We start from the raw sequence: 131,453 nt of genomic DNA on the forward strand, positions 1-131,453 counted from the left end.
AGAGTTTTTAAAGATTCTTTATCTGTACTAGCGAGTCCGTTACGAGATGCTATAAACACAAGTCTTCAAACAGGGATAGTACCTGATACGTGGAAGTGTTCAACTGTAGTGCCTATAGAAAAACAGAAAAATGAACGAGAGGAAACGTTATTCCGTCCTATAAATATGTTGGAAATCCAAGAAAAAGTGCTAGGATTAGCAGTAAAAAAACAGTTTTTGAACTTTATTGAGTCCCAAGAAATACTTATTGCAGAGCAGCCTGGATTTAGGAAACAACATTCAACAGAAGCTGCTGTGAATTTGATACTTCGAAACTGGAAGATCAATATTGAAAATGGTAGCTACACAATTGCTGTGTTTTTGGATTTCAAGAGAGCATTTGAAACGATTGATCGGTTATTGCTGATAGATGTACTAGTGAGAGTTGGTTTAAATGATACGGTTCTTAACTGGTTTAAGAATTATTTAGATAACAGAATGCAAAGAACAAAATTTGGTTCATCTTACTCGCGATACAGAGAAAATAACTTAGGTATCCCACAAGGAAGTGTCTTGGGTCCATTGTTATTTATACTGTACATCAACGACATGAAACAATGCCTACAGTACGGTCGTCTTAAGCTATTTGCGGATGATTCAGTCTCCTACTGGAGTGGAAATGACTTAGAGCTTGTTATTCAAAAAGCAAATGCTGATTTGAAAAATATTGCAGATTTCCTAAAACAGAGAAAGTTGTGTCTGAATCTCAATAAAACCAACCGGATGATCATTGGCAACCGCAAAATTGGAGAGTGTTCAAACTTGTTGATTGATGGTTGTGCAATCGAAAGAGTACATCAAGTTAAATACTTAGGAGTACAGATAGATGAAAAATTAAATTTTATAGCCCACATTGACTACACTATTAAGAAGATTGCCATGAAATATGGAATACTTTGTCGGATAAGCAGATATATGACTTTCTGGTAAAAAATTAAATAATTACATGTTATAACCTGCAAATAAATGGAACAAGTTATTTCTACTAAATTTACATGAGTTACGACGTAATGTAAATTCCCGAAACGAAAAAAATGCTATTGTAAATTTACATGACCATAACAATGAAACCGTACCGGCTCATTATCCCTTTTCAGTTTTTGAATCATTATTTTATCAAATTCTTGCCATCAGCTTAATAACAAAGCATGCCAATGGTTTAAAAGATGTTCATAAAGTTTATGATTACTTGAAATCCACGAGCTCCAGATTTGACACAGCATTTTCATCGCGCATCAAATCGAACTTGCTGTTTACCGGTCGGCCGTTCGGTGTTTGTTTGTGAAACGATCCTGCTACAGGGTGTGTCTGATTTTTTTTTAGTTTCGTTAATACTTTTTGGAAGGATGATTTTGAAAACAGTGTTTCATTAATTTTCAAAATAGGTAGCACTAACCCAAGCAACCAAAAGTTCGGATAACATTCCTCTATCAGGTTTAATCAGCTTAATCGAGTATGCTAATACAACTTCTTTTCAGCTCAATTTTTAAGTAGTTAAACGAACTTTGAAGTTGAAAAAAAGTTCGCATAAATCGCCAAACAACTTCTAAACAGATTCAAAATCCACTTTATAAGCAGCATAAAAAATCGAAAAAATTACTCTTCCGCTCCTTCAATTGCCTTCTCAAGTCTGCTATTTTGATTCATATTAATCAACTATATTTGTTACTAACTCACATTACATTTAAAAAACATGTTCTTACCAAGCCTCGAACCCGAGCTCACCGCTTGAAAGTTGAGATCCATACTTGTTGCCCTATATGAACATCATGAGTAGTCAACGATTTTACTCGATGTGATGATTTTCTTTAAAACGACTTTCAGGTTCTTTATTTCTACTTAATTCCCACTTTCAAGCTGCTAAAAAGTTCTTCCGGAACTTAATGTGTACTTCATATAGTTGTTTCCCAAGTAACGATGTGTTTATTTATGCAAACACGTGTTGAAGTTCGAAAAAAGTAGATTTTAGCCTTTAAATCTACTTCAAAGTTTCTATAATACGAAGTTGCTTTTGAACGCCCGTTGGGACTAATTAAAAACTTTCAAGTTTACAAAATAGTACAACAGGAACTTTTTACGAACTATTGAGCAGTACAAAAAGACTTGCAACCCTTTGATAGCTACTTGATTTTGAAAAAAATAAGAAGTACGTAACAAGTAGATTGTTTTTCTACATACAAACTTTAAAGTTCCCAAAAAGTAGAAACAGAAACCAAAACAGTACTTTAAAGCTTTTTTTGAGTATTGGCTGAACTTGATAAAGAATGAAGTTCCATGGACCTCGAAAAAGCATTTTGATCAGCAAAAAAGTTCCAAAGAACTTTTGTACAGCTATATATGAACTATTACTTCGTTCCTTAAGTGATATTCGAACTTTTGGTTGCTTGGGAAGTTAATCCAGAATGTTTTTTGATTGATAATACTTGTTATTTGTTCGTTGTACTTTGAAATGTCCTTTGCAAAATGATGGAATGTGGAGAAGGGGTAATGAAGCTTATATTTTAATTGTATAAAAATTAAACAATTCAAAACGATTTAAATCCAAGAACTTGATTTTTTGAATTCTCAAGTTTATACTTAAATCGAAGAATAAAGAGAAATAAAAAACTTTATTGTGCTGAATCTTTTGTAACAACAAATTGAGAATATTGTTGACCTTTTCATGCTATATTTATTTGAACCAAAAGTTTACTACTTTTTGTGCTTTTCATTTAATTGTTAGAATTGAAATCAATGTTATCGGTTAGAGTTATTCCTATATTTTTTTAAAAATACATACAAAGAATCAAAGACAAGAGGTGAACTGTTGCTAAGAACAAAATATCACTTCTCCAATAGAGGCTACAAAATTCTATCGAGTAATAGATATACTATTTTTAAAGTGCGTTTTTTACAATAAGCTATAAAACATAATTTATTTTTGGTGAAAATTGTTAAAAGGATTTCACTTTTTTATATTTATTAAAATTGGCAAACAATAAGACACACCCTGTGCGCGACAGCAACGTGTCTGATTCCGAACTTCGTTTCAAGCAAAAGTCATGTAAAATTACAACAAATAGACCCGAATGAGGAAACGCATGTTTTTTTTCAGGGCTGCGTTATAATATACAACACATCTGACCGAATTTTACATGAAATCAAATTTTACATCAAATGTAAAACTCAGATTTTTTTTGTGTGTATCTACGTGAAATCAGTTATTATGCCACACTTTGATTATTGCGCTACAATATTGCTTCATGCATCAGACACGCAGACAAAGAGGCTGCAAAGAATACAAAACAAGATAATGCGAGTGGTAATACGATGCAACCGATATACTCCTTGGGCTCTTATGCTTGATATGTTGCAATGGATGTTAGTAAAGCAGAGGATTGCTAACAACAGTATGATTTTTATCTACAAAATGAAAAAAGGAATGTTACCATCCTATTTATTGGACGGTCTGCAGTATGGAGTTGACATACACGGATACAATACAAGGAGAGCTCGAGATTTCAGACTACCACATACAAGAAAAGAGATGACCAAACGATCTATGTTCTACAATGGACTGAAACTGTATAACAGCCTACCACGGAGCATCAAAGACAGTTCAAACTTGAATATTTTTAAGAAGCTGAGTCTTAAGCTTAGCTGACAATAAATTACATAAAACATACAATTTGAAACAAGGACTAATCCTAAATAGGATCATACAATAGAAATGAAGATCTGACGGAACATCAGATAGAAATTTGTACGGTGATGGACATACGCGGGAGTAGGACGAACAAGTCGTACAGAAATTGACAACATATGTAAACAATACATATTATCCTAAGGATAAACTGTCTCTCCTTCTTCAAAAGATGCGTATGGGGTGGAGGAAGGACCCAAATGGGCCTGTGGGACCATCACAATTTCCAGACTCATGATTTGGAAAATTTAAGCAATTTTCAACGGTTAGGAAAAACTCCTTCTGATATCGATCGGTTGAAAATTAGACAAAGCGGTGTTGCAAGAGCAACGGCTATTCTCGAAACCAATGACAATGGAATACCTAGACCTTCCGATGGATCGAGCGTACTGAGAAAGTTTAACCTCCTGAACGGCTGATTCACTGATACTGCTCAAGGTCCACTGTATTTTCAAGGCGGCGACTGTGCATGAACTTCCAATAGCTGGATGGATCTTGCTTCACGTTGCGTTGGATGTTTGATATGTATCGTATAAAGGCAGTATTTCGGAGGGCTGAGTACCGTAAACTGAGGGAACTTTGATCAGCGGGGTAACTTTGATCAACATGAAATTTTTGCAGATAATCATCATTAACTAAGTGTAAAGTAAAAATATTTGAAAACTGTTTACTACGTTTGGAAGCCTATGAATTGAGTTACAAATAAGCTAAAATTGGTTTTTATTAGAAGATTTTTAAATTACTTAAAATGTAATTTTAAAATCTTTATTTAAAGATTTTGTCTGGTTTTAAGAACATTTGTCTGGTTTTCAAGGCTCACCATTAAACATCTCTCCTGATCAAATTTAAGCATTAAGGAGCAAATGGGTTGTTTAATGTGAATGTTCAACTTTTTTCTTGTTTTAGGTTTAGTTTAAGTGTTATTTTTATGGTCCGTTGATGATCATTTTTGGATATTTAAAAAAACGGTCATTTTCCTTAAAAAAAAAGCCCGTAGAGAAAGAATGGCTAAAACCCTATCAAATGGTTAAGTTTGAAGAAAAAAAGAACATGGGAACAGTGCGAGGACTTAGGGAATTGCATGAAGGTAAAATTTCATTTGTTTTTGAAGTCAAAAAAAACTGAGAAATGTTTATAATTTTTTCCCCAAAATGAATGCAGCAACATTTTCCATCTTTTGAGTATATTTGTTTTTGAAAGGAACCGTTGAAAAACTCAATTGATTTGATCAATAAACTTAAAGATGTTGAGATACGATATCAGAGTGATCAAAGTTATCCCGAAACTCGAAATCTGGTTTTGTAACAAACATTTAATTATAACCACCAAGGTCGTTTGAATTTACTGCAATCAATGATCATGTTTAATACTCCTTACCTCAGTAAGTATTTTAAAGCTTTTAGGTATTACGAAAGAGCAACCCCTTCAAAAAATATTCAAAAATGAATGAAAAAGTGATCAAAGTTCCCCCAGTTTATGGTACTCGAGGTTTAATTCGATTTGTTTTGTTAAGATATCTCTTAGAAGTAACGTTGCCGAGCTTTGCGAACTTTGAGGAGCTAAGGAGGATAATTCGCAGTCAGAATTAATCGGAGGGGTTTTCCTTCAGGAAGTGCAAAAGGGGAATTCAAGCAAAATGCGTCTTCATATTATTTCACAGTAAGATTTTCGTCCGAAATTCAGCAAGAGGGGAGATCAGAGCATAATGACCACCTTGAGAAGGATGCATATTTCTAGAGTTTGTTTTGATTTGGTCGTATGAACCAATACAAACAAACTTGAATTATTAACCGTAAATGATTGATAAAGTTGTATTCTGAGACTATTAGCCAGCAACTCCCGGATAATTCTAGCTCAGTCGCAGAAGACCCTTTGAGTTATCTCAGGGTCGGCCTACGGCTGGGTAATCGGAGGGGAACGCGTACAAAAACTAAGGCAACGAACTGTGGGTTTTCTACAATCAACAACAATCAACAAATTAAAACTTTGAACGGGAAAATTACTTTTATTAAAACCACGAGAAAAACTACTTCTAACTTTGGTTCTTTAATTTAAAGCTTTATTAAGCACGCTACTGTGTGGTGTGTTTGTGTAGGGTGTGGGTTGGACGGTGGTCGATGACCGTTGCGGTACGTACCGGATGCTCGATGACTGCGTTGGTGAGCGCTCACTGGTTACCTTTACCGGGGTGTTGGGTTCGACAATGGCGGATTGTTGATGGCGGATCAGGGACGGGAACTTGCGTCCTGATCAATTTACCAAAATGGTGGCAGTTCGTCTGGCGTTGACGAACGGACAGGATACGGCGTCTTCCTTCGTTGACGGGGATCAGCGGACCACGGCAAGGCCGTATTGGCCGCGCTGAGAAGGGCTCTCCTTGGGAAGTAGAGACTCCGAGTATTTCTCGAAGTCCCGAAAGATAGGCCTCCTTTACGATTATGGTTCTTACCTGAACCAGAGGCCGAAGTCTTTTACGGTAAGACGTAGACTACCGTCAGGTAATCTAGGCCGAATCGTACGACGGGATTCCTCAACAATAAACGGGGTGGCACAAGAACAAACACTCTGGTTTCACAAATTTCTTGGCTGTTGGGGAACACCTCTGACTCGCACGAACGCCGGAAAAAAAAAGCCCAGAGTCAAAATCCCTTTTTGGCGCGATACTTCACTCCTCTCCTCCACCTTCTCCTTTCAAAAATCTTTTAGGCGAGTTATTGCACCTTGCATGCAACCTACATGCATTCGACCTTGCAACCAGTCTTGGTTGCAGACTTGTTGATGAAGATGCCACACGCCCAACTTAAAACTAACAATTATTGTATTTGTTAAAACCTATCTTCTAAACATTTATTTAAAATTTGCCTAATCCTAACTAAATTAACAAATAGAAAAACAACAGTTCGAAACAACAATTAAAACAAAATTGAAAAATTACCTAAGGACTTTATAACGACGGTTACAATTCTATGTTTGGTAGAAACTTCGTTTTATTTGATCAATGAATAACTTCATCAAAATGATTTGAATTTAAGACGTATAATGACTTTCTCATTTTAAGTGCAATTTGGTTTTGGTGTCATTGTCTACGGTCACCAGTGAGCCGAGATAGACAAAGTCTTCGACTAACTCCAGCTCGTCGATCGTGATCTTGTTATTACTGGACAAGCGGGTTCGGTCTTTCTCGGATCCGCAAGCCACCATGTACTTCGACTTGGCCGTATTAATCATCAACCCAATCCTTCCTGCTTCGCGTTTCAGTTTGCGATAGATCTCCACCACTGCCGCAGATGATCTGCCGACTATAGCAATGTCATCGGCAAAGCAAATAAGTTGATTGGATCTGTTGAAAATCGTGCCCGTTAACATCATGCAGGATAGACATTAGCCTTGTTGAAGCCCCTGCGCAATTCGTATGAACTCGACAACTACCCGAAATCCGCACACAGCACTGCGTTCCATCCATCGTCGCCTTCACCAGTCTGATCAGCTTCCTGGAAAAGCCGTTCTCGTCCATGATATTCAATAGCTCATCACGGTCGATCGTGTCGTATACGGCTTTGAAGTCCATGAATAGATGGTGCGTAGGGACTTGGTGTTCACGGCATTTTTGGAAGATTTGCCGTAATGCGAAGATCTGGTCCATCGTTGATCGTCCCTCAATGAAGTCTTACAAATCAGTTTGCTTGTGGCGTTAGGCGATGGAGTAGGATTCAGGACAGTAATCGCTCGGTAGTTCTCACAGTCCAATTTTTCGCCATTCTTGTATATGGGGCATATTACCCCCTCCTTCCACTCCTCCGGTAGCTGTTATGTGTCCCAGATCCGGACCATCAACCGGTGTAGGCAATCGGTCAACTTGTTCGGGCCCATTTTAATGAGTTCAGCTGCGATGCCCTATCTCCCAGCTAACTTGTTGCTATTCAACTGGCGAATGGTTTCCTTAACTTCACTCATCATTGGGAATATCTCCTCTACGTCGTTGGCAACGCCGGCGATATACCTTCCCCCACCCTCTTGATCTCCAGCGAGTGCGCCATTCACGTGTTTATCGAAGTACTGCTTCCACCTTTTGATCTCCTCACGATTGTCCGTCAGGATGCCCCCGTCCTTATCCCGGCTTATTTCGGCTTGCGGCACGATGCACTAAGCTTTTGCAGAATGCGTTGATTTTTTGATAGAACTTCCGTGTTTCTCGTGAACGCCCCTCGAGCTCCTACTCCTTCAGGCAACGCTTTTTCTCTTGAAAAATTCGGACTCTTCTGCTGTCGGTGATTTTCCACATTTCGACGGGTGCCTCTTTGGACTACTACCGCCCGCGCGGTATTCCCTTAGTCTATCACCCTCCTACACTCCTCGTCGAACCAGTCGTTCCGTCAAGTACGTTCCACATGACTGATAACGTTCTCCACAGCACTGTTGATGGCTGTCTAGATGGTATCCCAACAGTCATTGAGAGGGGCTTCGTCAAGCTCGCCCTCTGCCGGCAGCGCTGCTTCGAGCGATTGCGCGTAGTCTGCCGCGACTTCAGGTTCCTCAGTCGTGCGATATTTAACCGAGGCGGCCGTCGGTTTCGTATGTTGTTCACTACGGAGAGTTTTAGGCGCATCTTTACCATCACCAGATAATGATCTAACTCGATGTTGGCGCCTCGACCGGATCTGACGTCGATAATGTCCGAGAAGTGCCGGCTAATATCTAGGTTAAGGAAATTTTGTAAGTCTTCGGACGTAAAATGAGCACATATACTACGAAATGAAACAATGTAACAAGAAAAAGGAAATTGTAAAAAAGATTGTCGTATAAACGGATACCGCTGGTCATATAGTCTCTGTAACTGGACCATAATAGGAGCTCGTCGATTAGGCAATTCCGAGTCTTGCTTAAAATTGCATCGGCTAGTAGAACAAGAAAAAGAAGACTCCAGTGTTTGAAAAATTCAAAAATGACCGCAAATCTGATGAGTTTCTGAAGCCAAGCCTTGTCAAGGCTACCAGTTTTCAAATTATATACAGTGGTTCGAGCTACCACATATTGTGGGTACTAATTAAAGTTATGAACAACACTGAAACATTGTAATTTTTTTTAATGGTAATCTCTACTATTTATATGTAACTTAAACAATAATATTCGATATCTGGTTGCACTGTAGGGTTGAAGAAGCTTATTATGTCTCTTAATCCTCTACCAACAATGATAAAAAAAAACTCAATAAATCTGAAAAGGTTTCTCTCTTTCAAATACTCCTTTCACTCCATGAGCTGCAGCAGCATTGCAAAATAAGAATATATCATTTTGAGAATCTATAAGAGAGAAACGTGAATATTGTCATAAAATCAACTACAACTTATTGAATCTACTTGTACGAAGGTTTCCATGTTGAGCAGTGCAAGTCCGCCTATCGTCATTTCAACGGAGTTTTGAGATTTATGTAAAACGATCGCAAGCATTTTCTGTTCCTCCACCGGAAGATCGTACCATTTGGTATCGTAAATGGCAACTTTGACTTGATCGTTCTGTGAAACAACAGAAAAAATTGTTTCAAGATTTTCGTCTGATTTATTGCTTATTCTTTACCTTGATTGTAAGAGCTGCTCCCAAAATACAGAATTGCATTAGCTGCCATACGGCCCCAAAAGAGAAAACCAGCTGGGCTATGTTTTTCGTCATATAGAATACGTAGAAAACCGTTGTACCGTCCACAACGGAGGTTAAAATTTGAAGAAAAACCAGTGATTTGTGAGATTCATCCATATTTTCTTCGTACCTGAAAAAAAAAGAATCTCATAATTGAAAAGAATTTTGATTTTTCAAATACGTGATCGTACGTTATCATTTCTTTATGCATTATACAAATGAATTGAACTCTTCTGTGAAGAACATTTTTGTTCATCGGCATATCAGTAATTGCCACATCGAGCTGTTTCAATTCATTTTTAAAAACATCAGCTACCCCAAGGATTTGAAGCACAACAAATATAATATTCAAATCAGCCGCCAAAAGCCCCCACACCCCCTGATGAATAATTAGAAAATGAAAAATTGAAATAAAAAGACATCCTGCTACAGTTTCAGTATCAACTCCGGGTAACTTTAAGGGAAGAACCAATAGAATTTTTTGATATCGGATCAAAAAATACAAAGGGATGAGACAAACGCTGTATCCAACGGCGAGATAAACGATTTCACTGATGTTTGCGATAAAATGAATCAATCCTACACACTTGGCTAACGAAGTGTTATTCGCTGGGTTGTGGATGTTTCGATTGTACAAGTTTCTCAAGTTTTGAACGTTATTTCTGAGGTACGAAACGTTTTTAACTGAATGGTACAGTTTCAGAATCCCTTGAATAAACAGTCCCATGTATGGGCACAGTTCAAAGACTTGCGTCCAAGATCCCCAAAAGCTGAAGAAAGTGTAACTAAAACTTATAACACTCAAAAATACTGCAAAGGCTAATCTCAGAGATCTCCAATTTAGCTTGAACTTTGGATCCAAAAGGTCCATTCCTACTTTAGAACTCGAATTACGAATATAATCGATAACATCATCGAACATCTCGATGCACTGTCGATCGATTTTCGAATCTTTATTCAAAAACCAAAGTCGTTGAACTATGCGGAGCCGAATTTCGTGTATCATGATGGTCTGTTGTCTCGATTTTGAATCTAATCCTGTAACGAACGGAGCACCAATGATGTTTCTTGTCATTCGCGCGAAAGTCCAAGAAACGGATTGGAGATTGGAACGATTAACATTTTACACGAAAAGCTTAAACTGTTTCATGAGAAAGTCATACCAAATAGCGAAAAAAAGAGAGTGTGAGAAGCAGGAAATTATTTTTAGAAAAAAAACTTGCTACCGGTTAAAAGTAAACAAAGAAGCTGCAGGAATCCCTCCGAGAGCTGCCAACATAATGAAAAATGCAATATAGTTCTCAGTAACAACAAAGCAATTAAAAACGTGGAGTATGGTAGACTGATTGTGTAATTATGCCACTTTACGGCGAATAGCGAGTTTGATATGAAATCCATGTTATTTTTAGTAAAAAAAAAACAAGTGTATTGATTAAAGATTAGTCTTTCCTACAGATAAAATGTAATGGACAAAAACTGAGTATTTCAATGAATTAAATCAGTTAAAAAGAAAACTGGTATAAATTGGTCTCATAGTGCAATGTATGTTCCTTTCCCCTGTTTATTATCTACAATTATCCTCCAGAAAAGTACTTTTTTTATAAAATAACGAAGGGAGAATAATATGCTTTAACTGTCAAAATTGACAAAAATGACAAAAATGACAAAAATGACAAAAATGACAAAAATGACAAAAATGACAAAAATGACAAAAATGACAAAAATGACAAAAATGACAAAAATGACAAAAATGACAAAAATGACAAAAATGACAAAAATGACAAAAATGACAAAAATGACAAAAATGACAAAAATGACAAAAATGACAAAAATGACAAAAATGACAAAAATGACAAAAATGACAAAAATGACAAAAATGACAAAAATGACAAAAATGACAAAAATTACAAAAATGACAAAAATTAAAAAAATGACAAAAATGACAAAAATGACAAAAATGACAAAAATGACAAAAATGCCAGAAATGACAAAAATGACAAAAATGACAAAAATGACAAAAATTACAAAAATGACAAAAATGACAAAAATGACAAAAATGACAAAAATTACAAAAATGACAAAAATTAAAAAAATGACAAAAATGACAAAAATGACAAAAATGACAAAAATGACAAAAATGACAAAAATGACAAAAATGACAAAAATGACAGAAATGACAAAAATGACAAAAATGACAGAAATGACAAAAATGACAAAAATTAAAAAAATTACAAAAATGAAAAAATGACAAAAATGACAAAAATGATAAAAATGACAAAAATGACAAAAATGACAAAAATGACAAAAATGAAAAAAATGACAAAAATGACAAAAATGACAAAAATGACAAAAAAGACAAAAATGACAAAAATGACAAAAATGACAAAAATGACAAAAATGACAAAAATGACAAAATGACAAAAATGACAAAAATGACAAAAATGACAAAAATGACAAAAATGACAAAAATGACAAAAATGACAAAAACGACAAAAATGACAAAAATGACAAAAATGACAAAAATGACAAAAATGACAAAAATGACAAAAATGACAAAAATGACAAAAATGACAAAAATGACAAAAATGACAAAAATGACAAAAATGACAAAAATGACAAAAATGACAAAAATGACAAAAATGACAAAAATGACAAAAATGACAAAAATGACAAAAATGACAAAAATGACAAAAATGACAAAAATGACAAAAATGACAAAAATGACAAAAATGACAAAAATGACAAAAATGACAAAAATGACAAAAATGACAAAAATGACAAAAATGACAAAAATGACAAAAATGACAAAAATGACAAAAATGACAAAAATGACAAAAATGACAAAAATGACAAAAATGACAAAAATGACAAAAATGACAAAAATGACAAAAATGACAAAAATGACAAAAATGACAAAAATGACAAAAATGACAAAAATGACAAAAATGACAAAAATGACAAAAATGACAAAAATGACAAAAATGACAAAAATGACAAAAATGACAAAAATGACAAAAATGACAAAAATGACAAAAATGACAAAAATGACAAAAATGACAAAAATGACAAAAATGACAAAAATGACAAAAATGACAAAAATGACAAAAATGACAAAAATGACAAAAATGACAAAAATGACAAAAATGACAAAAATGACAAAAATGACAAAAATGACAAAAATGACAGAAATGACAAAAATGACAAAAATGACAAAAATGACAAAAATGACAAAAATGACAAAAATTACAAAAATGACAAAAATTAAAAAAATGACAAAAATGACAAAAATGACAAAAATGACAAAAATGACAAAAATGACAAAAATGACAAAAATGACAAAAATGACAAAAATGACAAAAATGACAAAAATGACAAAAATGACAAAAATGACAAAAATTACAAAAATGACAAAAATTAAAAAAATGACAAAAATGACAAAAATGACAAAAATGACAAAAATGACAAAAATGACAAAAATGACAGAAATGACAAAAATGACAAAAATGACAAAAATGACAAAAATGACAAAAATGACAAAAATGACAAAAATGACAAAAATGACAAAAATGACAAAAATGACAAAAATTAAAAAAATGACAAAAATGACAAAAATGACAAAAATGACAAAAATGACAAAAATGACAAAAATGACAAAAATGACAGAAATGACAAAAATGACAAAAATGACAGAAATGACAAAAATGACAAAAACTAAAAAAATTACAAAAATGAAAAAATGACAAAAATGACAAAAATGATAAAAATGACAAAAATGACAAAAATGACAAAAATGAAAAAAATGACAAAAATGACAAAAATGACAAAAATGACAAAAATGACAAAAATGACAAAAATGACAAAAATGACAAAAATGACAAAAATGACAAAAATGACAAAAATGACAAAAATGACAAAAATGACAAAAATGACAAAAATGACAAAAATGACAAAAATGACAAAAATGACAAAAATGACAAAAACGACAAAAATGACAAAAATGACAAAAATGACAAAAATGACAAAAATGACAAAAATGACAAAAATGACAAAAATGACAAAAATGACAAAAATGACAAAAATGACAAAAATGAAAAAAATGACAAAAATGACAAAAATGACAAAAATGACAAAAATGACAAAACTGACAAAAATGACAAAAATGACAAAAATGACAAAAATGACAAAAATGACAAAAATGACAAAAATGACAAAAATGACAAAAATGACAAAAATGACAAAAATGACAAAAATGACAAAAATGACAAAAATGACAAAAATGACAAAAATGACAAAAATGACAAAAATGACAAAAATGACAAAAATGACAAAAATGACAAAAATGACAAAAATGACAAAAATGACAAAAATGACAAAAATGACAAAAATTACAAAAATGACAAAAATGACAAAAATGATAAAAATGACAAAAATGACAAAAATGACAAAAATGACAAAAATGACAAAAATGACAAAAATGACAAAAATGACAAAAATTACAAAAATTACAAAAATGACAAAAATTAAAAAAATGACAAAAATGACAAAAATGACAAAAATGACAGAAATGACAAAAATGACAAAAATTAAAAAAATTACAAAAATGAAAAAAATGACAAAAATGACAAAAATGATAAAAATGACAAAAATGACAAAAATGACAAAAATGACAAAAATGACAAAAATGAAAAAAATGACAAAAATGACAAAAATGGCAAAAATGACAAAAATGACAAAAATGACAAAAATGACAAAAATGACAAAAATGACAAAAATGACAAAAATGACAAAAATGACAAAAATGACAAAAATGACAAAAATGACAAAAATGACAAAAATGACAAAAATGACAAAAATGACAAAAATGACAAAAATGACAAAAATGACAAAAATGACAAAAATGACAAAAATGACAAAAATGACAAAAATGACAAAAATGACAAAAATGACAAAAATGACAAAAATGACAAAAATGACAAAAATGACAAAAATGACAAAAATGACAAAAATGACAAAAATGACAAAAATGACAAAAATGACAAAAATGACAAAAATGACAAAAATGACAAAAATGACAAAAATGACAAAAATGACAAAAATGACAAAAATGACAAAAATGACAAAAATGACAAAAATGACAAAAATGACAAAAATGACAAAAATGACAAAAATGACAAAAATGACAAAAATGACAAAAATGACAAAAATGACAAAAATGACAAAAATGACAAAAATGACAAAAATGACAAAAATGACAAAAATGACAAAAATGACAAAAATGACAAAAATGACAAAAATGACAAAAATGACAAAAATGACAAAAATGACAAAAATGACAAAAATTACAAAAATTACAAAAATGACAAAAATGATAAAAATGATAAAAATGACAAAAATTACAAAAATGACAAAAATGACAAAAATGACAAAAATGACAAAAATGACAAAAATGACAAAAATGACAAAAATTACAAAAATTACAAAAATGACAAAAATTAAAAAAATGACAAAAATGACAAAAATGACAAAAATGACAAAAATGACAGAAATGACAAAAATGACAAAAATTAAAAAAATTACAAAAATGAAAAAAATGACAAAAATGACAAAAATGATAAAAATGACAAAAATGACAAAAATGACAAAAATGACAAAAATGACAAAAATGACAAAAATGACAAAAATTACAAAAATGACAAAAATGACAAAAATGACAAAAATGACAAAAATGACAAAAATGACAAAAATGACAAAAACGACAAAAATTACAAAAATTACAAAAATTACAAAAATCACAAAAATCACAAAAGTGACAAAAATGACAAAAATGACAAAAATGACAAAAATGACAAAAATGACAAAAATGACAAAAATGACAAAAATGATAAAAATGACAAAAATGACAAAAATGACAAAAATGACAAAAATGACAAAAATGACAAAAATGACAAAAATGACAAAAATGACAAAAATGACAAAAATGACAAAAATGACAAAAATGACAAAAATGACAAAAATGACAAAAATGACAAAAATGACAAAAATGACAAAAATGACAAAAATGACAAAAATGACAAAAATGACAAAAATGACAAAAATGACAAAAATGACAAAAATGACAAAAATGACAAAAATGACAAAAATGACAAAAATGACAAAAATGACAAAAATGACAAAAATGACAAAAATGACAAAAATGACAAAAATGACAAAAATGACAAAAATGACAAATATGACAAAAATGACAAAAATGACAAAAATGACAAAAATGACAAAAATGACAAAAATGACAAAAATGACAAAAATGACAAAAATGACAAAAATGACAAAAATGACAAAAATGACAAAAATGACAAAAATGACAAAAATGACAAAAATGACAAAAATGACAAAAATGACAAAAATGACAAAAATGACAAAAATGACAAAAATGACAAAAATGACAAAAATGACAAAAATGACAAAAATGACAAAAATGACAAAAATGACAAAAATGACAAAAATGACAAAAATGACAAAAATGACAAAATTGGCAAAAATGACAAAATTGGCAAAAATGACAAAATTGGCAAAAATGACAAAATTGGCAAAAATGACAAAAATGACAAAAAAATTACAAAAATGACAAAATAGCAATCATGAAAAAACAAGACCTAAGGTTACAAGATATAAGGTTTTACAATACAATGTCAGAATCTTCGTGTCGGCATGTAAATATTGAAAAGGGAAATTATTTAAAAAATCTCAATTTGTAGTCTTTAATTTAACGCAATTGTATCGAAGAAGTAAAATTATCGGACACCAGTCTACCAAACCAGCTTCACGTTTCACTAGCAATCATTCATAAGTTGGTAAGTTCACTGCATCCTAGGTGTTGCGATTACTCCTTCAATCACACGAAAGCATCCGCAAAAAGTGTGCTGATTACAGTTGCATACGATTGGTTCCGAAATTTCGTGCAACAAGATGACCCGTAGCTTGAAATCAATCACCTTTCCGGGATGTCGATAAGAGGTCGGTCCGTCCATTTAAAAGAAGCTGCTCCAGGTGGAACCGGTAGCAGTTTCTGGCGATCAGGTGCCCAATTCTCAATCCTGGCGAAAGTGCGAAGTGCGATGAAGTTGTGGGTTTGTTGTAAGTTTGATGGCGAAGTTACTTGAATAAGGAAGTGATTATAAATTTTTGGATTTTTCAGTGCTCGCCTTCGTGGCAGTTGTGAATTCGGTTCCCAGCAAGAGCTATTTCTACGGCTCCGATAGTGAAGAATATGTTTACCATTACAAATTGGATGTGAGAACCGGAGTTGTCGAGACCAGCACAGGATCTCAGTACGAAGTGAAAGCCGATATTCATGTCAGACCAGGTGCGAATTTGTAACACATTATTGAAAATAATATCCCTAAACTTATGTTGTTCGTATAGATACTTCTGGAAATGGCACATTTGTATATTTGGTCGATCCCATGGTTTACGTGTACACCGGACCATTGTATCCCATTGGTGAAATTCATGGCAAGGAACCTCATCCGAAAACTTTTGTTCCCATAGTAAAGGAAGCTGAAGTTTTCAAACTACCGTTCTACGTCACTTACGACAAGTATGGAATGGTCCATGAAGTTTTTACTACGCCCGATGACACACAGTGGAGTATCAATATCAAGAAAGGAATTGCAGCATCTCTCCAGCTTCCCTCGGATAAAGTTCCAACATCCAAATACGTAAAACCTGTGGTGTTTTCATTTGTAGAAGAGAGTGTGTACGGCAAAGTTAATGTGACTTACGATGTTGTTACCGATGATGAGCACATTGTCGTGAAGAAGATGCCAGACTTTGTCAGCTTCGAGCACATGCCGTATTATCACTACAGTAACGTAGAAGTAGATGAAGTTCACGATCATTTTTCAGTTTGGAACGCAACGTATCCAGAAAGCACCTATTTCCTAGTAAGCAAAAAAGATGGCTTCAAGGCACATAAATTCTACACCATTAGCACTAAGACTGTGCAACCATCAATGACCGAAGGACAGACGCAATTCGTTTCCAGTCACCAGTCTTTTGAGTACGCTACAGTTGCTCCACCAACTCCGATGGAATTTGCCAAATTCGTTGTAAGTACGAATGAACTTTTGAGGATGGAGGATTTTTTCGAAATTTTAAAACCAAATTTTCATGTTCGACTGTTCTTTGAAGTAAACCGCTGGTGTTCCGAAGAATCCATCGCCTCCATTTTTTCTGATAATCCATATGCTTCCTACATTTTTAGGTCTACAACCCAGTTGAGTACGTTTCTTCGAACATGGAATACAGCTCATATTTCCCATGCCTGTCAGTGTTCCCGCACATTGTTGATGTATCCGTTTATGCACCGAAAATCCTGGCTATGCTTTACGAAGCCGTTGAATACCTCCAGGTACGAACATGATTTCGATATTTTTTCCTTCAAATCAGACCATTTTTTCCCACTAGGAAAATCCCATCACTAAAACGGAAACCGATACTAAGCACGGATTGACTGTAACTCGCATAGTCGAAACCTTCAAGCCGTTCAGCGTTGAAAATTATGAACATTTCTACACTTATATCACCAAAAATACGACTCCCAAAGATTTGGCTGCTCTTGACGTCTTCTACAAAGTACTACCAATGGTAGGAACGAAGAATTCAGCTGTCTTCATTAAAAATGTCATCAAGGCCCATAAGGTTAAGGATTTCGTTGCCTCAGTAATGCTATTCTCTGTGGGACTCAACGTACGTGTTCCCACTGCGGAATTGTTGAAGGAGTTGGAAGATTTCTACCACTTCGAAGATGACGTGAAACCGGAAGTTGCTCACGCTGCCATACTTACCTTCGGCTCACTGGTGTACAAAACTTTCGTTCATGATGTCCATTCCGCCGAGCTGCAGAAATATGTTAAGATTTATTACAAAAAATTCAAAGAATCGAAATCGTTCGAGGAACAATTGGTATGGATGCATGGCCTTATGAACATCCAGGTTGGATCCGTCTATGAGTTAATTGCTCCAATTGTAAAAGGAGAACAAGTTCTGGAGCTTCCGTTTGATCGTCATCTGCGTGTGCATGCCATCTACTCACTGGAAAAGATTCTATCGCACGACTACGATCTACTGTTTGAAACGGTTTATCCAGTATTTGTTAACGAAACTCTTACAACCGAACTACGCGTAGCCGCATTGAAGGTGCTGCTGTCCACTAAACATGTTAAGTACTTCGGAAAGCTTGCATCACACATGAAAACTGAGAAAAATCCACAAGTTTATTCATTTTTCTTTACCACCGTCGAATCTATGGTCGAATCAACTATTCACCATGATAAAGATTTCTACTATTACGTCAAGCAAATGTTTAAATTTTTCAAGCACTACGATAGCTCAGTGGAAACCAAAGCCTTCTATTACGATTACGTCGATAAGAAACATTTATACGGAGCCTCCATCTATGGTAACCTGGTAGCCGATGATAAACACAACAAAGTCAACCAATTCTTCATCAACTTCAGTCCGTACGTCATGGATCGTTCAGTTGATCTTTACTCCGTGTATGTCAAGTTCGAAGGAATAGAAAACCCGCTCACCATGCTTTGGCCCAAATTGTTCAATGTTGAACCTAAGACTGTCAAGGAACCAATCTTCAAACAACACGAAAAAGAAACTGTACACGTAGAATTCACTCTGGTTGCGAACGGAAAGGTCGTTTACACCAAATATTTCGACGAGGAATCAATCAAACAATTCTACACGCATACTTATCTATCGATTCTTACTACAATGAAATATCAATTCACATTCATCATGAATCTGGCTGACGTTGAAGTGTATTCCCCGACCTTGGATGGAGTGCAAACCAAGGTTGACTTCGAGCTACCTCTGGTGTCCCAGTTCAAGTATGACGTTGTCACACCCACAAGCAAAAATGCCAACGAAGTCACTTTTTCAGTACACAGCTTCTTCCGCTTATGGATGCACGGTTTCCATGGAATCTCCGTTTATAATCCATTCGGCGTCACCTGGCATGGCGCTCGAAGAGTTTATGCATTCGACTTTACCGTTCCGTTCAACTTTGATGTTGTTTTCAACTTCCAACAGAACTCGTTTAAGTTTGTTTGGACCAAGAGTACAAACGAAGTCCATAATGTTGTTGGATTCAAAACTCACGTCAAGACACAAGTTTATGCTAAACCAGACACTGAAGTAGACTTCATGAAGAGCACTTGCCCCGAATGTCTTCACTACCTGACTACATTCGTTGCTCCAGTAAACAAGAAGAAAGATCTAGTACTCTATGAGACCCACTCCAAAACATCCGGACTTCACTTCTACCTGTCTGTTTACGATATTGAAGTTTTGCCTCATGTGAAACACTTCAAAACGCTCTCCGACCTTTTCACAAACGATATTTTCTATGAGCTCCCCAATACGTCATTCTTCAAATTCATGATGACCTACTACACCTGGTTCTATACGCATTTCTTCCCCCCTCAATATTCAAGCTACGGAGTTGTTGGCTTCGTTGATCCCTGTAAAGTATACCCCTTCCATAAGGCTGAATTTACGTTTAAAGTCAACACTGAAGCCATAACCCATGAAATGTGGGCGACTCCAAACTACCACCAATACGTCAAAGTATCGGCGGTTTTCAAAAACGAAAGCGAAGTCGAAGTAAATCACTGGGACGTGAATGTGCATTTTACTCATGAATACGGAATTTACTTCAAAACTTTCAACGTCTACGTTACCCATAAAACTCCTGGAGAGAAAAACATGAACATTTGCTTCGACTACACCAAGAACGTTCATGCCGATTCGGTAGATGGAAAGTTCACATATTCTCATGGTTACTCTTACGATCACAAGTGTGTTAAGGATGAAATGGTTGTGTCAGCACAATTCACCGGCAGCTACTCCGATGCACAGAAGAACTTCACTAAGAGCCCCGTTTACTCGTACAAAGAATGTGTCAAACATTACGCCGATAGCCATACTCCCATTCCCATGGCGTACGACTGCGCTGATGCACACACAACCGTTCGGAAGTATGTCTACACCGTGGATTATGAACACGTGCTTCCGGTGTACCTGAGCTTTGTCAAACCGTTCTGGTTCTGGATTCAGCAGGTTTTCCCTGTCTATTACGATGCGGATGCCCATCATCATGTACCAACTGGCAGTTTCGTCGTCGATGTTGAGTATCCAATGTGGTGGGAAGAACACCCCGTTGTGGATATGGTTGTCACTTCTCCGGAAGAAAGCTTTGTCTTCGAACACGTTCCCTATTACGATTGGTTCTGGTCGTTCCAACCGGATAGCGTTCTTTTCACGAGGTAAATTTCACTATTTTTTTAAGTTTTCAAAGCTTAATTAACGATCCTTCGTTTAGATATTTCGATTTCATGAAAACTGTCGGATACACAACCGAGTGTGTGGTGAATCCGGCTTTCAACTACACCGGATACCACTACGATGTCAGCAAGACGCCTGTTTACAGCGAATGGACTCTTTACGCAGCGGATCATCCGAGCAGCTACAGCTGGGCTGTCTACGTTCAGAAAACTGAGAAGAACTACGTCGTACGTCGTAAAATGTCTAACAAATGAACTCAAAACTAATGTTGTGGTTCTAATTCCAGGCTCTCAAATTCGTCATTAATGGTCACGAAGTAGTAGTCCAGCCCATTGTTGAAAAGTCCGTCGAGTACACCGGAGTCACCAAATACACCTTCACAGTTGACAGCCAAATCCTGGAGGTCATGAATGATGTGGTCGTTCCGGGTGTGTATCCATTCAAGTACTTCCAGGTAGACAACAGTGTGGTTTTCGTTGTTCCAAGTGTATCGCTTTATGTGGTATACGATGGACACCAAGTCGTTTTCGAAACGGTGAAAATGGACCACACTCACTACTATGGACAGTGTTTCGCTTAGGAAGCAACAGGCTGATGTGAAGCAAAATATAAACCAAAGTTAATTGTTATCTTGTTATTCGTTTATTGAACTGTGAAATAACCCAATTCACGTGCTTTCTTCAAAAACGCTACCAAAGAATCGAGAACCTCGATCGAGTTTGGAATGATCTGTTCGGCCGGAAGCAGAAAACCGTAATTGCCAGTATCACGGAACTCATAGGAAGCCGCTATGGGGACATTGTGTTCACCCAGCGCCCAGTCTCTGGTTGATCCGGATGCGATATCTAAATACGAATTAGAAGTTTGTTTGTTAGTTGATAAGCATCTAATACACGTAATACATTATCAACAAAATACTTACACAATACATCTGCCGTATTTCCCACCGTATATTGTGTTCCGAATCTTTTATATAGAGCTATGGCTGCAGCTTCTGCCATTTCCATCCAATCGTAAAACCTATCTACCTTATCGGCGTTTTGATAACCGAACGGTAGAAGTATCAATTGACTGTACGAGTGGAACGACAGATAAAAGTGAATCTTCTCCTTATGAAGCTCGAAGTAGTCCATCAACACTTTGGTTTCAATTTCCGAGGCCGGTTCAGGTCCCGCGTACGTATCGGTGCAAGGATTCGATGAAGAACCACCATCTAGAATATTCCAAACTCATAGTTAGAAACATGACCGTTAAAAATAAAACCATGGAAGTACCCATCCAGTGATGAGGGAAATTCCGGTTCATATCCGCACCATAGCACAATAGACTATGAGGGTAGCGAGTTTTCCTCCACATTCGGTTTTCTTCTTTGGTATAATTAAGGCCATCAGGATTAACGACCGGAAGAATATACCAGTCGTAGTTCTGAGCGATGTTCACAATCTCTGGATCCGAAGAGGTTAGCAGCTCATTCAACAACCAGGTTGTTGTGGCCGAGGTGATCCACTCGCGAGCGTGAATGTTCGATTCCAGGAAAATTCCCGGATTTCCTGCCTTATGAGATAGCTTAACAGCACGAATGTCGCGCCCTTCGTAAGACTTTCCAACGGTTTCCACCGAAAGGATTTGCGAATATTGCTGAACCATCGTATCAATCCAACCGTACATTTCATCCAAAGTGTAGTAATCCGTCCAATCCAATGTGGCAGCTCTGAACGCTTTTCGTGGCCTTTCATTATCTATTAAGCTAGAATGCAATGCAATAGAATTAAAAAATACTATCTTTTATGTAACACACTTCAAAACGGAATCTCACTTTTGCACATTTTCAATCTTCAAGGCAATCGCCATATCCAAACGACTTGCCAGCTCCTCAAAACCACGTACTTTCTTCGGTGAGATCATAATATCAACTTTCATTCCTGTTTGAACTGGAGGTTCCCAAAAATTGTACTAAAAGTTTATCTGTATCGGATTTAAACATGTCTTTCAAAAACAACGTTGAATATTACCTCTTGGGGAAACTGTTCCAGAAGTTGCAAAGCTTGTAGTTGATTTTCATTATCGATATTTACAGTGTACACGCGATGGTTATCGAAACGCAGCGGTTCTGCTGCGACTATCGAAAACCGTAAGACTATCGACAAAAATGCGACCACCTTTAAGAGCACCATGATTGCTTCTTATTGTATCAAGTGCAGCCACTCAACGACTAAAGTTCGAGACACCATTATTGCTTGATTTTATAGATAGACAGACGGACAAGTCAAGCGGTTGAGCCTTCTACATTCTATATTTCTTATCATACCGGAGATTATTATTGGTGCAGCGTCAAAAAGTTTACGAGATTTTGAACATAAGGGACTTTTTCTTATTATCTGACAATTTGTGCCGGAGGATGAAACTTGAAGTCAGTTTTGCTGCAAACACTCTACAAAACACGAAAAAATAGTGTTTTGATAAGTTCTTTTGTACCCATGATTTTAGAAGCACACGCCAGCTGTACATGTGAGTGCAGTTGACCATTGTTTGTTTTCGACGCAAAAAAAAGATATATTACCATTATTTCCTTCATGACCCCTAAAGAAGTTGTGATCTTTTATGTTTTCAAATAAAAATTGAACCATAAATTGAACTATGCAAAGGTATTTTTTATTTCAGAATATTCGGTGATTAAGGCGTTACTTTTAGACACCATTTAAAGCTTATTTGCAATTTTTCATATTAAAGACCATTACTTTAAATTTTACAATTCATTTGGAAAGCTGATAACATTCAATGCGTTTTGATGTGCAATTTTATGATTTCCGTTGAAAAACAACAATCCGTGCCGAAAAAATGAATAAAATTTTCAATTTTTGGGGAGATCTGAAAATCCGTCAGTTAATAAAAGAAAATCCCCCATACTAAAACAAAATAACGCTGTTTCGTACTTTGTTGAACTCATAAAAAACTATTGATGGATGGGCACAATAAAAAAAAATTTTTTTTGCCTAAAACTGAAAATCAGTAACTTTAGGGGCATAATGAGAACCCCCACTGGGGCAGTATAAGCACCATTAATCGGTGCACGATGAGCATTTTCTGCAGCAGAATTTAGCAGCCAATTCAACTCGATGAAGTTATGAATGAAATCTGACGATTTGGCCTATTGATTAGTTGTTGAAGAGCTAATCATAAGACTCGAGTTCGATTCCTGGTCGAAGTGATAGTTTTTTTTTCATTTAGCATTCATGATCGATGTATTTTGCACTCAACGGTTAGTCTTAGATCCATCAAACAAAGCAATAACAAAATAATATATGTCTGTTTGTAGAAAACAAACAATTCACGCACACTCAACATTATGTTTCTGGTGCTTTGTTTGGCGGATGATTTTTACAAGCCGTATAATGCAACAATCTAAATTCTAAATAATTGATCATGAATGGCAAATAAAAAAAAATCGCCTCTATAAGGAATCGAACTTAACCAGGAACGCACTTGAGTCTTTTTTTTACCTTTCCGACAACTTACTAATAGGCGAAATCGTTAAAAATAAACTAGTCAACCAGGGCCGTAGGAAAAACCGACTCATGGGGGGGGGGTTGGTTTGGTGACTGCCCAACAACGCACGAAAAAAAAATTAAACAAATTATATTTGTAACGAGGTAATCATATATTTAATCATTCATTTTAAGTACTTAATATTAGTTTTCGTATTAAATCGTAACTTTACAAAAATTTTCCTTAGGCTAAAGGGTGAGCTAATTTTTTTAATAAAACCTTTATTGTGGTTTTCTTTCATTGATATTTTTCGGTGATTTACGATGATAAATATAACTGCTGTATTTTACCCAAACACATAAAACCTTTAGAAACAAAATATGGAATTTGCTTTCATCGATGGTTACATTTTTTGAGTTTGTTTAAGGTTCTGATAGATCAAAGCTATTTGATTTGAGCATAAAATAAGTTCTTTTGATATGCTCAAATCAAACAAGCCCAATTTTCCAAACTCTTTAGCAAATTAAAGACCTTTGATGAAAATGAATAAAATTTTCAAAAAGAAAACAATAAGAGTTAAAAAAAAAACCTCGGATCAAATTTGACGCGTACATGAACTAAATTTATGATTTTAGTTTGAAATTTGGCTTTTAAAAAACTGCAATATTAATAATGTTGAACAATTCACCGAGAAAATTTAGAAATTTGTGCAGAATTTTTAAGTAAATATCAGGTACAACATGTAACACGTCTTTAACAGGAAATATGTTTCATAAATAATCAATTCCATAAGGAAAATCCTGTGGATGATTTTGAAAAAATATAATTTGGGATATATTGCATAAAACAAAAGCTAGAAAATTAACTCAAATTCCACATTATATCTGTAGTAATTTTCAGCTCAATTGTGTGTACAAACTTATATGATTAAAAAATTTGAAATCCGGAAATTGACAAGCAAATTTTTGAATTCATTTGCTCCTTAATTCCTCAAAAACTTTATGTTGAATTAAAAATTCATTCACAAGCTATAACTTTTTTTGAATCTGAATTCTGAACTTGAATTAAAAAATTGAACTTTGAATCTGTTTCCGAATCTCTATACAATTTCTGAAATGTACAAAAAAAACGATTCCGAATCTTCATTCCAGAGCAAAATTTTATGAGCAAAGTTTTAGAGCCCTCATTATTTTTTTTAAATCTTAACCTTTTAATTTTAATTCATTTTTTTTCAATAATTTTTGTTTAACCTGTTTTATGAATCTGAATTGGAATGTGGATTTCAAATGATGAATCTGAATATTTTTTTTTTCAAATTCGGATCGCCACTCAGAAGCTTTAGATAAATATTTGAATTTTGTGTAACAATAAAGTTATAGAACTTTGAATTTGAATATAAAACTAAATTCTTCTTTTTTTCAATATTCGTTAAACTATAATAGAAACATTGAAAATGCATATGATTTTAGAAAATCATGGATCAAATTTGATATGAAAAGCAAAACCGAATTTAGACCAGGATTTCAAAGCAGCTTCATTTCTAATTTCTTATGATTATTCGAACTGAAAATTAAGAATCCTAAATTTAATTCAGAATCAGAAATACGAAAATACGTTGAAATACAGTTTCGGTTATAAGAATATGACCTCCAAAATAAGTTTAATTTAAAAATTTAATATTCAGACCTAAATTTCTATGATAAGGTTGCCAGATTGCCCGGTTTAAAACGGGTTAGCCAGAATCAGAAATACGACAATATGTTGAAATACAGTTTCGGTTATGAGAATATACACCTCCAAAATAAATTTAATTTAAAATTTAATATTCAGACCTGAATTTCTATGATAAGGTTGCCAGATTTCCCGGTTTAACCGGACTAACCAGGATATTTAATATAAAATTTGGGAAAATTTCGGTCTGACCCGGTTGCCCAAATTTCATAGGAAAAGCACGGATTTGGACCGGGTTTGATCTCATTCTCATTCTTGAATCAAACTTTAAAAACAAATTGTGTTGTAAATTTTTGTTTTATTTATGCGTCCAAAATTTTTGGAGAAAGTTAAAAAAAATTTCACGAAAGGTTTTGAGCAATTCTTAGGTTTTGACCAAAATTGCCTGAATTTCGGTCAACAGTTTTGAAATCAAATACCCGGATTTTTTCAGGTTTGTATGTTAAACAGCTCTGATTTGTCTGGCTCGGATACGTGCTGAAAAAAATCTAACAACCTTATTCTATGAACAAATGAGGAAATTTTGATAAACAGTAGGTAGGTAGTAGAATTTTGAACCATGAATGGGTTTCTGAGGTTTTGGCATTAGTTTTTAGTCTGGATTGTTACTCTTGAATATCTTTTCTCTATTATCATAATTTTATTCTGAATTTAAAATTGTGAGTGTAGAGTAGAATACCTTGCTTGTTTTTTTGGACCCTCATAAAGGGGGTCCTACGGCCATGAGTCAAGCTGTAGCTCTATAATCCAGTAAACTTCATCGAGATAAATTTGCTGATAGATTCTACGGCAGAAAATGCTCATCGTGCCCCGATCACTGGTGCTCTATACGCCCGGGGTCAACAAGTTGAAGTAAAAACGTGTTTTAAAAATGATAACATAAACAAATTAAAAATGCAATGATGGTGAAAATTGGGGAACAATGTGTACATCATGTTGCAGTGCGTATCTTATAGATCAAGATAATTTAACGATCATGAGAGTCATTTTCTGGTGCTCAAAAATTATAATATTTATTTATTTTATTTATTGGTCACTGTCTACGGCAATTTAATGTCATACAGACTGATTACTTAATCTTATCTTAAAACTATCTTTACTTACATTGAAATCAAAATATACATACACTTGGTTGAACAATTTACAAGATATGTCAAACGGGTTATAAAATTCGTTCCTACCATAGTTGTTCAATCTCATAGGCTCAAAACCCCGTAAGGAACGAGAAGGTACATGAAACGGTATCATTTCCACGAGGCTAGCACTATCAATATTACCGGATATGACGTCGAATATAAACAGACGACGAAGTAGTGTAACACGTGAACCAATCGGTTCGATGTTTAAAATTCCACATCGAGCATGGTAATGTGGTAGGCGTTGAGGTTCGTTCCATGGTAGGTTAGGCAGTGCGTATCTCAGGAATCGCTTTTGAACTGACTCGAGTAGCTTCAATCCTCCGATCGTGTTTGGTGCCCAGACTTGAATATTGTACTCCAATCCACAGCGAACAAGCGAGCAATATAAAGCTTTGAGAGTTGTAGTGTCACTGAATCCTTTGGTATTCCTGACAAAAAATCCTAGGACTGTTTTTGCTTTTGCCACCGTTACAGCTAAATGTTCCTTGAATGATAACGACTTATTTCCGTCAATTGAGAACCAAGTTGTTTTTTTTTAAATATTTCTGTAAATATGATAAGGAGATTTCTTTTTTACGGAAAAATTAATACTATAGGGACTACCAAATTGTTCCTTGTGAAAATTTATTTCAGAAAATTTGTATTTTCGTGGAAATGAGGAGTGCTTACTATGCCCCGAGTGCTCGTTATGCCCTTGTCTCCTCTACAGTCCGAGATATTTGAATGTAAGTGCAATTTCTTTTACTTATTTTCCTATGTTTTGGAGCATAACTTAAAAACTGTTCTACTGAGATTTTTTGAATTTATTTTCGGATTCAGTGCCGATTTCACATTAAAAATTAAGTTGGTCGATTCACGATTTTTTATTAAATTTTGTGAACAAGTTAAATGTACGGGATTTGATTGCATTTTGTATGAGATTGTATTGCAAAAATAGGAGAAATCGTTGAACGCATTTATTTTATCGTAATGTTAAAACTTGATAGGTTGATTGAGATGTGTTGAAATTAATTTGTTCGAGTTTTTTTGTTGTTGTAATTATATTGATTTTTTTTACCTCTTTCCTACTCCCCCTCCTCCAAATGAAAGATATTTCCAAATCTAGCTTTTTCGTTTTTCTAATCCGATGAAAATTCCTGCTTATTTTCTATGGGAGTTCCCCATGTGCAGGGGAATTATATACTACCGTTTAAACCATACATTTTATTTCTTTAAAAAAAAAAAAAAAAAAAAAAAAAAAAAAAAAAAAAAAAAAAAAAAAAAAAAAAAAAAAAAAAAAAAAAAAACCACTTAGGCTGGAACAAGTATCAATTTCTTCTTTTGTCACCCCCCCCCCCCCTTCGAAAATTCCAAAAACCCGAAGGGGGGAAAAAATAAGGTTCGTAGAAATTTATGTAAATTTCGTTAAAAATCCGATACATGAAAGATTACAAGACCAAAAAAACAAATTTAAGATGATGGGAGTTTTTAAACCTTTTATTTTTTTGATCTGATTGAATTATTCGATAAAGAAATTACTTGATTTATAAGTTTTGTGCAACGATATAGTATGCAATTTTGTTGCATACGAGCTTCCGTGCCATTTATTCCAATTTATTTGTTTTTCGCATTATTTTTTATTGTCCCCCCCTCGCGATGTTCCAACTCTGAGTGACAAAAGAAGGATTTGAAATTTGTTCCAGCCTTATTGTGGAAAAGCAAACTCTGAACCAATTTTTATAGAAATAACCTATAAATCATTCGAGTTGTGTCATTTTTTATGTTGATTTTTTAGACGAAATTCATCAAGGATAGTCGGCTTTTGAAAGTCGTTTGAATAGGACATGGTTTACGGCTTGAATTGTTATAATAAACCTAGACAATATTCAAATGTGTTTAAGCAAAAGTTTATCTATTGGGTCCCTATAGTGTATAAGATACTTTTCATGATCTCTTTCTAATATTGTGCAAATAGAGTTTCTTTCATATATCATGTGCATTGTATAAATTTTCTCAAAAAAAAAAAACCTAGAAAACTCCCCTTGTTTGTGCATCAATGAGGAAAATTCCAATTTGATGGAATGTAATATTATCTACGAAGCTTTAAGGCACCAATCCTTAGAAGGCTTTTTAGGTTTACCGGGCTGTTGTGTAAGACTGAGATGGATTGAGCATACGCTGCGAAAAGATGAGAACGAGATTTGCAGAGGGGTGCTTGAATGGAATCCAGAAAGACATCGAAGAAGAGGCAAACCGGAGCATTGACGCGGTACCATTAAGTAAGTACTGAAGTACATTGTTTTATGAAAGAAATTATCCTATGGATGCTATCCGGGCTATTTCATCAGAAAACTTTGTCAAATCCGGGCATTGGTATCCAAAATTTTCAACTTAAAATCTAGACAAATTTAGAAGGTGCAGGTTTTTTATAAATAGAAGTTGTTCAAAATATAAATACATTTTTACCGGATAAAAATTATTATAATTCGGCTAAAATTTTTGTTTGTTTCATCAAATATCAAATGTTTAATATCCGGCAAGTCTGGGTAAAACCGTACGATCATGCAAGCTCACTAAAGAATCGTTGCATATTTAATAACGTATCTGACCATGTAAAAATGTTACATATGTGCATTTAAATAAATGAAAATTTTTTTGTAAAAAAAAAAGGTATTGTTCATCAAAAAAACTTCGTTTATTTAGTATATAATCGATCATTATAAGGTTCCACTCAATCAAGCGACAACGTCGCGTCGCGGGAAATAACCTAGCTCCTTGGCTTTTGCCATCCAGGCCACCAGGGAATCGAGCACCTCTTCAGCGTTTTCGATGATTTGAGTTGCCGGAAGCACAAATCCATAATAGCCGGTATCACGGAACTCGTACGTCACCCCAATCGGGATTCCCTCTTGGCCATGAGCCCAATCCGGAGACGATCCCGAGGCAACATCTGTACAAAAGTGACGGAAAAGTTTAGTTGTATTTCCCATCGAAAGGCTTCTTATGCTTATACTCACACAATACATCAGCAGTTGTTCCAAAGGTGTATTGAGTGCCGTGTTTTCGCACCGCAGCTTGGGCAGCTGCTTCAGCTATCTGCATCCAATCGTAGTAGTTTTCGGAGTAATCGGCACCCTGATGACCATATGGAAGCAACATGTATTGCCCATACGAGTGGAAGGACATGTAAAAGTCGATTTGCGACTTATACTTCCTCAAAAGTGCCATAACATTTTGAGTTTCAATTTCGGAACCGGCAGAGGGTCCAGCAAAAAGGTCTGAGCAGGGATTAACAGATGCACCTCCCTCTGAAAGATAATAAAAACATTGAAAAGGGAGAATTTCAAAAATTGTTTGTTTGCCTTTACCCATCCAATGTCCTGGGAAGTTCCTGTTCATGTCTACGCCCTGGCAGAGGATAGTTTGACGGGATCGGTTCTTTCTCCACAGGCGATTAGTTTCTTTGGTGTAGTGTAAGCCATCTGGATTTATCACTGGAAGAATGTACCAGTCGTATTCCGTTGCTAGCTGAACGACCTCCGGATCAGTTGAGGTTAGCAGTTGGTTCAGGATCCAGGTGGTTGTAGCGGATGTAATCCATTCACGTGCATGGATGTTAGACTCCAGGAATATTCCAGGGTTTCCAGGTTGCTTTGACAAAATGATAGCCTTCATTTCTCGCTTTTCAAAGGATTCTCCATAGGATTCAATGCGAAGGTATTCTGGGTACTGTTCTACTAGCTCATCCATCCAGGCGTACATTTCTTCCAGAGTGTGGTAGTCTTCCCAGTCGAATCCCTCGCGTTTCCTCTTTAGCGGACGTTCATTATCGATAAGTCTGGAATAAAATTAGGCAGTAAATATTTTACTTCGTCAAACTTCATGTTACTCACTCTTGAAAATTGGCAATCTTCAGAGAACTTTCCATATCCAAATGGTTGGTAAAATTTTCAAAATCGGCATATTTGTGCGGTGGTACCAAGATGGATACTTTCATGTTTGATCGCATTGGAGATTCCAGGAAGTAGTACTAGAATTAAAAGATGCATCTTTATTCCATCCAAGCTTTTAGTTTCCATACCTACTCCGTTAGGACTTTCTTCCAAAGTTTGCAAAGCGCGGAGCTGTTCTTCATTTTGAATGTTCACTTCGTAGGATCGATAGTTATCAAATCGTAGTTTTTCACCGTTTACAGTATAGAACGCGGCCAAGAGGCCTAAAACCACACAAATTTTGAACATCATGTTGACCAACCGGCGTACACCGTCTAAATATGAACAATCGTAATCCGGGTGATACGATTTATAGACCCCGAATTGGTACGATTAGTTCCTATGAATGATTGATGCACAGATAGCCAGCAGTAAAATTTCGACGTTTTCTATTCAATAGGGTTATCTCGCTGCTTCTTCGATTGATACTGAAGTTAAGCGCCAAAGATTCTTTCTAAGTTTAGTAAACCGCAAAGATATCTTATCAGATGTTTATTGGAATGGCCGATTGACATACCTAGAGTCTATTCAAATATGCACTTCAGTCATCATGAAACCTCCAAAAATAATACTCGTAGCATTGTTTTTCACTGCTTGCTCGGGGCAGCTGGTGAGGTACGATGATCATCAAGTTTTTTCAATCAAAATTCGCAATGACGACCAACTTGTTGCCCTTAAGAATTTAGAAGGCATTCCCAATAAAGTGAGTTTTAAATCAATTAAATACTACTTATTGAAAATGTTATTGATCATTCCATTATTGGCAAATTGCAGTTTAAATTTATTGACGTCCCGAGTGCTATCAATTCAACGGTGCAGGTTGTGATTGCACCTCAACTTCAAAATGAGTTTGAACACCTTGTGGAGTTTTTACAGTTGGAGGTTTCTCTGGACATAAGTGATCTTCAACGGTATTTTAAATGTTTTTTTCTACTCACCTCTTTAATTAACCAAAAAATAAATCTCTCAGGATCATCGATGCCGAACGTCCGCATCGCAGAAAGCGGACAGTTGAATTTGGATGGGATGACTACCGTACCCTGGAGGAAATTTATGCTTGGGTTGACGATCTTGTTCTTCAATATCCCGATATTCTAACGGTGGAAACGATTGGTCATTCGTACGAACAGCGCGAGATTAAAGTCGTTAAACTGTCGCATAACCCGAATAACCCGGGAATTTTCTTGGATGCCAATATACATGCAAGAGAATGGATTACTTCGGCAACCGCTACATGGATCCTGAATGAGTTGCTCACGTCGGACGATCCCTTGGTTCAAAATCTAGCGAGAAATTTTAATTGGTACGTAGTACCAGTTTTGAACCCGGACGGATTCGTCTTTACTCACAGCACGGTATGTTTTCTATAATTTTAATTGAAAAATAAATTTAAAAAAATCTCTTTTTTATTCCCAGGACCGTATGTGGAGGAAAACTAGAACCCCGTATTCACTGTTTTGCTACGGAGCAGATCCCAATCGCAATTTTGACTTCCAATGGAACAGTGAGTATCTTATCAACACTGTTGCTCGTTTTTTTTCTTTTTCCAATCAGATGGTCAATCAACCACATCGAATGGCCGATATCAAGTTCTTTGTGTGAAGAAGAGAGCGTGATAGATCTATTTCTATTGGAGAATTTGAGATTTGATCATTTTTTTATGCATCAAAAACTGAGAGAGACCTCTGCGTTTACTAGATTATTCAGTCCCTTATTAAGCTTTCTTTCATATCTACTTGAGGCCTTTGAAGGCCATCAAGATTCTTAAGCCGCTAAAATACGAACCTTCTCTACCTCGCGCTGCCATGAGCTTCTGGGCCTATCTGCTCTTCCAAATCCATCTTGATTTTAGTCAACGGCCTCTCTGCAGATATCCTTCACATCTCTTCCCAGCGTGTGTCCAATCCATCTCCACTTACGCTTCTGGATTCCGATTTCTAGTGCCTTTTGATGACACCGGCGATACATCCATACAGTTGTACGTTTGAGTTTTAATTATCAGACCACCAAGCACGGATGATATTCCGCAGTCAGTGATTCACAAACTACTTATTGTTTTTGATTCGTCACCGCATACATGCATCAAATTACGCACCTGTATAACAGCTTGGGTCTGACGTTATGTATTCGGATTTCCGTTCTTAGAGATAGTTGACCACCAGATGTTTCGGAGAGCTGCAACTGCTTTTTTTCTGATCCGGATTTCATGGCTACCAAGATGCTGAGTTGAGACCATTCCACTTTTTATCTGTGTTGAGTTTTACCTACTCAAACTTTTCGGCGATAACTTTGAAACCTGTTAGCATTAGGCTTTCGGTAAGTCGCTGGGAATTCTACACTACATCATATTAGGATGTCTTTTGATCAGGCTTACAATATGGTCACTCAGATCAAGATCATTTGAGCCCAAGAACTCCTTCTTGAAATAAAGTTATATCAACAGTCGATCGATTCCAACCGAATTATCAGCAACAGTGAAAGTACCGGTGTTGTTATAGATTCTTGTCCCTCTGCAAGACAACAAGACACCTTCTTGCCAAACCAGACGGTCGAAAGCTTTTTTGCAAAATCAACAAACACCAGCTAACGAGAGATTTGGAATACGTTGTTTCAATCAAATCAATGTATTTTTACAGACGGTGGAACATCATCGAATCCCTGTTCGGATAACTACTCCGGCCCACATCCCGAATCGGAGCTAGAAGTCAAAACATTGTCGCAGTATCTTCTGTCCATTTCGCACAAGGTGACGCTCTACTTATCGCTTCACTCGGCGGGCCAATTTGTTATCGTTCCTTTCGGTTACACCAATGCTCCACGACCGACCAACGATGCCCATCTGAGACAAATCGGAAGACGTGGAGTGGTCGATGCCTACGATAAACACCAAAAGCCGTATCGAGTGGGTACACCCTCGGAAGTTTTGTGTAAGAATAATTTGTCAATTTACGCGGAAAATCGAATGTTATTCGAATGGTTCTTTTTTCCCAGATACCGTTTCCGGGTCCTCTCAAGATTGGGCCTACAGTGTCGCAGAAATTCCACTTGCATACACATTCGAGCTTAGACCACAATTGGATTACACATTCCGCTTCTTCGTACCAGCCGATCAGATCGTTGAAACGTCCGAAGAGATCCTGGCAGCATTCATCGGCATGATTGACGAAGCACAAGTTCTCGGCTACTTTTAAACGGAGTAATGTTAGGTGGTGACATCAGTAAAAGTGGATTTTGATTCGACTATTTTGTTTGGCTAAAATAACTCTTATATTAATGCTCAACCTGTCTGGATTACGTTGTCTTTTTACTTTATACATTCTAAACGATTATATACAAACTGTTGAAAAATTAGGAACAACTATAAGTATATGAAGGCTGTAAACTAAAACGAATATACACATGTATGTTGTTTCATAATGATAATTCATTCCGTATTTTGTGAACGCCCCGTGCTAACGGTCATAAATACTCTGTTTCTCACGTCTCACTGCTAAAGCATTCAACAAGTAATGCGAGAACCAGAGAGCCGAACTGGAATGAAAACAAACGGCAATAAAGATAATAATCAAGTTCTGATCAAATCACCAACGAAACAAGTCGCGATTTTTAACACGTCCGAAACTCCACCGTCGGGTAAATTGAATTGTTTTCCAGAATGAGAAAGTGATTAGTAGCGCCGTGAAGTGCTGTGAAACCCCTTAGAAGATCAGTTGGTCTTCACAGTCCGCCAGCTGTGAGGGTTAAGTGATTGCGAAGTGCCATTGTAAACATTTTTGGTCCTTCGAACCGGATCGAACAGTGAATTTGTTGACAGTTTTGGACAATTTTGGACAGTTCAGTGGTGGTACAGTGTTACCATTTTTGTACCGGACATTTTGTGCCTGCTGTGGGACGCTCCAATTGTTTTAAGTTGGCGTCATTTTGGACGCGCTTTGGAACAAAGTGCAATCATCGTGGAGGATCGCCATCGCGGATTCCTGATAGCATCGAACGCTAGTGATTGGGCTTAGCGAAGAGGACGGATTCAGTGGATCGCAAGCAGAGTTGTCGTTTTTAGTCGGACTTTTGGATAATCGGACGGATTATCGGGAAGTTTTGGCTGGATATTGGAGATAAGTATCGCATGTCTGTAGTTGTTGATGTGTGGTTTCTTGAGATTTTGTGGCTGAACAAAAATGTTTATAATTGCACTTCGTAATCACTTAACTCTGGTGGACTGTAAAGACCAGCTAATCTTCTTAAGGGGTTTCACAGCACATCATGGAGCTACTAATCACTTTCCCACTCAGGAGGAACAATTCAATTTACCCGGTGGAGTTTCGGACGTGTTAAAAATCACGACTTGTTTCGTTAGTGTAAATCACGACTTGTTTCGTTAGTGTTTTGATCAAAAAATGATTAACTTTATTGCCGTTTGTTTCCATTTCAGATCGGCTCTCTGGTTCTCGCATTACTTGTTCAACGGTTTAGCAGTGAGGCGTGAGAAATGGAGTATTTATGACCGTTAGCACGTCTCACTGCGGGGCGTTCACAATGGAATGAATTATCATTATGAAACATTTGTGTAAAATATGTATACTAGCTAACAGTGTAAAGAAGAGAGAGCGCCGATGTGGTCTAGCGGATAGCCTGGTGCGAGTCTGGTTTTGGTATGCCAGTTGTACTCGGTTCGATTCCCGGTATCGACAAGAAAACTTTTGGGTTCGAATCCCATAAGTGGCCGACAGGTAATATGTGTTTTCTCTTATAACTGACTATATAATCAGAATGTTCAATCAGTTGCCAGCTGGCCAGGTATATACACGAGTGCGGAATACCTGTCGTAGATTCATAACACTGAAAATGTAATGAAATGTATACGGTTGCTCACACATACACAAAACACAATCATTACATGACAGTTCACACGAAGCCATGGTGTCGGGTATGTGGTGATTTGCATTGATGATTAGATGAACTCAGGATCTAAAGAATGCAACTCAGCGCATACGTTGGCGAAACTGCGGTGAATCCGTGCACCAATGGTAGATTATCTACAAACATACACACACACACACACACACACACACTAGCTAACAGTGTAAAGAAGAAAGTATCGGATTAAGAATGGATACCTATGTATCGATTTGATCATTTTCACGGATAAAGAACTTACAGTTCCATTTGCGCGTTTCTTCAGTCTCACTTACTTACAGTCCAGCACCGTTTGTAAGATGCATAAGACCAAAATAAAAGATCTTCACTGGTGACTATTAGGATCCAGTCTCTTTTTTGGATGAAAGCCAATTCGACAGTTCTTACTTTCTTCAACTAAGCTTCGGCGTCTTGAAATATTTCAGCACCTGCTGCCTTGGAGCTTTTGGTAAAGCCGTCGAGTTTGCTCTGCAGTATTATTCACAACTTTGTTCAGACACAAGTACAGAATCCAAGAAGGCTTGTTTTAGCAGGTTGTACAAACAAGTTAGGGACTTTTGAAAATTGAAATAACTCATTACTTGCTTTCCTGTATGGGTAACCAAATGGTTGTCGCCGTATATACTAATTCGTCGAGGTTTTATCAACATTCGTGGTACTCACTCTATTGTGTTCAACATGCCGTCTGGTGTACTGCAGGGCAGTCACTTAGGACCGCTAATCTTTGTGCTGTTTTGAAACTATTTTGCAACATTCCTTCAATCACCGATATTACTGTTGGCTGATGATTGCAAAATCTATCGAATCAAAGATTCAATAGTGGATTGCGCTGCGCTTCAAGATGACATCGACAGATTATTGGCGTGGTGCGTGGTGCGTGAGAGGTGTGGCCTACTATCAATGACGCCTTTGAGTCAAAGTAGAAACTATTTGCAACGAATTTTTTCTATGATATTTTGTACAAAACTGTTGACTGTCCCCAACTGCTCCAAAGTTTAAACCTCTACCTCCAGCTCGACAACTACTCGAAAACTAATTTTAATGTAATCTAATTCATAAGTTAGTTTTAATATTAAGCCTATATGACAGTAGTCAAAGACTCCATATAAAAATACAATAAAATCATCAAAATAACACATTTCATCGACCATTTAAGTATTAATCAAACTCATATTTTCAGACGGTGGAACTTCGTCGAATCCCTGTTCGGATACGTACTCGGGACCCCATGCAGAATCAGAAATAGAAGTCAAAACATTATCGCTGTACCTTCTGACCATTTCTGGCAAGGTGACGATCTACTTATCGCTTCACTCGGCGGGACAATTAGTAATAGTTCCGTTTGGTTACACCAATGCCCCACGACCGACCAACGACGCTCATCTGAGGCAAATCGGAAGACGTGGAATCGTCGATGCCTACGATAAACACCAAACGCCGTATCGCATGGGAACTCCACCAGAAGTTTTGTGTAAGGGCTATGCTAACATACGCATGATATCGATTGCTATTCAATTTCTTTTTTTTTTTAGATACAGTATCCGGATCGTCTCAAGACTGGGCCTATGGGGTGGCAGAAATTCCCCTCGCATACACATTCGAGCTTAGACCACAAGGAGGAGGTCTCCGATTCATTTTAGCAGCTGATCAGATCGTGCCAACGGCTGAAGAGATCCTGGCAGTATTCGTCGGCATGGTTGATGAAGCACAAGTACTGGGTTACTTTTCAACAGAGTGATTTTATTAAGTGTAAAGAGAAAAAAAATCTATCAGAAATAAAATTCTTCGCTTTTTGTCAGAAGAAAGAAGCAAGAAAACAAACTACACACATTTTTCCATATTTTTTTTCATATTTAAGCTTGCTCCCTTTAGCATTCGAACTAACTTTTGCTCATATTGTGGCGCTCCTGGTGGACGGATTTGGAAGTTCTTGGCACACGATTTTGTCAGTTTTACGTATGTAAACAATCAACTTGGAAGCCGAAAGAAGGGAAACAATTGTGCACAGTTATTTGGAAAATCCATTGGGTCTGGATCTAAAAAGGCTAGCTAGCTGAAATTGCCCAGAAACACCGTATAGCGCGTTATCAAACGTTATAAGGAAACATTGGCGACGATTCGGAAGCATTTTTTTTCTACGCAATGGTTATGGAATCGAATCCCGGTCACGTTGTTTTTCAGCAGTTGTATAATCTTCTATCATGGCGACCGTCAAAAATACATAGGTTACAAGTTTTTCAGATGACAGATATCATATAATAAGGCTATGATCATTTAGTATCCGGGCACTTTATTTTGATGATAGCTACGTTAATAGAGCTCGGATATGCAAAACTTTAGCAGCGTTGTGTTGGGTATGAAAAGGACTATCTTGCCTATTTTTGCCAGATTTTTAAGTTAATGTGTGTTTGAGATATTAACGATGCAAAAAGACATGGTAAAAATAAATTGCACAAATTTGCGCCTTTTGCGCATTTTGCGCCTCGAAAATTCTTCATTGTCGACTTGAAAACTTATAAACTATTGATTTTTTTCTGATTCTTTTTTAACCGAATGGTTAATAAGTATAAGGAGCTACTCTAGAATCTACACGAAGTTCAAATCAAGCATCGGAATGGAACCCTTGATCTTAAATATGGTTAAAAGTCTATGGTTATTGGGGATAACTGAATTCAGACCCCTTAAATAATGCAATTAATCCAATTCCGTCAGTCAAAAAGTGTTGTCTGACTAGTAGACACCAAGTAAATAACTTATAGTGAACAGTTCCTTAGATTGCAATATGTGCAACCGGTTTTTACGCAATGAGACAGATGTGTTCTGATGGACGAAGAAATTTATGTTAAAACCGGATTTAAGAGATCAAATTTTTCGAGATGCCTACTCATGAAAAGGTTCCAACCAGACTTCAATTGCCTTTTCCAGGTGAGTTTGTGTAAAATATCATGATTTTGCAAAGGTTTTACTTCTGTGGTAAAAATAATAGATCAATATATGACTGACACAAGTGTGCAAAGATAAAAAAGAGATTTTTTGGAAAAGTAAGATTATTTCTTGAAACCATTGATAAATATTTTTTTTTATATTTTAATATTAAATGTCATATTAACACCTTCATTTCCTCCATAGAAAGTTTTTCGATCAAATGAATAGTTTTTAAAATACGATCGTTTCTAACTGCCCGGATACTAAATGATCATAGCCTTACACACGAAAGTTGCGATACACAGACAGCTCTGCATTATAATTTAGAAAATGCATAAAACTTCGAGGACGGTTGTTTTTTTCAAGGAGCTCATGTTCACCTCTTTACCTTTGTGGGCTCAATATATCAAATAGCCTTCAGGCTTTCAATAGTTCGACTAATCAAGTTGGATATGAAGATGTGAAGAAGAGCGAAATGTACTGACTGCTTAGTTTGCGCTGTACATTATCAAATGAGTTATTACACTGAAAATGATTGATTCTCAAGTCATTCTGAATTTTATGGATGGAGTACAGGTGAAATGAAATAAATCAATGATGCCAAAACTAGCTCATTCATTCATATTCTCTGAAGATTTGGTGCAAATCAGATGAAAACTCCGATTTTACAGGGTCCGGAAATTGAACTGCTACATTACTTCAACAGTATTTTTTTATTGTTAACATTAAGTCTTAGCTATCATTGGATGTAGGTAATTGTTACTTTTGTAATCAGGTGTTGCCTTGTTCCTAGCTGGCAAACGGAAGAAGGACATAGATCGTTAGCTGTCCGATATAAGTAGGTGCAGAAGTTTTGTGCGTACATTTAAAAGATACCTGGAGACCGGAAGTGCAGAAAAAACGGTATGGTGGGGGACGCCGACCTACTGTGGTGACACCTGCCATGGCGAAGATCCTCAAGAAGGACCATAAGAGAAATCCTCGTCGTAGTGCCACTAAATTGGCAGAGGATCTCAAAATATCGGATCGAGGTCTTCGTCGGATCCTGAAAAATAAACTTCAGACCAAGCCCTACAAGATCCAAAAGGTTCAAGACCTTACGGTGAAACAGAAACAAGAACGGGTAAAAAGAGCAAAGGCGCTGCTGAAGAGGGCCGCGGAAGGAATGTTGAAGAATATCGTTTTTACCGACGAGAAACTCCTCATCGTACAGTAATTCGTGAAAAAGCAGAACGACAGAGTTTGGTTGCCAGACAGATCACGAAGCCACGCCGACTTGCTGACGGCCATCCTGCGACAGAAACCAGCATCGGTGATGGTTTGTCCGGAATCATCCGTGATGGCTGGACTCCGCTGGTTCTTGTCCCTGAAGGAGTGAAGATCAACCAAAATACATATCGGAAACTAGTTCTACAGAGTGTCATCGAACCGTGGGCACGTCGACATTTTGGTTCCAGAGATTGGGTTTTCCAACAGGACTCGGCCCCGGCTCACGAAGAAAACCCAACTTTGGATTGCGCAACATTTTCATGGGGTTTATTTCGAGCTCCGCGTGGCTGGCGAGTTCCCCAGACCTGAACCCTATGGACTTCGCTATTTGGAGTATGTTTGGAGGCCGAAGGCTGTAATAAGCAACATGAAGGTGTGGAGGTCCTGAAGTGACATCTCGTGGCAGCCTGGGATGAAATACCACAAGAACACCTGCGGGCCTCATACGATGCGTTCCTCGACCGTCTGCGGCGAGTGGTTAAACTCAAGGGTGAACAAGTCGAGCTTTACCAGTGAATTTTGGAAAAGTAATTTGTTTTCAAGAGAAATTGAATGAATTTGAATAAAAAGTTCTTGTTTTGATCAATTTTTATGTTTATTTCAATGTAGCACTTCAATTGCTGGACCCTGTAAGATTGAATTTTGTCTGTGCAGATTTGAAGTGAAGCAGAAACTTTTGAAGCTAGAAGTCATAGAATATCGCAGTTAATTTAAATAGTTTGAAGTTTTATACTCAATTACATTTTTATTGTTACAATTAGATACCATTAGTTGTCCCAATTATCTATTCTTCATCCAAACACATCAGTGACGTTGGCTGTGCGTTTTGAAATAGCGTATATACGAAGTGAGCAGGTCGTCCATCTTGTAACCCTGTTTGGTTTCCAGCAACAGCTTCGATGATCCCATCATATTGCCAAACTTCACATGGAAGTACGTATTGCCGGAGCTCCAGAAGTTAAGTTCCATGAACGTGTACTGCGCAAGGGTGTCCTGAAAAAAGTTAAAAAAAAAACACATTGAAAAAACTTGCCTTTGATTGCCTTTCATTTTTCAACCTTTGTACGAGGATCAATCAAGTGGAATCCATATCTATTGATGGCAACCAGTAGCGTTTCTGGCATGTTCTGATCCGTAGTTTGCTTCACTACAAAGAATGTGGATCCAAACATCGGTAGCTTGCAAACAATGTTAAGGAACTCAAGCTTAGCTGCTGATTGTTGAATTCCTGCCAGAGTTTTGATCTTAGCCAGCAGTTCCTTTTTCCACTGATCGATCTTCTGTAGTCTCAAGCTGTCTTCCGGTATTAGTAGAGGCAGCATGTCAGCAAACGATTTTTGCAAAGCCAGGGTGTCTTGTTCCTCGTATTGGGCCCAGAAAACATATGCACCCAATTCAACGGCTTCCGTTTTTGTTATTTTATAATAACCTTGTAAAAGTTTCGGCAGCTCCTGATGGAAATGGAATATTTCGTCTGCGAAAGTATCTTTTCCAGGAATCACATTGACCCATAGCTTTTTCATGAAAAATAATTGGTACTCGCACTGGAAGCGGTTGTCATTCGTTCTTGACGGAAGAGTTTCTTTGATCCACTCCATGAGTTCGTTTATGAAATCAAACATATAGTACTCTTCAGGCATGGAAAACACTTTGTCACCTACTTTGATGAACAAACTGAATCCTTCGCTGGATTTCAACTCCAGACGTTTGGTTATGGTTTGCACAAGATCCTTAGTCTTCGTTGAAGACTCAATCTGGAAGGCTTCATCGGTATCGTCAGGGAAATACACCTTATGATAGATCTCAACTGTTCGACACCGGATGGCGTCCACTTCGACCACGTAGGGTGGGAACTTGCGAGGTCCATGTTTCAATATTTTCTGAACGCGCTCCAGGCATCCGGTAGCTATTGGGTGCTTCCGTGTTTTGAGGAAATCAAATAGCTCCTTCATCAAAGGTTGAGTCGGAAGAAAGACTCCGGTTGCCAGCCACAGCAAATCCCATCCACGTTCTTCGCTGACCGAAATTTGATTTTCGGTCAGCTGCCTCATGATCTGACAGTACAGCTCATCCCTCAGTACTTCATCGTTCATCGCCGGGCGGAAGATCTTATCAGTATTGAAAGTGTCTCGACCCCTCGGAAGATCACCCATGTACTGTGGAGTGAGAAATACAAATTAAATTTTATAATTGTTTTTTTCTTGTTTGGCTGAATCAAAGCAATCAAAAGATTTCCTTTAATTCAACCAGGGTTTGAACTCAACCATGGTTGAGTTAAAGCAGGCATGTCAAACTGGGGGTATGCGGGCCGCATGCGGCCCGCGGCCTTGGTCGATGCGGCCCGCGAAGCCCCGTTAAATTGTCACAAAAAAAACACCACTGATTTTTATGTAAAATATTACTGCAAAAAACTCAAGTTGAATGTAAGGTTTTCAACTTAATGCAAAGGTTTTTCGATGCTGAAATTTGTTTCTCTGAACCACAGTTTGAGGTGATTCCCACTCCCGTGGAGGATTGTGTGTAAACATTCATATCGTAAACAACATAAATATCTTCCAAGTATTTTGGTTCTATTATTTTTGTTTTACCGATGGAACAACAGACATATTGTGATATTTTTTTAATTGAAGATGTACGTAAGCGTGAATATAAACATTATTCATTGTATAAAAGAACATCCTAAATAATCAAAAATTTTCCGAGATTAAATTTGTGATTAAAATTGTAACATGAAAATAATAATTGTGTTTTTAAAAAATATCTTCAGCTACTGTTCATAAAATTATCTTTTTCTATAATCTGACCAATAAACTGCTCTTCGCACATAGTTTTTTGACTTCTTTTCGGATTCAGAGGTCGATTTTAAATTTGAAACTTGACGTCGATAAATAAAGTTCTGTTTTTTGTAAACAATTGCTATCACAATATGAGGCCCTCAGACCCAAAGGGGTATAAGTGCACAAAAGCTACTTTCGAGATAGCACGCTTCAAAGTTTCTTTGTTGTGCGATTTTCAATATACTTTTTGGGAAGTTGTAGTGTTTGTCCGTTCAAAGAAGTATAAAGATAAAACTATAAAAATCTGAAATAAGTACTGAATAAAGATTTTTATACAACTAATGGTACAAATCTGTTTGCGAAAATAAGGGACACCGATAGCAATTTCAAATTTGCTCATTTTCAATGTATTATTCATCAAGAGGCATTATGCGCAAAGCAATTAAAGTTTCAAAATGTGCTAAAAGTACGCTGGCTTTTCTGCCACAAAATATTTAAAAGATTTTGTTTTGCTACGAGAGGAAATAAAATTATTTTTGGAAATGAAAGGTGAACCTGTTGAACATTTTCAAGCAGACGACTGGGTTCAGGATTTGACATTTGCCGTTGATCTCACTGGTCACCTGTAAGATTTGAACTTAAAACTTCAAGGAAAAGAAAAAAAACTTAAGTGCTTGTGATGATGTAAAAAACTTTCAAGCGAAGTTACTGTTATTGATCAACCAAATTTCCAAAGAAAACCTTGTGCAGTTCTTTACGTGTCAAGAACTGAAAAGATCAAATGAGGCTGCCTCATTTGGTAAATACGTACTTCACCTAGAATCGTTACTAGATGCATTCAAAAGCCGTTTTCTTGACTTAAATTCATACGAGCAAGAATTTTCGTTGTTTGTACCTCCATTTTCGTTTGCTTCTGAAAATGCTGCTGATAATTTGCAACTAGAGTTGATAGAGCTGCAGTGCAATTCTTTATTAAAAGCAAAATACATTAAAGGGGCTGTACCGAATTTTTACAGCTATTTGCCTGAACGCTACATTGAGTTACGGAAATTTGTTGCCAGAATTCTTGCTATGTTTGCAAGTACCTATCTATGTGAGCAGTTTTTTCTATAATGAAAGCCATAAAAACTTCTTATCGTTCGAGATTATCTGATACAAATTTATCATCAATAATGAAAGTGTCAGTGACAAATTAACTTCAACCTGATATTAATAAACAAGTATCTCAGAAAAGATGTCAAGCATCAAGACAATAGATATATTGCATTATAATATAAGATGTTAAACATTAAATGCTTTAATAAAAATTTAACGCAAAATTTCATTCCAAGTTTACTTTTAACTATATTCCATATTGTATTGCATCTAATCTCCGCGAAACTAATATTATATGTTTTCTAACTAATTTTGGCTGCGGCCCTCTATGTCTAGAAATTTTTTAATGCGGCCCGCACACCTAAACGAGTTTGACATGCCTGAGTTAAAGGGAATCTTTCGATTGCTTTGACTCATTAGAATTATTCAACCAAGAAAGTTCACAACACATATTAGAGTTCTTATTTGGATTTACCTTCAGAATCCAGTTGAACATAATGACGGCAGCATCGAATTGGGACTTGTCACGTTGCAACTTTTGAAGTAGAGGTGCCTTCATTGGCTCACGAGTATGCTTCCAAAGCTCCTCAGAGGTTGATTTTCTCATGCTGTTGATTGAGGCATGCGCTGCCGTAGTGCTACAATACGGATAATTGAAAATGAGTCCTCGATTCAAAGTTGAAGCAAAGCTTGTTACCTTATCGGAGCTCTAAAGTGTTCGGATGCATATCTCTGTAGAATATGCATCTTTTTCCTCTGAATTGTGTTGTATTTTGGAGCAATTTGTTTCCTTGCCTTCAGCACACCTTCTTTCTGTAGGCAAAAAACAAAAAAGAAATCAAAGGCGTCAAAGCAACTTGAACGTAATCTAACTTACCCTATAGTAACTAAGCACACTAGCAGGTGGTGGCAGCAAAGCAGGTAAAACGTAAACCACTTCAGTCGGGAAATAGCCCTTTTTACCGTTGGACTCTCCATAACCCCAAGTGGTGTCCTCGTCCAATAATGTTTCTCCGTTAAAACCTTGACCCAAAGTTATCAAATCTCCTTTGAGCAGACTCAGCATCGATTCTCCCTCACTTTCACTCGAATGCGTTTGAGTTGCTACGGCATAAATACTTCTACTTTTCAGCTCCTTCAAAATATGGTTCACCAAGTCCGCCAAGGTTTTCGCTTCGAAAGATTTGAACACGAATTCATCTTTCTGAATTGTGCTGATAAAAAGTGTACCCAGGTCATTGACGTCACTTTCTTCGCCATCGATTTGCAATATTTCCGGGTAAGACAGCTCAACCAAAACGTTCTCTTGATCATCAACGAAGAAAACTCCGGACCAATTGACAGCAATAATAATGTTGCTGGATGGTAATTTACTTCCCTCAGTCTGCACAGCTTCATAAAATCTTGAGAACATCATACCCCACGTAATTTTAGCGAACAAAACAATATCCTCCTTAGCTGTGATGCGTTGCAAACCCTCTTTGACGCATCTGCTGCGCTTGAAAGCAGTCTCGATAAGCTGAATCCAGCGTAGGGCTGTCTCTGGTCGAACCAAATTTCTAGGAATGTACTCCTTCAAACGTTCCTTCAAGACATCCACTTTCATCTCATGACCGTAATCAGCAAAGTACTGTAGCGCTGCCAACATTGCAATGTCCTTATCTGAGGTGCTTACCAATTCGCCCAAATTTACTCCACGCGTAATCTGAGCATAGATCAAGTTCGTTGCTACAGCATCGACAGCAGGGTCATGCCAGGGTGCAAACATCTCTTTGCGGAAGAATATCTTCCAGGAAGCATTTCGCTCACTGCCACCCTGTTCTTTGAAGTACTGTTCGCAGTTCGAAATAGCATCCATGATAAATTCGTTTCCGCTCTGTAAAGAGAGAACTTTCTCCTGCAGCATGACAAAAATCGAGAACCCAAAAACATCCTTCAACCCCACACCGAATGCTATCTTCTCACACATCTCACTTGCAGTTGTGGCAGAATCTATCTCGACGTTTTTACTGGCTCCATCCATCAAAGTCACGGTAACCATAATTGGTTGTTTGCTCTTGGTAGCCTGCAGTTCCAAAAACGTCGGCGGCTGTCTTCTGATCCCATTACTCAGCGTACGATCCAAACGGTGCTCACAGTACGGCGCGTAAAGCTCCGGCCCATCTCGAATGAAGGACCTCAAATACTTTTCGAATTTCTCAGATGGTCCAAAACATCCTACACACAGCGAAAGTAAAATCCACCCTTTGGCGTACGAAATTGAGCTCGGATTATTCGTCAGCTGCTTACAAATCTGACAGTAAATCTCATCTCGCAGATGTTTGTTCAGTATTCCGTGCCCTATTATAAAGTGCAACTTGTCCAAATTGGAGCTCCGGTTGTTCAAAAACTCCTGATAGTCCGATATTTCATCGGTATTTTCTACCAAAGCCTTCAGCTCGGTTGGGATCTTTGATTTGCGCTTCAACGTTCGGTGGATCAACTTCCGCTCGTGCTCCGACAAATTTTGCTGGAACACTTCAAAATCTTTCGTCTTGGAAAAATTCCTTCCCAAGGTAACGGCCAACTTCTGCATGACCGGTTTATTCTTGACCTCTTCACTATCGTCTTCGTATCTGGCCTCTGCCATATCACCCATAAAGCGTAGAATTGTTATCCATAACGCCTGCAGGAAAGTTGATTAAAAAATTACCATTTTAAAGTCATAATTGGTTCCACATTACCTGCGCAGATATCACGTCGGCCGGGCTAGGTAAATCGAGCAGCGAGGATTTAAGCTTGCGCTTGCTGTACTGGTAGGACGCATTGTTGGCGAAGTATGTGGCCGCATACTTTGCAAAGTTATAATCGGATAAATCCTCGCGGTAGGGAAAATTTTTCCCGTCTTCTAACCCTTGGTGGTAAGCTTCGCTGTCGGACGATTCGGTTCCTTCCTGTGGGGAAAGTGTGTGAATGTAAATAGTTACGAGTAGATTGAAAGCGAAGTTTTCCAAACTTCCATTAATTTCACTAACGGGTTAGGGATGAACACAGAGATGAAGCTTAACTTCATTCATAGGAAGGTGTATTTCTTATCATGAATGTACTAATCTTTGAACTCATTTGAGCCGTCAATAATTTTTCGAATGATTGAGAAGCTCTCACCAAAATTTAATTTCAAGTATTTACATGAAAATCTTGGAAATCGAAACTCAGATAACGTTTAGTTATTCATAAACATTCAGAAACAACAACTTATTACATCCGCTTCAATAGAACGGCGCGTTAGCCAATTACACCACGGTGTACTGAAATGTGATAATTTTCAAGTACGAAGAGGTTCCAAGACGAACTCAAAAAATTAGATTTAAATATTTTAAGTTTTATTTCAATATCCTTGTATACAGTTGCGTTCAAAAAAGAATGAAATCGCGTGAAGCTGCGCACCCACTTCCAACTTTGACAAGCTGCCATTTCTCTCTCGGTTGATATTTTTTCATGAAAATTTCACACAATCTAGTTCATTTATCCAACTAACACTCCTCAAAATTTGAAGTCTTTACAATGACGGAAAACAAAGATACAGCTATTTCCGTAAAAAAGGGAAATTCGGAGTTGCTTCACTAAATTGGCTGTATCTTTGACAATTTTCATTGAAAAATCTTGAAATTTGGTCCAAAGATGTAAAAATGTTTTATCTAATACCAGGCCAAGTTTCGTCAAAATCGATGAACGTGATCAAAAATGGTGCTGGGTTTAAAATGGAGTTCATTATCGACCAGCAGACGATTTCATTCTTTTTTGGACGGATGTTTATATGGAAAACATCGTAATCCATGTATTCTTGGTATTTTCTTTCACAAAACCAAAACTTATCACAAAGAATGTTGTAAATTGAACTTTATTCTTGCTTTGTTTAGAAACAGAAATTGTTCCAACAGAACTGGTAATGAAACACAAGAGCGAATAGAATATTCGCTTTAATTGTGGAACAAATTTGTTTATAGGTATAATTAGCAGGTCTTTTCTGAAACTCTGTTCTTCTTATTTTGAACTCTGTAGAAACATTTTCTCTTTTGAAACAAAGTACAAATGAAGTTTTTAGCTATTTACAACATTCTTTGCGATAAATTTTGGCTTTGTGAAAGAGAATACCAAGAATTCATGGATTACGATGTTTTCCATATAAACATTCGTCCAAAAAAGAATGAAATCGTCTGCTGGGCGATAATGAACCACATTTTCAACCCAGCACCATTTTTGATAACGTTCCTCGATTTTGACGAAACTTGGCCTGGTATTAGATCAAACATTTTTACATCTTTGGACTAAATTTCAAGATTTTTCAATGAAAATTGTCAAAGATACAGCAAATTTAGTGAAGCAACTCCGAATTTCCCTTTTTTACGGAAATAGCTGTATCTTTGATTTCCGTCATTGTAAAGACTTCAAATTTTGTGGAGTGTTAGTTGGATAGTTGAACTAGATTGTGTGAAGTTTTCATGAAAAAATATCAACCGAGAGAGAAATGGCAGCTTGTCAAAGTTGGAAGTGAGTGCGCAGCTTCACGCGATTTAATTCTTTTTTGAAACTGTACGTACGTCGAAAACTAGATATTTGGACATTAAAATGAACCTGAGATGGTCATCGTTTCCAGAAGGTGTTTTCTCCAAAACGATTAGCAGGTAAAACCCTAAGCTAAGCTTCAACATTCTTATACGATAATCTTGAAATGTGGTGCATCGAGGCAGTTTTCGGACTATTTTTTAAATATTTTTGCCAAATCCAGCATTTTCCACCAACGTGACATTAATGGCATTATGTTAACATTAAACAAACAACATCAAAATAAAATTATACAAACTTATTTTAACAACCACGTAAGCTTTAGAACTGCAGAACAACAAAAATGCGTTAACTCAAGCTATCGTATATCAGTACGTTGTTTTTCGATTTGCTGGTGTTTCTAGGTAGATATATGTTTTTTCCAATCCTTAGGATCACTATTCTCATCCATCACATCATCTTTTTTTCAATAAGTAATTTGTTAACTCGAGTAACCATTCTAATGCGATATATTTAGGAAATGTAGGAAAGAAGCAATCGAGCAGCAAATTGAATTGAACAAATATCAGAAAACGGCAAATTTTCGAATTTGTTGGAATCCAGCGCATGGTATCATTGCAGAAAAATTGTTTTCTATTTGTTTACTTTTCCAAATCTGATGCAATAATACATTTTTGACGAACTTTTAAGGAAGTATTACCTAACTTAGTTGAATTTGAGTTATTTTTCAAAGCAAAAATCTAATTGTTTTGCAGACTTCAACAAATTTGTTTTATAGGGTAGTAGCACTAGTTATTGAACAGGCACCAGATATTACACACTAGTAAAACACTTACCAATTAAATCAATAATATACAGTAGAAAAATGAACTATAAACCGTTGTGCTACTGTTGAAGCATTTTCTACTTCTTTTCAAATTTTTATCAAGAATTTCGGACTCTTAAAGTCACAATCCCCAAAAGTAGAATATGTGTTCAAATTTTGGCTTGGTTTTTCGACAGGATGAAGAAAACAGTCTTATTTTGATTGGTTGAAAGATTGATTTAAACACAAATAAACGTCTAAGATAATAATATAAGTGTTTTCAACTAAGTCTTTTTAGATGATTCCTAGAAGAGTGGCGGCGTTTATTATCCCCAAGTTCTAAAAATTTAACAAATCAAAGTGTTCAATCATTGGATCACAGAATACGCCAATGTTTCAATCATTGAACGTTCAATCTTGCAGTACTCGTTTCGTAAAGAAATGCATGATAACTGGGTAACTTTGATCACTGGGGTAAATTTGACCAACATTAAACTTTTCCACATTATCATCAGTAATTCAGTCTATAGTTTGAAAGCCTATTAATTGACTATCAATTAGGCAAAATTTGGTTTGTTTTTGTTTTTTTTCTGTTACTAAAAAATCTAATTTCAAAATCTTAAAATATCTATTTTTCCAAGGCTTGCAAACAAACAGCTCTCCTGATGATACCAAAACGCATTTAGAAGCAAACGAGTTGTTTAATGTGAAAGAACATCTTTTTTTCTTTGTATATGAACAGTTAAAGTGCTATTTTTATAATCATTTAATGATAAGTTTTTGATGTTTAAAAAATAAGGACTTTTTCCTAAAGTAAGCCCGTATTGGACAAATGGATAGGAATCCTATCAAATCGATTATTTGAAGAAAAAAAATGAAAATGGAAATAGTGAAAGTGCCAAGGGGGATGTGTGAAGGTAAAATTTCATTTATATTTTGAAGCTCCAACTATTTAGCAATAATATTTTTTTTGCCCCTAAATGTAGGCAGCATTTTAAATTTTTTTCGATTATAAATATTTTTAAAATAAAACAATAAAAATCAAGGTTGAATTAATAAACTTGCATTTGTAAATGTTATGAAGGTATTTTGTATGCTTTATGATCAAGAAAACTTGTTAAAACCGTCAGAATAGAGACTGATCAATGTCACCCCAAAGCACCAAATTTTGAACAGAGACGAAAACTATTTTTAAATCAAATTTAAAGAGGTCTAATAAATTTCTGCATCCATGTTTTACGTTCATAGGAGTCCAGTACTGGTTTTAAAAATATAAAACATGTCACATTCCCCTTAACAGAAAAAAAAACCCTGCAAAGAATACTATCAAGCGCAATACCCCTAAATATAAAAACAATTTTGAATAAAAAGGCATAAATTATAATTTTTTAAACATATTTTCGCAAAAAGAAATAATGAGGATACTTGATTCTTGGGGATACTTGATTCCTCAGCCATATCTCTCGAAACAGGAATGTCCTACAAAGATCGAATGTTCTAGAAGAATTGGCTAAATAAAACAAATGATCAAATCTGTTATCTCAATTTTCTTTAAATTTTATTTATTCAGTTATTGCACTTTTTTTTGATAAATCTAACAAAATGTGACTTGAAGATGTTTTTTATCATTTTAAAGTATCTCCCACACGTAAAAATTATAGTAAAAATGTTTATTTCAATATGTCAATCGTTAGAGTTTATCATGAACTTCTTAATATTATTTTTAAAAAGCTATAGTAAACCCTCCATTTTTTTTAAGAACAAGTTTTCCAAAATGTGTATTATGAGGTCACTTGATCCCTCGAGTCCAAAAAGGTATAGTTTTCTTCTGTATGTATGTTGATAATTGCTCAGAACGAAATTATTAATGTTTATCCAATGACTAATATTTATCCAATAATTTTCTGATAAAAAGGTCTCAAAAAAGTGCTTTTATCAATCAAAAAATTAAGAAAATTGCGCCTTAAAGTATGCAATGAAAATTAGATAGTAGACAAACTTTTAGAATTATTTTTGGCTAACACTCATAAACAGAAAAATGAAAACTAATATGTTCAAAAATGTCAATGGAACTTTTATCTTTAGATTTTGCACCATTTTCGCCAAAGCTTAGGGCACCCTGATTAAAGGATCAAGTCTCCTTGAATAAAGGATGAAGTCTCCTGTAACTTTCAAAATATTACATTTTTTTTAGTCCCACGAAAAAGCTTCTAGTTTATCTATGGGTTCATGTATCAATCTAACTTTCGCAGCATATAAACTAGAAATTACACGCTGTCAGAAAATGCAAATTTTTCCTAAAAAGAGATGATGAAAATAGGAAAAAGGGATCGAGTATCCCCATTCTCCCCTACTTATAAAATTTTAACTACAAAAACAAAATTCAATTTTGTCCTTATTCATTTCCCTAGGCCCTCGCACTATTCCCCTTTTTTCTTTTAAACTTTACTTTTGATAGGGTTACTAACGTTTTGTCCTAGACTGGCCAACCGGGACTGGGAAACGATACACATTCATCAATCGAAAACGCTCACTGAAGAAGGTAGGGAAAGGTTTCCTAAATGGGCCTATCGGGTTAAATGACCCTACGGCTGTTTGATGAAATGGCTGACTAGACAGTTTAATATCTGACCAATGCATTTTGAGGGTGATACGCTTAGAACATAAGGCAAGAAAGAATTTTTTGAATTTAAAAACTCAAAAATATTAAAAAAATCTTACAAGGTTTTGATACATTTTGATGTAATATTTTGACATTAAAAAATTATACGTAAAGAAGCTTTAAACAAAAACTAGGATGGTTTTTGTTTCTTACTCAACTGAACTTAGGAAATTAAACATATTTCAGCTTTTGTGGAGGTTTAATATTGATTATATAGTGGAATAATTGAGTGTTTTTGAATGCCCCCATCATGTTTGTAAAATGTCTCCATCCTAAAATAACAGGTTAAATAGAATAAATAAACGATTTTTATCATTGAACCTTCAAATCTAAGCTCTAAATAACATCTTAAGAGAGAATTGATTATCTTAAAACAGATTTGATAAAGTTTTTCTCATGGATGAACTGCCTCCATAGTATGGAAACCCTTACTTTTGTTTTATTCCATCAAATTATAATATACATAGATTTTTATAAAACTTCAGCTTTGTCGTACGGAAATTATTACTTTCTAGCAGTTCCAATGAAATTATACGGAAATATTGCCCAAAATACAGAAATTTTGTTAAAAACATAAATAGGCGCATTTAGCCCGCACGGTTTGAGGTTCAGCATTTTAGACAACACTTATAATAAAATAATTTTCTTGGAAACAGAAGAAAGTTTTAACATAAAAATTACTCCAATGTATAGTAAACAGATGCCTCCATACGTGTATATAGTTTTTGTGCACATATTCACATAAGTTGCAAACGAAATACCGATAGGTATATGAACTTTTCATTTACCGTGGTTGAATTAAAAGGAATCTTTCGATAGCTTTGATTCAGTATTATTTATATTTTATTCTTTATTCATCCTCCAGATGTTTCAACTCCGTATAACATAAGAAGGGTTTGACGTCAATTCCGGCTTTATTGGAATTTAAAAGGATGATGCATGATTAATATTGAGATTGATCTCAGACATCTCTCAATGCCAATTAAGATACAGGGATGCAATTTCTCTCGATAGATTCGATCAAAATATCTAGTTTTCAATTAGGCGATTTTTTAACAAACTCCGAGAAAGCATTCAAATCACGATTAATGCATAATAGAAGAGTAGTTTTCTGATTTTTGCTCAATATTTCTGATTTATGCATTTGTATCACCACACCATACATCAAACTAATCCTACCTCTTCTCTTAAATGCCGCGGAATTCGACTCATAGTATGAACATATGCAGAGCTACATTTTCTACGCAAACTGTTCATGCACGCCTCACCTGTTGAAAACACGTAGTTTTGTCTACCGCTAATGTCGATTGTGGATGTGGCCATGTTCTTGAAGAACACCCACCCACTCCCTCGAGGAAACAATTGAAAATATTTCCTTTAAATACAGTATACGTCGGTACGTGATTTAGCCAGACAATAAACGTCTTCATTTATTCACGCTGTAATTAGTTGTTTCTTGTAAGTTTTTTGTTCCATTTCGTTGCCGTTTTTTTTTCTTTAATCATAATCTTCCACCTTATTCTACTATCAAGTAAACGACATGTATCTAAGTTTGTCTGTCAAAACTGAGACAAACTTACATGTCTATAAATGTTGAATGTTCCTACCTTGCTTTGAAGATTTTCTCTGTACTCTAAGATTCAAATATGGACTAAAAAATATTTAAACTACACAGTTATCAAATTTAAATTTAAAACAATATATTGATGATTATTGTACATTGGATGTGATATATTTTTTTAAAATATGTATTTAGTAAAAATATCTGAAAAAGACAAACAACACAACCGCACTAACATTTCACTACAAGCAAAATCACTTTTATTAAACTTAAATAAAAATTATCAATGTTGTGTATGTACTAATGAACGCCTCGGAATAGAATGAGCTTAAATTTCACGCATGAAAATTTTGTGTTAGCAGCTAGGTATATGATATGGAAGTGAAAAGATTACAAAGTGGATGAAAACAACAAACACCGCCCAGTGAAGCCGATCAATCACTCACCTACAAGCAGTTGTTTCGAAACTGTCAGGTCAGCATTTACAACACTAGGCCTTCAGTTATTCCTGATAAACGACTGATAAACGACGGAAAAGCTGAACCTTCCCCAAAGCAAATTGTTATTTGTGCGTAAATTCCCATTGAACTGGTTTGATAGTTTAGTTTAAAAGCTTTTTTCATCCAAATGCTCAAATAATAGAATTCGGCTGAAAAATCTCAAAATGAAATACATAATAACTTATATATGTACATACATATAACTAAACTTTTTGTCTTTGGATAATGGTTTCACGTAAATTTTATTCTATCACAATACAAACTTAAAATAATTCCTAACTTACGTATTGATCAACAACAAACATGAAATACATAAGTGTAAACACAAATGAAAGTACTGTAAATTTCGAGTTTTGTTTTATTTACAAACTATTGTTTCGAATACGTTGCAAGTGGGTGTATCATGTCGAAGATGAGCTGTGTGAGATTTGTTCGTTTGAGTATTGTAGGCCCATCATAATCGAGACGATTCATAATAATTTACAGGACGGGACAACAACTTGGTGGGAATAATTTTTTTGTTCTTGCTTTTCTCCTCAAAGTACTGTAACATTTTGCTTACGGCGAATGAAGTTTTCCGTTTGGGTTTCGGCTCGGGACTGGTCGGACCATCCAGGAATCCAAACACGTCATCGACCACCTTATTGTCGTCTTCAACATTGATCGCCGGTTGCGGTTTAACGGTGGCCGCTTTTCTTAGCTCAGCCTCCAAAGCCATCTCTTGATTCAACTCGTCTACCCTCATCCTGTAGTTGTGCTCTGCATCCTCTCGCCAGCGCTTGTTGCCAGACTGTTTGAATTGGATCTCTTCTCTGCGCTTCAACGCAAGCAGCTCGTTCATGCGTTGAGCCTTGTATGTGATTTTATCTCTCAGATTTCTGCGTGTCAAGTAACCACGACATTGCGCCTGCAGATAAACTATCGCCTCCCGCAGCCTACCGAATTTGTAGGTCAGTTCACGAGATTTGATAACTGCCTGCAACCGACGATAACCATTTCGCATAACCAAATAGTTGGATCGATACCCTCTTGCACGCCAATGCTTCTGTATCGTGATCGCGGCATTCCGATATTTTCTTATGTACCTGAAGAACAAAACTCTCCTGAAAGCTCGCTGGATGAGCACCACATAGTGCAAATACACTCTGGAACGTTCCGCTTCCAGAACAAAATCGTGACTTTCTTTGAGGAAAATTTTTGTCTTTCCAAACTGATAATCATCGCCGACCTTCGAAAGAACCCTCTCGCAGATTTGTTTTGATGCCAAAACGCAATCGACCTTGTGCGCTGGGCCGATGTTTTTCCCCAGATGTCGATATCGATCAACGAACTCCGTATACGTGTGTCTGATCGCATATCCTGCCTTACGAATTTTGGCCGTTTCCATCATGCCGGAGTATCGCAGCTGCCGAACACATAGGCTATTGTCCATAATCTGGAAAAATTGAAAAAAAATATAACAAAAACTTTTAATTTGTGTGAACAGAACATCGCCGGTGGTTTTATGATTTAATTTAATGATTTATAGCATTTCGGTGAAGTATTTAATTCTAACAGGAAGAATATCAAATGAAAGTGATTAATGAAAATTACAGACGGATAGATTCGATTAGGATACAAGACAGGTGTTGAAAGTGTTGTGTCCGATCGGGATACGAAACACGTGCTTCGATCCATCCTTGCATCGTTGTATAAAACAGTGCAAAATCAGCCCATCGACTTTGCTTCTTCTAAGTAGACAAAAATACGGTGTAGGAATAATGTTCTTGTACGGCAAGAAGTTTCTCATAACCCGCTCTTGGCTCAATTTTAATACCTATCATGCTTCCTAATGTAATCTATCCGTCTATAATAATGAAGAAATAAAGAAATAAAGAAAACTTCACCGAAATGCCATTAATCATTGAATCAAACTTGTAATTTGCTGATTTTTATTTGGAACTTCATGAATAGATTTTTCTCTTGAGAAACAAAAAATATATTCATACAGAAAAACTAACGGTGCAATACAAACTCAAGCAAGCAAACGTTTCAAAATTGTTCTAACGAATGCTTTCTTAGTTTGATATTCGCTGAATTAAAATATCCGGGGAGAAGTATAACTTAAAGCCTCCTGGGAATTTCCAAAGAAACTTCCAAACATTTGCTGCTCCTTCCAAATAATGTTAGGTAAGGAGTGCGTTAGAAAAAAAATGCAACACATTGTTTTGCGAATAACGTTTGAATGCATGGATAAAAATTGATGAGATTTTCTGTAAAGCTGCCTAGTAATGTAATGTGCACATGTGGAAATTTTTGTGACGTTTTTTTCAAGTGAGTTCTAAGATAGCGTTTAATAAAGAAGTTTTTCGACTTTAAATTTGAGGCACTACGTGCGTGAATACTATGAATCACCCATATTTCAAATCAAGGCTATTTTTGAAAACGTTTTCTGTTTCGTGAAGCTTGGCCCTCAAAATTACTCATCATTTTTAACAAAGACGAAGTAATGACATATTTTACCGATAGTTCTACTTCGCACAAAATCAGCATATTTGACTTTTTATCAATCCACCACAGGTTTCAAGTACGCTTCCAGATCCAAGCAAAATAAAAAACCAAGTTTGTTGGACCTATTGAAGTGCAATGCAGAAAAAATGGTCGCATCTGAAGGCAGTCTTCTTTTTATATTTAGCCATTCATCGTGTTAATTGTTGTGAAACACTGACTGATTTACAGCTTCCACAGATCGTAATGTTGATTTATTTTTTCAATTTTGTCTCCTTGTTCATCTCCGAAACATCCAGGCGAGAAATGTCAACGAAAGTTTTCTGGCTAGAAACCTGCCCGGTGCCAGGTGGGTTTTTGCTGTCCCTTATAAAAACTTTCAAAATTAACCCCGCTTGCGGTCCAAATATTTTGCGCACGATTTGACCACCATGTTTTGTTAATTTTACCAGTGAGCAGCTTTTTACTTTGTAGAAATGAAATTAGGCCAGTTTTTTAGTCACCTAGACAAACCCATCAGAAAATTACATGTTTTTTATCATTTCTTCTATTGATACTTTAGGATTGCGCTTGATAAAACCTCTCACATTCCTTAACTTCAGGAAATCAATCAGTTTCTTTTTTATTCAAATGATGGCTCACTATTTGGTCCTCTAGGACTCCTTAAATGATTTACCACATGACTTTTTGTCTAAAAGTTGATTTCCAGCTATTTTTGGGGCTCCCACTGGGACTTTCCAGGATGTTTCTCGATTCTACCCAAAAAAAGTATGTCTATGAGCTTCTATATTGGACGCTTTCTGAAAATCCACTTGAAAGATTTTCGGTAATTTTTGTAAAAGTTAACATTATTTTATAACGTTGCCAGAATTTTTTCAGCACGTATCCGGGCCGGACAAACTGGGCAATCTATATATATAAAAATGAATTTCTGTCTGTCTGTCTGTCTGTCTGTCTGTCTGTCTGTCTGTCTGTCTGTCTGTCTGTCTGTCTGTCTGTCTGTCTGTCTGTCTGTCTGTCTGTTCCCTATAGACTCGGAAACTACTGAACCGATTTGCGTGAAACTTGGCAGGTGGGGGTATTGGAAGTCTGGGAAGGTTCCTATTATGGTTTGAGACCCCTCCGTCTCTCATGAAGGGAGGGAGAGGCCTCCCAAACAAATGACAATTTTTTGCATAACTCGAGAACCCATCAAGCAAATGGTACCAAATATTGCATGAGGTGGTATTTGGGAACGAGGAATATTTCTATGAATATAAGGTACCCCTCCCACCTCTCAGTAGGGTAATAGGAAGGGGGGAGGGGGTCTACCTTACAAATTTTCATATAACTCGAGAACTAATCAAGATATTGGAACCAAATTTGGCACGGGAAGGTAGTTGGATACGAAAAATATTTCAATGATTATTTGAGACCCCCTCCCTTTTTCCAGTATAAAGGGGGAGGGGCCTCTTTCATATTTTTTTTACATAACTCAAAAACTAATAGAGCAAATGGAACCAAACTTGGCACGGGAGGGTAGTTGGATACAAAAAATATTTCTATGATTATTTGAGACCCCTCCCTCTTTCCAGTAGGGAGATATAAAAGGGGGAAGGGCCTCTTTTATAATTTTTTACATAACTCAAAAACTAATTAAACAAATGGAACCAAATTTGGCATGGGCGAGTATTTGGGAACGTGACATGTTCTAATGATTGTTTGAGACCCCTATTGGCATCTAAAAGTATTTTAATACGAAAAATACTTTTTTTATGTCAATCAATTCCTTTCTTGCAGTAGAATGATAGAATTGGGAATATGGGAAGGGAAGAGAAGGCTTACATTTAACTTTTTTTTTTATAAAATCCGAGAAATGGACAAAACTTAACATGGAAAATCATTTTGCTATGATTCTATGAATATCTGACACACCATCCTCCTTTCAGTACATTGGAGACACATAGAAGGAGGGAAGTGAGCCCAATACAATTTTGTTAGCATAAGTTTTCAGTTTCTGCAAACGAAACCAACAAATGGAAATAAATATGGCATGGAAAGGTACTTGGTTACGAGATATGTTTCTACGAATGTTATAGACCCTTACGCTTTACAGTGTAGAGAGGGGAAGAAAGAAGGGGGCTCCTTATAAATTATGTTGTAAAGCTTAAAAACTTATCAACCAATGGAGTAATATTTGATATAAGAGGATTTTCGGGCACGAAAACATGGGTATGGTTATTAAAGACAACAACCTCCATTCAGCAGGGGATTATGGGAAGGACAGGGAGGGGCTCTCTTATCAGTTTTTAGCCTAAATCCAGAGAATATCAAGCAAAAACAACCATATTTTTTAAATTAGATTTTTTGCGTACGATTAATTTGAGACCCTCCTTTTTCAGAGTGGAGTTTAAAGAAGCAGATTAAAATTATCAGATCTGTAACACCAATTTATAGATCAAAATTCAGAAAATTAGTTTTATTCATCTTTGTGTTGTAATTCGAAACTCCAGCTGCAGCTCTCATTTTAAAGCGGTTTTAAAATAATGCCAACAAAACAATAAAAGTTTGAATAATTTCTGAAAATATCATATGTTTTGGAAAGGTGTAGCAAAGCACACCGGGTCAGCTAGTTTTTATATAAAAACCTGGCTAAATCCGGGCATTCGATATCAAATTGACGACCATAAATACGGGCAATATCCGGGTAAATTTTGTCAAAACTCAGAAATTCCTCCACAAGAATCAAGAAAAAAATGAAAATGAAATTTTTTTTTCATCCAAATTCATCGATAGATTTTGAACCGTATTCGAGGCTTCCAAAAAACCTTTCATGATTATTTTTATAAAACTTGCTCATCAAAATTTGTTTTGGAAGTGTTTGCTGTTTTTTTTTTTTTGATTTGCCAAATAAAGTGAATAAATCCGGGCAAAATCCGGGTATTTTTCAATAAAATCCGGGCAACCGGGCCAGGTCGGACTGTTCTTAAATTTAGTATTAAATATCCGGGCAAACCCGCATAAAACCGGGCAATCTTGCAACCTTATCATATTACTAGGTAAGTTCACTAATTTTTTATAAATTTTCATTCATGCAGAGTTGCAGAATTTATTGTTCAAACAATGAGGAACAAGATAGTGGAAGATAGTTACTCGATACGAATTTACTATGGTGAGATTTTCGCAATTGAATGTGTGAGTTTTTCGCATTTCGTTGATATTTAATGTATGGTGGAGGGGTCATTACACTAGTTTACAAAATTTAAAAAATAAACGCTTATTTATTGACTGTCCTATGTTTTAATGTAAAATCGGAAGCTGAATTCAAAGATGAAATTTCAACAAAACTAAGAAGAACAGGGATTGGATTATGAAATTTCAAATTGATGAAATGTAGACCGAGATAAAAGCACTCTGTTTTTAGGCAAAATATCTTATTTTGAGCATAACTCAAACACCGATCTTCTTAGAATTTATTCAATTTCATATTAGCAGGTTATTAGGTTCTAGTATATCTGATATTAGCGTTATTCAGCGCCTGTTTTCACATCAGAAACATGGATCAGTCGCTTAAGTTGCGATATTTGTGTTAATTTTTCCGGCAAATCAGTCAAATTTTTTTAGAAACGAACGATATTTACTTCTACTCCTTTCGGTGTTGTTAAACACCATTCTCAGGGATTAAAATGATCGTTGTTTTTTCAAAAAATGTGACGTTCGTTTTTCAAAAAATGTGACTGATTTGCCGGAAAAATTAACATTAAAATGAACAGTCGACATCAACCAATGGAGCTGAAACATTCAGAAAGTCATTTTTTCACCTAGTGATACCAATCTGGGGGAGTCGCGTTCAAAAAAATGTTTCAAAATTTTCCTTTACAAATATGGAACAATTAAGTGAACAGGGGGATATCCCTTTATTTTTCTTAACTCAATACTAATTTGGTTCTAAAATATTCACGATACAAGATTAGAAGCACTATGTAATTGTGGATAATTTATTATTCACGTTTGTCTTAATTCATGGTTCATGGTCTTAATAAACGAATTTTGCTATCCATTGAGCTTCATGATTATATTTACTGTAACATGCTGGTTAAAGTTGTCATTACAGCAAAAACATGCGTATTTGATTAAACGATAATCACTTCCATTGCATCCTGAAACATTCGAGACAACTAAATTGTTTCCAGCTCCACGCACGAGCCCCGAAAAAGGTTAAGGCCAAAATGAAAAGGAATTCAAAACGAAGGGGACAGTTATCAAAAATACACATAATATATTGACTTTGTAACATGGTGGAATCGATTAAAAGCTGAATTTTGAACCCGTCACGGGGCTTAAAACTTTTTGAAATGTTTTTATTTCGATTCCTCCAACATGATAAAAAAATTCCACGATGAAAATCGGAGGAATCGAAATTAAAACATTTTAAGAAGTTTTGAACACTATGACCAGTTCAAAATTCATCTGTTAATCATTCCCCATTGATTTGCGATTTTTTTTTTTTTAATTTCACCTGAGGTGTATCACGACTTTAAAGCAGGAATTTTACATAAAACCAATGAAAAATGGTTTCTCTCTTTCAAAAAATTATATAAATATTGCAATCCATTAATTAGAAAGTATTTCAATCAACCAAATGGTTTTTAAAAATCGCGCAAGCATTCATAAGTGTCCTATGTCTGAACAACCTATGGCTTTCCATTTAAATTGCTATTAGTTTCAATTAAGATTGGAAGTAGTTTGCTTTTAAAAATCAGAAAAAGCTCTTAGCAGTTAGCTTATCTAAGAAAGACCTTAAAATGTTTACAGGGCTCGTTACAGGTCACTGTGAATGCAGATATCATATGAATAAAATTGGCAGATTGAAGGGTGATACGGTTAAAATTTGGTCAATTTTAACTTGACGTATTTCTTTCAATTTTGCATTTCAAAAACCTGAACACCCCTCATTTTGAAGGTGTGTGTGTGTGTGTGTGTGTGTGTGTGTGTGTGTGTGTGTGTGTGTGTGTGTGTGTGTGTGTGTGTGTGTGTGTGTGTGTGTAGAGTGTTGCTCCTATTTTGGTTTTGGAATTCACTCTTCAGTTCTAGCGTAACATTTCAAAAGGGCGAAACTGCGAAATGTAAACAAATCGAGTTAACGGTCATTCCGGATGAACGCGGTTGCACTTTACCTATCAAACGCGGTTTCATCTTAAAATTACTTAAACCTTTAAAAAAAATTGATAAAATTCAGTTGGGCGAAACTTCCTGTTGGTGCATTTTCGTTGGAAAGTGAAGTTACGCCTATTCGAAATGGAGTGAATTTTTCTATTCGTGTAGGGCCAATAGGCGTAACTGAGTTGACCGTGTGTGACAAAACGGCCTAATTAGTTTTTGCATGTAGGATGAATGGGCGAAACTTCAAAACCAAAACAAATACGGCCGATCAATTGGGCGAAACTTGCAGACGTAACTGAAATCGAAAAAAATAATAGGGCGTAACTCGAAAATCTCTGAAATTAAGTGAAAAAAGTTATAGTTCTTGATAACCATCGAACAATAAGTGAATATAATGCACATTTTTTGATTTTGTTGAACAAAAAGTGGTCGATTTTTTAAATAGGATTTGAATAGGTGTTTCAAATTTTCAATCGCGTTTTTCTCGTTTCGAGCTAACTGCTAGTTTCGCCCTTTTGAAATGTTACGCTAGAGTTGTCAAAATGCCGTCCAAGGAAGAAGAGCAGCGTATCAAAATTTTGCTCGCGCATCGCGCAAAATCCGAGCTACTCGCACGCAAAGCTGGCAAAATCGCTAAAAGTTGCAAATCAACTGTTACAAATGTAATTAAAGTGTTTGGGGAACGTTTGTCGACAGAAAATCTGGATCGGGGGGAAATCGAAAACCAGAAGCCGCTGAGACGACAAAGAGAGTTTCCGGTAGTTTCAAGCGAAACCCTACCCTCTCTCTCCGAGATGCCGCAAGTAAGCTTGGTGTATCGTCTACAATCGTGCACCGAGCCAAAAAACGAGCCGGACTATCGACTTACAAGAAGGTAGTGACTCCAAATCGCAATGATAAACAAAACTCGACGGCAAAAGCACGATCCCGGTGGCTGTACACGACGATGCTGACGAAGTTTGACTGCGTGGTAATTTTCAAGCACATGAAACTGTCAAAGTTCGCGAAGAAATATCTGGTTTGGCAAGCCATATGTACCTGTGGCTTGAAAAGCAGCATTTTCATAGCTTCCAGGACTGTCAACAAAAAACTTTAAGTGAGAGAGTGTTTGAATAAACGTCTGCTACCTTTCTTGAAGAAACACGGTTGTTCCGTACTGTTTTGGCCGGATTTGGCATCTTGCCATTACGGTAAAAAGACCATGGAGTGGTACGCCGCCAACAACGTGCAGGCGGTTCCCAAGGACAAGAACCCTCCCAACACACCAGAGCTCCACCCAAGAAAGAAGACCAAAAAACTGCTAAGGACGAGCAGCAGTTCAGGGCAAACTGGCTTTCTGCGGCGGAGAAGGTGGACAAGGTGGCTGTACAAAATCTGATGGCAGGGGTATTAAGCGTAAGGCCCGGCAATTCGGATTTGGAAAAGCGGAAGCCTAACTGAATATTTTTCCTGAATTTTACTAATTAAACTTGAAAAAGAAATTTAATTTGATTTTTTAAATAAACGATTTCACCGATTTACACGCGTTTTCCCTTGACCAAATATTGACCGTATCACCCTTTATACTCTGGAGAGAGTCGTTTCTGCAGCATGGAGAAGGAAATCGTCGGAGCATCTTCTTTTCGTATGTCCTTCTCTTATATCGAAACGGATTAATATAATCAGCTGTCGAATAGGAGATCCCTCCGAAGTTTTTTCAATTGGTCCTAAAAAGGTGAACAGCTTCATAAGAGCGGTTATACCAGATTGGGAAAATGCTAAATCTCAAGATAGCGACACTATCTAAATATATAGAATTGATCTTCCTTGACTCAGCATGTATTAAACAGGGGACATATTACAATAGATCAACTAACTGGTCGCAGTGATAGGTACCCAACAAAAATAAATTAAATAGATTTTATTATTATCTTGTTTTTTTTAAGAACAATATTTGTTTTTTTTTTTTCAGCTTTTACCTGACCTAAACTACAAAAATAACAAAAAAAAAGTGCAAATATTACAACAAATTTAAAAAATTCAAAAATATTAAACTTAGAAAAAATAGCGAGAAAAATCACAAAAGAATCATTTTTAACACATGCAATACGGAGGATTCCTTTTTCCTTATTTTCACCATATCTTTTTGGAAAATTTTGCAGATGGCCGTCTTTTGCATTTTCTGACAGCGTATAATTTCAAGTTTATATGCTGCAAAAGTTGGATCGATACATGAACCCGCCGATTAACACGAAGCATTTTTGTGGGACCAAAAAACTTGTGATATTTTGAAAATTAAAGAAGACCTGATCCTTTATTAAAGGATACTTGAATCAGGGTGCCCTTAGCTTGGGGAAAAATCATGCAAAACAAAGATTAAAGTTCCATTGACTTTTTTGGCCATATTAGTTGTCATTTCACAGTGTATAATTGTTAGACCAATACCTATATTTCAAAAATTTGTCTACTACCTTATATTCATTGCATACTTAAAGGCGCTGTTTTCTAATTTTGAGTTAGAAGTACTTTTTTTAGCCCTTTTTATCAGGAAATCATTGGAAAAATATTATTCATTGGATAAACATTAATAATTTCCTTCTTAGTAATAATCAACATCCACACAGAAGAAAAATTAATTCATTTGGACTCGAGGGATCAAGTGAATCCAAAACATTCGTTTTCGAAAACTTTTTCCTAAAAAATTGAGATTTTACTATTGCTTTAAAAATATGGCATTAAGAAGTTCATAATATACTCTAACGATCGACATGTTGGAATAAATATTTTTATTATAATTTTATAGTGTGCGAAACATTTTAAAGTGATAAAAAAATATTCAAGACACATTTTGTTAGATTTTTTAAAATAAAGTAAAATAAATCAAAAAATGAATTTTTAATTTTTTTTTTGTGAGGTTTGTTGTTTTGTTTTATATGGCAAATTTGACTAGGACATTTGATCTGTGTATAACATTCCAGTTTCGAGATAAAGCTGAAGAATCAAGTATCCTAATTCTCCCCTATAACTAGCATTTGAAAGTTATTTTAGCAAACTTCGGGATCAAAACCCCAAAATTTACTAAAAAAAACAAATAAATACCATTTTGAAACCGTGTTAATACCTTCCTTGTTTATATTATATTTGGGGGCATCGTTAAATTCGAAATAAATACAATGGTTCGATAATGATGTTTGTTTTTAACAAAAACTCGATTTACTGTTAAATCACTTAACACTTTACGAGAACTCTCGTTTTCTTTTTTGCTTGCCACTAATTCACTGCGCTAAGAAGTATGATGTTGTAAATTTTATCATAAAAATATGTTTTTCAAAATTAAACACAAATTTTTCGGCATCCCATGGATTCTGTATTAGTAGAATTTGGTCCAGTAGTTTCTGAGGTACAGAATGCCAAATAAAGGTGTTTCTCGGCTTAGGTTTATTCGCAATCCTTAATGTGTCAAGCTATCTGCAGCTAGATTTGCTTTCTTTGTTCAGTTAAAAGTCCAAAATAAGCTGTAGGGTGGCCTTCTGTACCATTTTGACTTATTTTTGTTAATTCCACTATTAAAGGATGCTCTGAAGTGATATGAAGCTAAAAAAATCACTTTTGTATCTAAGAACATAAATTCTCTCAAAGCGCCAAAACAAATACCCTATGAATAATAGGGGAGATGAGGGCATAACGAGCACCCGAGGCATAATGAGAACTACGCTTTTCTACGAAAGTGCGTATTTTCTAAAATAAATTTTCATGAGGATTTGTTTCGTACTTCCTATAGTATTAATTTTTCACAAAAAAAGGAATCTCCTTATCATCTTTACAGAGATATTTAAAAAAAACTAGCTTGGTTCTCAAGTTACGAAAATATTATAATTTTTGAGCACCACGAAATAAGCTCTTATGATCTTAAAATAACCTTGATCTATAATGTACGCACTGCAACATGATGTACACATTGTTTCTCAATTTTTACCATCAAAAAATTTTTGATTTTTCACTTTTATCAATTTTAAAACACGTTTTTACTTAAATTTGTTGACTAGGGGCATATAGAGCACCATATTATCAAGGCATAATGAGCATTTTCTGCCGTAGAATCTAGCAGCGAATTAAAATTGATTTATAGCGCCACATCTTGACTAGTTTTCATCCGACAATTTAGCCTATTGGTAAGGTGTCGGAGAGGTAATCAAAAGACTAGAGTTAGATTTCTGTTCGAGGTGATTTTTTCCATTCACAATTTATGATCGATTTTTTTTTTGTTACATTATACGGCTAGTAGCATCATCCTTCGAACAAAGCACTTAATGTATGAGCGTGCGTGAATTGTTTGTATTCTACAAACAGACCTAGATTATTTTGTTATTGCTTTGTTTGATGAATCTACGACTCACCTGACTTCATCGAATTGAATTCGCTGCTAGATTTCCCGGCAAAAACGCACATCTTGCTCTGATTAATGGTGCTCATACTGCCTCAGGGGGGGTTCTCATTATGCCTCCACAGTGGCTGGTTTTCAGCTTTTGGCAAAATTTTTTAAAATGCATTTTTTAACGTTTTCATCTAGTTTTTCACGTTTCAGCCCGTTAGGGAATAGGCTTTTCAAGTGTCTGAACACGAAACAATAATTTAACCTCCATATTATAGCTATTTTCTATGGTTAAATAACCGTTTTCCTTAAGGTGGCCATTATGCCCCCATCTCCCCTACTGAGCTATTTTTAAGTAGGCGTTCAGTGAAAGTTTCAAAAAGGTCAATTTTGGGGATGAAATAATGAAAAAGTTGGTTTCTGTATGGAAAAAGCTGCTTTCAGAAGATGCACACAATTGTTTAGGTAGAGTTAGATCTAATGTACAATTGTACGATTATGTTTTTTAACTAAAATCAAGTGAAAATAAAAAACGATCTTAAATGGTTCATATGGTCTGAAAGTTTGAAAATAATCGATCAACATTGTATTTTTTACAGAGTTTTTATTGTGATGCAATTTGATGTGGGACACCCTTTATCCGTGAACAATCAGTTTGGTCTATGGAAAAAAAAGTTTATTCAAAGCTTTTTTTGTCCCTCATATTTATTTTAAGATCAGCTCGATTTCTTAATAGTTTCTGAAAGTTAAATAGGCAAAACTTCAGATGAATCCCTTTCACGGCTAAATTTTAAGAGACTTTACGTCTAAAATTGAATTTTTGGACACAATATTTTTTTATTAAGTTTTGATGACATGCTTAAACTGTTGACATAACGGATTAATGAGTATAGAAAACTTGGTAATTTTAAATTCTAAAATATATTTCGTAAAATAAAATTGAGGCGCGTTTCATGATTCTGCTTGTCAAAAGAATCCAATATTCGAGCCAAAACCATACTCAACAATTCCGAAAAGATAAAACGAAAGGTGGATTTCTTATCTTTTCATCATTAATAAATACGAAGGTCACTTGCTAAGTCGTGTATCTTAGTTTGGAAATGAAAACGTATGGACATTAGGGTGGCAACGAAAATGTTCATATCGAAAATTTAAAGAAACCACCCAGAATTGCATGAAAAATTAATAAAAACTCATTTCAAAATTCACGATGGTGCTCCATACATTTTTTTACTGCCGTGGTCCTGAAGCAATCCAAAAACCTCAAAATAAAAGAAAAAATTACAAATTACAAAAAATTTGAAAAAGAAACGACAAAAATTTTACAAGAATAACCTCTTTGTTTTATCTCAAAAAGTTGATTTTGAACCAGATATTTTATCTAATAACACCAGATTATGAATATTTACGCATGTTTTAAACATTGGCATATTTTTTATATTATAACTTTCATTCCCTTTGGGATTTTTTAGGGTCAAAATATTGAAACTTTGAACGCTTTGAGGCACCCGACTGACCTTAAATTTTTCATGGGTATATGTTGGTTTATTTAATTTTATGATCAAATTTTTCCCATTCTCCCATTGTCACAATAATAGGCATTATAAGAGGAACATTCTTTTAAGAGAGAACTTTCAGTTTTGAATGTTATTAAAGTAAACGTAGAACATAATTGCATTTTTTCCCACTTACCTTCGGCTTTTTGTGCTCGTTAGGCTTGATGCATCGGACGAAAAACGGGTGACAGGCGGACAGCGTACGCATGAGTGCTTCCAACGAGTTCCTAAACTGCAGCGATAGTGTAATAGATCTCTTGGACGTATCCAGGGAATCATCCGTGGCAAAAAGTCGAACCAGAAAGTCGTTTCCACTTTTGGTCACCAGTTCTTTCAAATCCGGACTGAAGGTATCGCGATTTTTTTCCAGGAAACTTTTGACGTTGTAGAACACAATCCCCGCAAAATGTTGTACCCCAAACGCTGCCACGTTGTCATATTTGGGCTTCAGGTAGATGGTTTTCGAACCATGGGTGCTGTGCAGTTTTTCCAGCATCGTCAGATCCGTTCCCTTAGGGAAGCGAGTCTCGTCATCGATCAACGCCATTATGTGCAGCGTTTTCATTCCGATCATATCCAGCACGTCCTGATTGTCGATAAACTCGATGTTAGTCCAGTTGATTCCCTCGCGTGTGTATTCCTCTTGTTCCATCTAGAATTTAAAAAAAAAACGGGTTAAAGTATTCCGTAAAGTTAAGTGACCCAAACCTCTACCTTAAAGATGTGTTTAACGAAAAATTGCTGCAGATTCTCGTTGGCAAAATTGATACACAGCTGTTCGAAACTGTTGGTTTCGAATTGCTCGAAGCCGAAAATGTCCAAGACTCCAATCGATAAGCGTGACTTGTTTACGGATTTGAAGATTGTTTGATTGATTTTTTCAACAATCATGATGAAAATTTTCCCATAAATGGCTTTAACGAAAGCATCCCTCGCTTCGACTGCTTGATCTTTAGAAATATTGGACACTACACGCTCCCCATGAGCAATGATCGTCTTGCGTGTGAGAGCTGATACCAGAGCATTTTTGGCTACTTTCAAAAGGTTAGACACTCTGGTGACATTCGATGGATCGTTTACTTCAACTGAATCCAAATTTTGAACAATTATTGATTTGTATTTGATATTTCCCAGGTGGAGAATCGCCGCCAGCAAACCAAAAATAGAAATAATTTCCTGATCGGTAAATGTCAAAACTTTCATAGCAGCCTTAACGTCCGCAAATTCCTGAAATGAGTCAACCTTTTTATCAATCCGTTATCAGAGCAATAAATAAATCCAACCACTCACGCTTCCGTCATTCCTTCCATCACATTCCAGTGTATGACCACCTGTCAGATATTGATATTTCGAAGCGTCCTCAAGCTCCAGCGATTTCTTCTCCTCCCTACTCATGCCGGCTAGCATGGCATAGAAAATGTGATAGTTGCGTTCGCCCTTGTTCTGATTCACTATTCTTGATTTCTCCAGCAGATACTGATCGATTTTAGCCCCACTGATGACCCCCTCACGGTTGAAATGAACATCGATGTACTTGCCAAATCTGGACGAGTTATCATTCCTCACAGTTTTAGCATTTCCAAAAGCTTCCAGAATGGGATTGGACTCAATGATCTGCTGCTCGATCCATGAATGTTTTCCACTAGTCGCTGCCAAGTACTGCAGAATCAGTTTCGTGCTTTCCGTTTTCCCTGCCCCAGATTCCCCACTTATCACAATACACTGGTCTTTCCCATCTCGGCACATCTCCTGGTAGGCGCTGTCTCCAATGGCAAAAATATGCGGAGGCAGATCTCCAATTTTCTTATCCCGATACAGATTGATCTCATTGAAGGTATAAATCGGTAAGATTTCGTACGGGTTAATCGCCACCAACATACTTCCGGTGTAGGTCTAAAAAAGAAAAACCAAACATATTAGTGATCTATCCGCTTCCGAAAATATTGGAAGCGTATCCCATACATAGATTTGCTTCTGGCGATATCGGACAACCAAATTCCGCAAAATGGCATACTCCTGCAGGTCGCCGAGCGTTATCATATCGTTGACCGTTTTCTGGGATGTGACATGCATCGGTTTGATGATCTGGAATAATATCAATATTAAATTAGTACGGGAAATGCTTTCGAGATAACGGAAAAATCAAATAGTGCCGATTGAAAAAGTTAAAAAAAAAAACTTTTTTTTAATGTTGAATATTTAGAATTTTTTCCAATGTTAAACCAGTTCCGTTCAAAAAGAATGAAACCGCGCAGAACAGAACAAATTTCCAGCTTTGACAGACTTCCATTTCCCTCACAAGTGATATTTTTTCATGAAACTTTACCACAAGCTAGTTAAACTTATAAACTCTTGATTTATTGAGTTTTGAACGTTCTACGTGCACTAAGAAGAGAGATACTGCTTTCTAGTAGAAGTATGGAAAATTGAGATTGCTTAAAAAATTATGTATAACAGTCAAATTTCATGTTTTTTTTTTTTTTTATTAAAATTTGTAGCGGCCCACCACACTCCCCCACACCAAAAGGCTCAATTGAGCCCCCTGGTAATGGACGCTACTGTTCTCAGCATGTCTGGCAGCAATGAATAATAAAAGTTAACGCGAGCAAATTTTAATCATGCTGAGAACACAAAATTGTTTAATGTCGTGCGAGGAAATGTATTATTTAACTAAATTGACAACAATATGAATCTCAATGGAAAATAATTTCCTTTGAAGAGATTCATTATACTATATTTACTATTACACTAATTATATTTACTAATTTTATCAAGTTATGTTCAATAATTTAATAAGATAAAAATACAAACTACAATTTTTTAAAGAATAATAATATTAGAAATTAACGCTACAAATATGCAAAAGGTAAGCAAAACAAAGACTGGTTGATGATCGACTGTTTTAATGGTTCAATTTTTCTTTCAAAAGCTGTATCACTTTGGTTTTGAACATGGAACGATTGGTTATGTTTTTAATATCAGTTGGTAAGGTGTTGTATTTAGTAGGTCCAATAAACGAAATTCTTTTTTGCCCTAATGATGTTGTGGATCGGCTTCGTTGCAAGAAATCTGACTGGCGAGTGTTATGAGTTCGCAACCCCGTAGTAAAATGGAGGTTTTGAATATTTTCAGTTGAGTGTAGATTATCATAGATATATATAACAGTTTGCAAATCACAGAGTTCAGATATTGGAAGAACGTTATGCGTTCTTAAAGAGTATAGCTGAAAGGTAGGGAATAACAAAGGGAGTTTTAAGATGTTTTTCAAGCATCTATTCTGGAGCGTTTGAAGTTTCTGTAAGTGAGACAAAGAAGCTCTTCCCCATATCATAACAAGGTAGTTCAAATGAGAGTGAATAAACGCAAAATAAAATTTAAAGAGAACATGTTGGGGAACAAAATTTCTCAGTTTCCAAAGAACACCGCAAAGAGGAGTAATTTTTTTTTCCAGGTGTTCAATTTGACGATTCCATGAAAGAGTTTCATCTAAGTAAATTCCTAAGTATTTGAAACAACTAACTCTCTCAATCGTATTACCATTCATAGCTGGGTCATTAGTACGAGGCAGTTTTTTATGTGAAGAACGAAACAACATGTATTTGGTTTTTGTATAATTAAGTGAAAGTAGGTTTGAATTGAAATATTTTGAAAGCAGTTTTAGGTCGTCTTCAATGTGCTGAATTATAATATCAGGTGAAGTTTCTGAATAAAAAATTGCTGTATCATCGGCAAATAAACGTGCTGTGCCTTTAAGTTGAAGGTTACATAAATCATTTACATATAAGAGGAAAAGTAATGGCCCGATATTACTCCCTTGTGGTACACCGATATCAATATTTCTTAATTCGCTTCTTGTATTTTCAATAGCCACAAACTGCTTGCGATCTTCTAGGTAGCTACGAAGGATATTATTTGCTGTTCCTCTTATCCCGTATTTATGCAATTTGGACAATAATATGTCATGATTTAGAGTGTCGAAAGCTTTTTTGAGATCCAAAAACAATGCCCCAACAACATTTTTTGACTCTATTTTACATATGATAGATTCCACTAATTCTGAGATGGCAATTTGAGTGCTCGAGCCTAATCTAAATCCATATTGCAGTTTATAGAGTATATTGTTCTGATTTAGAAAGTCTACAATCCTATTAACAAGAAGCTTCTCGAACACTTTACTAAAAACGCTTAAGGTCGAGATAGGACGATAGTTATTGACGTCAAGCGAATCGCCAGCCTTAAAAACAGGGATAACTTTCGCAATTTTTAGACAGTTCGGGAAAACTCCTGACTCTAATATTTGGTTAAAATATTGTGTGAGTATGTACGAGAATGTTTCATGGTTGTTTTTTAGGACATTAACAGGGAAGCCATCTGGTCCATGACCCTTTTTATTTTTAAGTGAAAAAATAACTAATCGAACCTCGTTTACATTAGCGGGTCGTAAGAAGATTGTATTTTCTACCTGTGCGATATGAGACAAATGATCATTTTCAGTGTCTATTGGAATCTCTTTAGCCAGGTTCTTTCCAATTGTGGAAAAATGTTTGTTAAATTTCTCACAAATCTGTGTACTATTGGTTATAACACCTCTTTCATCTGAAAGGTTGATTGAGGAAGTCGTTTTAGATTTACCTAAGAGCGTATTTATGTTTTTCCAGAGCTTAGAATGCGGAGAATTATTTAATAAGCGCTCGTAATAGAGCCTTTTACATTCTTGTTTTTTTGCACTCACTTTTTTATTTAAATGAATTAACATCTCTTTCAAATTGTTATCATTAGGATGCTTTTTTGATCGTTTTAAATAATTATCTTTTATTTTGATGAGTGTCCACAGGTCAAATGTCATCCACGGACAGCAATTACCTTTAAGTTTTACCCTTTTATTAAGTGTACGAGTAGAAACTTTCACAAAGCGATTGTAAGTTGATGTGATTTCTTGTAGGCCTTCATCAACACTTTCTGGTAGTTGAATACTGTTTAAATAATTCACAAATAAGCTGTTTAGTTTAGCGTAGTCAACTATCTCTTTTCTTAGAATTGTTACATTTTTATCACCTAATAAATTGAAGGACGTGAGTATTTGTAGATGGTCACTAACATCAGAAAAGATTGTATATCTCGAAATTTTGTGAGATTATGTTAAAAAAATACATTCTAGTATCTTAACATTTTTTTCAAAACAGACTAAAAAATCAATAAATTAAAGCTGTTTGAATATAAGGTTGGTTTCATTCATTTTGGATTGATGTATGTATGGAATCAACGTATTTGCGTAATCTTCTCTGCAGTTGGAATGTTCTCTTTTTCAAAATGCTTTGAATTTATGCAAATGTTGATTTTATAATGTTCTAAGATGATATCGATCATCAGGCTTATGTAGTTTTTCCTATAGATTGTATATATGGATGTATAGAATCATACTTCCAAATAGAATAAAATCGCCTGTTACCGCGGAACCAACCTCGTATTCAAACAGCTTCAATTTTTGATCGTGTTGATTTTTTTTAATTTGATCGGATTTTGGAATAAGGTTGGTAGATTACCCGATTTTATCCAGGTTTGCCGGATAATTAAACAAAATTTAGGAAAATTTTGGTTCGGCCCGTTTGCCCAGATTTCATTGAAAACATTTCGGGTTTATTCACTTTTTTGCCAAAACAAATAATGAAAATGTGTTTTTTCGAGTTTTTTGTTCTTGACTCTCCAGGATTTCTGGTCGACAATTTTGAAATCAAATGCTTGGATTTGGCCAGGTTTTTAGATAAAATTGCTCGGATTTATCTGGCTCGTACACATTCTGAAAAAAATCTGGCAACCTTGTTCTAGAATGTACTTGTTTACATTATCTCACGAAATTTTGATAGGAAAACATGGAATTTGACAAAGTTACAGCTAATTTTGTGAGGAAATCTCAATTTCCTTACTTTTACTAATATGAGGCCCTTTGAAGCCAAAGGGGTATAAGTGCATTAAAGGTGCTTTCGGCTTCCACGATTTTTTTTTTTGCGATAACACGATCAAACCTCGAGTTTAAACTATTTCCACACACACTTATGCATGTAAGTAAAAATTGCATTATTGGCACAAGGCGGCAATGCTATAGAATTCGTGTGGAGCACATCTCTCAGATTTAAGCTTTTTTTTTGACAGATTTAAGCTGTTTTTTTCAGATTTGAGCTTTTTCCCCCTGATTTGAGCTTTCATCTCCTATGCTCTCAAGGCAAAAAAAGCTTAAATCTGAGGAAAAAAAAAGCTTAAAAACGAGATTCACCAACACTTAGTTAAAAGATATTGGTCACACGATACATAGACAAATCCTGTATCGTTGCCGGGACCTGTATTTAGACGATAACTAGATAACATAATACTTTAGACCGCTGTAAGCTTTGTATGGAAATTTCAAATTCTTAAATTTTTACACCTCCCATAACTTTTTTTGATTGTTTTTGATGCCAGAAATAGCAATAAAAATTTTGGAAGCGATCCATTCAGTCCTAAATTAGCGCAACGAGTTTTAATTTTGTATGGAAATTTGTGTGGGAAAACAAAATTTTTTATTCAAAATCGCCAGAGATATACTGAGAGTTCCAAAAAATTCCACTTTGGATGAAAAATATTCCTTGATTCTTGCAGTACTATTCATGTGAACAAAGCAAAAACCTAACTGTAAAACTTCCGATTTTGCGTCGCGTAGGAAATCTCCGATTACCAGATCATTCTCGACCTACCAGACCATTTAGGTGCTGACTGAAGATGCTGCTTCGCCAAACTCGCTTTATTTGATACGCGCCTATTAAAGTTGTGTTAGTGCGAGGGAAAGCCTAATGAGAGATGTTGGCCGTATTTTGACGTAACGAGGGGTGGTCGAATGTGACAGCCGATGCACAAACAGAAATACATATATCCTTATTAGTCAGTCCTCACATTCCCCTTCTTCTCTATAAAAAAAATACAGAAAAAAATACTTCCGACGTACAATAGCACTGCATATATACCTTGAAGATCACTGGGGTCTTTGGTTCTATCGCAAGAGCTATTCTGTTGCAGGATCTTCCGATTAACAAGCTAGACACTTCTCGGATCGGTCATTGAACGAATCTATCATTATGATTTAAAATTATTCATAAAAGGTCATACTTATTTCACCGTGAACGTTTGCTTAAATTAAACTGGAGAGGTTTAACATAAATTTTTTGACTGAGGCAAATAAATATGGTTCCTTATTAATTTTTGGTTTCTCGTGATTGGTTTATCGAAGTTTAAAACAAGACAAAATCTATAATGCATTGCTTACTTACTCTAGACTCCGCGACTCACGGCCTAATCCAAGTCAGACATTAGTCGCAGTTTGTCAGCTATCTTAGCGCCTGTTTTTGCTTAATTAGTTTCTCTGTTACTTTTGAAATTTCAAATTATGAAAATCGAAACCATCCCGTTCATTTTCTATTAATAAGTCCAGAAGAAAATTTAAAACCACAATTTTGAGTTCATTCCGACAACTTTGTTTTGTTTATTCGCCAAAAGTAAAACCCAACTGATTACCGTGTATATTACGAGTTCAGAAACCCAAAAATTGGGTTTTATTTTTCTAACGTGTATACAGTGTAAACAAAACATTATTCTTATAAGAATTCGACTAAACAGCAGTTCGAAAGGTTTGAATCCCCACAGAAAATACTCTTTCGCAGGCCGACCGGAGCCTTTAACACTCCAGGACATCAAAACGCATCACCGAACTCCGGAGGAAATTCCAGAAACCCCCTCAACAGTGTGAAAGACTCCTGATCACACCTCCGTCAAATGCAACCGTCCAGAACTACACAGCAGAACACAATTGAAATCCCGTGACGGGCATCCTGCAGCAATTCCGGTAGAATGCTTCCCTTCAGCAGCGCTCTCCTGATCGTGCCTCCAAAAGACGAGCCCCATTCATCCAGAAGCACGAACGCAAAATCCAGCCAATTGTTTCAAGACTCCCAGCTTATGGAATGCATCAGGTTAACACTTCAGCACGCAGAAAGCAACTGCTTGATCTGATCGAAAACTAACACGGGCATTCCGATGCTTGAAATTCTCTTCGCCACCTCGCGGCTCCGCCCCATCTGAAAGGTCGGTGTCCCAGTCACGACCTCCATCTCCAGGGATGGCAATGCAGCTCAAAAACAACTGCGGAAACTTTCGTCGCGCGCTCGGTTCCGCTTGCTCAGATGATGACCGTTTGCTACCTACATCGTAGCATTCAACTCACTCCCACTTCTAAATGACCCCAAACAACCGATCTATCAGAGTAGTGGCTATTCCACGTGTCAGTGCACTCTCGCCGGATTCGGTCCTATCCCAAGCCAAGTTTCAACATCAACATTTTCCCTCTTTGCTGGTAGGTGAGTAAAAGCCTAATTCCCTTGATTTTCCTAATAATGGTCTCAGCACAGTGTCAGTAGAAAGCTAAAAACCGTGGTTGCAGCGAACAAGATGTCTGGTGATTTCTGGAAAGTTACAATTGCGAAACACTTCCGTTAAACAAACCAACTATCCGAGGCATATGCTAGTGAATCTCCATGAATTTGTTGCAGGATACGAGCCATGGAAACTTGCCTGAACGAGAAAAGGGTGTCGAAGAAAATGACACACCCTCCTAAGGTGTGTAGTGCAACCTTTCCAGGGAACCCACCAGTCTTGGATCGTTAGGCTACTAATCGATTTCTTACCGATACAGGTTTACCAGACTTTGGGGTAAAATGCCAAGGCTGCTGATCTGATCTCAATACTAACGCTTGTCCTGGACAAACTATAGTACAATATATAGTATCACACAACTATTCGTTAAGTTCTTTACTGCGTTACCACCATCTGACAAACCAGTTATGTTTCATTTTACTTCCTCTGGACAATTCCCCTTTTATGGAGCTGCACATATATACAATTGCGAATCTGAGATGTGTTCCAACCCCAAAATGTATTGATTATAATTTAAAAAAGGGAAACCCGTACATGAGGCATCAACATCGCGCGTTAAGTTAAGGTTCTGAGTAAGGGAACATTCTTTTCCCTAAGAAGTGGTATCAATTGAAATGCAAATATCGACGTTGTCCGAAGAACCAACACTTCTAGCAAAATAACTAATTTTTTTAAAAGGTAATCAATTTAACATAACAAAACAAGAAGCCGATCATCGAATTGAGTAATATGACTGCATTAAATGTGCTTGAAAGTGGTTCGAACTATTTTCAACTTACTAACATTATTAATCTTTCCTGTACTAGTTACTTTCATTTTAGGATCAAGCCTCTTCGTGCATTTATCGGTGCTATTCTTTGCTCTATGAGTTGCCTCGATTCCTGAAATTTATGCATTTCTTGTATCCTCATCCTAGTGAAGCGTAATTCTTTTCCAACATAGCGTTTCATAATAAACCCGATGCAACGTTTACCCTTTACAGTTCTACTGATTTTGGGTCATCTAACCGTCCGTCTATTCAGCTAAGCCATATATAACTGTTTTATGTGATTTAACTTACTATTCGCAACTGATCTCTAGTTCCAACTACTGTTTCGTCTGAACTTGAATGAAGTTCTCCACTGTCAGTTGTCGCATGCAAATAATATCTACCGCAGGGCAAAGAAGCTTAGTGATCTTCGCTTAAACCGCCTTACCTGATTTTGAGAGTTTCGACTAGCGATTATCGCCCCAATTGGACTAACAGACTCAACTGCTCTACCAGATTATTACGACGATGGTATCGTTTTAAATGTGACTTAGGTAGGTTTGTATTTTAACTTAAACAGGATGTTTAATTCTGGCGATACTGGCATTGCGTGCAACAAATGTTTGGTTGGATCCGCTGGGCTTTTTTTAATGTGGGATGAAATTCCTTGAATACCTTAAATAAAAACAAGATTACTTTTCGTTCAAACTTACAAGTAACATTCTTTTCCCATCATAGGAAAGCAAAAACTGGCGTTACTCGCCTTAACTGGACATCATGTCCTCAACTAAGACTACAGACTTTCCCATCATAGGAAACATAAACTGGCGATTTTCGCCTTAACTGGACATCATGTCCTCGACTAAAACTTTTCCCATCATAGGAAACAATAACTGGCGGTTCTCGCCTCAACTGGACATCATGTCCTCGACTCTTCCCATCATAGGAAGGCGTAAGCTGGCAATTCTTGCCTCGACTGGACATCATGTCCTCAACTAAAACTACAGATTTCCCATCATAGGAAACATAAACTGGCGATTTTCGCCTTAACTGGACATCATGTCCTCGACTAAGACTACTGGCTTTTCCCATCATAGGAAAGCAATAACTGGCGGTTCTCGCCTAAACTGGACATCATGTCCTCGACTCTTTCCGTCATAGGAAGGCGTAAGCTGGCGATTTTCGCCTCAACTGGACATCATGTCCTCAACTACGACTACAGGCTTTCCCATCATAGGAAACATAAACTGGCAATTCTCGCCTTAACTGGACATCATGTCCTTTACTAAGACTACTGGCTTTTCCCATCATAGGAAACATAAGCCTGGCGATTCTCGCCTCAACTGGACATCATGTCCTTTTACTACTAATACTACTGGCATTCTTGCCGAAGAAAAATATTGTATAACTGACCTCTGAACATCCGATTTTCGCTTTCCAGCACGTTTCCTCTCTTGGTGCAAGTAATTTGACTGACTAGGACGGAAATTAACAGCATCCGACGTTCAACATTATCACTGGATGTTAAACTATTCACTTCGGACTGTTTCTAGAAAAAAAAAAATGGCCGCCATTTTTTTCATCGAGGTAACCGGAGATTTCCTAAAGTTAGTTTTAAAAACAGAAATTAAGACAGGACACAACCAACTTAGTTCCAGGCTCCTGGCAGGATCGCCAATGTAAAACTTCCGATTTTGCGTCGCGTAGGAAATCTCCGATTACCAGATCATTCTCGACCTACCAGACCATTTAGGTGCTGACTGAAGATGCTGCTTCGCCAAACTCGCTTTATTTGATACGCGCCTATTAAAGTTGTGTTAGTGCGAGGGAAAGCCTAATGAGAGATGTTGGCCGTATTTTGACGTAACGAGGGGTGGTCGAATGTGACAGCCGATGCACAAACAGAAATACATATATCCTTATTAGTCAGTCCTCACACTAACTTTTACCCCAGAAAAGTTATTCTATGTTATAAAAAAAATGTTTTTCAAAATATTTTTTTAAATTTTTACGTTTTTTGCTTATTTGCAAGCTTTGTAACCATAGGATGGAAATAAAAAAAATCTCAAAAAAAACTGCTTGCATCGCCAGAGAATTTATTGATTTATATAACCTTTGCAAAAACATTTCATGCTATCATTAAAAGCAAATCCGCAATTTTCAAATACTTTTCAATGGATTCAGATTTTTTATTTTGAAATAGATATAACTTTTTTCATGAAATTCTTATCTGCTTGTCATGTTAGCAAAAAATGAAGCTTAAGAATAGTCAAAACCAAAAATTAAAGACCGACTTCATTTCAAGCTTATTTAAATTTTCTGGATGATTTAATGTGCAAAAATTTCTTCTTCCATACAAATTTCCATACAAAATTGAAACGCGTTGTGCTCACTCAGGAATCAACCAAATCATCTCAATTTTTTTTTAAACTTTAAACACAAAAAAATGTCCAAAATAATTCATTCGAAATCAATAGAATATCACGCATTCAACAGAATAAAATAATCAAAAATCGAGCTCAAATCTTGATTTATTGTGTTAAACATTTTGGAATGAAAGACTGTTAAAACATGCGTGTATGTATTGTGTATGCAACTCGTTGCAAAACGCGATTTTTTCAGCACTCAACATAATTATTTACGTTTCATACTCAAAAAACTCACACTCACTCACACAACTCACACTAAAAAAAAACCACTTTTGCAACATGTCGCACAAACCAATTTTTTCTTCATATGTTGAAAATCTAGTACTTTGTTTAATTTTCAATTACAATTTCTATATCATTTGTTCATTTATGCTTTTTTGATACTATTTTTTTCCTCGCCAATGAACAATTCAAGACCTACTTGGTCAGACATTTTCTGGATATCGGCATGGTCGTTCACAAGCGATTTTTTGTTGACGTGCACTTTTTGAAGGTCAATTATAGATTTCAAATAAGAATAGCTCGTTGGATAAATTAACACGAGATAAAAAACAAGCTTTTTATAACTTGTTGAATAAACAACTATTTTGTTTCAGAAATTCCTGTATACGCCTTCAACAATATGATCAATAATCTTCGTGTGTAAAATATAACCAAACCTTCCAAAGCTGTTCGGGTCAAAATGACCCAACACTCCTCACATTCAAATCTTCTTAACCATCATTTTAATATACTGAAGAACTGAGATTATTGATAGATCAAGTATGTTCTATGAAAATGATATTCATATTATCGAGACAACAACATAAATTTCAGTCTTCAAAATCGGATCATTGAAAATTGAGATACAGCTAACAAAGCCATAATTGGATGTCATTTTTAAGTCAGATTTTTTTCTACCGGAAAATCTGGGATAGCGATAAAAATGTTCATCGGACCTCCACATATGTATGCATTGTCGGATGGATTTATTCTTGACAACTCCAAAAAATAATGAAACATTTTTGATTATAGTCGTGTGGCTTTACCATCTTTATGGCATTCGCCGCGACTTTTTATTTATCCACGTTGCCGTTGGCGGACAGTCATTAAAACAGTATTCCTATGGTTGCCAGATTTCTCGGTTTTATTCGGGTTCGCCCGGATATATAATACGAAGTTTGACAAAAGTCCAGTCCGGCCCGGTTGCCCGGATTTCATTGGAAAAAGCCCGGATTTATTTACTTTATTTGCTAAAAGTTACGAAAAAAATTTTTTTTTAACCCTCATCCGCATTAGATTTCATTACCCTATTCAGAGCTAGGAGTGTCAATTTGACACTCCAAGCTAAAATCGTCATAACTTTTTTTATATCTAACCGATTACAATGAAACTTATATCACTAGAAACCTTGTAATGTCAGTAAAATATGTTTAGAACATTATATATAGCTAAAGCTTCTAGTTTTCTCGTTATTCAGCATGAAAGAAAAAAAAATCCGAAAAAACATGCCTCAGGAAAACTGCTGTAGTTCATATATTACACGTCCAAAAAAATATTTGTCTAATACAAATGAAAGCTGAAGTTAATGTCTACATCATGACACAAAGTAATATTTTTTTAATTTTTTTTTAATGAAATGGTCACAAAAAGTTCAAAAAAGTGGTCTGAAAAACCTACTTTTCATTCGATTGCTAGTAAATACTGTTTGAGCGATGGTAGAGATTTTTAAAAAATATGACTACAAATTTTATTAAAATTCTAACATTTTGCTGTCTTTAGATTTTTGATGCAACAAAAATTGAATTTACTGGAATTTTTCAAAGTTGACTACTTTGCGCGATTTTTTCACTAATTGAAATTTTATCTGTTTTTGTGGTCCACCGTCAGGTTGTACCCGGATTTTCAGTGCTTTCTCGCCGTTTGAAGTAATCAAAACTATATCCATTGAAAAGGGAATTTAATCTACATTCTAGTGAGGTGCAACAAATCACGCTGTGAGATTTCACAAAAATATTAAAATAATAAACGTAAAATCATTCCTGAATTTCTAGAACCACAAGCAGCGCATCCAGCAAAACGTGTTTGTTTGCTCTCCGAGTAGGTACGGTGGGTGGTGATTCGGGCAGAGAGCGAAGCCGACAGACGAAATAATGATGCGTGTCGTGACAAGCAAACGTGAACTACTGTCAATAGAAAATTTCCAATCAAGAAACGTACGACACGCATCATTATTTCGTCTGTCGGTTCGCTCTCTGCCCGAATCACCACCCACCGTACCTACTCGGAGAGCAAACAAACACGTTTTGCTGGACTCGCTGCTTGTGGTTCTAGAAATTCAGGAATGATTTTACGTTTATAATTTTCATATTTTTGCGAAATCTCACAGCGTAATTTTTTGCACCTCACTATAATGTAGATTAAATTCCCTTTTCAATGGATATAGTTTTGATTGCTTCAAAAGGCGAGAAAGCACTGAAAATCCGGGTACAACCTGACGGTGGACCACAAAAACAGATAAAATTTCAATTAGTGAAAAAATCGCGCAAAGTAGTCAACTTTGAAAAATTCCAGTAAATTCAATTTTTGTTGCATCAAAAATCTAAAGACAACAAAATGTTAGAATTAGAATAAAATTTGTAATGATATTTTTACAAAAGCTCTACCACCGCGTAAACAGTTTTTACTAGCAATCGAATGAAAAGTAGGTTTTTCAGACCACTTTTTTGAACTTTTTGTGACCATTTCATTAAAAAAAAATTTAAAAAAATATTTCTTTGTTCCATGATGTAGACATTAACTTCAGCTTTCATATGTATCAGGCAAATATTTTTTTGGATGTGTAATTTATGAACTACAGCAGTTTTCTTGAGGCATGTTTTTTCGGATTTTTTTTCTTTCATGCTGAATAACGAGAAAACTAGAAGCTTTAGCTATATATAATGTTCTAAACATATTTTACTGACATTACAAGGTTTCTATTGATATAAGTTTTATATGAAGTGCATAATAATTCAAACGACTTAAATAGATTTTACTTTTGGAGTGTCAAAATGACACTCTAAGTCGGAAAAGGGAGTTTTTTTGTCCAGGCTTCCAGGGTTCGTCCATAAATAAAGTAAAGATGCAAAATTAAAGAACTTTTGAATTCATTTAGGGTCCCCGGAGAAATTTTTGTTTTTTGAAGCTTCTGAAAAAAGTTACAAGCATTCAAACTTGAAATAGTGTCAAAATGACACTCTAATGCGGATGAGGGTTAAAACTACATATTTGCATCCAAAGCGAAATTTATGAAGCAAGTTTTATAAAATTTTTCATGTAAGGTTTTTTGAAAGCCCAAAATACGGTTTAAAAACTGCTGATAAGTTATGGCGAAAGTTTGTTCATTCAAGTTTTTTTTTCTTGATTTGTGTTCAGTAATTCCTGGGTTCAGCACACAGAAAAACTTAAATTAAGGTTGCCAGATTGCTTTTTTTTTATACGGTTTTGCCCGGATATTTAATACAAAATTTGGGTACAGTTCGTCCCGGCCTGGTTATCCGGATATCCTCGAAAAATTCCCGGATTTTGCCCGGATTTATGCACTTTATTTGGCAAATCCAACAAAATAAAACAAATTTTGATGTATTTTTTTTGCCAACAAAACGAAATTTTTTGAGCAAGTTTTATAAAAATAGTCATGAAAGGTTTTTCGGAAGCCTAAAATACAATTTAAAATCTGTCGATGAGTTTTGATGGAAAACCTTTTTTCAATTTTGTTTACCTACTTAATTTTTGTTGAGTTATTTCTAAGTTTTGTCAAAATTTGCCCGGATATTGCCTGCATTTTTTGTCGTCAATTTTGAAACCATTTGCCCGGATTTTACCACCTTTTTATATAAAATTGCCGGGATTTGCCAGCCCGGATACGTGCTGATAAAATTCTGGCAACCTTAATTTAAATAATGCAAAGCAGAAATTACAAATAATTTTGAAATCAAATTGTTTTTCAGATTTATTTTTTAAATCTGGACCTACTACAGATAACCTGATAAAACTTATCTTCTTAATTTTTAAACATTGGAATCCTCAAAAAAATATCTAAACGTCTACACAATAATTCCAATATTATCAGAAAAAGGTTAACATTTGCGGCCAGGGGAACTCCAACAAATTACCTGTAGAACAGCTTTGGAGGGTTAACTGCGTAGTTTGTAATTCGAAACTTCATAATTTTTCATTTTACCATAAATTTTCAACTTTGGATAGTAAATTTGTTTTGAATTTTAATTTTAAAAAGGAGTTTGAGGGGGTAATTTTTTTTTGAATCCTACTATTCAAATCGAAATAAGATTTTTAATCTCAATATGTTAATCTTGTTCAAAAACCGTATTAAGAAATTAATTTTATAAATTGTATGATTTTGTTCTGAAGCTCAAATATCAAATGACATGCTTGATTGCAAATTTAAAATTCTTTTTGAATTTTCAACAATGTTACAATATATTTGTGAATTTCAATAAATATTATTTTGTAGTTTTTTTTTCCAGATTCTGAAATTTTAGGTGCTTGAGTGGAAGGAAAAGTTGCAGGGGGGGTTGAGAGGGGATGGATATGATTCTCGCGAAAGTAAGTATAAACTTTCTCTCTATGGTCCAATATTCGCAATTTTTCAATGACCTACAATAATAAGAACTTACAATACAGATTGTTTTACGGAAGTCCATGGTAAATTGAACATTTTTAAAATTTTAATATCTTTATTTGATTGATGAGTTCTGTGGGTTTGTTTGTTTTTTTTTTTTTTGCTTATCCTTGTAAGTATCCACAAAAATACAAAAAATTGCAAAAAAAAACTGTGCAAATGTTGTGCTATATAAAAAAACAACATCATTTTCCTATGTTTACGAATATGTGTAGATCATTGTTCCTTAACTGTGAGTCTCGATGATCTTTAATTTATTGGAAGTTTTGCCAGACATTTGTAACAAAATTTCAGAGGCGTAAGATCTATTAACCCAATGAAAATAATTTTGGAAATTTATTTAAAAAAGGTTTTAAATTTACCAATTACGTTAATAGCTAATGTAACATGGATTTCATCTTAAATTATATAGAAATCCAACCAAAATAGCGTTTAAACTTTGTGGGACTTGAATTACAATGCAGGGAAACGGTTACTTTTAGAAGAAATCTTCTTTTTACATTTAATCATTCATCTATCATCGTTATGAAACACTGATTGATTTGTCGCTTCCACAGATCGTTAGCCTGCTTAAGTACTAAATTTCTTAATTTTTTAATTTTGTTTTAACCTTGCATATTTCCGGAACATGCGGAAGAGACTTTTCAACGAAATGTTTTTTGTGCCAGTTAAAGAGTACATTTTACTGTTCATTACTAAATTGTTCAAAATATCCCCCTACAAGCGCTCCAAATATTCTGAGCACGATTTGACCACCATATTTTGTTTTCTATTGGTGGGCATGCTTATAGACTTTGTAGAGATGAAGTCAGCTCTGTTTATTAGTCCGATAGTCGAACTAGTCCAGTTACTTTTCTATCATTTCCCCTATTGAAATTTTCGGAATGCGCTTGAGAAAAGCTCTCACATTCCTTGATTTCATGGAATCAATCATCTTCACTTTCATTCAAATTTTAGCTCACTGTTAGATCCTCCAGAACTCTTTAAACCAGGGGTGAGCAACCTTTTGAACCAACGGGCCAATTTAAATTTGAAATTATGTCGGCGGGCCGCACTTATAATAACTTTTTTTTCAATAATAAGCAGAGCTTCGTGGCATTTCAATAACCGAAAGTTTTTGGCGAAAACAAATCTGAAAAAGGAAAGATAAATCGAATTCAGTTTTTCAACATCAGAAATTCAACACGACTTTTTGAATACCCGATATTGAGAAGGTGTAACATTAAATCTTTGTCATTTTTCAATTCTCTCAATTTTTTTAAAGTACTTCTTCGCAAACATTCGTTCATAAAACATTCTTGTTAAAACCGATGGTACTATTATTCGTCATCACTTCCATCTAAAAATCTCCTGGAGCCTCCCACAATGATAACTAAGAGTGTGAAAAATATGTATTCAAAGAAATCGCCGTCTTCCCAGCGTTGGAAGTTGAATCGCAAATTGACATTGTAGGATTTTTTTCCACAGTTAAAACTTGTCCCAAAAGCCTAGATTTTCCCCGTTTCTTAAATTGAAATTGAAAAAGGTGGTCGAAATCACAGAAAAATTTTCAATTCCACATATTTTTAAGTAATTATCTACAAAACTACATTCTTAATTCTAGAATTTTTATGCAGATTTTTAATTTTTTTAATCTTATTTATTTCCACAGTAAAAACTTGTCCTCAAAGCCTAGATTTTTCCTTCAAAGGGTAAAACCCCCGTTTCTTAAATTGAAATTGAAAAAGGTGGTCGAAATCACAGAAAAATTTTCAATTTCACATATTTTTAAGCAATTATCTACAAAACTTAATGCTAGAATTTTTATGCAGATTTATAATTTTTTTTATCTCATTTAGATATTATTGGGATATAATTTCTCTAGTAATAAATGAGACTTTGGTAATAGGGAATGCGATTGAAAAATAAAATAACTCAATTTATCGATGTTTGTTATAAATTTTCTTTCAAATTTCTGAGAAATAACCATCAAAGATAATTCTTAAAGACCTTTTGAATCGAATCACAGAATTTCAGATATCTATTGCTTTTATCAAAAACTTTGATTTTTGTCGGTAACTTTGATGCCGGATAATTCAAGTTGATAAAAAATTCAAAAACGTTCACCCAGTCATTATTATTATACTTTCGTAATTTTCGTCAATATTCAGAAATAAAAAATATTTCGCATGGTTTCGGTTTTAATTTTTTCCAGTATTTTATTGCTAACCGAACCATCCTTTTTGCCGAATTCGATAGAATAATTTAAAAATATTATCTGCTGAGCATATTTTTATCATAAAACTCTATTTTTGCTTGAAACGAAAATAATGACTTGACTAACGGGCTTCGAAATTCCTTTGATCATGTGGAGCTTTAGATTTTCAGCTGCTCTTCCTTACTTTAATGGATTTTGCTTTTCAAAGTTGTAGGAGTTTGTAGGAGTATTAGGAAAAATGGATCCTGATTTCTGGATAATGAAAAAACACCAATATTACATTATGCCAATAAACAATATTGCATTTATGCCTTGAACAGAACATAATAAATGCTTTAAAAGCTGGGGAAAAGGTTAACAATCTGAATGACTATTTGGAAAATGCAGATAAGCACATATTTAACCATGTCATATTCCTTTTTCCTAGTAATTGTAGAAAAAAGTTTAGGCATGAACATTTGAAAAAAGCTTCGCGGGCCGCACATAAGGGTCTCGCGGGCCGCGCGTTGCTCACCCTTGCTTTAAACGATTTACAACGCGGTTAAATAATTGTCAAAAAATTGATTTCAAGCTGTTTTTGGGTCTCCCACTGGATTTTTCCTGGATTATTCTCCGTCCTGTTCAAAAAAATTTGTCAATGAACTTCTGTATTGGACGCCATCTCACAAACAACTTGACAGATTGTCACCCAATTTTGTACACGTAAACATTACCAAGATAGCTTAATTGAAAATTTCATCAATTTCCATCCATGCATTCAAAAGCTATTCACAAATCAAATTGTTGCATTTTTATCGAATACAGTGGTTATTTCCAACTTTTCAGTTAAGATAAAAAAAAAATCATAAAATAGAGGATTAAGGTCAAGATCGCAAAATCATTTTAAAACTTTGCCTTCACATTCGTGCTTGGTACCTTCCCAAGCAACCAAAAGTCCCATAAAACAGGTACAAAAACGCTTACTCAGCCCCATCATTAATATGAAGTACGTACTATGCAGCTCAAAATTTAAGTTCATATTGATACTTTCAAGTTCCAAAACAAGTCTTAATGATCTTCTATTCAGTATCCAGCGTCCTCTTAATTCAGCTTCCAAAAAATCGCAAAATGAGCAAAAAAAAATTCTCTCTATCTCAACTGAACCGTTGGTTTCGGTTCATATCACCTTCTCTTGATTATTTACTGTGTTCTGTACCGGTGCCGCCATGATGCCACGCGCCCGATTTCAAACTCGACAAATTGCTCAATTGCTTTTTTCCTACATTTCCTACATATATCGCATCAGAATGGTCACTCAAGTACAAAATTACTAATTGAAAAAAAAACTTGCCGCCCGGCTTGGGGATCGAACCCCGACCTTCGTGGTGAGAATCGAACACGCTACCACGAGACCACGCCTAGATGTTGTTCTAACTGAAACTAAAACTCGAAGAGGTGATTTGATTTTGAAAGCACATCAACGCACTTTTTGTGACTTATTAAATCCCGTTTGAGCACTTTTGTGCTTTTTATGTGACTTACCGAATCCCGTATTGAGCACTTTTGTGCCCTTTATGTGACTTAAGTCCCGTATAACGTACGTATAGATCATTTTGCAGCTTTCAAGTTCGTTAATGAGCACATATAGTTCACTAATGGGAATTGGGCAAAACAAGTCACATACAACGTACATATTAATCACTTTTGCAACTTTCAAGTTCATTAATGAGTACATAAAGTTCACTAAAGGGAATTGGGCAGTTGATTCTCTTTGTCAGCCAATATGTAACTTTCAATGCCTTCATTCAAGTAAATATGTGACTTGTGGTTGCTTGGGTTACGTTGTGATGAATTAATGAATTTTCTGTGAAGTCGAAGATAACTCTCTGGAGCCACTTTTTTTTAGAAAATCTAGACTATCAAGGTGTACAAATGAACATAAATCAATCGATACATACCTCGTCATCCTTGACCCAGCTTTCGATGCCCTCATCATCCACGATCAAAGTTTTGCCAGCATGCGTTCGAACGACACGTCCCGCATAGGGAATGTCGAATTCCGTGTTCTTCTTCTTTGTCACCAACCAAACCCATTCTCCCTGGAAAAACATAATCGCAGTTCAAGTGTGGTTTGCAGAACAAATGGCAATATTTGATTTGATCAGATTTGTATATGGATCAATATCCATTCCTGAAATAGGAAATTTTGATGTCTCGTAGTAGGATCGTCTTTTAACCATTGCTAATATTTGATAACCTTAAAACTCAAGTTGTAAAACTTGGACGTATAAAATGCAAATGTATTCGTTCGATTTCAACAGTTTTTAAAATCCGGGGATCCCTGGTTAAGTTATTATATGTTTTATCTGAGCCAGTTTTAAATAACGTGCACACTTTAAATATTCTACAAAATTACTGGAACATAAAATCACGTTCTTGCAGTTTCACAAGCTGATTAAAAATTTGTCACTTGTATTTCCCACATGTGCGAAGAGTTGCATTTCAAATTTCACATCCGCGTTGATTCGCATTTGTTCTTTTTTCTTCGACAGCGACATGAAGGAGTGCACTCCACCCTCCAAGTGTAATTGATTACAGATATGTTGTTGAATTGATTGGTTCGCCAAACGAGCCGATCACGCTATCTCAAAGTTTGACACCACCTACGAAAAAATGATAAGCCCTATCGGACGCAAATGTGTCTAGTTATTCATTGGATTTTTTTTTTGTGGTGGCACTCTTTCACTTTCTTCATTTGACACTTAACAATCTTCATATCACATATGCTAATTCAGCCTGGTATTGCCCCACTTTTTCTAGATTTAACCATGACCTTCGATGACTATCGGATGTTTGAATAAAAGCTACTCACAATTTCTTCTTTTCGATCCGCCATTGCTCTCGTGATCAATAGTCATTAACTTTTACAATGCAAGCGCAGAATTCGATTAAAAAATATCACAAAGCAGGTTGAATTCTTTGATAGAACAAATGAAAACCGCTATCACAAATATTGAATCACCCCGAGCACTTCCAACCGGATATGGATTCACAAAATTTCTTAGTGGCGGCGGAAAAATCAAATCACCCACCACGTTTGCACACTCGAAAGGAACTGAGGCACCTTGCGCTCCTTCTGTTCTGAGCTGAAATTGAATGAAAAATAAAATCGCTTGTTCGATAAGAACCGATATCAGACTACATTCGTTATCAGTGATTTGATTGGAACGTAGCCTTAAATACTGCTGATAAACTTTCAGCAGCGAAGTTAGGGGCCCTGTTCGATGTTCAATTGAAAAATTGGGCGATTCATATGAGGATATGTGGAGTTCGCAAAAGATGGTTCCTAAAATTTCTCTTTATGGTAGACTGCGGAAGTTTATAACCTGTTGTATCATTCAAATCTACTCAACTTTAACCTCACCATTCAAATTATAGTGCCCGGTGAAACGTCGGCCTACGGGGTTTTTTTCACTATACGGCTTTTGCGTCAACCAACTTTCTTCAAAATGTTAAGTTTGTTCCATTTATAAGAAAAAAAAATTCCGAAAAAAATGAACAATATTTCAAATGTGCATAACTTTGTCTTTTTTAAACGGATATTGTAAAACAGCACATAAAAATGCATTGAAATTTTATCAGTTTTGGAAATGAAATATTAAAAAAAATAGAAGAAAACTTCCTCAAGAAAAATATAGGGGGATGTGGGTGATATTCGGGTACAGCCGATTGACGAAATGGCTGATAGATCAACATTTCTAATCAGTGCAGTTTGAAGGCAATCTACTTTTGACACATGGCATGATAGTTTTTTATTGTAATACAAAGTAAAAAAAAAAATGAAAAATTTAAACAAGATTTTTAACAGTGTTGTCGAAATATATTGAACTTTAATAATCGTGCATACAGGATCTGTAAACAAAATTGTTAATGGTTTTTCTTTCTCATTCATCTGAAAATCGGAAATTCAACAAATAACATCTTTCACTTTACTTGTTTTTAGAAATTCCTGAAATTAAATGACCTTATTTCAAAATATTAATTCGAAAAAATGGCGCGACAAAATGTAAGACCACCTACAATTTTGCTTTTAAAAACTATCACAATCTATCATTTTTTATGGTTTAATCGTCTTTTTGACCATAATGTTTAACTTAAATACAACTCCTGCATACTGTTCGTGTGATTCCGAAAGTAGGCTTGGGGAAATAGGGTGACCAGATAGACCCCAATAAGGCAGTGAAAGATCACTTTTTTGTTCAAGTCAGTTTCACCATAACGTCAAATTGGTCTGATTAAATCACCGACCAGTGAGCAAGTTACAAATTTTGTTTTATTAGAATGATCATTATAAAAACTTTTTTTTTTTAATCTTTAAGAGAGGTTTGCTTTGAGCAGGTTTACAACTTTCACATAACAAGCATGCCTTATCTATAAATCATTAGTTTTGTTGATTTTGTTTGGTTCCGGCAGGAGTTTTTTTTCTAAAACAATTACAAATCTTTTCAAAATGTGCTAATTTTTTTTTGCCGAAAAGTAAAAAAAAAATGCTGCAGCGAATATCTATTTGTCTGACTGTTGTACTAAATTTTTACTTGTTGATTTTCCTTAGTGATAAATTGGTTGCTATGCTAGTAGGGAAAACACTCGCCTACTAGTCGGATGGTAGTATTTCTCCCTTCTCTTCTTCTCAGAATACAGGTATGGCTCCAACCTTGATGGCATTCTGATCCGTTGAGGTTCTGTGGTTGACTGTAAAGGACTCCATTCTTCAACGTCCCCCGGGAATTCAGCTTGATCATCTACTTGAATGGTTGAGTCGAGCTGGGATTCTGGTTTGTTGATAGGAGCAGTGGAACACGGTTCTTGATGTATTGGTACCGAATTCCGATTTGGTGAAACAACTTCTGAACTCTGTGATGGTGTTATGTCCTGATGGTTCGGTGACGGCAATCCATACATGTCCATGAGAATGTTGAGTGGTGAATTGCAATCAGCTGTTGTTCCCCTCTCACGCCGCTTGAGTTGATTAGCAGGTGAACGAGTCAATTTCCGTCGTCCGTGCCGTGGTTTGGAAACTTCCGAAAATGTTGCGTTGCATCGTTGGACCGAAGTAACTTCTCTGGTTCGAACTGGATGGAAAATCTTGGAGAGAGGTAGTGACCACAAATCAAACATCTCGATCCAGTCCAGACCGGAAAGATTGAAGTTTTGATTTGTCACGTAGCACAACCCAGATTTCGTGTTCTTGTCCAGAGTGATGTTACAATGCAGCTGACCAATGATGTTGAAGGGTTTTCCTGATGCGGGTTTTGCTTGGATACCGGTTTGAAGAAGAGGTGGTGAGCCAAGTTCCTGCCACGAACGCTTGGAGAGGATGGTGATGTCGGACGCTGTATCAAACTGCATGCGTAACATCGCACTCTGTCGATGGTAACATTCAGGAACTTTCTTGACGCTGTGCTGATTCCGTGGTTGATAGCAAAAACTCCGTTGACTTTTGGCTTGAATTTTTCCTTCTATTGCTTTTGGCAGATGGCTTCGCCGAAAAGCAATTGCAGTAGCCTTCCTTGTGGCCCGTTTCGTTGCAGACTTTGCACGTGTGATTTGAAAATGAGCAACCACGAACAAAGTGCATGTCTCCACACTGCCAACAAGGACTCTTTGGGACGCTTGACGGTTCCCTCGGTGATGAAGCGGGTTGATACGACTGCTTTTTTCCGGTTGATTGCGCAGATTGAAGCTGTCGTTGGTTGCTTCTGTTCCAGCATAGCCGTGTCCGATTTGAGGTTATGTAAACGTTGGCATTCGGTGATCAGGCTTTCCAGTTTACATTCCCCTTCGCCTTCGGATTCCAACTTCGATAACAACCTTGTTATGGATGTCAGATTCCCTCAGAGACCGTAGACCGCAAATAAAAATTAAGGATTTGAACTGATCTGAAGTGATTTTGTTCAGCTCAAAATCCTCGCAGCGTTCATTCACGATTCCGGCGTAGGTAACGTAATCATCTTCCCCGTGCTTTGTAAGTTGAAAACATTGATATCGCTTGTTGAATAGTGAAATTCGAACACCAAACAACTGTTTCAACTTAGTGACGGTGTCGGCAAAAGAAAATTCACGTGGATGGTTTGGCAGAATAAAATTCACATACTTGTCGTGAACGTTAATGCTGAGGCTCCTCAACAGCAGGCGAACTTTTGCTTCGTCATCCAGATTTTCTCCGTCTTTCAGGAACAGGTCCTCGTACTTCTGGAACCATCGATCGAATACCAAACCGTTTTCGGGATCGTAGCAGAACTCCTTGATGTTTGACGCCAATGACTCGATGATGAATTCTGGACCGCTTGCTGTGCGGATCAGACCTTAGTCTGTTGCATCCTTACTTACCGCAAGGGATACACGTCTGGTCTGTCTGGCGTCTAGAATGCGAAAGAGGACTAAATCACCTCGGAGCTCATGCTTGTCGGATGTCATGACATACTTATACTGTAGGATTGCTGCATGTCATGACATCATCTTCCCAGGGGTGTGCTGAGTACACACACTTGCTTGCCGGACCGAGGCTTCTCGATTGTTGAATCGTACCATCACAGCCATCAAACGAGCGTTTTGTTCAGCCTGTCGGTTTTGTTCGGCCATCTGACAATTTTGCTCTATGATTTCAAGCAATCTTGAGCTTTCGGTTGGTGGTGCCATTTTTCGTTGATTTAAAACGTGCGTTCTTCAATTCTCGTCGCCAAAATGTTTTACTTTCATAAATGAAAAAGCTGTTTTACAAAAGTAGACTTTATTCGACCAAAGGCAAAACTGGAATGAACTAAATTTTCACTTGTTGATTTTCCTTAATGATAAATTGGTTGCTATGCTAGTAGGGAAAACACTCGCCTACTAGTCGGATGGTAATACTGACCTTGGTTTCAAATGTGTGGAAAAATATGGAGCCATTTTGTTTCTGTTGTCGTCGTTCCAAAGCGTCCTGATATTCATTTTGATTGGACGATCATGCAAGTTTTATAAACTGGATAAATATTTACGTAAAAAACGGTTGCATAACATTTTGTGTGGAAATCAAACCACCAGTGTGTAGATTGAACTTTCAGTGCAGAAAAATAACGCTGCGGTGTTGAACGTGCGCGAAAAATCAAAAATAGTTCCGCAGAAAAAAGTGTACTTGAACCGCAAAAGAAATAACCCGACTATGTAGTGTATTAAACTGATGCGATCAGATGAATGAAACTCAACCGTCAGAAGACCACTTCATCGGAGATCGTCACTTCCGGAACGATATGCGTGTTTCATAAGTTGGCTGCGTCCTGTTAAGCTTCCCTGAACTGAACTCCATCGATACTAGTAAGTTAAAAACCTCTTATTATATGATTTATCAGTTCCGGAAAGGTTGAAAAATTATGAATAAATACAAATGAATATATACTGCTTGAGTCTCTGCTTCATGAGTTCGAGGGTTTGCAAAGCAAATCTTACATTACATTTTTCGATTCATCCATGCTGGCTCAATCATCCCACCAAAAAGCTGTAGGTATAGGTACTTATATCACAAAAAATCAATTAACATTTTAGTAAACGCATACCCACAGGCTTCGTAATTCAACGGGCTTCAATCGTTGGTAAGCTGCATTTTAAAAAGCTACTGAAGTAAATAATGTAAATTAAAAGTTAAATTAAAAAAGTCGATTAATTAACTCACAAACTATCACGGCGATGAACAAAAAAAAATCCGTTAAGTAAATTATTGGAACTTTGATCATGTTTTCAAAGTTTAAACGGTTACTTTCTATAAGTTTGTACCTAATACCTACATATGCGAGCTTAAAAACAAAACTGATATTTTTAAATTCTACTCACGTTCCATACTAAGCCAGAAATCATCTTGAGGCAATTCGCTCAAAAACATAAGTTTTTGTGTAGTGCTTCAAAAACCTGCATAATTTTCGAATTGTTGCCACACGTTTCTAACCCCGCCTTTAGAAGGAGTTAATGTTTAATCTTTCCTTATTTTGAACCAACTGTCAATAATTTGTTTTAAATCGAAAAACACTCTGACCAAGGATCTCTGAGGCTACCTAATTCATCATTATTCGAAAAAACAGTTTTCTCGTGTTCCATTTACAATTTTCTCATGTTTTTAAGCAACATATTTTGAATCATTTAGCAAAAAAAAACTGTTAAACCAACTATTCGTTGCGGTTGAATGAACGATGCCCGTCTTCTTCTAAAATGAATTTAGTAAAAAACACTCGTGGTTTCAACTTATCCGTTTATTAGAAATTGTTTACAGTTTTTTTTTCACTCAACGGCACCGTCTACAATCGAACTTCACCGTTGTCGCTGAAATCTCCCATTCTAAAGCGGATACAAAAATTGCTATTTCTGAACATCTAAACTGTGATGGAACTAATGTAAATCCATTCAACAGAAGTCGCTAGGTAAACTGGTACATAACTGTTTGTACTTCGAATCAAATGGAATAGAAGTTATTACTTTCGTCTTTTTATAAGCCATTTTACATGGTCATTAATCGATGAATTTAGTCAACTTTATTCGCTTTGGTTTTGTTGGACTTTTTTGCCACATCCGCCGATTTGTTTCGTGCCTCTTTGTCGGCATTCCAGTAGTACAGGAGCTGAAGAACGATAACTGCATTGGCAAACGACGAACATCCGTAGGTAATGATCATCATTTGGTCTCCGGTTTCCTGAATGGAGGTGAAAATGCGAGCCAATGAACCGGCCAATAACATAAAACAGGTGACTGCCGAAAGTTGACCGGTGCTACCGTTCTTGTAATTGGTATACGCCTGAGAAAGTTTTCCCAGCAGTAAGATCGGAACATTGAAACCCTGAGCAATCAGAAGATAGTTCAAAGGAGTCATTCCACCCATCAGAGCGTAGGTGCCGGCCGAATAAGCACATCCAAATGCAACTGCACCGGGTATCGATCCTCCGTAGACCAGCACCAAAAATGCGATGAATGCGGTCTGCAGGGCTAGGAACGAGGTATCACCCCAGGCGCTGAATGGGAATCCGCTTACGAAGCTGTACGCCATGTGGATGGTGATGGCGAACAGGTCCAGACATACGCTGAACAAATTTATACCTTTGGCAGATTTGTTGGCCAATATTTTTGTGATCTGTGGCACTTTCACCAGCACCGAACCAGCAATGATTCCCAGGCCGAGACCTTTGCTTAGCAGCGCTCTGAAGCAATCGCCTGTAAAAGCATAGATACTGGGGTTAGAAACAAAATGATATCGAGCGATTAAAAATCGATTCCAAAAATAGCTTACCATCGAGTAGGTCGAAATCTACGAAATAGTTATCGTAACATTTTTCGTCCATAAGGAATAACATGAATTTTTTGGCATAATCAGTCATGTTTGGGCTCTGTTGTGATGAGATAATTAAAACGGCTTTTAACAATATACAATCCAAATGTGGCCTAAAACAAAACGTGGGCTAGTTCATAGATGTTACTTACGTTTCGGTTGCCGACTTAAATGGCACGAGATCTTGAATGAATTGTTGGATAAACCTATGAAACTGTTAACTTTTTAATTTGCATTTGACGGTTCTCAGGCGATGCGCATCCAATGACCCGTAAACAGTAACGTGTCAACATAACGTCAAAAACCATGCATCAACCCAATGTGGTAAAACACAGAGGTGATGATGAATTTTAATGTTTCTGTAGAAGAAACAAGAACACTCGACAGATGAAGTTGGTGTAAAAATGGCAGTAGTGTGCATGAATGCTGTTTAGGATACAGAATTGTGTGCGTGAGTTATATCAATCTTCGCCACCTGGTTATGTATACAGGTTGGCATAAACCCAGGTTGAAAAATGTTGAACGTTGTTCAGGGTGAAGAATCCTTGCTGAGGATATTAAATAGCATAATTCATATCAGTTGGCGAATTGCAGCTATTCAAATAATTTTCAATAGTTCAATTTGAATAGTGTTGAGAAACGAACATGGCATATGGACCAAATCGATGCATTCTTAAAGGTTTTTCTTCCTCGAAAGAATGTAACGATTTATGAAAAGCCTTACAGATTAAATAAATAAAGCGTTGAAAAAAAAACAGTCAAATCTTTGGGCTCGCATGTTCATCCAAAATGTTCATATGCTATGTAATGTCTTAAAGTTAAAGGGTCATTAATAAATATTATTATTATTATTATGTAATGTCTCTTTAAGAACATTTAATACGTATTATACTGGGTGTGGTTTCTACTAGGTTTTAAATTCAAGTTCAGAAATGAAAGCTTTTTTGTCCAATACAATTGTAGATAATGTCTATGATTTTGTTTTCAATTTACTGATAGTAAACTATAGTTGACCATTATATTTAAAGAGACTAATATAATTTACAATGAAATTTACAAATATTCTATTTTATTCTTTAGTAAAGAAATCTCTTAGCTTATCTAGCGCTCTGAAACGATGCGAAATTTCATTTTTCTTATCCTTGGGTAGCTCGGCGTAAGTTTTATCATATCCGTCCGGTTGAAAAATTGGGTCCCAACCGAAATCACGACATCCTCGGGGAAAAACAATCTTTCCATCCGTACGACCTTGGAACAGAATCACCTCACCGTTTTCATCGGGCGCATAAGCAAAGGTGCAAACGGCTTGGGCCGATTTGTCATCCCAACCATCGAGCAGCTTGTGCAACCCCTCTGGGCCCAGTTTCTCAAGGAACCATTTGATGTACGGTCCTAAAAGGTAACTAGTAAATTATAAGTTCAACATAAAAAAAACCTAACGGGGAAAAGCTTACCTGGTAATCCTTTTAGCGCATTGAAACAGAGGCATGTATCTTCAACGATAACCGGTCCTTTGACGAGGCGTGCTGCTTCCTGGCACTTTTTCTTACAAATCTCGTCGACTTCTCCCTGCAACTCCGGTAGATCTAGCTTGACGGCGGAGATTTCCCGGGGAAATTTCGATCCCAAGATTGCTCGAACTTCCTCCAGCTTCTTGGCGTTTCCCGTAACGAATGAAATTGGTCTAGCCATGTTTCGAAGAAAACCCGGCATATAAATTTATGAGCACGTTTGTTTGTTTAGATTGCGGTACATCGGGTCGGGACTCGGGATATGTTATGCAACATAAAGTTGTCGCAGGGGAACGCTACATGTATGAAAGTATGATTTTTCTCGAAAAGAACATTTTTTCTTATTTAACAACTGGTTTATTAAAGGCCTTTTACTTTTACAAAGTTTCAATGTGCCGAGTGTATTCGTTTCACTAGATTAGTAGGGAAGGGGGCCGTAATAGTCGCGGCGACTCAACTGTTAGAACTAGAACTTTTTAAATAAGGGGAAGGAGGGTATTCTTCGATACAAGGGAATAATTTGTTTATAAACTTTATCAACGAAAAGTGCCAGATTCTTTGGGATTGAACGAATCAGGTGTAATGCTTCTCCGAATAATGTTATTTATAATTAATTGGTGAACTTGTGGGGTGGATCGACCTTACCCTTATTACCCCTTTTAATGTTGCATACAACATATGAACGTGTTCCTGCGACGTTGCAACACTGTGTGCATATAAAACCTATTTCAAATTATTATAAGAGTTGATATAAATTGTAATGAATTTAAGAATTTAGTTATTAAGTCTTTTGAAAAATGGCTTTTTTTAAGTTTACAAACTAATAAAAAGTATAATTTTTGATAATGAAAATAGAAACATTTATTCCCAATTCGAATATTATGTGCATATGCAAGTAAAGATATGAATTTTATAAAACTTTACAAATCCTAGGGTACTTTAATGAGTTAAAACAAGTATTTACTAAGCAATTTGTTATAAAAATTACCGAAATTTTTTTTACTAAAACACGATTACTGCGACCAGCGTTGCCAACCTTCCAGATTTTTCTGGAATCTTCCAGATTTTTATGTGTCGTCCAGAAATACAGACCTCATGTGGTCTGGTCCAGACTTTTCATAGATTATCCAGATTTGTCCAGAAATTTCAATAAGCTCAACGTTTTAATAGAAAAATAGTATTGAAATCCAATAGCTGAACACTCAATTTACTGTGAATCAGAATACAGATGTTATTTTGACAGCTGAATGGGTCTAAGCTTTCGGCGGTTGTTTAAGCTTTCGATCGCATAGACTCAGACATTGATTATTTTCATGTAAAGAGTATTGATCCCTAGACTACAATATTTCGATCTGGCGACCAAAAAAAAAAAAAAAGGGCGTCAACTATAAAATTAGCCATCCAGACTTTTCCAGATTTTTTTTTCAAAATCTTCCAGACATTTCTGAAAAACAGTTGGCATCCCTGACTGCGACACTACACTTCGTGGATATTTTGTTCGTGTTCCTGCGAAATTTAATTTTAGTGTGCATAAATAAAACGGAAAACGTCAAAAAATCGAAAATACGTTCTTCACACGCAAGTGATTGTTTTTATTAATTTTTCAGGGAAAACTTGCTGTTAAACTGCCACAGAAACTTTTTCCCGTATTCTAGATCCAGCAACGAATGGCACACGCCACGTCTCAAGTAAGTAACGAATTTATGATCCCACCCTTGCAACTCCAAAGAAGCTCCGAAAATTTCGGTGATTCAAGGTTATTCGGTAATCACCATTTCATCATCCCGTATGTGTGTTTTTTACGCATCAACATTTTTTACAGGAAATCGAACGTTTTATTACTACGCTTTTTTTTATTATAGGGTAGCAACTTGCTCCACGGGCTGCGTAAGTCCGATAAATTCACCAAAGGATGGGGTGCCCAACTTCCGGTTGCCTACAAAAAGTTCTGGGATGAATGGAGAAATCAACAACCAGCTGCCGTTCACTATGTTCCTAAAGATGGTAAGGAAATTTTACAAGGTTGCACATAATCCAAAATAAGAAAGCTTAATGTTAAATTTCGAATCGATAAAAAAAACCAACTGTTACAGCCCCTTTCCTACTGACCTAGTTAAACGAATACACTGGATTCTTTTTTTAAACGATTGTTGTGTTCGTGCATAAAAAAGAAATCGTTTAAAAAAAGTTCAAAACAACTGGGCAAAATTCATCGCTTATTTCGAGTAAAGTGGCCAACTAGGACTGTAAATCGATCATTTCCAACCAGGTAGACCATTCTGAGGGGATTTGAGTGTAGTCGGGAAGCTCAAAGATTTGTTTTGGATTGATCTGCTTTAAGCCACGGTTGTTCCGGAACTTCCGCAGAGTCTCTAAGTGGCCATTCCGGCCCATGTTAATGTCGGGAAGCAACGTCCGAATCAATTTACCACCCAATAGTGGTTTAGCAAAATGCGGGAATGTCTAGAACATATTTTTGACATGTTCGAAAATCGTCTTATTTCAAGAAAATCGTTTAAAAAAAATCGTTTAAAATAAAACCGCGTAAAATAAGATCGTTTAAAAAAAGAATCCAGTGTACTACAATCGGCATATTTAAACTTTGTTAAAGTAAAAGGCCTTTAATAAACTAGTTGTAAATTTAAATAAAGATTACTCATAGCGAAAGAAAGCGTAAAAAGTTAACTCTTCGATTCCATCGCCAACTATAAGTCCTAAAATTTTATCCATTCCACAGGTATGTTCCAGCGTGATGATCTTTCTGGCCTGGTAACGCCCATCCAAAATGTGCCACTACCTCTGATCGACCCTCCGGAAGCGCATCAAGGCATCTGGGGTGGGGAAGCCATCATCAAAGGCTTCCAGAAGCGGAACCAATACAAGCGACGGGTTCCACACTTTTGGGTTCCGGTGCTGCGACGGTCTGTCGTTCACAGCCAAGTCCTGAACCAGTACATGGCAGTAACGGTTACGGATCGTACCTTGGATTTGATTCACGACAACCACGGGTTCGATCATTACCTCCTGAAAACTCCAGCCTGTGACCTTCGATCGATGTTAGCTATCAAGCTAAAGAAAAAGATTTTAGTAGATTTGCTGTCCGGATGCCCCAAGCATTCCGGTAACCCTGAAAAACAAAAAACTATCCTCAAAGAATTCGCTTGCTACATGTCCCAGTACACCCCGGAAGAAATCGACTGGTACGGTTTAACGTACAATGAGGCAATCGCTAAAATAAAAATCGAAGTCGAATCCAAGAATGATAAACGGCCACACAAAGTTATTTTTCGCCAAAAACTCATCGAACAGTTGAAGGAAGCCGGCATACGGGAAGCGCAGGGAAATTCGGATGAGATCAGAACAATCGACGACTCCGAAACGGCATCGTCCTGGCTATCGAAGCTAAGCTTCAAACCGAAGAACTGGTAGAAGGCAAAAATTTTCTGTTCCGAACCATGTTTTCGTTTAGTCATCGATTGCAAACAAATAGACACAACTGTTGAATAGTAATTGAAGTTAACACTTTTTCTGGATGAAAGAAAACCTGTCCCTTTTTCTCCGATTACTGAACGTTGCGACACCCGTTGTGAAACGAACGTTGAAAAACTGACTCAGAATGTGGTTGAAATTTTTTATTTCTCAGATCCGTATTTCCTATACATTCTTTTGAAATTTAAATCAGTGTTAAAATACGTGTTGATAGTTTAAACTGTTTCAAAAAACGTTCGTATTACGGCGCGTTCGTAAATTGATTTTTTGGGTGATGCATCGAATTGTTTGGTAGATGTCATATCACCTTCCAATGCTTTTGCATATTGGTTGTTTAATTTACGAACGCCAGCATCGATAGAAAAAATCACTTCGATAGAAAAAATCAATTTACGAACACGCCGTTAGATCTCCGACTTGGGACCAGAAACATGAAACATAAGGCACGAGACAAAAATGTGTTAATTTCCAAAAAAAGGTGTTTAAAAACTTGAGTTAAATGCGTAAACCCGTGCTCCCGAGGAATTCGCTGAAAATTTTCACTTTTAAAACTTTTTATCATAGAAAGATTCTTGCTCTTCAAGATCGGTACAAAAAAAAATTGGATTTTGGAGTAATCTATCTATAGGTAAGGTACACCGGGGTAAGTGGGGACGGTTTTTCATATAGTTCAACTTTCAAAAATCATTAAAAAATCAGCAGTGGGTCTATTTTGATAAAATGGCGTTCAATGGCATGCAGAACATGTTGTTCACAAATGCTGAAGAGATGAGCTTGATAGACGCAAAGCGAAAAAAGTTATCACGTAAATTGTTATGGACGGCTGGTGTCTTCACTTACCCCGCTTTATGGGGTAAGTGGGGACGGTAGATTTTCCCTTTGATTACTCAGGAAATTTTCAACAAATTTGTGTTTTTTTGGTTTAATACGTTACTTTATTGCTCGAACCGTCCGAAATTTTGAAAAAAAAATCATGGTACCTACTATTAATAAGGCATCTTTCAAAGATTATTGTGTGTAATCCGATATTATCGAAAATATAAACTTATTTTAAGAAAACCAAGTACTTTTCCCAACTTTTCATGATCTGAATGCTAAATAATGCTAAATTGTATTGAATGAAGGTGAGAAAATTGAAAAAAATGTGTAAACATCAAGTATGTATAAAGCCGTCCCCACTTACCCCAGGTAGGGTTTGGAGACACAATTTTAGATTTTTGCAAATAAACCCTTTTTCGCAATTTTTAATCGTCGTTTCTTCTCCTAACTGGGTGTTCCGAATGTCAGGATTGTTTCAATGTAGAGTTTTTCGTCAAGAGCCAGCTAGTTTACGAGAAATTGGCTATTGAAAAAGATGCACATCAACTCCACATCGTAGTTAAAAATAGAAAATTTACAAAAAGTCACCGTAAACATCCGCAACTGTCGGAACCGTATCTCTTTTACAGTTATTGGATAGATTACAAGTAAATTTAACATTCTGCATTAAAAGTTTGAAAAAATAGTTCACAGTATTGTTTTAATAGCCACCGTCCCCACTTACCCTGCGTCCCCACTTACCCCGGTGTACCTTATATATAAAAATGAATATTTCTCTGTCTGTCTGTTCCCTGTAGACTCGAAAACTACTGAACCGATTTGCTTGAAACTTGGCAGGTGGGTGGTTTTTAGGCCTGGGAAGGTTCCTATTATTCTCAAAGAAAAGACAAATGTTTAAACAGCTCAACTGCTTGAGCAACTTGTACCAAATTTTGCATGGGAGGGTATTTAAGAACGAGAAATGTATTCGATTTTAAATTTGGCATGGTAGGGTATTAGAATACGAGAAATGTTTCTATGATTATTTCAGAACCCTCCCTTCTTCCAGAGCGAAATTAGGGAGGGAGAAGGGGGGCTTCCATACCTTTTTTATTGCGTAACTTGAAAACTATTCGATCAAATTTGGCTTGAAAGGGTATTTGGGTACGAGAAATGGTTCTGATGGATGATAATTGTGTTGGTTCTGATGATAATTTGGTACATCTTCCTTCTTCCAGTGAAGAAATAGATAAGTGGGAGGGGTTTCTCTAAAATTTTCAGCATAACTGGAAAACTAATGAAGCAAATGGCACCAAATTCAACATGGGAAGGTATTTGAATACGATAAATGTTTCTATGATATTTTTTAAGATATTTTGAGAACCATCTGTTCTTCCAGTGAGAAAACTTCAAGGGGGAGGGTGCTCCCATACAATTTTCAACATTAATCGGGAACTTATGCACTCACTGGAACCAAATTTGGAATGGGAGGGTACTGGAGTACGAGGAATGTTTCTATGAATATTTGGTACTATACCTCTCCTCCTAGTGCACAGTGGTCCAAAAGGGCAAAATGTGGAAATTTTTTCGTAGCGCCTCTGTCTTTTATCTTATCTCTTACCTAAGTATCTTCAGAACATTTGCTTCTTTAAACATGCTTCATAACTTGAAAACATCAAAATTAGTCAAAGTCTACCATAAAAAAATTTAAAATTCTAATTTTTTTACTTCAATAGATAGAGCTTTACTTTATATTACAAAGTTTTAGAATACGTGAAAATATGAAACTTTTTATTATTAACAATTTCTTTATTTGAAACGGCTCATACCTTTAATATGAAACTTTGTTAAATACATCAAAACTCTATCTCTTTTCAGAGCAGAGTTATAAGGGTTTTATTTTGAAAGTTATTTGAATGTTAGTTTTTTAACTTAACTATAGTTAGATGAGGATTTACATGAATAAGATGTTTTGAACATTTGTTGGGGCATTCAAATCACACTTTTTGTTCAAATTCTAGCGCGTTGAGACAAATGACAACAACACTAATTTGGGAAACCCGTGTGAAAAATTGAAATTTGATGCACCTTAAATGCTGAGTTTATAATCGGAATGGAAATACATTGTACTGACCCAACTTAAGTATAAGAAATTATAATTCAAATTCAGCACAAGAATTTAGATTTCAGATTACGTCCCTTCGTTTGAGGGGATTCCAAATAGTCCTAAAATAAAATTTAAATTACAGACAAAAAACTATGTAATATAGGAGCCGTTCACATACCACGTGGAAACTTAGGGGGGGAGTGGGGTGGGTGGTTATGCAAATGTCCACGCTTATCCACGAAGAGGGGGGTAGGGGTTTGGGTCATGTCCACGTGGACATACTTACTTCCAAAACATTTTCTAAACGTGAATAAATATAAAGATGTTTAAATCAAAATCTTAAAATTGCAAAGCTTTTTAGTTTAAGTTTAAAAAATTAGTAGCCACTTGAAAACAAATGATAAACATTCAGAAATTTAAAATTTTTAAAATTATTTTATATCAGGAAATGCTTATTTTTTTTCAAAATCAGCCATTTCAATAACAAAAGCCAAAAAGTAGTGTTTTCTAACTGTCAAATTAGATTTTAAAAAAATTTAAATATGTCCACGTCGACATCCGAGGTGGGGGAGTAGGGGTTTGCCAAATGTCCACACTTGTCCACGGAGGGGGAGAAGTGGGTCGAAAATCTAATTTTTCTGTCCACGTGGTATCTGAACGGCCCTATAGCAGATTTTAGATTTTAAGATAACTTAGAAATCAATATTATTTGATCTCAAATTCTGACTTTTTCAGATGAAAAGTTCTAGTTTTGAATTTTTTTTCGAATTTCGAAATTGTATATCCCGATTCCGATTTTTTTTCTTTTAATTCTTAATAAATTTATTTACCTTTGACTAAAAATTGATGAAACAACGAAATTTTTTACCTTAAACCCTTTTCTATCTCCTTGATTGAATATTGCTAACGGGCCCTTCCCTACTAACCTAATGAAACGAATACATTCGGCACATTTAAACTTTGTTGAAGTAAAAGGCCTTTGTAAATAAAAAAAACGAAATTTTGAAGTAAGTAGTTTTAATTGTTTAAAATAGTTTATAACTTGAAATACGATTTTTACATTTTTTTTTATAGGTAGTTGCTTTTGCTAATTGTATTTTAAAAAGAATAAAAAGAGGAATTCTTCAATCTGCTACACAGGTTGTTATAAATTTTATTTAGATTGGTTATTTTGGTTGTGTAATCTTATTACAAATATTTCAATGGTTATATACATAATATCATCATATCATACACGCTTATAATCAAGAACATTCTCAATTAGTTTTTATGTTAGAACGCTCTTAGAGATTTACGATAGAACTTCACTGTTCCTAAGTTACCTGGCGTAAGCATTTTACTTGATAGACAAAACCTCACAAAGTGTCACACACAACCCCTAAAAAAAGGTAATTGAAACCTTACAATCAAACGCTGATGCAGAATCAAATATTTTCCCTGCCTACCGGAGATGAACAGGATTAGATTATTTGAAGCGCATAGGATCAGAGGTGTACAAGTGATTTTTTTTTGTTTAAACGTAGGTTAACAGCTCGTGCACATTTTTGTCAGTTTAAAGCAGAATTTGGAAATTTTTTTTGGGGAATTCTACTTTGTTTGAAAATTTCGTTAAAAAACACCAAACAAAAACTAGACGATGTTTTTTTCAATTAATTTCAATCAATATCTTTAAAATGAACTAACTTTAAAAACAAGAGTTTAAGTTAGGGTTGCCATCCGTCCCGCAAAAGCGGGACATGTCCCGCTTTTTTGTTGAATGTCCCGCTGTCCCGCTTTTTGCTTAAAATGTCCCGCTTTTTTTCTTGGAAAAAATTTACAAAGTTAACTGACTAACACTGGAAAAAATTAAACTATAGTTTCAATTTGAATTCTGTGATGAACACACTGATTGATTTATGAGAATCTTCAGGCCACTTATAAAACTTAAACTTGGTCTTGTAGCCTGTTATAAAACCTGAAATGTTGCTTGGATTTCCTCAAAATAAGCAGCATTTTTCATAGTTTATATAAGGCAATACTGAATAACTCTAGAGCTCTAGCATTACAGTAAAATTCTGATTCAGTTTAGTGTTTTTGGAGCACGTTCAACCAATGTATGAAGGAAATATTGTTTAAGTTGCCTCCAAATAAATAATAGATTATAGAATTAAAGAGATTGATTTTTGCGCCGTTATCTTAGTTAAATTGCGTTATATTATACACCACCTTTTTCGACTCAATTGTCCAAAGTATATAAAGATGAAATGTGATGGTAGTTTTCTTGAGTTTTCAAATTTTTAAACAAATTACCAAACAAACTTATTTTTAAACAAGTTACACAAAAGTTTTTTTTACGGTATCGAATCCACCGTTTTCATGTATGTACGACTTGAAATATTTTCTATCAAATAACGTGTTAACCCTCATCCGCATTAGGGTGTCATTTTGACACCATTGCAAGTTTGAAGGCTTGTAACTTTTTTCAGAAGCTTCAAAATACAAAAATTTCTTCGGGGACCCTAAATGAATTCAAAAGTTCTTCAATATTGCATCTTTACTTTTTTTATGGACGAACCCTGGAAGCCTGGACAAAAAAACTCCCTTTTCCGACTTTTGGTGTCATTTTGACACCACAAAAGTAAAATCTATTTAAGTCGTTTGAATTATTATGAACTTCATATAAAACTTATATCAATAGAAACCTTGTAATGTCAGTAAAATATGTTTAGAACATTATATACAGCTAAAGTTACAAGTTTTCTCGTTATTCAGCATGAAAGAAAAAAAATCTGAAAAAACATGCCTCACGAAAACTGCTGTACTTCATATTTTACACGTCCAAAAAAATATTTGCCATATGCATATGAAAGCTGAAATTAATGCCTACATCATGAAGACAAGAAATATTTTTTTAAATTTTTTTTAATGAAATGGTCACAAAAAGTTCAAAAAAGTGGTCTAAAAAACCTACTTTTCATTCGATTGCTAGTAAATACTGTTTGAGCGATGATAGAGTTTTGAAAAAAATATGACTACAAAATGTATTAAAATTCCAACATTTTGCTGTCTTTAGATTTTTGATGCAACAAAAATTGAGTTTACTGGAATTTTTCAAAGTTCACTACTTTGCGCGATTTTTTTACAAATTGAAATTTCATCTGTTTTTGTGGTCCACCGTCAGGTTGTACCCGGATTATCAGTGCTTTTACTTTGTTCGGACCAACCAAGAGTATATTCATTGGAAAGCACATTTAATCTCCATTCTAGTGAGGTGCTACAATTCACGCTGTGAGTTTTCACAAAAATATGAAAATTATAAACATAAAATCATTCCTGAATTTCTAGAACTACAAGCACCTCGTCCAGCAAAATGTGTTTGTTTGCTCTCCGAGTAGGTACGGTGGGTGGTGATTCGGGCAGAGAGCGAAGCCGACAGACGAAATAATGATGCGTGTCGTGACAAGCAAACGTGAACTACTGTCAATAGAAAATTTCCAACCAAGAAACGTACGACACGCATCATTATTTCGTCTGTCGGCTTCGCTCTCTGCCCAAATCACCACCCACCGTACCTACTCGGAGAGCAAACAAACACATTTTGCTGGACGAGGTGCTTGTAGTTCTAGAAATTCAGGAATGATTTTATGTTTATAATTTTCATATTTTTGTGAAATCTCACAGCGTGAATTGTTGCACCTCACTAGAATGGAGATTAAATGTGCTTTCCAATGAATATACTCTTGGTTAATCCAAACAAAGTAAAAGCACTGATAATCCGGGTACAACCTGACGGTGGACCACAAAAACAGATGAAATTTCAATTTGTAAAAAAATTGCGCAAAGTAGTGAACTTTGAAAAATTCCAGTAAATTCAATTTTTGTTGCATCAAAAATCTAAAGACAGCAAAATGTTGGAATTTTAATACATTTTGTAGTCATATTTTTTTCAAAACTCTACCATCGCTCAAACAGTATTTACTAGCAATCGAATGAAAAGTAGGTTTTTTAGACCACTTTTTTGAACTTTTTGTGACCATTTCATTAAAAAAAAATTAAAAAAATATTTCTTATCTTCATGATGTAGACATTAACTTCAGCTTTCATATGCATAAGACAAATATTTTTTTGGACGTGTAAAATATGAAGTACAGCAGTTTTCGTGAGGCATGTTTTTTCAGATTTTTTTTCTTTCATGCTGAATAACGAGAAAACTAGTAACTTTAGCTATATATAATGTTCTAAACATATTTTACTGACATTACAAGGTTTCTGTTGATGTAAGTTTTGTTTAAATCGGTCTAACACGCCAAAAGTTATAACGATTTGAGCTTGTGGTGTCAAATTGACACCACAAGTGCTGATTAGGGTAATGAAATCTAATGCGGATGAGGGTTAATTCGCGAGAACCGTGGAAAATAACAGTGTGAACTTTTGTGTACTTTTTATGAACAACTTTGGCTGATGGTATACTTAGAAGTTTTGCTACAAAATTAAGCATTTTTAAAATGTCCCGCTTTTTTCGGCTGTGTCCCGCTTTTTCTTCGTGAAATGTCCCGCTTTTTTCTGAAAGTATCTGGCAAGCCTAGTTTAAGTGATTTGGGTGCCCGAGAGATGCAGGTTTACTGTATGGTGTCAAGGGATGCGAGCGACGTTGTGAAGGGTGAAGTGAATTTTTTCACAAAAATTAATTATTTGTCGTACTATAAATAACACCAAAACTATGATTTTTCTTCCAAAATTTTCCGTTTTAAACCTCTGAGGGGTCACCCAATCAAAATTGGACTTAACTTAAAAAACCAGCCTCAAGTTTTCTTGAAATAAGCATTTTGTTATTTGCGCTCCTCTGACAGTTGAACTTTTCCGGGAGTATACCACTTTGCGGCATTCTTCCCTAACCTCTGATATTTTTTTTCATCCTCTGGAATGATTTATCCCGGATTCATCCCTGCCTGACATCTGAGGCGCCTCTTTTTATATTTTTAAGTAGAACTGTTACGGTGTCCTATCACATACATTTTTATAGATAAAATAATTACCAACGCGTGTTTATCATTCCTATCAGCAACCTTTAGCCAACTGAGCTTCATATCAATCCTCACAAGTTCCATTCCTGCTGAATAAGGGTCTTCAAGAAGAATTGCTATATAAATCTTTAAAGTGTATTTTAAAAATAAACTCTCTAGCATAGAAACATGGAAAGAATTTTGAACAGTGTTTTTTCGTTACTTGTGTGCATATAAATCAGAATTGGTAAGACATTTTCAAACTGAAAATAGATCTTTAAGTCGCCTGCAAATGACACTCCACCATTTGCTCTTGACACTTTTGTGCTTGAGCTCAATAAGTAACATTTGTCCGAACCTAGCTATTATGTGAACTACAAACTTGCACCTTTCCAATTTAATAAAAAAGAACACATAAAACTAACATTTCAGATTATACTAACATCACAACATCAAAATTGCATTCTATTTTTCCATTTTTTTCTTCTATAAATTCAATGAGTGTTACGAAGTTTGATCATGGTGAAAACTGATTCAACGATAAGATGCCATTGCCAACTATACGGAAACAGAATGCCTGCTACGGTTGGGTAATCTCCGATATGACAATGTTCCACCAAATCGCGGCTAATCGTTTTCCAGCATGAACAAATTTCGCAACACTCAGTCTCGCGAAAGCGTCAGCTGTATCAAGGGCAGCACCTTGACCGACGACAAATCGGACAAGATGGCTTCGATGTTTTCCAGGGTGGCCACCTGCATAAGACTCTCGCGCCGGAAGCTCAGAATGATCAGAGCGAAGAGGGACAAAATCTCCAAGCTGTCGTAACCGAGAATCAAATCCCAGAGGACCAGCAGCTGCTCCGGAGGCAAATGGCCACTGAAGGCACGCATCAACCATTTGAAAACTACGCGGATTCTGAGGGCAAATAGTTGAAATTTGGGTTTTAATTGTATTCGTCATCATTGTGTCAAGTTTACTCTTACGGTTGTATCTGAAGCTCTCGAAAGTGTGACCACAGCTGAGGTTCGTGCGTTTGAAGCAATTTTTCAAATAGCAAACATAGACTAACGATTCCTTGGGGATGGGTGTTGATGGTTGTCAATCTGTGACAATACCTCACATAAAATGCCCGGAATGTGAAGTACAGCGAAACAGGGTTGTCGTACAGATAGCAAAAGGGTGCTGCCAACATGCAAATTCCATGGAACGGAACGAATCCGCAGGCTGGGCCTTCGTATTGTTTCAGTTTAGCAGAGTTACTGAATTCTGATTGTATCATCTGACTGATTTCCGTGTCCCGACTGAAGCACAGCATAATCTGGGAAGAATCAACAACTGAAGGCGTTGAAAGACTCCAGCTTTCTCAAATATCTACAGTACCTGGTAGAGGACGTCTTCAAACACGAAATAGCGATCGTCGTTGGTGGCAGTTAGCTGAACATCCTTGAATACTAACTTATCAACTATAGATTCCGTGGTAAGCACCGAGTGTTTCAGTTTCTCCCAATGTTCGTTGTGCTACGGAAAGGAACCAAACTTGTTAGCAGAAAGAAATCAATGGCTACCCACCTTGATCCTAATGATCAACAACACCAAAGCTTACATGCGCTTCCACCTGGCTGCCAAGGACATAGGCCCAGAGTGCGCCTCGCAGCGGAGGTGGGGTGATTGCCTTCTTCAGGGCTTGCTGACACAGGGGAGCGTGGCGTGTTTTGAGGATCTTCTGGCACGTGACGGCCCATTCCGATATCCCGCCACTGTTATCGTTTCTCAGCAGCTCGGAAAAGTGCACCCGCAGCTCGAACAGGTTCTTGACCGGAAGAGAAATATGTGAAAATTCCCACTTGGGAAGAAAACTGAAAAACGATTGGATTAGTTGAAGTTTGCTGGCAACCTGCTGCGAAGAATAGCGTAAATATTTTCTGTACTCTGTTTCATCCTGTTTGACGGGGCCTTTCAGGGAAAGAAGCACATCCAGAAGATCTTTCGGCGCATACACTGGTCGGTAGTTGGTCAAATCTATTTGATAGTTACTCAATTCGTCCCACTTGGAAAGGATTTCTTCCCGATCGGTTGCGACGCGTGACTGTCCCAATAGCTGCGTCTTGGCTTCGCAGCACATGGAATTGAGCGATTTTCGAACTCGGCGCTCCCACTGGACGCCAGCACGTCGAAGGTAATACAGCGGATCACTCGGAGCTATCGGCGATTTGGTATCCGACTTGACGGTATTTCTGATCAAGTGGAATATTATGTTGCGAATTTCCGTTTCAAGACCGTTGGCTTTGATCGCCTCCTCCAAGGTATGCTTCATATCATCCTTGTCTACTTCTGGTGAGCATGCCAACTTCTGAAATTGTTTCAACGGACGCTTAATATCCCACGATCATGACCAACTATGTTAAAATATGCGGCACTTGTTTCTAACTACTTTACCTATATATACTTGAATCCAGCAGAGGAAAAAAGAATCTCAATCTACAGCATCGCCAGAACATATTTACAGCGCCAGTTTAAGCAAACTGATGAGTCGTATACTTACAGAACTTGTTTGAAAGTAACATTTTACAGCAAAATGGAAACGCCAAACCCGATTAAGAAATAAATATAAATGGATCGTTCTATGTCAATTGTGTTTAGTTGCGCTAAAGGCAAAATGGTCAGAATGTAATGGAAAGTACAACAAAATTCGCATGTTACAGCTTACAGCTCGCCTATATAAAGGGTGATACGATCAAAATTTGATCAATATCAACTTGACGTATTTCTTGCAATTCTGTATGTATGTATGTATGTAGGTTATCCACCATGGGTGCACGGATTCACCGCAGTTTCGCCAACGCATGCGCTAACTTGCATCCTTTAGATTATTAGTTCGGCAAATCTTCAATGCAAATCACCGCATACCCGACACCATGGCTTCGTATGAACTGTTATGGTATGAATGTAGTATGTGTAAATGTATGTATTATTTGGATGAACAAGTCAATCACTTACGCAACCGTTTTAAAATTAATAACATTTTTTGATGTTATTGATCTATGACAGGTATTACGCATACGTTTAGATACCTGCCCAGTTGGCAAGTGATTGGTTGTTCTAATATTATCATTTAAAATGAAACAGACAAAAATTCTATTTTGCAATCTTACCTTTTTATAAAACAGAAACTTACCTTTTAACTTTTACATTTATACAGCATACATCTTACCGTAGTTTTAACCTCAAATTTCATTTAGATAAGAAGTACCATTTGAATACCAGTATTCATATACCACTCCGTTTATAGACAACTACATTCCCGTTCTTATTGTATGTAAACTTAACATTTTATAAAAGTTTTTCAAAAAAACTTTCTTCAATATTTAATGTTCAAGTTCAGTCTAATTCTAACACACACTCATGTTCATTTTCAAAACCCTTCATTTTGTGCTAGGCAAACTTCTTCACCAAAGCAGCAAATCACAGAAACACATTTCCTCATAGCGCATTCAGTTCTTTTCTTCCTAAATTATTTGCCTTCTTCGTTTTCTTCCAACTGGTTGAGATTCACCACCATCTCCAATTAATATTTCAAAATCATATCGAATCAATCGAAGCAAGCGCTGCTGCATTTTAAAACGCGACGTCAAAATCCACCCCACGCTGGCGGTTGTCAAGGCAACCTGATTGTAGACGCATCGCGCACGCCAATAAAATGTGTCGGCTGGATGAAATTCGATTGTGCTTCGTTTGATTTATAGTTAAATATGGTAGTTCACTCGCGAATCATGGATTCATCATGGAAAAATCCAAATCCTCCCACGGAAGCACCACGATGCAAACGAGAAAATAAAGCTACCTTACTACATATACTGACGGCAGCGACTTCGGTATTAAAAATGATCTGACACAGTCCTTCGTTCGAAACACCGTATCGCTTCAAACAAATATTATGATTCACGATCTCACTTTCCTAACATAACAATTGCTTTATCAAGGAAGCACAATAATTTGGTCTTTTCAATTACAACACTTGTTCTTTCAAATTTTCACCACTCATTTTTTGCCAAGCAGAAGCATACCGAATTCACGACGCAACAAACGCACAAAAACCTAAATGATTCGGATAACGTTCCGGAAAAACTTCATTAAATCGACCAACCTCGACAGAACAAATGTTACTCCGACCACCCGAATGAAAATCCCACTGGATCGACCGGAACGAGTGAAAAAACCAACCCACACAAGTGACTACACTACGAGGGAGCCAGACAGAATCTCAAACACGTCCACACGCCACGAATGCCGAACCCGACTTGACGTATTTCTTGCAATTCTGCATTTAAAAAACCTGAACACCCCTCATTTTGAAAGTGTGTGTGTGTAGAATGTTGCTCCTATTTTGATTTTAGAATTCACTCTTCAGTTGTCAAAAGATTACAACATTGGCGACGAGGATGGGATAATGTTGTAATCTTTATTCTCCAGATAAACTAAATGAAACACTTCTTGAAATTTAACTTGAAGGACTTGATTTTATTAATTACAGACTGACCATTTTGACAGACTAACCAAAGTTCTTCTACCGAGACTTCCCCGATTACTTAGATCACTATCGAGAATTGGAAACTACCACATCTCCCTTTGTTTTAACAAAAATTAAAATATATCTAAAACTATGAGTTGAGGACAAAGTCTTGGTGCCAGTGGAATGGATAAACCGATCTTGATGTCCTTTGCTAATCTGATGGCCTTTGCTGCTCTGATGGCATTTGCTGATCCTGCGAGACCACATGTTCAACAGGTTCAACCTGGATAATCTTTTAGCCTCAAAGGAGAGCTTAAAATAGTCTTAAAGGAGACTTTAGCCTCAAAGGAGAGCTTAATATAGTCTCAAAGGAGACCTTAGCCTCAAAGGAGAGCTTAATATAGTGTCAAAGGAGACCTTAGCCTCAAAGGAGAGCTTAATATAGTCTCAGAGGAGACTTTAGCCTCAAAGGAGAGCTTAAAATAGTCTTAAAGGAGACTTTAGCCTCAAAGGAGAGCTTAATATAGTCTCAAAAGAGACCTTAGCCTCAAAGGAGAGCTTAATATAGTTTCAAAGGAGACTTTAGCCTCAAAGGAGAGCTTAATATAGTCTCAAAGGAGACCTTAGCCTCAAAAGAGAGCTTAATATAGTCTCAAAGGAGACTTTAGCCTCAAAGGAGAGCCTCATAAAGTCTCAAAGGAGACCTTTGCCTCGAAGCAGAGCTCAGAGCAGTCTCAAAAGAGACGTTAAAAAAGGTTTCAAAGGAAGCGGAAAAAGAAACTTAAAGTATGGGTAATAAAAGTATCAAGATCATTGAGAATTTTTAAGGAGGTTCGAGTAGGAATGTACTTTGAAAACAGGCAAATTAAAAAAAAATAAAATCAATCAACAACTTCTGCATGCTAAGAGACGGTTTTGGCGTTATAAGGGCTTGCTCCTTAGAGAACGTTAGAAATCACGACAAAACATGGAATGAGTGCTGTAATAACCGCGATATTGTTGATAGTGGCAGTGATACACAATTTACAAGAAACTACTTTTCCAAACACAGTGACTATAATATCCAGTTTAAGCATCTTCGTCAATTCCAGGTTCCCCGAAGACGTTTAACCTTATGCATTCTAGGGTGGTGTCAAGATCGAAAACTGAACGTTCGTATTACATATGCTGGGCAACCAAAATCGTCGGCCTTCGGAAGACACGTTGTGACAAATCGGAGTGTGCTGATAACCATATAACCCAAAGATGCAATCTCGAAGAAATTTCCTATTGAGTTCATCAATAATGCTTAGTTTTGAATTTCTTGAAGTTAATCCGTATATGCTCAGTGGTAGAAAGAACGTACATATTTCCTGAGTATCTTATGGAGTATAATGTCACTTTTAACTTGACTACTCGCACACCTTCTTCCCTATGTTACAGACCCAGAAGTTTTTAATGGAAATCCTTTGAAAAAGCATCGCGGGTAAGAATGTGAGGATGAACGGCGTACAAAAAAATCCGGAATCAAAGATCAATGAATAATGGAAGATGATCGAAATTTGTTCACATGAAACAAACTGCAAACCAAAGAGAGAGAACCAGCTTGAAATCAGAAATGAGGATTGAAACATTTTTATTCGACACAAATTCTTATCGGTGGCCAGAAAATGGAGTCGTAACAACTGTGTGCAGTAATTCGTAAAAGTTTTTCTAAGATCGGAACCAAGTTGAGATTCAAGATGAATATAGGAATACGTTTTTACGGAACTCTGCAATTCGTCAAAAGGTGGCAGATTATCCAGGTTGAACCTGTTGAACATGTGGTCTCGCAGGATCACCAAATGCCATCAGAGCAGCAAAGGCCATCAGATTAGCAAAGGACATCAGATTAGCAAAGGACATCAAGATCGGTTTATCCATTCCACTGGCACCAAGACTTTGTCCTCAACTCATAGTTTTAGATATATTTTAATTTTTGTTAAAACAAAGGGAGATGTGGTAGTTTCCAATTCTCGATAGTGATCTAAGTAATCGGGGAAGTCTCGATAGAAGAACTTTGGTTAGTCTGTCAAAATGGTCAGTCTGTAATTAATAAAATCAAGTCCTTCAAGTTAAATTTCAAGAAGTGTTTCATTTAGTTTATCTGGAGAATAAAGATTACAACAGTTCCATTTGTTTAATAAGTCTTCAATTTATGCAAATGATTGAAAGGAATCCCCCCAAAACGGCACCTCTCCATACCTTACTCAGAAAGGGGTCTCAAACACCCTCCGATGTCAAATTTGATTCAATGTGTTAATTCTCGCGTTATGCAAAAAAAAAATGTATGAGAGCCCCCCTTCCTCTCACATTATCATACAACCATTTTTTGGTTCCAAAAACCTTTCGAAGTTAGATTTGGGTCAATTAGTATTCGAATTACGCGAAAGAAAAAAAAATCATATTGGGACTTACCCTCCTCCTTTGTATCTTGCTTTTTGAAGTAGGAAGGGGTCTAAAACCATCATAGAAATATTGCTTGTTCTGGTTCTATTTGCATACCTTGATTTCGAGCTATCAGGGTGGCCACAACTTTTTCATTTTGAAATTCCCGGTTTTCCCGGTCAAAATTTTTTTCAAAAGTTTTTCCAGACTTTCACTGTACATTTTCGCCAGAATATAGCAAAATTTTAAACATATTCCATTGAATTGGTTGTTTCATAACACTCAAATCGTTGAACACTCAGACTAACTTGAATGATTCTGTTATAAGGTTTTTATCACATTTCCTAAAAAATAATAAAAAAAAACATCCTACACAAGTCGTTATAGGTTTTTAAACCATGCTTACGAAAAATTTGAAAATGGTGTGTTAGACAGGACTTTTGAATCAATCATTTGTCATGTGGCATTCTACAGTTAATAAATTACAGATACCCAGTGTGATACTACGACTCACAAAATCCACCCACTTCTCTGAGAATATTCAAATTTGTACAATCATGTAACTCCCTCGTTATCATCTAAACTTATCTTTAATGTTTAAAATACCAATAATTACCAAGATCTTGAAAATGAACCGTTATACCGTTAACTGGGGGAACTTTGATTACCAGGGTATCTTTGATCAACATGAAATCTTTGCAGATAATCATCATTAATTAAGTCTGAAGTTAAAATATTCAAAAACTGTTTTCTACGTTTGAAATCCTATAAATTGAGTTTCAAATAGGCTAAATTTGATTTGTAGTTGGCGATTTTTTATATGACTTAAATCTAATTTTAAAGTTTTAAAATATCTGTTTTTTCGAAGACTCACAAACAAACACCTCACCTGATAAAATGCTAGCATTTAGAAGCAAATGGGTTGTTTTATATGAAAGTTTAACTTTTTTTCTTTTTTATAAGTATAGTATTAGAGTTATTTTTATGGTCATTCTATGACAAATTTTGTATATTAAAAAAACGGAAATTTTCTATGAGAAAACCTGTAGAGAAGAAATGACTAAAAAACCTATCAAATGGTTAAGTTTGAATAAAAAAAACATAGGAACAGTGGGAGGACCTAGAAAATTGCATTAAGGTAAAATTTCATTTGTTTTTGAGGCCAAAAAATATTGAGAAATGTTTATTATTTTTGCCCCTAAATGTATGCAGCAACATTGTCCATCTTTTAAGTATATTTGTTTTTGAAAGATAATGTTTAAAAATTCAATTGAATCCAAACAAAAAAATTATTGTTATTTATGTTTTTGGCCTTCAGCGCTAATTGGCATCAAACCAATAATTCTGAAGATGTTGAGATATGTTAAAACCATAGCGATCAAAGTTACCCCGAAACATGAAATCTGGTGTTGTAACAAACATTTAGTTATAGCCACTAATTTGGTTTGAATATTCTACTATGAATAATCATCTAATATATAAAGATGAGTTGGGCTATATATGTTTGTATATATATATGCACCTTATACAAATCCACACCGCTTAACCGATCAGCTTGAAATTTGGTACAGTGATGTAAAAGGACATGAGAAAGGTCGAGGTAATAGTTTTGAGCCCCTCCCATCTAAGAAAAGGGACCCTCCCATACAACTTACGATTTTATTCTCACGGACCAAAATTCATGGCACCCATTCATCAACCGATTATCGTTTCCTTTGGCGGGATTGTTTTCACCATCACCATGGGCCGGGCATTAGAAATTACCATCCAAAGTTCACGTGTACTGGAAAGCAAATCAAAGCTTGCTGAGCATAAAAAATTTGAATGGAGAAACTTTGGCGGGTGTTTTTTTCCTTCTACTGTTCAAAGCACGTGGTACAGGTGCGAGGTATTCGAATGCAATAATGAGCCTTCATTTAGGATAAAAAAAAACTACTCGCCTGTTAGAAATACATTGACAAGAAACAGTGGTTGAGAATCTACTGGAATATGCAGTGTGTAAAGTATGGATACATTAATTCATGTTCATTATGAATTGACTTCTTCAGTTGATTAACTATTTGGACTGAAAACTAATGTTCCAGCTTTTAGGAACCATCCATTTTCATACTTCCGAAACTCCTCTTAGGGAAACAATTAATAAAACTAAGGGTTGTAAGTTCAAGGCTGCGATCTCAACACTTTGATTGCCGTGTAGAAATTTAATTTACAATATGAATTAGAAAATTGAACGTTCATTTTATGCAAAAAATTAAAATCAAATCCAACGCACTAAACTTTTAGTAATTTAATCTGTAGTTTTTAGTTTTGTACAATTCAATTTCATTTGTAAATTTTTAAATTTTAAATTATTATTGATCATCGATGTGTTTAATTGTACCATCTAATTATAAGAAAACTTAAAAAGCACATTGAAAACATGCAGAGGTTTCAGCGATAATCTATTTAGAAATTTCTAAGTACAAAATAAAACTTAAATGGGTATTCCATTCTACAGGGAGATCTTGAAAAGAGATCGTTAACATTTGTTTACAAGCTTAATACATGGGATAGATAACTAGATTAGGATTGTTCGATCTTCGGGAAAAGATCGATCTTCAAGATCGATCCAGATGAACGGTTCTGGGATCGATCCATCTAAAAAATCGGAGCTTGAAGATCGATTTCCGATTAATCGATCTTTTCATTTGTAACAAGAGATAATAAAGACACAAAATTTCAAATTTGTATAATCCTTCTACAAAGTAATAACAAAATTTCAAGCGCTTTTATGAAAGGGTAACCGGAGTGAGTGTTTTGAAACTACACTAATCAATATCCAAATATCTCGGAAACGCTTCGATATTTTTTAGCAATGTAGTGAAATATTTTAGAGTTTAAAAGTAATTATTTCAAGGTAATTTTATTAAGATTTTTTTATGTATAAGAAAGATATCGAATGAAATATGCAGAAAAAAAAATTAAATCAAATTTATTTATTTAAAAATAATGTATTTTTTGGAAAATCGCTGTTTATTTAAAATAAGCGATTTCAGGCAATTTTTTTTTATCTTTATTAATCACAAACACCTTCTTGTACCCAATTCACAAGGATTAATTTGAAAATTGTACAGAAATTAATTAAAAATTTCTAAAATTATTTTTAAACTGATCATGAATGCTAAATGAAAAAAAAAGGGCTAGACAAGGAATCGAACTTGAGTCTTCTGATTAATTCTCCGACACCCTACCAATAGGCACATTCGTCAGATGTAAACTGGTCAAGCTGTAGCTCTATAATTCAGTTGACTTCATCAAACTAAATTCGCTGCTAGAAGTCGCTCAACGTGATGGTGCTTATACTGCCTCTACAGTGACTGATTTTCAGATTTCGGTACAAAAATTTAAAGTGATTTTTTAAACGTTTATATCTACTTTTTTCAAGTTTCATACAGTTAGGAAATTGAATTTTTAAGTGTCTGAACATGGAACAATGATGTAACTCACATATTATAGCTGTTTTCTATGGTTAAATAAGCTTCCTCATTGAGATGGCCACTTTGCCCTTATTTTCCCTAAATGAGAAAAAAAGATCGAAAGATCGAATCGAAAACAAACCGATCTAATCGATTTTTTCCTGGTCGAAGAATCGATCCAAAAAATCGAAAATCGGAGTTGAAAAGATCGATCTTCCAAGGATCGATCCAAGATCGACCAATCCTAAACTAGATAACCCATGGAAATGATAAAAAAAATGTTTTCATTTGATAAAAAAAAATGATAATTCAATTCAAGCTTCCTAAAAAATGGTAAAATAGGTTGCCTGAATTGCCGTATCGGGACCGGACAAATCCAGCCAATTTAATCAAAAAAACCCAGCATTTGATTTCAAAATATTCAATCCGATATCCTGGCAATATCCGGGCAAACTTGGTCAAAACCACGGAATTATTCAGTAAAATTAACGAAAAATATATTTGCAATATTTCTTTTCAACAAACCACATCAGCAGATTTTAAATTGTATATCAAGCTAAAACTTGCCATTTAAAACTTCTTTTTGAACGTAAAAATGAAAAATTATAATAATTATAAAATCTCAGTTTATGTTACGTTTTAAAAATGATGTGAATAAATTCGGGCAAAACCTGGGCTTTTTGCAACAAATTCCGGGAAACCGGGCCAGACCGGACTTACCTCAAATTTTTATTCAAATGTTCTAGCAAATCCGGATAAATCCGGGCAATCTGGCAACTTTAGATTGAAATATTTTTCGTGATAGAATGGATAAGCATTCAACGGAAATTATTTCAAATTTCTATTAGCAAACCTAAAAACTATTAGTTATTCAATAATATGAAAACGATAAACTTTGATAATAATCCTAATTAAAACTTTAAGAAGACTAACAAAAATTACAAAGCTCACATGGCCAAACATGGTCCAATTTGTTATAATGATGTACAAAAAGCTTCTAAAATTTCAAAAAGTCAAACGACTCATTTCGATTTATATTTTATGTGAACCCGAGCAAGGCCGGGTAAAATCAGCTAGTGCTTTATACTCCTTAGATTCTTCTAAAAATATTTCTAATATATTCACCATGGATGCACGGATTCATCGCAGTTTCTGCCTAAGTATGTGTTCATTAGATTATTAAGTTCGACAAATCTCCAATGCAACACCATTCCCGGACCCCATGGCTTCGTATGAACTGTTATGGAGTGAATGTAACTGTGTTTATGTAGGTTTGGAAGAACGAGTCAATCAGGCGGGCTAGTTTATTTACAGGTGGTATTCCGGCATCCGTGTATATACCTGACTAGCAGATGATTAAATATTCATCTTACCTGTCGGAAACTTATGGGATTCGAACCCAAAAGTTTTCTTGCCGATACCGGGAATCGAACCTAGTACGCCTGGCATACCAAAACCAGACTCGCGCCAGCCTATCCGCTAGACCATATCGGCGCTACATCTTTGAAAATTAGATCATTTTTAAGTACGCAACGTACCAAGGCAGAATCATAACATTACATTTGATTTTCATTTTTATAGTACATTTTTAAAAAATTTTCGAGTTTTGTAAGTTTTTGGAACAATTTATAGTGAAAATTTAAAAATCTTCTCGTGTATTTTGTTTGCAAATGTTAAAAAAAATTCTAAACCCCGAAGGATTTTGTTTGTGAATGTGTGTTAAATAAGGGGAGAATCTCCTTAATGTTATAAATTTTCAAAGATTTATTTTTTTTAAATCGTTCTTAAAAAATCGCAATGAGTAGCATAAAACGACAGGTGTTGGGAATGAGCGAAGAAAAATTAATCCGAAGTATTTACCACATATTAAATGTTGTAAAAAAATGCTCGAATTGCAATGCAACTCCCGAATTGAGATCAATTAAATCGCGTAAGAGACAGTGAAAACTCATTACACCACCGCACGAGATGCACTATTGAACGTGATTGCGACTGAGCATGCACACCCCCAACGATTGGTGAGTGGGCGTGTTTGTTGCTCCGTTTCTATAAGAACGGCGAAGTTTGGTTATCACAAGTTCTTCTGCTGCAGATCTTTGTCTATTGTCCTACAATAAAAATTATCGATTATACTCTACTAGAGGCTTTTGTGCTAAATGTACAAGGTTAGGGATAAAAGAGGGAAAAGCAGATAAGATAGACGGAAAATGTGCCTTTTGAAGCAATCAGAAGAGTTATTTAAAGATCATCTCCATGGTCGGAAACCTACCTGAACCGTTTTGTACAGACTACCGTAGATCTTCATGGCTTTGATGTCCTCGGTCAGTTTCAGTGCCGTGTGATGGATACTGGCATCCTTTAGCTCCTCCATATTTTGCGCGGTGTTCCCGTTTTGACCGTTTCTGGCTGGCGGTCCACGTTTGACGGTTCCCTTCTTCGATGGTGACGAATTCCCACTGGAAGAACTGCTTTGCTCGGTATCCTCCTGATGTTCCGCTTCCAGCAACGTCTGCAACACCGTAGCCGTGGCCGGTTCGTGCGCTAGCTGTGAAATCACTGGTCTTTAAACGTGCATCTAACTCGTAACAACCATCAATCAATTCACCCTGTAGTCTTTCTTTACATCGACCCGTTCAAGCATTGCTGCTGGTTTGGTTTGGTTATTTTCACCGCGCGTAGTCGCGTTTTCCTGGTTACGCCTCGGAATCAGTGACGTCCCGGTCCTTACGGGTTGTGGGGAAACTAAACAGCACTTGCCGCTGCTGTGCTGAAATGTCTGTTGTTTTTTCTTTATTTTTTGAAAGAGGCGGGGGAAAAACTTTGGCTGCCGATTGTCGGAACCCGTTTCTAATTATTAACTGGGGTGGTTAGGCGAAGACACCCGAAAGACTTAGCCGAACGAAGAACTTGCGAGGTTTGGGCGTTGGTACAAAGTTTGTGCCAATTATGGTTTCAATTATGCGAATGATGAATTTACTTGTACCAGCAAAAATAAAAACTTCCAAAATAATTCATTTCGAAATAAACACTAAAAAAGGTTCACCATAGGAACCATTGCTTGCGCATTTTAGGGTGCCCGAACCTGTATTCGCATCAATGTTTAATGAATTTACCCAAATGGCACACAAATATCTTCATGCTAATCTAGTAGTAAGTACACCTTAGCGTAGCAGAAAAAAAAACTTAAGAATATTGACTCACATGGCCTAAATATGTTTCTATACAAATTGTTTTGGTTTAAAAAGTTTGATAGAGGGATGTGCTCAATTCTATCTGAAATTTGGGTTCGAAACAAACTGGCAGAACTAACTTAATAATAAATTATGTTAATCAAACCGAGAAACCGAACCCGGGTAAGAATATGCTAATTCTTTTCATGAAGATGGACCTGATTAAAGCTACTGAGCTATAAAGGTCCCTACCACCCCCTGGAGGGAGTTGAGAGCTTCCAGGAGAGCAGTGAGGTCATTATTATTACATAGTTACAATGTGATTAATGCAGGCAAAACTAGACTCCAGCATCGAAACTGATCTTTTTGTGGATCTCAATGCTTTAATAACAACTCAATCAAGCTAAATACTGGTATACTGAGGTTAACTGAATAATTGATAAAACTTTCATTCACAGTGTTTTTATTGCAAATTTTGTCCCAGAATACATTATTTTGTTTACTGTCACTCCTTTGTAACATTCTTTTACAGTACTTTCGAAATCATGTTGAAATCGAAGTCAAAATCATATTGATTCTTAAATTTTCAACATTTCCTGACAAAATTATTTGTGCAGAAGCGTAAACTTTTTTTTTAAATTCATTAGAAAACTCAAGGACATTTTGAAAATAAAACAGACAAAATAAGTAGGGTTTTTACTTAAACTTGCTAAAAAAAATTCTCCGTATGTTAAGGCCGCGTATATCTGGGCTTTTTTTTTATCTATAACTAGCTGACCCGGTAAACTTCGTTTTACCCATTACTTAATAAATCGTTGGAAAATGTTTACAGTTCTTTAATTCTTTCGTGCTTGTGAATCAGTTTTCATGAAAATCGTCTTCAAGTTGTTCGAGTTTTGTTCCGTTTCTAGTTGATTTTTTAAAGGAGCCCCCTTTCCTTAAAAAGTAATAATCTCGAAACTATTATACAAACCATGGCTCGAAAACTCCTCGTATACCAAATTTCACTTCATTCCGACCGACCATTCATACGTGATGGTGTTCCAAAGAAAACGCCTCCATTTTAATATATGTATAAGATAAACCTGGAAAAATCCGGGAATTTGATTTCAAAGTTGTCAATCCAAAATCCGGGTATTATCCGGAAAATTTGATCAAAACCCGATACTGTTCAACATAAATGAAGAAGGGAGACATTTGATTTTTTTTTTGCACCGAAGCATATCAGCAAATTTGTATTCGTTTTTTATCCTTCAAAAAATCGTTAATTTAATTAAAAAATCGTCATTTTAATTAAATAATTCAATTTCAGTTTTTTTGTTTGATTTTTTAAAAAAGTGAATAAATCCGGGCAAAATTTGGACTTTTTGAGGAATCTGATAAGCTTAGTTTAACAATGCTATTACAATTTTGGAAAAATTTCTGTTAAAGTATTTACTCAAAGTACCAATTTAACTGAAATATTTTATTTAGCTGTAATCAGCAAAAAAATTAAATTAAAAAAATCCTAATACGAGGTAGGGGAAAGTGAGGAAGTATGGGGCACTTTTTTTCTTTGCTCCATAACTTCTTTACTATAAAAGATAAAATAGAAAAGATAAACGGTTTTGTTTTCTACATTTGTAACGTGTCAGTTTTATTTAAATTTTTAGTAAATTATATTCCTCAAGTTCTGAGTGTTTTAACAGGTCAAAAGTGAGTATGTAGAAAAACACAAGAGAAAAAGAGAAAGACTGTCAAACAAGGAGATTTTGGACAAACGAGAATACGAACATCAGTTTGAACGAGATTAAAGTGGAGAACGGGTGGAAATTGTATTTTGTTACGAAATTGAGTTAAATATGAACGAGTCGAGACCACTGGATACGACAATGGCACAGTCGGTAATTTAAGCTCCCGAACATTAAAATCGAGGTGAATACGGATTTTATTTTTAAAAATTTTAAAACACTCGAGGCAGATTCATATCACGAAAAGAATGAAAAACAAAATGGATGATGAAAAAGTGTAACGCTTGAAATGTCGGCAATTTATTCATGATTATGATTATGCCTGAAGGCTTGAAAAATATTTAGAGAAAACTGTTTGCTAGAATGGTATTATTTAATATTAGTACTTGATATTTCTAACGAATAGGCAGCAGGTTGAATTCAAAAAAAAATCCAACAGTCCTTTTGAAAATGGACCGATCCAAAGCGCAATTGTGAAATACAGACCCGCTGAGTGGGTCAGTGCTTGGATGAGAGTACAAACCCCCTGAGAAGGGCAGTACTCGAATGGAAGTGCAAATCCCCTGAGAGGGACAGCACTCGAAAGAAAGTACAAACCCCCTGAGAGGGGCAGTACAAGGATGAAAGTACAAACCCCCTGAGAGGGACAGCACTCGAAAAAAGTACAAACCCCCTGAGAGGGGCAGTACATGGATGAAAGTACAAACCCCCTGAGAGGGGCAGTACTCGAATGGAAGTACAATCACCGCGAGAGGGGCAGTACTCGAATGCAAATCCCCTGAGAGGGACATCACTCGAATAGAAGTACAAATCCCTTAAGAGGGATAGTACTTGGATGAAAGTACAAACTCCCTGAGAGGGGCAGTACTCGAATAAAAGTGCAAATCTCCTGAGAGGAACAGCACTCGAAAAAAGTACAAACCCCCTGAGAGGGGCAGTACATGGATGAAAGTACAAACCCTCTGAGAGGGGCAGTACTCGAATGAAAGTACAAACACTCCGAGAGGGGCAGTACACGAATGGAGGTGCAAATCCTCTGAGAGGGACATCACTCGAATAGAAGTTCAAACCCCCTGAAAGGGGCAGTACTGGAATGGAAGTGCAAATCCCCTGAGAGGGACAGCACTCGAATGGAAGTACAAAACCCCTGAGAGAGGCAGTACTTGAATGGGTACAACGGACGGATCCTAAGCGCTACAAAGTGATCTTCCGCGTATATTGAATCCTGGAAAGCTCTAATTGATCCCGGCGAGGAGTTCTATTATGTTTTATATAGCAATTTTTTAATCCCAGTGGATAATAAAATGAACAGACTCCATCGGAGGATGACAAAAAGCTAATTAGATTTTTTTGGAAGTATATGAAGCTCTGAAAATCTAACTAAATTCCCTGGAAGGATTACAAAATGAAAAAGCTCTGAGATGATTGATTTATATCTGTCTACATATCTGAGAAGCATCTTTGTTTCCTGAGAATAATAATCTGTAAAGGTTCATTGGTAAGAAAGTTTGGAGAATAATAAAAATCCTTGTGAGGATGCAATATTCTCCCAATTGGTTAGTACTTTAGAATATTTAAATGTACAAAATAACGGTCAGTTTAGATAAGATGAAAGAAAGTTAGTCTAGATTTTCTCTTTGTATAAAAAAAACGGATATTGGACCCCTGTCATGATTAGCTATGAGATTTAGTCATTTGATTCTTCGATAAACTAACTTTTTGCTACTAAATACTTCGTGTTTACTTTTTGGTTAAAAAAAATTCTGTTGATTTATAAGAGTCCGATGCAAATAAAAACTTTAAAAAGACGGTAATAGGCTTCAATTTATGATAGTAAAAAAAGTAGTTCCGTGCTAGTAGATAATATATAAGTCGAAATGGTAAACTATAATCGGAATCTTAATCCGAAGACTTGAATGAGATATTTCTATATTCGACAAAGACTTTGAGAGCTTATTTAGGAACAAAGATCAGCATCGATTTAAAAAAAAATTGTATGCGTTGTAAGTTTTATTAAAATTATTAAATTCAATAAATATCCTTTGTCGATTTTCATCTATGGATCACCTTTTTGCGGTCGGATGAAAATTATGAAAAATAATGGAATGGACTTTGATTTTAGTAAACTGTTTGGTGGGTAACATTTATCGGTTAAAATAGGTTTTATAACAGAGATAAGCTAAGTTGAGTGAAAAAAAAATTCTTCGTTTTTTTTCTGTCAAAAAGTTTCCCAAAGTTGTACATAAGTTAACAAGATATAGAATTATATGTTTACCCAAAGCGAGTCCAATGACCGTTGGCTTAAGATTTTTATTTCAACACACTGCTGGTATATTCAGAGTGGTCCACGGTTCCCCATGGCCCACGGTACCCCACTCTTCCCTACATTGTTTCCCAAAATTATTAAGAATATTTTTTTTAAACTTATTTCTGAATGAGAATTGTTTTTTTTAAATATGCTGATTAGGCATTTAAAAATTTTGCAAACTGACTCGGAAAATTTCTTCGAATTATCATAGAACAATGCCTTCGAACATAGTTGACTTAAAGGTTTATTTTAACCAGTTCAGTTGGGAAAAATTGCATTAGGTGCAGTAACCAAAAAATTTCGATATTCAAAATCTGCATTGTGTTTTAAAAACTGTGCTCAGAGGGCGGTGAGCTCAAAAACTTAGTAAAAGGGGACGTTGAGCGAAATAATTTTGAGCATTAAACATTTTATGATTTCGTTCTATCTTTTCCAGTTTGTATTCAACCTTCAATTTAGCCTTACATAGAGTCATACAACTGTAAATGACACGAGAGAAAAATGTTTGCGTTGGAGTTACCAATGTCTTCCACACTTTTTTTAAAAAATCTTTTTTAATATTAATTTAAACACATAGTGCATCAATAAAAAAATAAAGTGGCTCCAGAGAGTAGTCGGAGCATTCACAACAAAGACAAGCGCTCAAATATCATCACGTTAATTTTGATTGTCACTTCAAAATTCGTGATAAAAAAGCTATAAGAACATATCAACGCCTTTGATAAACTAATATAACACCCAAGAGACAATAAAATTGCGACATATATTTTATCATTTTCAGAAATGATAACTTTCAAATTCATATCAGTTCTACATTTCTGTCTCAAAATTGAAACTAAAGTATTGGCATTACATGCAGCAGGTAGCATCACTCGTTTTTTTTTCGAAATTCGATCTTGCGATCACATTCGCTTAGAAGGTTTGTGCTCTCTCCACGAATCCAAGCCCTTAAATGAATCTTCCCAGAGGATGAAAATCTTTTTTTTAAGGGATACCGAATTTTTCAAGTTTGATCTTGTTGAATTACGTTAGATGTCCAAAACGAAGAATTTAAAGAAAACAAACGATGAACCCATGGTGTATCTGCCAAAAGTTTAGGATCAGTCTTCTAAAACATAAAGTTTAATTTCTTTCGTTCTGTTATCAACATATTGTTTATCTCGTAAGCTAAGCTGATTTGAAATCTTTTAATAGCATTTATTTTGTGAATATTTAGTTGAACCTTAGACTAACTTTATTCAAACTTGAACTAAATGTTGATCATTTTCTGATAATGTTCATCATTTTCTGATAATTTTCAGACAAATTTTAAGAAATATTTTTCACAGTAGTTTATGTTTGTCAATTGATTTTTCGGCCTTATCGGTGAAAAGTGATGTCTATTTTAGTAAGAATATCTTAAGAATTTGAAATTTTATAGACAAATGGAAAGTTAGAAGAAATGTAAGATGGTGAAAATGAGCGGGTAAACATAAACATTTCGCCAAATAAATCCGAGGCAGTTTTATCTCGCGATTTTTCGAATGAGATCAAAATATGTGCGGTACGTCATAAGATGGCTAAGATATGGTCGAACAAAATTATGATGTTTTTGAGGGGTGATCGAAACTTATGGCCGGCAGTGTACATAACGCTAAAATTTGGTGTTTAGTCCTTTAGGTTTCTTCGCTGTAGTTAATGTGTTAAAACCAAGAGCACTTTAAAGTTGAGAGGAATTGAATTATGATAAAAAGTCATTTTTCATAGACTTCAGGCTAGATTTAACAAATTTGATAGTGTTCACTATTCTAACCAATCAAGTCATAGTTTTACGCTAAAGATCGCTCGATTTTGAACTAGTTTATTTATAGGGAAAGGATGTACATATTTGATAGCTCAGAAAAATGCAAAAAATCACATAAATCGACTGGCCTCAGCTTCGACAGCGCCTCATCTCATATTTTGTAAATGGTAGGAGGATCGAGAAGATGGAGTTTACTACTTTAATTGAAAAAAAAATATATCGATTGAAGGAGACACAAAAACTGGATTGTGCAGCACAACATGAGATTGTGAGCTAATACAATAAAGAATATTGCAGGGTGGTCAGCGAACCGGGAAAACCTGGAAAAAAAACCCTTGTATTGAAAATGGAACCGGGAAAAAACCTAGAATCTCGAATCAAAATTATTCAAGATTAGCCAACGATTCGGGAAAACAACGAAAGTATCAGGATAAGGAAATTATAGAGAAATCATTTTTTTTTTTTCAAAATTCCGAATTTTTGTGCTCAGCGTATACATTTCGAGTGTTCCCTGTTTCAATTCCAAAATATTTTATATGTACATATTTTAAAATTACGAAAAGTAGCAGAAAAATGTCTCGTTTCTAATAATTGAATTGGGAATATATTTTAGGAGGTGCCAGTTTATCAAACATTAGGTTTTGATTATGAAATATTTTTTCACATTAAAAATTGTTACGGATTCTGCGGTGACTGGAATGACTTTTTCTAAGCTATTTCAAAAATTGAATAAGAATAGTTTTTGGAGAAAGAAGATGTAGAATTGAGCAAGGTGGATTTGTTTTAAATCAAAGTGATTTAAATCATTTGATTTTTATTTGTGATTTAAATCAAAGTTTCTCAGTGAACAAGATACCTGAAGTTTAGTGAACATAGAATGGTTTTGTTTTTCATTTTTCCACGTTTTCAAAAACTGAAGGCTTATTCATCCCCCCGGAAATTTAGAATTGATTTTTTTTTCTTGCTCCTTGTGGATATTCCGCAAGTTGTGAATAACTAGGATGCCGAATGCTTGTTCACGTATAAAAAGGTAGGGGTTTAGTTAATGTCCACGTGGACATAGTTCATAAATATGACTCAAATTCAATACAATAAAGATATTTTGATTAAAAATTTGGCAAGTTGGCATTTCAAGCAAATTACCCAAACAATGTTCGCTCAAATCCGCTCAAAATATATTTGTTTAGATTGATGATTTTTTTGAGTATTGAGAACTCGAGATCATTTTTAAAAGTACTAAACATATTTCGATTCCTTATCTGATTTCCTAATTACTCAATTACTTAATTAGTGATTCTGTATTTTCAACGTCTTATCATCATTTAAAATTATGTTTTCAACTTTTGTCACATTTGGAATAACGTTTTCAGAAAAGTTTCCGTTTTTAATATTTGAACTGATGAGAATTTTTTTCTTAATTGAAAATTGTAATCGCCATGAAATTTAAAAATTTTTGGCACATTCCACGAAAACGATCTTTTGTGTTTTGAATTTATGAAATTAAAATAAACATTTTGATAAAGAATTATTCATTTAGCAATTCTTGTTTCGGCTCTCATTGTAACTTTAATTCTCAATTTTTTATTTGAATTTTATTTATAATTTGTTTCTAAAATCTTGATTTTATTTTTTATTTTAATTAACGACACTTTACCTCCCTAGTGGCATTCGTGTCTGAATTTGAATTGAAATTATGATTTGGATTTGAGACACTGAAATGTGGATCTGGATAACATCTGAGTTATGGTTTTCAATTTTTCTCTTGAACTTTGATATCTGTACTAGCTGATCCCATACGAACTCCGTTTCGCTTTCGATTTAGAATGTTTCATGAACAGTTTGAATGAATCTCAATTGTCAGGCATTTTCCAGACGCATTTTCGAATGCATTGTTGAGCAATCATTGCAAAAATGTGGAACATATTATATATTCGATTACTTTTTCTGTCGTTTGATACTGAATTTGAAATCAGGAATCAATTGACCGTGCCAAAAAAACCCCGTATATAAATTTTCGTCTTGATGCGATACAAACTCACGTAATTGTTGCTGAAACAATCATAACAGTTAATATGGAAGACCCCCTTTTTTGTCCTTTGATATAAATATTGAAATCAGAAATCAATTGACCGTCCCAACCTCGTGTATAAATTTCGAATCGATCATTGCAGGTCGGTGGCCTCTTTTACGAAATTTGATTTCTGAAATCTATTGCCCTTCCCTCAAAACTCCCGTGTGCAAATTTTCAAAACAATCCATTGCATAAAAACGTCAATATCGCAAAAAAAACTCGGTGAAAAGTTTATATGGACGACCCTTTTGGCTGACCCCTTACACTGAATTCACGCCGACCTGAAATCGATTGCTTGTCATTCGAAACTCCCATGTATAATAACGTCGATATCGCAAAAATAGCGAACAGTTAATATGGACGACCCCCTTTGCCGGCCCCTCACACAAAATTTGATACCGGCAATCAATTGCATGTCCCTAAAAATATCCGAGCGCAAATTTGTTTCTCAAAAAGATGAATAATAACGTCAATATCACAAAAATATTTAAAAGTTAATATGGACGACCCCTTTTGCCGACCCCTTACACTGAATTCGATACCTGAAGTTGATTGCTTGTCATTCGAAACTCTCGTGTACAAATTTTCATGTGAATCCGATGTATAATAACGTCAATATCACAAAAATAGCGAACAGTGAATACGGACGACCCCTTTGGCTGACCCCTTACAAAATTTTTTATACCGGCAATCGATTGCCCGTCCCTAAAAACATCCGAGCGCAAATTTTCTTCGCAATCCAATGAATAATAACGTAAATATCACAAAAATAATGAAATGTTATTATGGACGACCCCCTTTGCCGACCCCTGACCCCAAATTCAATACCTGAAATCGATTTCTTATCTTTCAAAACCCTCATGTGCAAATTTTCATCACGATCCGACGAAAAATAACGTCAATAACGCGAAAACAATATTTGTCTTGTATGGACGACCCCCTTTAGAAGGGGTCAACCGAAATTCTGAAAACATTTTTCATCATTCCTGGCCCTTATAAGCATCCATGCCAAATTTCAGCTCTTTAGCTCTTAAGACGGCTGAGCCTATAGAGGACAAACAAACAAACCCACAGAAATTGCTTTTTATATATATATACTAGCTGACCCGGTGTGCTTTGCTACACCTTTCAAAATCAAATTATATCTTAAAAAATTATTAAAAAAAATTATAAGTTTTATCGGCATTATTTTAAATCAAATTATAACATAATTCATGAGCAACCGCTATAAAATGAGAGCTGCAGCTGGAGTTTTGAATTGCAACACAAAGATAACTTAGACTAATATTCTGAATCTTGCTTTATGAATTTGTGTTAATGATCTGATAATTTTAATTTGTCTGGAGGGTTTCAAATTGATTGTACGTAAACAATTTAACTTATAAAATATGGTTGTTTTTGCTTGATATGTTCTGGATCTATGCGAAAAAACTGATATGAGAGCCCCCTCCCCTGTCCTTTTCTTCACCTCTTGCTGTATGGAGGTCGTGATCTTTAATAATCAAATATAGTTTCATTGGTTGATAAGTTTTTAAGCTTTACAACAAAATGTATATGAAGCCTCCTCCTTTCTTCCCCTTTCTACACTGTAAAGCGTAAGGGTCTATAACAATCGTAGGAACATATCTCGTAACCAAGTTCTTTTCCATGTCATATATGTGTCCTTTTGTTGGCTTCGTTAGAA

The 131,453-nt window shown here is 35.7% G+C and overlaps 10 protein-coding genes across 11 annotated transcripts; 3 read left to right on the top strand and 7 right to left on the bottom strand.

Annotated features, from left to right (window-relative positions):
- Positions 1-8,898: 8,898 nt before the first annotated feature.
- LOC129746950 (putative odorant receptor 83c) lies at positions 8,899-9,337 on the bottom strand. The gene is made up of 3 exons (XM_055740910.1): positions 9,296-9,337; positions 9,079-9,234; positions 8,899-9,021 (listed from the first exon to the last, which is right to left on the bottom strand). The coding sequence occupies exons 1-3, from the start codon at positions 9,332-9,334 to the stop codon at positions 8,968-8,970; spliced, it is 249 nt and encodes an 82-aa protein (XP_055596885.1). The 5' UTR covers positions 9,335-9,337; the 3' UTR covers positions 8,899-8,967.
- A 7,048-nt stretch (positions 9,338-16,385) lies between these two features.
- Positions 16,386-21,339, top strand: LOC129749203 (uncharacterized). The gene is made up of 7 exons (XM_055744131.1): positions 16,386-16,486; positions 16,548-16,715; positions 16,775-17,460; positions 17,616-17,762; positions 17,819-20,691; positions 20,748-20,937; positions 20,997-21,339. Exons 1-7 carry the CDS (start codon positions 16,468-16,470, stop codon positions 21,288-21,290), a joined length of 4,377 nt encoding a protein of 1,458 aa, XP_055600106.1. The 5' UTR covers positions 16,386-16,467; the 3' UTR covers positions 21,291-21,339.
- LOC129749204 (zinc carboxypeptidase-like) lies at positions 21,334-22,910 on the bottom strand. The gene is made up of 5 exons (XM_055744133.1): positions 22,723-22,910; positions 22,527-22,663; positions 21,985-22,457; positions 21,633-21,923; positions 21,334-21,555 (listed from the first exon to the last, which is right to left on the bottom strand). The coding sequence occupies exons 1-5, from the start codon at positions 22,882-22,884 to the stop codon at positions 21,353-21,355; spliced, it is 1,266 nt and encodes a 421-aa protein (XP_055600108.1). The 5' UTR covers positions 22,885-22,910; the 3' UTR covers positions 21,334-21,352.
- A 6,806-nt stretch (positions 22,911-29,716) lies between these two features.
- On the bottom strand, positions 29,717-31,444 carry LOC129748579 (zinc carboxypeptidase-like). The gene is made up of 5 exons (XM_055743236.1): positions 31,131-31,444; positions 30,939-31,075; positions 30,414-30,883; positions 30,063-30,353; positions 29,717-29,995 (listed from the first exon to the last, which is right to left on the bottom strand). Exons 1-5 carry the CDS (start codon positions 31,287-31,289, stop codon positions 29,781-29,783), a joined length of 1,272 nt encoding a protein of 423 aa, XP_055599211.1. The 5' UTR covers positions 31,290-31,444; the 3' UTR covers positions 29,717-29,780.
- Positions 31,445-31,587: 143 nt separating this feature from the next.
- LOC129741635 (zinc carboxypeptidase-like) lies at positions 31,588-37,721 on the top strand. The gene is made up of 8 exons (XM_055733381.1): positions 31,588-31,740; positions 31,812-31,948; positions 32,008-32,392; positions 32,454-32,541; positions 33,674-33,964; positions 34,029-34,217; positions 37,132-37,422; positions 37,484-37,721. Exons 1-8 carry the CDS (start codon positions 31,588-31,590, stop codon positions 37,687-37,689), a joined length of 1,740 nt encoding a protein of 579 aa, XP_055589356.1. The 3' UTR covers positions 37,690-37,721.
- A 3,133-nt stretch (positions 37,722-40,854) lies between these two features.
- Positions 40,855-89,200, bottom strand: LOC129747361 (myosin-VIIa-like). The gene is made up of 13 exons (XM_055741524.1): positions 88,972-89,200; positions 88,058-88,198; positions 69,589-69,711; positions 68,917-69,519; positions 68,341-68,853; positions 67,763-68,278; positions 54,653-55,525; positions 46,741-46,950; positions 44,895-46,682; positions 44,715-44,830; positions 44,493-44,655; positions 41,204-42,301; positions 40,855-41,138 (listed from the first exon to the last, which is right to left on the bottom strand). The coding sequence occupies exons 1-13, from the start codon at positions 88,993-88,995 to the stop codon at positions 40,950-40,952; spliced, it is 6,357 nt and encodes a 2,118-aa protein (XP_055597499.1). The 5' UTR covers positions 88,996-89,200; the 3' UTR covers positions 40,855-40,949.
- A 5,163-nt stretch (positions 89,201-94,363) lies between these two features.
- LOC129746906 (mannose-P-dolichol utilization defect 1 protein homolog) lies at positions 94,364-95,716 on the bottom strand. Its single transcript, XM_055740837.1, has 3 exons — positions 95,598-95,716; positions 95,407-95,503; positions 94,364-95,330 (listed from the first exon to the last, which is right to left on the bottom strand). The coding sequence occupies exons 2-3, from the start codon at positions 95,492-95,494 to the stop codon at positions 94,648-94,650; spliced, it is 771 nt and encodes a 256-aa protein (XP_055596812.1). The 5' UTR covers positions 95,495-95,503; positions 95,598-95,716; the 3' UTR covers positions 94,364-94,647.
- A 744-nt stretch (positions 95,717-96,460) lies between these two features.
- Positions 96,461-97,361, bottom strand: LOC129748263 (inosine triphosphate pyrophosphatase). The gene is made up of 2 exons (XM_055742803.1): positions 96,900-97,361; positions 96,461-96,837 (listed from the first exon to the last, which is right to left on the bottom strand). Exons 1-2 carry the CDS (start codon positions 97,156-97,158, stop codon positions 96,515-96,517), a joined length of 582 nt encoding a protein of 193 aa, XP_055598778.1. The 5' UTR covers positions 97,159-97,361; the 3' UTR covers positions 96,461-96,514.
- Positions 97,362-98,485: 1,124 nt separating this feature from the next.
- Positions 98,486-100,471, top strand: LOC129746806 (39S ribosomal protein L28, mitochondrial-like). Its single transcript, XM_055740686.1, has 3 exons — positions 98,486-98,644; positions 98,819-98,960; positions 99,694-100,471. The coding sequence occupies exons 1-3, from the start codon at positions 98,624-98,626 to the stop codon at positions 100,383-100,385; spliced, it is 855 nt and encodes a 284-aa protein (XP_055596661.1). The 5' UTR covers positions 98,486-98,623; the 3' UTR covers positions 100,386-100,471.
- A 7,105-nt stretch (positions 100,472-107,576) lies between these two features.
- LOC129748934 (TBC1 domain family member 19-like) lies at positions 107,577-121,678 on the bottom strand. Of its 2 annotated transcripts, XM_055743742.1 has the most exons (7): positions 121,313-121,678; positions 120,977-121,252; positions 110,265-110,686; positions 109,940-110,192; positions 109,717-109,854; positions 109,320-109,654; positions 107,577-109,251 (listed from the first exon to the last, which is right to left on the bottom strand). In XM_055743742.1, exons 1-7 carry the CDS (start codon positions 121,346-121,348, stop codon positions 108,996-108,998), a joined length of 1,716 nt encoding a protein of 571 aa, XP_055599717.1. In that variant the 5' UTR covers positions 121,349-121,678; the 3' UTR covers positions 107,577-108,995. The 2 variants fall into 2 exon arrangements, with proteins under 2 accessions (XP_055599717.1, XP_055599716.1); XM_055743741.1 differs by having other exon boundaries at positions 109,940-110,686.
- Positions 121,679-131,453: the final 9,775 nt, after the last annotated feature.

Source organism: Uranotaenia lowii, chromosome 2 (genome assembly GCF_029784155.1).
Source record: "Uranotaenia lowii strain MFRU-FL chromosome 2, ASM2978415v1, whole genome shotgun sequence".
Lineage (NCBI taxonomy): Eukaryota > Metazoa > Arthropoda > Insecta > Diptera > Culicidae > Uranotaenia > Uranotaenia lowii.

Coding starts and splice junctions, on each gene's coding strand:
- LOC129747361 (XM_055741524.1), bottom strand. CDS start 88,995: ATGGCGGATCGAAAAGAAGAAATT. Junction 46,683..46,740: donor CCGACGTGATATCTGCGCAG/GTAATGTGGAAC, acceptor ACTTTCCTGCAG/GCGTTATGGATAACAATTCT. Junction 41,139..41,203: donor TGATTGATCCTCGTACAAAG/GTTGAAAAATGA, acceptor AACTTTTTTCAG/GACACCCTTGCGCAGTACAC.
- LOC129746806 (XM_055740686.1), top strand. CDS start 98,624: ATGGCACACGCCACGTCTCAA. Junction 98,645..98,818: donor TGGCACACGCCACGTCTCAA/GTAAGTAACGAA, acceptor TTTTTATTATAG/GGTAGCAACTTGCTCCACGG. Junction 98,961..99,693: donor TCACTATGTTCCTAAAGATG/GTAAGGAAATTT, acceptor TCCATTCCACAG/GTATGTTCCAGCGTGATGAT.
- LOC129741635 (XM_055733381.1), top strand. CDS start 31,588: ATGAAACCTCCAAAAATAATACTCGTAGCATTGTTTTTCACTGCTTGC. Junction 31,949..32,007: donor GACATAAGTGATCTTCAACG/GTATTTTAAATG, acceptor TAAATCTCTCAG/GATCATCGATGCCGAACGTC. Junction 32,393..32,453: donor TCGTCTTTACTCACAGCACG/GTATGTTTTCTA, acceptor TTTTATTCCCAG/GACCGTATGTGGAGGAAAAC.
- LOC129749203 (XM_055744131.1), top strand. Junction 20,692..20,747: donor GATAGCGTTCTTTTCACGAG/GTAAATTTCACT, acceptor TCCTTCGTTTAG/ATATTTCGATTTCATGAAAA. Junction 20,938..20,996: donor AAACTGAGAAGAACTACGTC/GTACGTCGTAAA, acceptor TTCTAATTCCAG/GCTCTCAAATTCGTCATTAA.
- LOC129746906 (XM_055740837.1), bottom strand. CDS start 95,494: ATGACTGATTATGCCAAAAAATTCATGTTATTCCTTATGGACGAAAAA. Junction 95,331..95,406: donor AGATTTCGACCTACTCGATG/GTAAGCTATTTT, acceptor ATGCTTTTACAG/GCGATTGCTTCAGAGCGCTG.
- LOC129748263 (XM_055742803.1), bottom strand. CDS start 97,158: ATGCCGGGTTTTCTTCGAAACATGGCTAGACCAATTTCATTCGTTACG. Junction 96,838..96,899: donor TGCGCTAAAAGGATTACCAG/GTAAGCTTTTCC, acceptor GTTACCTTTTAG/GACCGTACATCAAATGGTTC.
- LOC129746950 (XM_055740910.1), bottom strand. CDS start 9,334: ATGCAATTCTGTATTTTGGGAGCAGCTCTTACAATCAAG. Junction 9,235..9,295: donor GAGCAGCTCTTACAATCAAG/GTAAAGAATAAG, acceptor GTTGTTTCACAG/AACGATCAAGTCAAAGTTGC. Junction 9,022..9,078: donor ACATGGAAACCTTCGTACAA/GTAGATTCAATA, acceptor TCTCTCTTATAG/ATTCTCAAAATGATATATTC.
- LOC129748934 (XM_055743741.1), bottom strand. CDS start 121,348: ATGCTTGAACGGGTCGATGTAAAGAAAGACTACAGG. Junction 121,253..121,312: donor ATGTAAAGAAAGACTACAGG/GTGAATTGATTG, acceptor GTGATTTCACAG/CTAGCGCACGAACCGGCCAC. Junction 109,252..109,319: donor CGAGAGCTTCAGATACAACC/GTAAGAGTAAAC, acceptor ATTTGCCCTCAG/AATCCGCGTAGTTTTCAAAT.
- LOC129749204 (XM_055744133.1), bottom strand. CDS start 22,884: ATGGTGCTCTTAAAGGTGGTCGCATTTTTGTCGATAGTCTTACGGTTT. Junction 21,924..21,984: donor TTTCCCTCATCACTGGATGG/GTACTTCCATGG, acceptor GGAATATTCTAG/ATGGTGGTTCTTCATCGAAT. Junction 21,556..21,632: donor AAATACGGCAGATGTATTGT/GTAAGTATTTTG, acceptor ATTCGTATTTAG/ATATCGCATCCGGATCAACC.
- LOC129748579 (XM_055743236.1), bottom strand. CDS start 31,289: ATGATGTTCAAAATTTGTGTGGTTTTAGGCCTCTTGGCCGCGTTCTAT. Junction 30,354..30,413: donor CTTCCCAGGACATTGGATGG/GTAAAGGCAAAC, acceptor ATTATCTTTCAG/AGGGAGGTGCATCTGTTAAT. Junction 29,996..30,062: donor AACAACTGCTGATGTATTGT/GTGAGTATAAGC, acceptor ACTTTTGTACAG/ATGTTGCCTCGGGATCGTCT.